This window comes from Equus quagga, chromosome 10 (assembly GCF_021613505.1).
Source record: "Equus quagga isolate Etosha38 chromosome 10, UCLA_HA_Equagga_1.0, whole genome shotgun sequence".
NCBI lineage: Eukaryota > Metazoa > Chordata > Mammalia > Perissodactyla > Equidae > Equus > Equus quagga.
The window spans coordinates 502,176-614,102 of record NC_060276.1 but is presented as its reverse complement, the minus strand read 5'-3'; the positions used below and the strand labels follow the sequence as shown (position 1 = coordinate 614,102).

The 111,927-nt window shown below is 38.3% G+C and overlaps 3 protein-coding genes across 4 annotated transcripts; 2 read left to right on the top strand and 1 right to left on the bottom strand.

Moving 5' to 3' along the window:
- Positions 1–6,675: 6,675 nt before the first annotated feature.
- Positions 6,676–14,824, bottom strand: MTCP1 (mature T cell proliferation 1). The gene is made up of 6 exons (XM_046673785.1): positions 14,262–14,824; positions 9,238–9,389; positions 8,949–9,119; positions 8,816–8,867; positions 7,281–8,730; positions 6,676–6,755 (listed from the first exon to the last, which is right to left on the bottom strand). Exons 2-4 carry the CDS (start codon positions 9,340–9,342, stop codon positions 8,820–8,822), a joined length of 324 nt encoding a protein of 107 aa, XP_046529741.1. The 5' UTR covers positions 9,343–9,389; positions 14,262–14,824; the 3' UTR covers positions 6,676–6,755; positions 7,281–8,730; positions 8,816–8,819.
- A 144-nt stretch (positions 14,825–14,968) lies between these two features.
- Positions 14,969–106,284, top strand: BRCC3 (BRCA1/BRCA2-containing complex subunit 3). Of its 2 annotated transcripts, XM_046673782.1 has the most exons (12): positions 14,969–15,135; positions 15,806–15,822; positions 16,672–16,726; positions 21,404–21,523; positions 26,023–26,110; positions 32,561–32,649; positions 34,024–34,079; positions 80,481–80,555; positions 100,892–101,023; positions 101,565–101,608; positions 104,152–104,321; positions 105,738–106,284. In XM_046673782.1, exons 1-11 carry the CDS (start codon positions 15,013–15,015, stop codon positions 104,301–104,303), a joined length of 951 nt encoding a protein of 316 aa, XP_046529738.1. In that variant the 5' UTR covers positions 14,969–15,012; the 3' UTR covers positions 104,304–104,321; positions 105,738–106,284. The 2 variants fall into 2 exon arrangements, with proteins under 2 accessions (XP_046529738.1, XP_046529739.1); XM_046673783.1 differs by lacking the exon at positions 80,481–80,555 and having other exon boundaries at positions 14,971–15,135.
- LOC124245952 (60S ribosomal protein L30-like) lies at positions 93,239–93,623 on the top strand. The gene has a single exon (XM_046673784.1). It carries the CDS (start codon positions 93,239–93,241, stop codon positions 93,584–93,586), a length of 348 nt encoding a protein of 115 aa, XP_046529740.1. The 3' UTR covers positions 93,587–93,623.
- Positions 106,285–111,927: the final 5,643 nt, after the last annotated feature.

Genomic DNA, 111,927 nt, shown 5'->3' with positions numbered 1-111,927 from the left:
TCTTAAATTTGCAGGTGATCCCTTGCAAAATGTGTGTTTTTAAGGCCTTCCTTTTAAAGTGTTTGCCTTTTAATTTATCTTGGGAATGATGTATTGAATTTGGAAATTGTAGCTACCAGTGGATGTGTGGAACTTTTTAGAATTCATCCATGTGCGTTTTTCTCCTTCTTACATTATGGTAATATTTTAAGGCAACATAAGTTATTTTGCTTGCAGTATGTATCAATCATCCTCAAATCATAATGGTATGAACCTCTGTTGCATATTTATGTACAAGAACTTAATTTTTTTTCACTTTTTACTATGGAAACTTTCAAACATATACAAAAGTAGAGAAAATAGTACAATGATCCCCATGTATCCATTACGCACCCACAATGATGATCAAATTATAGCTTATTTTGAAACAAATACCAAATGTATCATTTTATCATATTTCACTATGTATCTCTAAAAGGTAAGAACTCTTTTGGAATCATGAATATAATACCCTATTATCATAACAAAAAATTAATAATAATTCTCTATCAAATATCCGGTAGCTTAAGTGTTTTACCTTTGGTTGGTTTGAATCAAAATCTGTATAAGGTCCACATTGCATTCAGATGATGTGTGACTCACCCAGGCCATTGGAATGGTGACTGCAAAGTCTACCTGAAGTGCCCTGTGCCTCTTTGGGTTGCATGTCAGGGAGAGTGGCCACTGAATGCCTCTCCAGTCGGGTGGAGTTGCCTTTTGTCCATCTATTTTTCCTGTGATTATTGGTGATGACAACAAAGATTAAGCAGGTTGATCTAAGCCTCTTTGTGTGGGTTGTAATAGATAACAGACTGAAATAAGATCTATAGGTCTCTCCTGAAGTTTATTCCCAGCTAGCTGCTTCTGGGACCCTGAGGGGCATGGTTGAAGTCTATGTTGCGGGTTGGCCTCATCCTACTGCTATGAGAATGGCCTTGAATTCTGCCTGCCAAGTGAGGCCACCACTTACAGCCATGCAGACCTGGCGCCAGGGTTAAACAGTTGGAGTGCTTTGGTGCACATCTTGGGTTTCAGCAGAGCTGAACCATCAGTGAAGTAGGCCCAGGCATTTAGGGGAGGCTCTAAATTATGGCCGTATTGCTAGCAGCTTTGCTTCAGTTGGTGGAGTGGAAGGTAGGATTTCCCCCAAAAGAACAGCTGCCACCCCTTCATGCAAAACCAACGTACCAGGACCAGGTACTATTTTCATTTGACTAGCGAAGCCTGTTTAGTGAGGCCTGTATTTTTCTCCTGTACCCAGAGTCCAATAATGTGCTGGGCCTCCTTTTTAGTGATGGGCAGCTGAGGAGACAGCAATTTTTCCTTGGCTGATGGAGGGATTGAGCGTTGTCAGTCTGTACAGACTCCAGCAAATTCATTTTGAACGTCTTCGGGATTTCGGCGCCCCCTGCTGGCAGGGATGTGGTAACACTGCACTCGGGGCTTTACCTCTGGTTTGGTCCGCATTGGGAGAATCTCTGATTGTTGTCGTTACCAGCACATAACGCATCCACATCTGGTGGCTAGAGCGCCTGCGAGGCTTTTCTCCCCTTTGGCTCCTCGCCTCGGGGTTCGTGTCGCCCCTCCCCCGTGCACCCCGAGGCGCTCTTTCTGTCCCCTCCCAGGCCACCGCGGCTCCGCCTAGTGTCCTCGCCACTCTGGGCCACCCTTTGACCCAGCGTCCCTCCCGCGATAGGACCCGGTTGGACGAGGATTTGGGACCTGATACAGTAGAGCTGTAATGCTTGAGTCCCTTCTCCCCGAAGTTCACCCTGGTGTCAGAGAAGACGGGGGCGGAGGATCCAAGGGCGCTTTCGCTTTAAGGCTGCTGCCCCCTCAGGCTCAACAAGTAGGCTTTCAATGTTTTCAGTCTCCCTAAGGCTCTGTAACCTCATTGCTGACACTGTTTGTGCTCGTGGGTACGCCGCCTGAGCAGCCCCATTGTCTTGAGTGTCATTGTGACAGGACGTGATTAAAGTTGGAGGACAGTGTTGGATACCAGGGCAGGCCACCCGAAAATGTCCCATAATAGCATACTGATTATTTTGAATTCAAGTTGCTTGAGAAGCAAAAGGGAATTTTGACCCTCCTGTCCCTGTTCCCTGTGAAAGCAGGAAATACGTCTCCCATGTGAGAGGTGCTCTCCCTGTATCCTTATCCCCAGAGCTAGGGAATTCCAGGCAAATGAAGCCTGCAGAAACAAACCTCATTAATTTACTACCTCAAGTGTAAACTCTGCTTAAATTCCTCACTAATTACCTACCTCAAACCTAAGTTTCTTTGTCCTATCATTCATCACAAATTTATTCTTTATGTAAAAGGTATATATGCTGCCTGCTTTGTTCACTCTCCAAGCGTCATTTCCATGATTTTCCCGTGCAAACATAATTAAATTCGGTTTTTCTCCTGTTAATCTGGCCTTGTGTCAATTTTATTATTACTCCAGCCATTAGAACACAAGAAGAAGGGGGAATTTCCTCCCTCCCTGACAACAGTATTCTAAAAAGAATGAATCTTACCTAATTCTGGCTAACATACTCAGGGTAGGTGCTTATGGTTTTGAAATGCAGTTACTGTGTAGGTACCTGCTGTAAGAATGTTCTTGCCATCATCCTTTGGTTTGACATTTGCCAGAAATATGGGCATGACTAATGGTTGGGTTCTTATTTGAAACCTCTACTTTTGTATAGTTTGGGAAAATACAATAAATCTCTGGTTGAAAAAACGGTATAGGGATGGATTTGAAATTTCTGAGTGTAATTAAAGTTTCATGATGATCTGTTTCTTCTCTGAGGGAAGATCACTTAAGGCCAGTTTTCAACACTGTAGGCAAAATTAGACTGCTGCCCTCTCTGCTCCCTCCACCAACTTATCAGCTTCGTTTCTTTGTCATGAAGTCGAGGTATGGGGCCTTCTTAATCACTTAGTGTTAGTGTGATCTCTTGGAGAATTGGGCTGAAAATACATCTTATTCTGGACCTGATTTCCCAGAAATCATATGGTGTGGCTTACATTTGTGATCTTTGATTCTTAGGGAATCATGAATTTTAGGAGCACTATATTTCTCAAGAAAACTGACAGTATTGCACTTTTTTCACATTTTTCTAAAACTTGTAAAGTCAGCTTATTGACTCACCAAAACTGTCTACCTTTCTGAATGTTAAATGGTAAGAAATGCCATTCGGATTATTGAGAGCAGTGGTTCTTATCCTTGCTTGCACATGGGAGTCACCTGTGGAATTTTGCAAACTACTGACACCTGGCTCTCATCCTAGAGACTGACTCCACTGGTCGGGATCTGCCTGAGTTTTTAACTTGCCTCAGATGTTTCTAATGAGCAGCCAAGGTTGAGAACCACTGAAGTACAGAGTTGGAAGCTGGTGCTAATAAAACTATAGTTCTGCTGCCAACAAGTGACTACTTAATAGGCTTTTAAAGTCTTTTAAATTAAGTGCCATACAACTTCAGATATCTTGCAGATACATCGAAGCATATTGGCAGAGCAGGGGCTTTTGTCATCAGTGGATGCTAAAGCTATTGGGTGAAAGGTTGTGGGGTACTGGGATATTCATAAGAGGCCAAGATATCACCCCACAAATGACTTACCGATTACAAAGGGAAAACTACCTTTCCAGCAGAGAGGTCTGTCAGTCACTAGTTAACCAAGTGATTAAACTTAGTATCACTAGTAGCCCACTTACATGCTTTTTAGTCTCTAAAATGGAGGATGAGATCATAGTTCTCACCTTCCCAGTTCTTCCCTGAAGACTGAGATTCAGTGGTAATCATGGTCCCTAACACATAAAAAACAGTAGATGTTAACCTTCTCCGATGGCTATTTTATTTTTCTGTATGTCATAATATAGCCAAGAATACTAATATTTAATCAATGTCTGCCAATAGATGTTAACTTAAACTGAGACAGGACTGAGTTTAAAGATAGGAAGGAACAATTGATTTGAAGCTCTAAAAGCCCTAAATAAAATAGTATACCTTAGGAAAAAATTTTAAAAGTCTGAAACTTGAGTAGTTAACTCAATAAAAATAATAAAACACAGGAAAGCAATCTTTGATCATGATTCCTAATATAAATCCTAGCACCACTATCAATTGACAATTTTAAATGTAATTTAGATTTCTATATGATGTAAACATAGTTGTAAAATGTTTTATTGTTTTACTATTAACACAAGAGTTCATTTAAATGATTTCATGAGAATGTAGCGCTGTTACCCTGGTTTGTGGACCAAATATCTCTAAGGCAGCATTTCTCCAAGTCTCTCTGGAGAATGTTTGCCCTGAGAGATGCTGTCTGCAAAATAGGTTCACTAGGTACACTTTAGCAAGTACTATGTACAATAGTCCTTTCCAAAGAATCATAATTCACATTAGCATATGAAAAGCTCTGAAGTGTTATAGGAAAGAAACCTGTTTACTTGTGTCTAGCCTAGCATTCCCCAAACTTATCTGACCATAGGAGTCTTTTTTTCGCTGTTACAGCAATTCCTAGAAACACTTTGGGGAATGCTGCCTTAAAGAAGTTCGTCTCAAAAAATAATGGTATTTGAACATCAGAGACTATCTTAGTCCATTCATGGCAATGTAGGCTTTTTCTAGCATGCTGGAAGAGGCAAGGAAGGATCCTCCCTGTTATGGACTGAATGTTTGAGTTCCCCAAAATTCATATGTTGAAATCCTAACCCCCAGTGTGATGGTATTAGGAGGTGGGGCCTTTGGGAGGTGATTAGTTCATGGGGGTGGAGCCCTCATGAATGGGATTAGTGCCCTTATGAAAGAGACCCCAGAGAGGTCCTCGCCCCTTCCACCATGTGAGGACACAGCGAGAAGATGGCCATCTATGAACAACAAGTGGGCTCTCACCAGACACCAAATCTGCCAGCACCCTGATCTTGGACTTCCAGCCTCCAGAACTGCAAGAAATAAATGTCTGTTGTTTATAAGCCACCCCATCTGTGCTATTCTGTTACAGCAGCCTGAATGGACTAAGACAGGGACATAACAATGTTTCTGCTCTTGCGTGGAAAAGTCATCTCTTTTTCTTTTTTGGCGGGCGGAGAGTGGAGCAATGGTGGTTCTAGCACCTATTTGAGGAAAGCAAATGGCCTGTTCGATACTGTCCACCCACTACCACTGTATGAAGTCACTGACAACTGCTAAAAGGCATCCTCCAGCAGCCTTGTATTAACATCATCAGGATCCGCAGTAATATGTTTTGATTATAAGGTTATAAGGAGTAGATAAACCACCTAAGAATTCTAATTCTGTTGCTGCCTAACCCAGTGACCAATGATGTGTTTTTTTTTTCAGTTCTCTCATGATAAATTAGGAGCTGTTAAGCATTACAATAATTTCTTTTTTTGAGGAAGATTAGCCCTGAGCTAACTGCTGCCAATCCTCCTCTTTTTGCTGAGGAAGACTGGCCCTGAGCTAGCATCTGTGCCCATCTTCCTCCACTTTATATGTGGGACGCCTCCCACAGCATGGCGTGCCAAGCAGTGCCATGTCCGCACCCGGGATCCCAACCGGTGAACCCCAGGCCGCCGAGGCGGAATGTGCCTCGCTGTGCCACTGGGCCGGCCCCTACAAGAATAATTTCTATGCCGTTCCTACCACTCATTTTACTCTGCATTATTGGAAATGCAACAGGCATGGAGTTGGGTTAGAGAAACCTTTGACTTTAGCATGTCATTAATGAAAGGTGTCATGATTGTGACACTGGAGGGGTGTCTTTTCATCTAACATACCTCATATGATTTTAGTTTTATGAATGGTACTAGTAGTCTGAACTCAAATGCTAAAGAGAAATCATTAACACCTGTATCTAATAGTCTTAAGACTACATCTAGTACTCCTATGTGTGTTTTTTCCCAACACCACCAAGCAATTCTCAGTGGACAGTGACTGGGTGTCCTACAAATTTGTTTCAGTTATGACACTATCTACCTGGAGTTAGTGTCAGATCTCACAGGTTAAGTGCTCAGTCATACAACATACCCCGACTTCAGACACCTACTGCAAGTCCAGGGACGACTGATTAAATCATTGGCCGTTGGTGATTAAACTCAATCTTCTCCAGCCCTTCTCCCTGGAGGTCGCCAGTGGGAGGTGGGGGTGGGGACTAAAAGTTCCAACCCTCTGATCACCTGTTGGTTCAGCTGGCAACCAGCCCCTAGCCACAGGTTACCTAAGGGCTTTCCAAAAGTCACCTCATTAACATAACAAGAGACACCTTTATGGCTCTTATTGGAAAATTTCAAGGGTTTTAGGAGCTCTGTGCCAGGACTGGAGACAAAGACCAATGATATATTTCTCATAAGTCACGAGGTCACAAGTACCAAACCAAAATTTTTCACTTGGCAGGTTTATTTTAGCAGCTCAGTTTCATTACATTCTACATATTTAATATAGTTACATGTCTATCTGTTCTGCATAGATGGCATATTCATTAACTTTTATAGTTGACTTTTTCATTTAATATTTGCTGCTACCTGGCTTGAAGAAAGAGTCAAGAGGATAAATAAAACTCGCTTGGTGGAAAAGTGGTGCAGCATTTAACTTCTCAGCAGAACTTTACTTTGATATGGACTTCAGTGTCAGCCTTTCGTCTTCTTTTTCAAATCCTGAACAGATGAGAGATCTTCCCTTAGGATACCGAGCACAACACTTACGCAGTTCTTTGATGACAGCCTGACACTTAGATTCCATGTAGTTGTTGGCTGAAAAACAAGACAGGTAGACCCTAGTCACTGTTGCCTTTAAGAGTTAATCGCTGAATTCCACTTGTATTTCCCCCCTCTTCTACCCTGATTGCTTTTAAAAAGGGAGTTGTTACCCACAGTGAAGTATAACCAACCCATTTAAAACTAGTCTTTGTGAAAAAGGACTTTGCTCAGTTTAGTAATTCTCAATGCTAGGTACACATTAAAATCACCTGGTTAGCTTTTTGGACAGAATCTTACCCAGACTCCACCCCCAGAAAGTCTGATTTAATTGTTCTAGGCAAGTTTTTAAAGCTCTCCAGGTGATTCTAATGTACAACCAGGACTGCAAATCTCAAACTTAGATTACATCATTTTTTATTTTCAGCATCTTTGATAATACAGTGAGGAAAATCTTCAGGATAATCACAGAAATATTACATTCTGAGAGGAGTTAATATAGTTTGCTGATAAAAAGAACAATTGGTCTCTTGTAGTTAGTTCACAAAGTGGAAAAATATAAAAAAGCATTTAACATACTACCTTGTAAACACTTCTGTATTTCACAGGCTTGTTTCTGGCACGGATCCTTCTGCGGCATATCCAGACAACTAAAATAAGAAAAATGATTTTTATTTTGTCTTTTATCCATAAAGAGTTTAAAGCCTCTTTAGATGGACTTTTCTTCTGAGGCAAGCAGTATGCACTTACAATTGCTGGAAAACAATTACATTAAAAAATACTCTTCCCATTCATAGGATGAATCAACTGTATTTTTATAATATCCATTTCATTCGATTTGGAAGATATAAGTAGCTTTACATGAAAAAAGAAAACCCTTGACTTCAACTCATGTTGAATATCACACCAACATTGGGCTACAGGAGCCGACTCCCGACAGGCCTGCTCACTGCCCGGCATTATCATTCACAGAACCACCCTTGCTAAATGATAAACTCCTTGAGCCTTTTTCCTTATTACTCATGTATAACATGGGGATCATACCTACCTCAAAGCATTGATGGAAGGATTAAGTGTGATAAAGTATATAAAGTGCATAGAATAGTGCTTGGAAGGCAGTAAGGATTCAATACATGGTAGCTGTTAATCTCAAGACTTAAAAAAGTAAAACCTTACTTTTAATATATATAAGCTGTTATGACTATTTTAACTCAGGAAATTCTTTATCAGGTAGTAAATACTTTCCTAGGAATCAGCAATATTTGGTGTTATCACTTCCTGAGAAAGGTGCTAGTTAAGCAGCTAAAATGTTTTTTGGAGCTTACAGAAACCAACTTATTTAAAATATCTGTACCCAGAGAATGAATTTAAGTGCCCACGATTTTGATCAGCAACTTCTAACAATTTGAAGACACAATTTCAGAAAGGAAAAAGGCACAGGAGCCTTTGTAACTAATTTCATTAATGCAAATAACCTCCTTTTTTTCAGAGCCCCCTAAGTTCTCAGTAGATCCAAGTTAGGTCAGTACTGGGATGGGAAACACTGGAGCAAAACCTAGGATATTTACAGGATGGGAGAAGGAAAGGCAGGTGAATTGCTGCAGGGCAAATAAGCGACAAATAGATGTTGATGCTGCTAGGAGCTGCTCTCTTCTCTCTAAATCAGTACCAAGTCCTTGGTGATCAGGGCATCTGTTCTGTAGCAGGTGCTGACTTTTGTGGGATTCATCAGATCCCAGTTCCAGCTGATGATGTCCATTAAAGGTTCTATGGCAATTTCCAAAGGAGTCAATTTCAAGTTACGTATCCTGACTAAGTGCTTTTGTTGACTTGCTTTCTGCCTGTGTAACCCTCTCTCTGCGGTTCCACTTGTGGTGTTCTTCATGACCCTTCCTAAACTTCTGTGTTCTTGAGCAGTTTTTCAACCCACTCCCTCCCCCAGGCCCACAGGTGGGTGTACTGCAGTGGTGGATGAAGTGATTGCCATATACTGAACGGAACAGAGGAGCATATCTTCCTAGAATCCCAGCACCTGGAAAAAAAATTGATCATTAAAATCATCACAACCAAATAGAGTGAAAAAGAAGAGGGAACAGGGAAGAAATAGAAATACATACCAGGTTAATCATCAGGCAAAAGCTTAAGCAACAGCTCCTGTACTCCCCTGACCTGTCAGAAAAAGAAACGTTTATAGAGTACTCTGTTATAAGAGTCCCAATACAATGGAAAACGATTAAGCAACATATGTACCATTAAATGATGCTGGATCTGCCACAAGCGAGAGTTGTTATCCATGTAGCGCTCCTCAGGGTAGAGTTGCCACATGAGAGGTAGCTGGGAGGTAAGAAGGTGACTTGGCCTAGCTGCATCACCTAAGGGAACCTGAACTTGCTGGACTCGTGCCCTTAGGAAACTTGTCTCCTAATGGAAATAAATGATCAAAAATAAAACCAAAGACTTTAGGATGTTGAGACTGGTTAGAAACCAAGTTGCTTGAAAACAAAATCAATAAAGAAATAAGCAAAATGTAAACAGTTACCTCTTCCACGACGGCCACCCACGTGCGCTGGTATTCGTCCCGGTAGATACCCTCTTGGTGAACCCAGAGGTGATCGGGTGGAGCCCCCACATCCTCTCCTGCCATTCTGGGCTTTGGGTTCCAATTCTAGCCCTGCTTTTCTCCACCTACGCCTGCAGCACCCGCGCACAGGACACAGGTGTGACTTTTTGGGTTTGAATGAACTCACCAGTGAGCAAGGTGACCTGGTACTAGCAACCACCAACCAGAACCAAACCTCACATATGTCTACTTGCACAGCCTAAATAGAACAGAAGACATCTGAAGTTCCCTGCAAGACACTAAAGTGACACTCAGGCACAACCTCGGGTAATGCTAATTTTTGACTGTGAAGCACTCAAGAATTTGACTAGGTGAGTTCTGTGGAAATGTAGGACTAGCACTACAGGAAGCTGGGCAGTGGTCTCACAGTCTTTGCATTCACAAAGGAGTATCTAACAAAATGTAGTTAGCAACAGAATATGCACAGGAGGGTTCCTAAGGGCACACTTATTTGGGCAGGAAAGCAGTATAACAGACACATGCATGCCATATTCCCTAGGTAAAAGCCCGTTCCAAGCAATTTCCATTTTAAAAGGTAAGATTGTGAAGGTCATATCATGTGCACGGATTTCTAAATTGAAATTAAAAGTTTGTTTTAAGGGGAAACGACCTATTTATCAGTTTACTTAGAAAGGTTACTTATAGTGGGTGGGTATTTCCAGAAGGAGGTTTTTCATGTTAGGGAAAATATTTAAGGTAGCTTCATGAAACTTTTGAGCTGCAAGAGACTTTGGGGTTCATGGTGATTCGGGGCTGAGAGCCAATGATAGTTATCCACCTAGGTCTTTGTTTCATTTTCATAATGAGGACTTCATGGGAGCCTATTTTTCCATAGAAGTGTGGTTTTAAATTCTGATTTCCCAAGTCAGAAGGCCAGAAAAGCCCCTCTGCCCTTGGAGAGGTATAAAGGAAGCACACCTCCCGGGCAAACTTTCCATATTGTAGACTTGGCTTAACCCTGTAAAGATCTTCTGCCTAGCCCTGGGTCTCATTTTAAGGCCTCACAATAACTTAACCTGCATTTTGCAAGAATGAATCTTTTGGACTCAGCTCATAGCAAGATGGCATGGTTTCACTGTATTTATACCTTTGGCAGAGCACTGATACAGCATTGGGGGATTTGCTCCACAAAACAAAAGCCTCCTGTTCTTATTAGGTGGCTATTAAATGGGAAAGGAACTGCAGCACAGCTTGGGAAATTTTTAAACCCTCAAAATGAGATTGTCAAGAGCAAACTGAGATGCCAGAATGCAGCATGATGCAGCCCAGGAGAAAGTTAGCCAGAAAGAACGAATTGAGCTAAACCAAACCCTCTTTTTAAGGACAACAACCTGAGTCTGATTTGTTTTTTTCCTTAACACTATTAGTTTACTTTCTCTAAAAGGAAAGTGGAAAATATTTTTTATAGACTTAAGAAATGGTCTGATTTTAGTGAATCATTTAAGAGCATCACAATTGCTTTGCCCATTGTACCCTGAGTGGATCTAACTCTGAACCCATGGTAAGCTCCCACCTCATAGGGCTCTCTCTTTTCAAACTTACCTAAAGTGGAACCTCTTCTCCTTTAAAGAAATCCTGATTTCTCTCAATGGCAACACCACCTCTCCTGATCCTGCAGACTCAAAACTTAGGAGTCATGTTGGACTTCTTCCTCTTCTTCAGTCACTACATCCTATCTGTTAGCAATTCCAGCAAGCACCACTACCATCGTATTTGACACAAACTTTCCCCCAAATACCAGGCTCTTTTCTAGCTCTGTATCTTTGCTCTTGCTTTCCACTTGCCTCCGTAGGCCTCTCTGCCTATCTCAGTACTATTATAGCAGAGTGCAGGTGCCTGCCTTCTCCATGAAATCTTCTTGCCTCTTATGACTACGTAGCGTTTACGTGTAAACTAAAGCTGTTTTGACCTCAAATTACAAATTGCCTTGCATATTTGCTCTGCTTATTTCACAAGGCCTGTCTTCCCCAAAATACAGTATTATAAGCTCCTCGATAGCAGAAATGATACAGTACTGGGCACCCTAAGTCTCAAACACTAATGAAACAATGTTCCTGTGAGTGGATGGATATGTATGGTGAGTAGAGAGGGGAAACAGATGGTCACATATACATGTGTATACACATATACATATACATTGATTCTCTAGGTGTACTATAGAGCTATGCGTTATGTTTTTCAAAGCCATTTCTTTTCCATTTAGCAGATACAAGTGTTCTACCTCTCCCCTTCCCCAGGCCTTTGAAAAGGGGGAATACAAACAAAAACCCAGGGAATACTAATGTCAAAATTAAATATATTAAAGTCTGGATTTCAAGTACAAAAGAAGTAAGGCCATTTTTTTTTTTAAACTAGAAATCAAATATTAAGGGTTTCAGGACCATCTCAACTTCACAGATGGGTCCTAGCAACAACCAACATATTGACATTTAAATTTGTTCTTGAAATGGCAAAATTTTACTGGTTACACTGACATTAATTGGAAATAATTCCAGCGGACTAAAGGGCAAACAAATTGGAGATAATGGTCTGAATTACTATGAATCACCACAAAGAGGCCTATGAGTCACTAGAAAATATTGTCAGAAGAAAGACAGCATGATGTGCAAAGGCCAACAGGCTGGGCATTGGCAGGATGAGCCTGGGAACAAATCCCAGCACACGATCCTGGACTTGGATGTGCTACCACTTGGAGATAGCATGGCGACTCAGTGAAAGGAAACTGCCTTGATCAAGGAACTGAAAAGCTGCCATATAAGCATGAACCAACAACATCCTCAGCAGAGAAAAGCAAAGGCTGAGTGAGCAGGATTAAGATCAAAGTCCACAAAATCACAGGCTGTATGAATGGAACACCATTTCCCTAAATGTGATTCTTGTAACACTTGCCTGTAACTTTTTCCTTGGTCAAATAAGTTTGGGAATCTTGTAGAGTCATAAAGCACATTAGCATAGTAAAAGCTCTGGCAAGTTATGCAGTAAAGAAACGTTACTTTGTTTAACATTTCCCAAATGTATTTGACTAGAGAATGTTTTTCTGCACATTACACTTGTTCACAAAATCCAGGACCCCTTGAACTAAGATGAATCTCTTAAAGCCTCAAGATAAACTTAGGTACAAGGTACAATACAATGCACAGAACATAAACCTGTTCCACTCAATTCAAAGACAACTACCAACTGCAAATTCAAATGGATTAAAAAAACTGTTTATATAGCTTTATCATCCATGAAGGCACTAGAAGAGATTGTCCCCATGGGGGTCATCTTGATGCAACAGCCAGAGACCACACTGGCCTAGATAGACTATTTCTTAGTAAAGCATTTTGTAACTGATGTTTTAAATGGATGATATACAACATAGAAGGGCTTCCTTAGGCAGCAATCTAAATAAAACCATTATTTTTCCTTTACAGAATGAATTATTTTGTGTCCTTTTTCCAGGTGTTTGAACAGTTTTTAAACATTAGTCAGTTGAATACACTTATTTTATTTGAAGTCAATTAATAAAGTCATCCAATTACAATGGGTGAAGTTACCAAGAACGCAGGCCCTGGAGTCAGTCTTGCCTGTGTATGAATCCTGATTTTGCCACTTACTAGCTTTGTGACCTTGGACAAGGTAACCTCTCAGACAACTGAGAAAACAACTAAAAAAACTGAGGTGTAAAATGAGACTCAAAGAACATATTGATATTATTCTGCACTTATTCAACACTTCTTATATGTTTTATATATATTGACTCTTAATATTTACAATCACCTAATTAGATGGATACTACACCCTCACTTAAAGATGAGGGAAGTAAGGCACAGAGAAATTAGGTAACTTGCACAAGTCACACAGCTAGGAAGTTGCAGAGCCCAATTCCAATTGGAGCAGTTTACATACACAAGGTATACAAATGCTTAGTAGAGTGTCTAGCACATAATAAGCTTGCCATAAATGTTAATAGGTTTTTTTTACTCCAATTAAACATTTAGAGCTGTAAAATGCAGCCATGAGTATTATAAAAGTTAGAGAAGTCATTCTGGAATATGAGATTGACTAACAAGAACAAATAAAAGGTGTTTACCTTTTTGAAGGTGCCTAAAGGCCCTTTAAATACTCAAAATATCTCATTACCAAACATAATAAGGAGAAGAACAGCCATCCTTGCCCCATCAGGGCAGGACATACTAGCCATGAACAGTACATAACTGAAAATAATGTATGGTGTGAAACTGAAAGTTAAGAGAAAATTTAGATGGATCCGATGTAATTGCACACTTGAAATTTCACCCAAGCTTCATCATTATCAAAACTAATCATGGAAGGATGTGCCATGTGATCCCTAAGCATTAGGTAAAAATGGAAGTTGCTGGCTTGTCTCATAGATAGTTCCACTGCATGTGGGCTCTATCTGTGGGGAAACTTGGGTTGGAACTGACTTGGGAGAAAAGAGCAAAGCATCAACACCTCTTCAAGTAGCACGTTGGGAATGTTCCCTTTCCAGTACTGCCTTGTCTGCCTGGCTTCAACAGTATACAGGGAATAGAAAACCAGATCAAAGGAATATAAATACAGATAGGCTGTGGACACAACAGGGCATGTATTTTTCTTTGATTTAGAATCATTCCTAAAATCCACGTGTAACTCCTAATCTTGGGAGTTGGAGGATCTGTACTTTTACCCATGGCACGTTTGGCACACCTTAAAAGAAAATTATATATAATTTTACCACGTCTCATATGATCAAGACAAGGAGAGCTGAGGAAACTTGTTTTGTGGATATCTGCTGCGATACATCCGACCTTGAAAAAAAACTGAAGTCCTCAATTCCCCTTCCCTGTATCAAGCAAACAGATACCTAAAAAGCCTTTGTAGAAAGTAGCAGCAGCCAAGCTTAAGAGTGATACTTTTTCAGATACAGTATAGCACTGTTTCTGCAAGAGGTTACTCACATGAATATAATGTTTCTTGGACTAATTAATCCGCCTCGGGAGCAGCGAGGCTAAAACTTGCAGGTTTCCCACCCCGGGCCACTCAAGCCGGGATCGGGAGGTGAGCCCGGGGCGAGCCAAGGGGCATCCCGGGCCGAGGTCACCCGAACCGAAGTTTTGAGGCGCGGGCCGGCAACCGGAAGTGGTCCAGGGAGAGTTGCACGAAATTCAGGGGCCGTAACTTGGAAACAAAACAAAATAAAATAAAACCTTAACTGTCTTAGGACCGAATTTCAAAGGAGCATTCCCCTGACTCAAGAGGCCGGCGCACGCGGCGATACCGCCTCAAAGGGCTGTCCCCGGAGCATGTAGGCCGCGCACGGCTCTCCTCAGCTGGCGGGCAAAATGGGCGCCGGCACTCGGGAGGCGCCTGCCCGGCGGCCTGGGCGCCGCTCAGAGACCACATCGGCCTGCGGCCCGAGAGCGCCGCCTCCCTGCTGCCCCCGCCGCCCGGCCTGACGCCCCAACCGCGGCCGGCCACCGCCCCCCGCCCCGACAGCCACGCCTGCCCCAACCGGCACGGGCGTTTCCCAGGTGCCGCCGGGCCGGCCCCGCCCCCGCGCCCCAAACTCCGCCCCCGCGCGCCCGCCTCGCGCTTGCAGCGCCCCGCCCGCGCTCCCCAAGCCCCGCCCCCGCGGAACCCGCGCGCCAGAGCACCCGGTTGGCCAGGCCCGACTGGGCCCGAAGCGGACGTGAGCAGAGTCGGACCAAGATGGCGGTGCAGGTGGTGCAGGCGGTGCAGGCGGTTCATCTCGAGTCGGATGCTTTCCTAGTTTGTCTCAACCATGCTCTGAGCACAGAGAAGGAGGAGGTGATGGGGCTGTGTATAGGGGAGGTGAGTAGGTCAGTCACTTAGCCTGGCCGGAACCCTGCTGAGTAGTCCCAGCGTGTCCCCGGGGTGGGTGCTGGTAGCGCCCAGGGCTGCGGAAGAGGCCATAGGCAGCCCTGACTTAGATTCCTGGACAGATGCTTTAGATGGTCCTGTCGCGGGGTCCCCGTTTCCTCTGCTCGCGTTATGCTGATTCAGTCTCCCACAGGCCCCCAGCGATCCGCATAAGCCTCTGGGGGCCCTTCCTATTTCTATTTCTCTTTTAGTCTGTGGCTTTTCTTTAGATATGGAGTTGCCACCCCACTGACCAGAACGGCAAGTCAAGCCAGAAAGACATAGTACAGTGAGGACATCAGTGTATTAGGAAGCAGCTGACCACGATCAGGGCCCCCTACCTCACCTCCAGTCTTCCCTCTAGGAAGCATTTTAAATGTATCAAAGAACCTAAGAGGAGAGGGTTTCAAAGACGCAAAAGTTTCTGCTGCGTTAAGTGTTGCAGAGAGGCGAAGCAGGATGAGGAAATACTGCTTAGTTGTTTACAATCCAAAGTGAGAATTTTCCAGTCTTTCATACTGGTGTACAGGAACACACGACCTAATTTTCATATAATCTGCGTCTATCTATATCAAATAAGCATAATGTGATCAATAATGTTTTCTGCTCTTTCCCGCTCTAGTTGAATGATGACACAAGGTAAGACTATATTTTTGTTCACTCATATCTCATAATCTCTATGTCATTGTTAAGTAAAAATTATGGTAATTTTGGCAATATTGTGTAGGCATTGTATTTTAAGTTACCATTATGAGTCCAGAGCTCCCTCAGTAATGCGGTTTGAATTCCACCCCAACCTTGAAGGTTGCTTCTCACCTTACTTCCTAGTAGGAGGATTTTCAGTTGAGATATGTATGACCTTATGTGAAAACTATGGTTGAGGGAACCAAGATCATGAGCGAACCTGTGAAAGCTCTTATAAGTAGTATTTTGTTGACTGATTTGGTGCTATTATTTTCCATTTTGTTGCTTGATATGTTTTATGTTCTCTCTCCCCTGAAATGACAATGAGATACTGGTAATTTTCTTTGCAACGGATAATGCGCATATTAAGAGACATTTTCCCCTTTTGACTCACTCTTCCATTTAAATTGTCCATAGCTTTCTGCCTCCCCTTGGAGGGCCCTACAATGATCTCAGAAATCCCCAGTGGCTTGAATGCTTGAGGTGGCAAAAGCTTTGGGTTTCCTTTATTTAAACTTCAAAGCATAGCAAAGTATGTGCTTCTCAAGCCCACCTCCTTAATACCCAGGATTCTTGGAGTTTAGCTTGCCTGTGAAAACTTTATGCACACAACCACTTACGCATGTGTCCCAGACTGCTTCTAGCAAATGTATGAGCACAGCTCTAGTTTCAGTTTACTTCTCCTCCTCTTCCTTTGTTTCTGCTAAGGTCTCATTGTAAAAACTGCTAATCATGTTATTTTCCTTTAATACCTTTTTATATTCCAAACCTCAGTTCCCTTTTTTTCTAATTTATCCCCAAAAGGAGTGACTCCAAATTTACATATACTGGAACTGAAATGCGCACAGTTGCTGAAAAGGTATGTGTGCTAGAATTTTGCATGATGGAAATTTGCAGTTGAGGAGGGATTTCTATACTCTGATGATCTCAGCCAGGGATTAATCCAGTTTGTCCAGGCCCACATTTGTGGTTGGGTGGGGTGTTCTCTCTGGTAAAATCAGACGAAGAATCTACTCACTAGGAATTATGGACCTAATTTTCCATTTGTCGTGAATTATTACTACTTGATCAAGATGAGTAGTCACTGTCAGCTCTTCTTGTTGTCATCTGCCTGTTTTCTGGCCCTTCTCCCACCTTCCTTGAGACTTTGGCTGGTTCACATCATTGTTATCTCTTTATCCCAAGTCTCAATATCTACTGGGGCAACCCCTCTCTTCTTACAGGCCAATTATCCATAGCCCATAGTTCTTAGTCTACCTTGACTTTTCTCCTGTCTGCACTCCCACCCCGCCTTTTCTGGCATGCTCTATCTAGCCTTTATGGTCTAGTATAATGCTTCTCAACCTAATTGTGGTATAGGACCAGTTAATCTTTTTCCAGTATGTTGCAGGCCAATGCTTTTGTAAAATACAATAAAAATAAATTACATCCTCTCCTCCCGCCAAGCAGATGATCGAGGTGTTCAAGGCTATCGTAAACAACTCCATCTACTTATTACTCCTAGTTACAGGCTTCTCCATGTTAACAACTTTGCCTCCTTTCTTTCCACGTCAAGGAAAGAAGTCTACTTCCTGTCCAGAGCAGCAGCTTCTTCAAAGACCTTGCTTATCAAATGTCCTGTCTCTCTTTCCAGTCTTCAGCCTTTTGCTGTCATCTGGCTCTTTTCCGTTAGGATACAAATGTGCTTAAATTACTCTCATTTTCAGAAAGGAGAAAAAAATAACTTCTCAATCCTCTATCTTCCTGTAGTCACTACTCTTATATCCTTCCTTTAATAGCCAGACCTCTTGAAAGAATAGGCTACAATCATTACTTCTTTACCTTCTCCAGTCAAACCCACCAAGGTCCCGTTTCTGGTTCTACTTCTCCAGCCACCTCCTCATTTCTACATCAGTGATTATTTCGTGGTGCTTATCTTAACCTTTTTTCTCATAACTCTGAACACTCATGGGATTTTTTAATTTGTTTTGTTTTTGCTGTGTCTCCCTGTTCCTCCTCCTTCCCTCCCATCCTTTATGGATTCTTCCTCCTCTGCCTCTGCCTCTGCATTAAATATTAGTATTCTCCAAGTTTCTGGCTTGGTCTCCTTCTCTTCTCAGAATGCCTTCCTGGGCAACATTACCTTCCCTATGGCTTTAGCTGCGACAGACATTGGGGTTAGACAGATCTGTCTTCATATCCTTTCTCTGATACTGTGTGAGTTTGGGCATGTTACTTCTCTGTGAGCTTCACTTTCTTTATCTGTAAAGACAGGGATCATGACAGCCATCAACCTCATAGTGTCGTTGGGAGGGTTGGATTTGGGTAATGTATGTAAAACACTCATCTGTAAAATGGGTGTAGCAATAGTACCAACCTCAGTGGGTCATTAGGAGAGTTAATTAAGTTAATACATGAAAAGCACTTTTCCAAGTGCCTGATACATGGTAGGTAGCCAGTAAATATTGGCCATTCTGACTGTTGTTGTTGTTAATTCCCAATAGATGCTAGTATAAATTATCCCAAGTTCCACAACTTCACATTCAACTGCCTACTGGACATCCAAGTTTAGCTAGACACAGGCATCTTAAACTAACAGGTTCAAAACTGAACCTTTCCTCCTCTTCAAACTCACTTCTCCAACATTCTCCTGTGACAGTAGTTCCCAGGCCTGGCTGCACCTTGGAATCACCCGGTAATCTTTACAAAATTCTGTTGCTGACTCAGTTGGTCTGGGGTGAGACTTGGGCAGCAGGAAATTCTAAAATCTCCTCAGGCGATTCTAACGTGCAGCCAAGTTGGGAACCACTGCCTGCCGTTCAGAACCATTAAGCGAGATTGCTTTCATATTTGTTTCCAACACTTCATCCCAACTGCTTCTACCTTATTTGAGGTTATTATCACTTCTTTCCTCGAATTCTGCACTAGCGTCCCCACTGGCCTCCTTACCTCGAGTTGCCATCCTCCTGCTTAGGATGTGATCTTTTGAGAACCTAAGTCTGATATACCTCTGCTTAAAATTCACTGGGTTTCCCATTACCCTTAGGATGAAGTCTCATTAGTGAAGCATTCAGGGCCTTCATAATCTCATTTTAGTTTATCTCCTTACATTTCTTCATGTTGATCCAAGTTCTAATCATGAATAGTATATTATGTCAGTTTCCAGATTATGCTGCGCTGTTTCACTCCTTGTGTCTGCTGGGTATTATGCCTGGACTTCGTCCCTCTCCTCTGCTTGACTAACTCCTTGTCTCTTGCAGTTCAGCCCAGGTGCCATCTGACTCCTTTAAGGAACCTCCTCTGACCTGTAGACTAGTTTAGATAGCCTCCTCTGTGCTATGCTGGCTCCTTGAGCAGATCTGTTACAGTGCATATCTGTTGTCTTAGAGTTGTTTACCTGTCTCTCTTCCTGGATGTGACTAGTGTATCCTGTTTATCTTTGTATACTTAGGTTCTCATGTAGTGCCTCATATATAGTATGTACTCCAAATACGTGTTGTGTGAATGAACATACATCCCCTGCAATTGGAAATTAGTGTTACCTGCCTGTGACCCAGGGAGAGCCATGCCAGGGGATGTACACTTTCTGTAAAGGGCCAGATGGTAAATATTTTTAGCTTTGCAGGCCATGCAGTCTCTGTTGCAGTTACTCAGCTCTGCCACTATAGTGCAAAAGCAGCTACAATACATAAAACGAATGAATGTAGCCAGATTTGTTCCGAGGGAGGCTGGGCAGGCCATAGTCTGCCCATCTTATGTGACTATGACCATAACAGTCTGTTCCTCAAGCCCTTTAACTACCTGTGGCTTTTAGGGACATCTTCTCAGTCCTTTGTGGTCTTAATTTTTGCTAGTTCTCTTTTGTTTCTCATCTATTCCTGGGCTGGTCTCACCATCCTATCTTGAACTTCTTTTGCTCATTCCTCTTAGGCACTGAAATCTTGTCTGACTAGAGAGAGAGAAAATTCACCCTGGGCATCAACTCTTACTAAAATACATTCCCAATCTTACTGATGTAACTTTATTTTTCAAGAGTCCATGCCCTCGTCTTGAATTCTGTGTCAATCCGTACCTTCCAAATTAGATATTAAACTTCATGAGTTCACTGACGTTATCTTTTTAGTTAGTGTTCGCATGGCATACCTTTTTCCATCCTTTTATTTTTAGCCTTTCTGTGTACTAATATTTAATGTGTGTCTCTTATTAGCAGCATATCATTTTAAAAAAAGATCCAGTCTGATAATCTTTTTAATTGGAGTCTTTAATCCAATTACATTTAATGTAATTATTGATATATAATTTAGATTACTGTTGTCATGCATTTTAATTCTATGGATATTTTAAGCCCCAAATGGCATTGTTATTACTATTTTGTGTTTATTCACATATTTTATTTACCCTTTACCGTAGTCTTCACTCCTTCCTTCATATCTAGGATTTTCCTTCTGCCTGAAGAACTCTTTAGTATTTCTGTGCTGATGAATTCTTTCAAGTTTTCACATCTGAAAATATCTTTGTTTTGCTTTCATTGTTGAAAAATGTATTCTTTGAATCTAGGATTCTTGGTTGGCAGATCTTTTCTTTTTGCATTCTGACGTGTCACCTGTTCTCTTTAGGCTTTCACTGTTTCTATTGAGAAGTCAGCTCTTTGTCTTGTTGCTCCTTGAAAGGTCAAGTGTCTTTCTAGTTCTGCTTTTGATTCCCTTTATTATGTACTCTCTGCCTGCTAAACATTGTATGGTTGCTGGGGATAAAAACATAGCTAAAACATGTTCCCTGCCCTTATGGAGCTTATGTTCTAGTAGAGGAGAAAATTATCTCAACAATAGCAGCAGTGTGTGTGTATATTATTAAAAAAGTAATATGGGAGGGGAGAATGATTAATTCTTTATAGGATGAGCCAGGAATTTATAGCCTATAAAAGAGTTCACTTCATGCCCTGTACATTTTCAATCTAGCCTTTCTTAGCCTTACTGTCTGCCATTCCACCTCAAGTTCTGTATTTAAATCAGTTGGCTAACTTGTCTCCCAAACATCTCACTCACATCCATTTGGTATCTACAGAAATTCTGTCTATACACGTGTGCACATGCACAGACACACACATGTGGAGCAATCAGGAAATAGCTACACTCGTCTGCCTTTTCTATAAAGACTTTTTTCCTAATCGAAGTGACTCCTTTCCCTTGAGCTCCTGTACTTACTATTGATTTACTACATTACATCATGTATGACACTTAATCCAGGTGTCAGCACTGTGACTTGGATTGTTGTGTGTGACAGTTTTGCACATAGTTGTAAATCAAATGATTATTAGTTGATCATTCAAAAAGTCCTTCCTTGATCTAAATATTAGCCTTTATATTTTTGTTGTGAAATGTATGTATTGAGGTTAGATGTCCTTTATTTGAAACATTCCATTATTCATGAGAAAAATGTCACTTTTCTAAAATGGCATCTTTTACCTGATAATGTAACATAATGCAATTCTGTAATTGCAGGGAGAGATGTTATTGGAGGGAGACAGAAGTAAACATTTTTGTGGATTTTCCTTTAGGTTGACACCGTCAGAATTATTCACATTCATTCTGTCATCATCTTGCGACGTTCTGATAAGAGGAAGGATCGAGTGGAAATTTCTCCAGAGCAGCTGTCTGCAGCCTCAACAGAGGCAGAGATATCCTTATTGGTTGATAAGAAGCTTTTATGTGCTCTGGGGCTTCCAGGCCAGGTTCCTCTATTTGTTGCCTTAGCTTGCTTTAGGAGATTTCACAGGTTTTCTTCCTGGTGACTCTCCCAGTTTTCATATTTACCCCTTAGATCTAATTGCTTGGTTAATCAGAATTTCTCTCCATTTCTCCTTTTGAGTGGCTTTTATTGGAAAAATTAGGAATTTCTAACATTCTCGCTCTTAAAAAATCCCAGGGTGAAATCCTGTGACAATGAACTCTATGGGGAGTTTCCTCCTCCTTCCTCCCTACTCCCCCTCTGCCCATCTCCAACCTCCCCCGCCTCCCGCCAGTTTTCCTAATATCATTTAATTTCTAGGCCTTTCACTATCTTGGTCTCTATCCTTTGGAGAGATTCTCTTTTGAGGCTGCCTCTCAAAAAAAATGCAGTGCTGAGAACTGAATGAAATATTCCACATGAAATATAACCAAAGAATGATCAAATGGGACATTTGCTTCCTGTGATCTTGATTCCATACCTCAGCTCTAGCAAATTAAATTTGCATCAGTGGTTTTGGTAATTTATTGTTCTTTTGCATTAAGTTAATCTTGTAGTCAGTTAAAAAGTAACTTTTAAAAATAGGTAGTACACATGCATAGTACAAACTTTAGAAGGCACAAAAAGGTATACAAAGTAAGTATTACTCTCCAATCTCTGCACCCCAGTTTCCCCATGGTCCCTCCCTGGACGTAACCAGGGTTATCAGGTTTTCATGTATCCTTACAGGTGAATTCTGTGCATAAACATATGAATATTTCCTTTTTTTAAGTATTTAATACATAGGATAGCTTATGACATTACCTAACAGTGTATCTAGACAGTTGTCCACATCAATATATGGAGATGCTTCATTCTGATGACTGCATGATACAACCCTGGATGACTGTGCCATCCTCATGCAGATATTTAGGTTGTAATCTTCTACCGACAGTGCTGCAGTGAATAACCTTGTGCATACTGCATTTCACAAATGTGCGCATCTATCTGTAGGATCAATTCCTGGAGTTGGAATTGCTGGGGCAAAGGTTATAGGCACTTGTAGCTATAGCTGTTTTACCAGTTTCCCTATAGCAATGTGCAAGAGTGCCCATTCCCCTACACCCTTACAAACATTGTGTGTGATCAAAGTTTTGTTTTTGTGCTACCAGGCTCTGTAGATCAAAGTTTTGGATTGTTGCCAATCTGATTGGCAAAAAATTTTATTTCCGGCAATTTTAATTAGCATTTTTCTTATTATGAGTAAATTTGATCAGCTTTTAATTTTTGAGTCATTTGTATTTTTCTCTGAATTGTCTGATTATTTCCTTTGTCCATTTTTTTCCTTTGTTTTAAGGAAGATTAGCCCTGAGCTAACATCTGCTGCCAATCTTCCTCTTTTTGCTGAGGAAGACTGACCCTGAGCTAACATCTGTGCCCATCTTCCTCTACTTTTTTTGTGGGACACCTGCCACAGCATGGCTTGACAAGCAGTGCATAGGTCTGCACCTGGGATCCAAACTTGCGAACCCCTTGCCACCAAAGCAGAATGTGCAAACTTAACCGCTGTGCCACCAGGCTAGCCCTGCCCATTTTTATATTCATTTGGAAATCTTTTTTGTAATAATTTATAGGCACTGTATATGTTAAGAAAATTAGCTCTTTGCGATAAGGATAGTGATTTTTCTCAGCTTATTCATGGGGGGGGGTGTGTGTGTGTGTGTGTGTTTTCCCAATCAAATTGTTTTGTATTTTTATATGGTCAGATATATCAGTTTCTTCTTGTGGTGTGTACCTTTTGCTTTTTTTTGTAACTCTTTATTTTGGAATAATTATTGATTCATGGGAAGTTGCAAAAATAGTATAGAAAGGTCCCTGTACCCTTCACCCAGTTTCTCTTGAAGGTTACATCTTACATAATTTACAGTACAATATGAAAATCAGGAAATTGGCATTGATACAATGTGTGTCATTTTATGCCATCTTGTCACATGTGTAGATATATGTAACTACCATAGCAGTCAAGATGCAGGACTGTTCTACCACCGTAAAAATCTGCCTCATACTTCCCCTGTATAGTCACACCCACCCCCTCACCCTCACCCTGCCATCCCCTGACAGCCACTAACCTATTCTCCATCTCTATAATGTTATCATTTCAAGAATATTTGAGGGGCTGGCCTGGTGGTGTAGCGGTTAAGTTCCCATGCTCCACTTTGGCGGCCTGGGGTTTTCCGGTGTGGATCCTGGTGTGGATCTACGCACTGCTCATCAAGCCATGCTGTGGCAGGCGTTGCACATATAAAGTAAAGGAAGATGGGCTAGGACGTTAGCTCAGGGCCAGTCTTCCTCAGCAAAAAAGAGGATTGGCAGCAGATGTTAGCTCAGGGCTAATCTTCCTCGGAAAAAAGGATTGGCGGTGGATGTTAACTCAGGGCTGATCTTCCTCCAAAAAAAAAAATTAATAAAAATCTCAATCACAACCCTGTATAATTTTCAATATTGAATATATTTTTAAAAATGGAATGTTTGATAAGTGGAATCATATTATGTGACCTTTTGAGATTGGCTTTTTTTACTCTGCCCCTCCCCCCATTCCTACCCCTGGCAACTGCTAATCTGTTCTCCATCTCCTCATTATGAGTTGGATTTTCCCGCTGCTCTGCATGCCTGGTAATTTTCGATTGGATGCCAGGCATTATGATTTTCCCTTGTGTGCTGGCTACCTTTGTATTCCTCAACATCTTCCTGAGCTTTGCTCTGGGGTGTGTTAAGTGACTTGGAAACAGTCGGATCCTTTTGAGTCTTGCTTTGAAGATTTGCTGCGTGACACCAGAGCAGCTTTCAGTGTCAGAGTCATTTTTTTCCATGACCCTGAGGCGAGACCCTTCTGAGCACCCTGCCCGAGGCCACCTGAATTATGAGGTTTGCCATTTTGGCCAGTGGGGAGGGGGGTGGGCAGCCACTAGTCCCTGTCCTGCTGTAGGGCTGGGCATAGTTAACCTTTCATCCTTTGGGGGAAGGGAGGAGTCCTTTCACGGCCTCCCTCCAGTAGTTTCCTCACACACTTGTGCTGATCGGTGGTCTGCAGATTGCTTCAGCAGGACCCCCTGTGGATATGCAGGGTTCTCTCCCTCTGCTGCTCTCTTCAGTCCTTTCCTTCAGAAACTCCAGCTGCCAGGACTCTCTGATCCATTTCCTAAACCCAGAGTATCTGCTTGCCTCTGCTTCAATTCCCCTTCCTGCTCTGTGGCCTGAAAGTTCTCTTAAAGGGCACACCTTGTTTGTTTCCTGCCTACTGGCCTTGCTTCATGTATATTGTCCAGTTTATTTATTTGTTTCAGGCAGGAGGATAAGTCCAGTCCCTGGTCCTCCATCTTAGCCAGAAGCAGAAAACCTGTTCATTGGCACTTAAACAAACAAAAGCAAACTTTGCCAAAATAAAATTCCCAGAATGTAATTGTATAAAAGATGTTTATTATTGTGATTATATATTATGACTTCAAACTGAAACTTTCTCAAAATGGGGGGATGGCGGGACACACATTACAGTGACTATCTGTTAAGAATTTACTAGATGTCAGGCATGATGTTGAACACCTTGCATGGATCACCTCATTTACTCTTCATTGCTGTGTGAAGTGGAATTCCTCCCAGTCTGTAGTTGAAGACATGGGCTTAGAGAAGTAACTTCTCTTGGCATTTGAAAATAAGAAAATTATTTACAAAGTATTCTTTCTCAGACTTAGTTGTATAGAAAGGATTATTTTGTTTTAATGTAAGTGATCTGCAGGAAAACGAATCAGCATTTCACCTGATAGCAGCAGCAGTCTCTGTGTAGCAACACAAGTGACAGCTTTGTGTCTCCAAGTGGAGTTCTTATCTTAAGTTAGAGCCTCAGATAGTTATGGGAAATTTTTATTTGTAGAAAAAAGGAGGAACATATTCTTTTGGAGGATATCTCTAGACAAATGGGGAGACTAAACTGGGAGTCTTTGTTCGTTTAGTCTCTGAAACCACCCTAGTTGCTGTTGTTGACATTGGCAGCCTGCCAGAGAGAAATCAAATGAATTTTTAAAATCATATGTTTTTTTCAGTAATGGGAGTAGGATGGAGCCAGAGAGGATAGAAGATTACTCAAATTAATAATGTGACTTCCAAAGATTTAGATAAGCTTCTTTTCATATAGCACAGTGATTTAAGTATTTGAGTGATCAAACCTTAGTGAAATTGGATTAAGAGGATGTAACAATATACAATAATGGAAACAGAATGGATTCTATTTAAAAAAAAGAAACACTTTTGGCTTTACATGGGAAGTCTGAGAAATTCTGGGCATTGACCTTATTTCATTCTTTTGATGACATTAAATTGTAATAGGTTTACTTTACACCTCAGGATACATTCTGAGCCCTCATTAGCATCACAAATTTTGTTCCCATAAGATGAAAAATACCTTGACAGACACACAGGTTGGCTGAACTAACAGGTCGCCCCATGAGAGTTGTGGGCTGGTATCATTCCCACCCTCACATAACTGTTTGGCCTTCACATGTTGGTAAGTATTATGGGCTTGCAGTGTTTATTGTTCTTAGAATTGAATATTATTTTTCCTTCTCCATTACATGGGCTATGGCTATTTTAAACCAAAATTTAACTGTCCTTAAGCAGCTGCCCTTATTTTTATTTTGCTATGTTTTAAAAGTAATGATTGGGGCCGGCCCCGTGGCCGAGTGGTTAAGTTTGCGCGCTCTGATTCAGGGGCCCAGGATTTTGCCGGTTTGAATCCTGAGCGCGGACATGGCACCGCTCATCAGGCCACGCTGAGGCAGCATCCTACATGCCACAACTAGAAGGACCACAACTGAAAATACACAACTATGTACCAGGGAGCTTTGGGAGAAAAAGGAAAAATAAAATCTTTTAAAAAAAATTTTCAAAAAAAAAAAAGTAATGATTTATGTCATGTTGATTGTTTTTAATAGAGATAAAATTTCAGCACTCCATTTTGACCGTATTCAGGAAATCAAGGCTAACTAAAGCCTGACAATTGGCTGGTACTCAGAAAAAAAAATGAAACTGTAACTGAAAATTGCTGATTGTTGAATATCACTGTCCAGTACACTCCCATTCGGAAGACTCAAAGGTGTGAAAAGTGCAATTTACAAAATTGATGTTTACAATCTCTGTTTAACACGTATTCCATTCTAGCTGTTGGAACTCTCAACCTACCTCCTCACTTCTCTAATCAGTATAATGTAACAAAATTGTTTTCTCTTTTTTTAGCTTTAGCACTTTTCCGAATCATGGTTGGGTGTTTTGGTCTCTTGAGAGAAGTAGAATAACTTCACTTGGGGAAAGTTAATTAACATTCTTGAGCACTTAACTATGTGCTAATGGTTTACAAATGTTTTCTCTAATCTTTATGGTAACCTGTGAATTGAAGATCTTCACAGCATTGTACTGAGGGGTAAACAGGCTCACAGGGGTTAAGTGGCAGAGCTGAGGCTTGAACCCAGGTGTCTCTTCCAGGTCTGTGCTCTTTCCACTGTGATGTTCTGTTTCTGGTCATAAGGGCTTGAGTTGATAGCAGATTCTTTATTCATTTACACTGTGGTATGAATGCCAAAAAATCAACAGCACTGCAGTCTCAGACTTTAAAGATAGACGAATGGTCCTGTGTCTAGAGTGGTGGTTCTCAGTGTGAGGAGAATCACCTGGGAGAGCTTTTGTAAAATGTACCTGACCGAAATTCATTTTTCCCAACCTGGACCTACTGTAATAACCTTTGGGAATGGGTCCTAGATGGGTATACTGTGAAAAAGCTCCTCAAGGAATTCTGGTGCATGGTCCCAGTTAAATACTGATATAGAATAAGGGAGATAATAGACTTGCTTTATTTCCTGCTGACAGAAATTTACCTGATCTGCTGTAACATAAAAGTGACAAGCCCACGATGTCCTGTATTAACTAAAAATCTATTATCAAAACAGTATTTTCAGTGGAAAAGAAAAAGTTTGAAGCTAGAACTTGCAATAACAAGAATAGAGGTGTTTTTAACTTTTATTTTGACATAATTTCAGACTTAAAGTTGAGAAAATAGTACAAAGAATTCCTGAATACTCTTCCCCAAGATTTACCAAATGTTAACATTTTGCAACATTTGCTGTGTCATTCTCTCTTTCTATATACATGTATATGTGTGTATGTACGTGTGTGTGTCTGAGTATAATTTTTTTCCTGAGAGTAAATTGCAGACACTATTCTCCTTTATCCCTAAATACTCTTTGGTGTGAATTTCCTAAACACAAAGATGTTCTCTTACATAAGCACAGTGCATTTATCAAAAGTTAGAAATTAACATTGATATAATAGTATTATTTAAATTTCTGATGTCATTCAAGTTCTTTAGTTGGCTCACTAATGTCCCAAGAAAGGTTGTTTTTATAGCTATAAATGTATTCCTGCAAAACCTTAATATCCCTGCATAAATTCTATGTTTGATCACATCTAACTTTTACCCCCAAATAATAGCTATTGTTTTCCTGCCACCATCAACACTAAAATTAGATTGGCCTCAAATTTTTCCCATGGTAATGCATTAGCTAGAAAGAAATAAGTACCAGCAACTACTGAAAGAAAGTTTGGTGCATATATTCCTGAACAATCATTGTCACTATGGTAATAAATTAGAATGGAAAAGATATAAAATCTTGTAAAAAAAAGAAACTCCCTAAGAACTTAGCAAAAAAAAATTTATGAATCTCTAAAGTGGAACACCCAAAAAGTGTTCAGAATTCAGAGAATGATTGAAATTTCCTCCTGGGTAGAAGAGCCAAGCCGTTAAACAAGAACCTGGGGAGGCAGTGAGAACATCTTTACAAAAGACAGGAAAACAAGGATACTGCAGAATGTAACTGAAAAAAAAAATCAACTCTAAATTATGAAATGATTAAGGAGCCAAATGAAAATAATTTAACACAAAATAGGTTTGGAGACTAGAGCATTGAGATCTTACCTGGAAATAATAACACCTAACTAGGTAAGCAAAGGAAACAAATAACAGAAAAGGTAATAAAGGCTATGCTCAAAGACACTTCTAAGAGCATTAATTTTTTAATCTGCAAATAGGAAGTTCAGAGAGTTATCATAGCATGAGAGTGAAACACCAGCTTTGGATTCTGTTAGGGAACAGGTCTGTGTTAGAATCCTGTTTCAGTCGCTTACTAGTTGAGAACTTTTAACCCCTCTGTGCCATGGTTTCCTCTCAGAAAAGGAGAGCATGTTATCAGTCTCCGAGTTGTTAGAAGCAGTATATGAAATCATGTATATGGCATTTTGTCCCATGCTTATCACAATACCAATGATAGATACCAAAGCATTTATCTGTAAAACTCCTGAGGACACAGAGAGTACAATTAAATATTTAAAGTTGAGGGGCAGACAACATTGGAAGGGTTAACAGTAAGGATACGTCAGGTCTCTTGTCTGAGATCTCAAAATATCTGTGGTAATAAAACTATGGGTAGAACTAAAGAAAAAAATCATCTCCCAACTAAGCTGTTGTTCACAATGAATACATTGTTGTGGATTTCCAGAGTCTATGGAACTTTATAGATACAAAGATACAACTCATCTCCAAAAGCAGTTCAAGAATTGAGTCAAGCAGGGGCCCTGTATTAGCAAGCCTTGGAAAAAAATGATGAATAAAAAGGTATGTACAGTATGTAAAGTATGTACAGTAAGTACATTTAATAGGAAAAGAATTCCAAGGTATGTTAAAGAATAACAAGTTAGAAGGAGTGAAAAATTTTTTTCTTTTAAGGAAAAGGTTTAGGAAGGGAGAGGGATGTGGCAGTGTGTGTAACAAGAATTTTAATGCTTTTTATGATAAGGTAATTAGTAGAATTAGGTTAAGTTCCAGTGGGTTAAATAAGACTGTGTTCTAAGCATATTTCAGAAGGATTATTACATTAATGATTATTCAACAAATTTATTGGATACCTGTATTTAGTAATGTAGTCATGGTTTCTACTGTCTTGGACCTTAGGGTTTTGTTGGGGAAGAAAAGCAGGTAAAGTACTAAGGGGAAAACAAATAGGAACAACAATAAAGAAATAAGATGTAGTCCACATAGAACATTTGTACCAGGAAATTTAAACAGGGTAAGCACCTATGAAAATAAAAGCCTTAGGATTAAGAAATAAACACAATAATAAGGTGACATTAAAAAAGAGATACAAACCTAAAGTTTTGAACAAAAAATAATGGACTAGGTTAAGCTGTGTGGAGAAAATAAAGGTAGTAGTTACATCATTAGCAAAAGGGTGAGTAAGAGAAGATAGGTCATTCTATAATAAAAGGCACAGTAAATAATGAAACTCTAACAATGTTAAGTTGTGTTCCCCACCATAGTAATAAAATGTACAAAGGACAAAGTTTTACATGTAAGGAATAGAATGGAAACTAGTTGAAGTAGAAGAGCTTGATAACCCTCTTTTAGAGTTGTAGTCATTCCTTCAAGAGTATAAACTGAGTATTTTGGCGTTGGGTTAGGTTTGCAGCGGAAGAGTAGGGGTCAAGCACAAACACTAAGACCGTAAAACTTGATTTTAAAAGAATTTCAGACTTACACAAAAATTGCAAGAGTAGTGTAAAGAAACAGATTCACGTTAATGTTTTGCCATATTTGCTTTATCATTTTCTCTCTCTATCCGCACATACACACTATTTGAGAGTAAGTTGTAGACATGATGCTCCTTTACCCCTACGTAACTTCATTGTGTAGTTTTGAAGAGCAAGATATTCACTTCAATAACTACAGTGCAATTATCAAAATCAGGAAATTTGATACTGATATAATCCTATTATGTAATGTACACAGCTTATTAAAATTTTGCCAATTATCCCAATTCTGTCCTTTTAGCAATTTTTCCTTTCCATTCCAGGATCCAATCTCAGACCACGCATGCCATTTGGTTTCATGTCATTTTAATCTCATTCTGTACCAGTTTCTCAGCCTTTTTCTCATTTCCAAACCTCTGAATTCCCCACCTCCTCCTTCACTTTCAGCAGATAACACTGCTTCCTAGTTTAATAGAGGAAATAAGAGTCATTAGAGAGGAATTTTCTCCATTTCTCTTTACTCACCTACTTGTCACTGTGCCCACCTTCTCCTTTTCCCTCCTCTTACAATAGAGAATGTATCTTTGCTCTTAGCTAATACCATCCCTCCACTCCTGCTCTCAATCTTTGCCCCCCACGTCCTCAAGAACCTTACACTCTTCATTTTGCTTCTCTGTCCTACTTCTATATCCCTTTCTCCTGTCCTGGATTCTTCCCATCATTTATTTGTTCCTTCAGCAAATAAATTTGGGTGTCCACTATGTGTCTGGCCCTCTTCAAGATGCTGGGGCTAAAGCAGCGAAAGAGAAAAACAAGGTCTTTGCTTTCATGGAGCTTTCAAACATGCCCATACCTCACATGTTGAAGAAAACACAACAGAAAACAGTTTTCCCAATCCCACTTCCCCTTCAAATCCATCTTGTCTTTCCCCTCACCTTCACTGCCAAACTCAAATGTGTCTCCATTTATGCTTTCTCACCATTCATGCATGTGCCTCACTCCACTCTAGTCTGGCTTTTAGCCCTTCACTCTATTGAAGTGGATCTTGCTAATGTCATCAGTGACATCCATGTTGAAAATCTAGTGAACTTTTTAAGTGTCCGTCTTATGTAGCATTTGATTAGAAGACTGGGAGTGTGAGGCCAAGTGAAGACAGTGTTTCAAGGAGGGCATAATCAGGTAAATTGAGGACCAGCAATAGATCATTGGTGATCTTGACATATTATGAACAGTAATCCTTTTCAGACTCAGATAGCAGTTCTTCAACAATGGTTGTGGATGAAATGGAATGGAACAAATGCTTATGAAGTACCTTTGATGTGCTAGGCATTGTGCTAAAAAAATCTTGCATTTAAAAAAAATATAAAACTCTGTGAGAGTAGGGATGATGTTTATCCTTATTTAATTGATGAGGAAATAGGCTTAAAGGTATTAAAATTTTACCAAGGTCATATAGCAGTACAGAGACCAATGCTGTATATTTTCGGCAACAGTTTGAGCCAGTATTTTCTTCACATTCATTGCTGAGTACTATTTGGCCTCACTTTTTACTTAGGAAGACGTCAGGGAGAAGTCCCAATCCAGATCAAAAGGTATGAATGCAAAGAATGTTTAAGAACATATTGCCAAACTAAGTGGGCATAAGTCACTGGACCAAACCATGCTCTGCAGTGTTTTGTTATACCTGATCTTTTGTATTCTTCATAAACAATGGTCTGAAGACTTTAGATCTTTAAATTTAGCCTCTGTTCAGTTTTTGGTAATCTTTTCACTAATCCTTTCAAATGTTATTTGGTGCCTGTTTATGATTTCCTTTTCAAAAATTGCATAAGCATATAGTGAGGTTTTGTTTCTACTGCCTGAAATGTTGAATTAAATTCTATTCTAATTGCTTCTATACAATGGTTTCCTCTATATGAATTTCCTCCATAATAGTTCTACACTTCCATTCTTTAGTATCAAGTCTAATATATTCACTTCCCCAGAAGCTGTCTATCAAAAAACTTATTCTAGGAAATCTTTTTTAGCTCCTTCCAATGCCTGCCTTTCTCTTTGAATCCCCTTGGAAGAAATTACTAGGTTTTTGTGGGCTAACTGAAGTTTTCCATTTTTCTCTTTCTGTGCCATATTTCAGAGCAGGGCTAGTCTTGGGCTAGGCGGCATAAAGTTAATAAGTTTTCTTATTTAATTGTAGACTTCGTAATATTTCCCTAACCTGGTAAAACATTTATACTGTGACAATCATGTTGTCCTTAGGGTGTGTCCCTGTCCTGCCTGTAGAATCTGAATCCTGGGAGGATTGTATGCCACTCTTTTCTTTAAATCTTCATGTTTGTGAGATATAGTTTACTGACAGCAGATTTTTATTTTTGTTTATTTGCAGATGTTCGTACACAAGCCATGTACCAGATGATGGATCAAGGCTTTGTAGGACTTATTTTTTCCTGTTTCATAGAAGATAAAAACACAAAGGTATTGTGTGTGTGTGTGTGTGTGCATGTATGTGTGTGTGTGTGTATTTATACACACACACACACACACACACATAGAATAGAGAAAATCTTTTTGCAATTTTAATAGAGTGGCCAGGGAAGGTTTCAATGAGAGGGGTCATTGAGTCAGGACCTGAAGAAAGTGAGGGAACAAGTCTTCTGGATTTCTTGGGGGAAGAACGTTCCAGGCTGAGGAAATAGCCAGTGCAAAGACCTTGAGGTGAGTGTGGCATGTTCAGGGGACATCGAGGAAGTCATTGTGGCTGCAGCAGAGCAAGGAATACTAGGACCATATGTCCCAGTTTGCCTCTGTCAGTCCCAGTTTTACCCCATTATCTCAGGCTCCTATTCAGTTAGCACCTTTCCTTCTTGGAAATGTCCTGGTTTGGACGATAACTCATTTGGCTATCCCACAGTTAGGTCTGAAAGATAGCTGGGGACCAGATCTTAAAAGGCCTTGGCTTTGACTCTGAGCTGGGAAGCCACTAGAGTGTGACTTTATGTTTTAATGGGATGTCTCTGGCTATTGTCTTGATAATAGACTAGACGGGGGGTGGAAGTGGGAGCATGGGGAGGGAATGGATGCAGAATCCATGATATCTGTGAAACCAGTTAGGAAGATACTGCAGTAATCTATGCAAGAGATGATGGAGATTTGACCACAGTGGTAGTGGTGGAAGCAATAAGTGGCTGGATTCTGCATATATTTTGATGGCTAATAATAGTAACAAGTGCTACCATTTATCACCTATTGTATGGTGCCTACTTATTAGGTGTTTTACATATGTATACTCGAACCCTGACAATAAACCTATCAGGACTATTATCATCCATATTTTATGGATGAGCCAACTGAAGCTCAGAGAAGTTAAGCAGTTCAATCAATGGCTAGTCTTGCCATCCTCTATTTAGAGTGCTGTTGTTTGAATTTTATGTTCATGTCAAGAGGTTTTACTACGTGTCAGTTCAAAGAGAAAGAAAATTACTATTTAACATTGTAGGTATGAATTTTGTCAAGACTATCAAGTGTGTCCTGTTGTTTAGTACATTAGTTATATTCTCAGAATCTGTTAGTAATGAATATTCTTCATAAAATCACTCTTTTCCAGAAACATTAGAGTTCAGTATCTTGAACTTTATACTTCATTTGAAATGCTTTAGGCTTTGTCATTGTGAATTTATTTATTGTCACTATAAATAGATTCCACCTTTGGAATCTCTTTTAACCTTCCAGTTCCAGAGGGGCCTTTGAGTTTTAGGTTAGAGTCTACTAAATTGCTATACTTTTTTCAATATTAATCCTTCTCTGTGTGATATTTCTTTCTTTCTTTTTTTTGTTTTTGTTTTTGCGTAGACTGGTCGGGTACTCTACACTTGCTTTCAATCCATACAGGCCCAAAAGAGCTCTGAGTAAGTATGACAGAGACATATATATGTATTGGTGGGTTAATCTCCAGTCCAGGGCATTGATTGTTTTGTTTCATTTTATGTCTTTCACTGGTAAGACATTAAGAATTCTATAGTCTACTTATAGCAATTAATGTCTCTGTGAGAAGTTAAAATCTCTTTAACATCTTGGATGTTGGTGATCATAGAAGCAGTCTGTTCATTGCAATTACATCACCACAGACCTGGTCCCATATTTCCTTTCCAGCAGTTATTCTAAACTGAATTGCACTGCTGCTTTTCCTTTCTCTCGTGAATTGTAAATCAAAGACTGGGTATGCAGAGTATAGACTCTTGTGTTTGCTGTGCCATAAACTTGTTTTCAGAATTACAGTGTCTCATTTAAATGTTTGCACAGCTTAGTTTCCTCATTTAAATTCAATTCGACCTAAATTAGCAAATCTTTTTTTTTTTGAGGAAGATTATCCCTGAGCTAACTACTGCCAATCCTCCTCTTTTTGCTGAGGAAGACTGGCCCTGAGCTAACATCCATGCCCATCTTCCTCTCCTTTATACGTGGGACGCCTACCACAGCATGGCTTTTGCCAAGTGGTGCCGTGTCCACACCCAGGATTCAAACTGGCGAGCCCTGGGCTGCTGAGAAGCGGAACATGCAAACCTAACCGCTGAGTCACTGGGCCGGCCCCTAAATTAGCAAATCTTAATTCAATATCTACTATATGCCAGGTACCATGGTTGGCACAATGAAAGCCAAGTTCATTATCTAATTGAGAGACAGAAGCAAAGGCTATCTTAAATTTTTTCTTATAATTATCAATTTATTATTATTGGATGGTTTGAAATAGCAGAGTGGGAAAAAAAACAGATGCCTGTCACTACAGAACTGATTTAAAAATTGTGATGCATCTAAAGAATTAAATAATATGCAGCCCTTAAAATAATACAAGGAAGCTCGGTAGTAATACAGAAATATCTCCAAGATAAGTTGTTAAATAAAGGCAAGGTACAAGAATGGTGTGTATAGCAGGCTGCCATTTGTGTAAGGATATGGAAGAGAAATATATACATGAACCCACAGCATACTTGCTTATAAAAACATAGAATATCTGGAAGGAAACATATCAGTCACCTCAGCAGAAAGGAATTAGAAATGAGGGATGTGGAGACTTCATTGTATCCTTTACATAGCTTTGGAATGTTGAACCATACAAAAGTGTCATGTGGTCAAGGAACTTTAATTTTTACAGTTTTGCTTAACCTGATAGATGCATGTGCGTAAAAATATCACATGGTACAGAAGAACTTATAATAGTCTCACTTCTTAGAAGGAATCACTTCTAATATTCTTTTTAGTTCTTCTGATGTTTACTTTGATATCTTTAAATAATATACTTTTGACACTCTTTCTTGATTTAATAATTTTAGATATTATCTGTTCTTATTGTGTTATCTTGCTCTCAAAAATAGGATTTAGCTCACTTACACTGCCCCATCTTCATTCTCCCAAATATAGTCACATTACTGCTTTTCATTCTGTTCTTCTGTTGGTTACTTTTCTAATCTTAAATAGTTTACTCCTTTATTTGTTCTTTCTCTTAATTGCAATAACATTGGTTTAGAACGTCATGTAAATTTCAGGTGTACATCATTATATTTTGATTTCTGTGTAGATTACATCATGCTCATCACCCAAAGACTAATTATAATCCGTCACCGCACACGTGTGCCTAATCACCCCTTTCGTCCTCCTCCCTCCCCCCCCCTTCCCCTCTGGTAACCACCAATCCAATCTCTGTCTCTATGTGATTGTTTGTTGTTGCTTTTATCTTCTACTTATGAGTGAGATCATACTGTATTTGACTTTCTCCCTCTGACTTATTTCGCTTAGCAGAATACCCTCAAGGTCCATCCATGTTGTCACAAATGGTCGGATTTCATTGTTTCTTTTTGTTTTTTCTTAAAGTATGGCACCTGAGGTAACATCTGTTGCCAATCTTATTTTTTTTTTCCTTCTTCTCCCCAAAGCCCCCCAGTACATAGTTGATATTCTAGTTGTAGGTCCTTCTGGTGGTGCTGTGTGGGACGTCACCTCAGCATGGCTTGATGAGTGGTGCCATGTCTGTGCCCAGGATCCAAACTGTCAAAACCCAGGGCCAGCAAAGCAGAGCACATGAACTTAACTGCTCGGCCATTGGGCTGGCCCCTTCGTTGTTTCTTATGGCTGAGTAGTATTCCATTGTGTATATATACCACATCTTCTTTATCCATTTGTCACCTGATGGGCACCAAGGTTGCTTCCAAGTCTTGGCTATTGTGAATAATGCTGCAGTGAACAAAGGGGTACATGTATCTTTATACATTTGTGTTCTCATGTTCTTTTGATAAATACCCAGCAGTGGAATAGCTGGATCGTATGGTAGATATATTCTTAATTTTTTGAGGAATCTCCATACTGTTTTCCATAGTGGGTATACCAGTTTGCACTCCCACCAGCAGTGTACAAGGGTTACCTTCTCTCCACATCCCCTCCAACACTTGTTTCCTGTCTTGTTAGTTATAGCCATTCTGACAGGAGTGAGGTGACATCTCATTGTAGTTTTGATTTGCATTTCCCTGAGAGTGATGTTGAACATCTTTTCATGTGCCTGTTGGCCATCTGTATATCTTCTTTGGAGAAATGTCTGTTCAGATCTTTTGCCCATTTTTTTAAACTGGGTTGTTAGCTTTTTTGTTATTGAGATGTATGAGTTCTTTATATATTTTGGATGTTAACCCCTTATCAGATAAATGGTTTGCAAATATCTTCTCCCAATTGGTAGGTTGTCTTTTCATTTTGTTGATGCTTTCCTTTGCTATGCAGAAGCTTTTTAGTTTGATGTAGTCCCATTTGTTTGTTATTTCTGTTGTTTCCTTTGCCCGGTCAGTCACGGTACTTGAAAATACGCTGCTAAGACCAGTGTCGCAGAGTGTACTGCCTATGTTTTCTTCTAGAAGTTTCATGACTTCAAGTCTTACATTCAAGTCTTTAGTCCATTTTGAGTTAATTTGTGTGTATGGTATCAGATAATGGTCTACTTTCAATCTTTTGCATGTGGCTGTCCAGTTTTCCCAGCACCATTCATTGAACAGATTTTCCTTTCTCCATTGTATGTTCTTGGCTCCCTTGTCGAAAATTAGCTGTCCACAGATGTGTAGGTTTATTTCTGGGCTCTCGATTCTCTTCCATTGATCTGCGTGTCTGTTTTTGTGCCAGTACCATGCTGTTTTGGTTACTATAGCTTTGTAGTATATTTTGAAATCAGGGAGTGTGATACCTCCAGCTTTGTTCTTTTTCATCAGGATTCCTTTGTCTATTCGGGGTCTTTTGTTGTTCCATATAAATTTTAGGATTCTTTGCTCTATTTCTGTAAAAAATGTCATTGGAACTTTGACAGGGATTGCGTTGAGTCTGTAGATTGCCTTATGAAATAAGGACATTTTAACTATGGTAATTCTTCCAATCCAAGAGCACAGAACATCTTTCCATTTCTTTGTGTCTTCAGTTTCTTTCAACAATGTTTTATTGTTTTCAGTGTGCAGATCTTTTCACCTCTTTGGTTAAGTTTATTCCTAGATAGTTTGTTCTTTTTGTAGCAATTGTAAGTGAGATTGTATTCCAAATTTCTCTTTCTGCTACTTTGTTGTTAGTATATAGAAATGCAACTGATTTTTGTATGTTGATTTTGTATCCTGCAACTTGACCATATTCATTTATTTCTAAAAGTTTTTTAGTGGGTTCTTGAGGGTTTTCTGTGTATAAAATCATGTCATCTGCAAATGGTGACAGTTTCACTTCTTCCTTTCCAATTTGGATTCCTTTTATCTCTTTTTCTTGCCTGATTGCTCTGGCTAAGACTTCCACTACTGTGTTAAATAAGAGTGGTGACAGTGGGCATCCTTGTCCAGTTCCTGTTCTTAGAAGGATTGCTTTCAGTTTTTCTCCATTGGGAATGATAGTAGTTGGGGGTTTGTCATAGATGGCCTTTATTATATTGAGGTACTTTCCTTCTATACCCATTTTATTCAGAGTGTTTATCACAAGTGGATGCTGTATCTTGTCAAATGCTTTCTCTGCATTTATTGAGATAATCATCTGATTTTTATTCTTCATTTTGTTAATGTCATCTATCACAGTGATTAATTGCAGATGTTGAGCCATCCCTGCATCCCTGTAATGAAACCCGCTTGATCCTGATGTAGGATCTTTTTAACGTATAGTTATATTTGATTTGGTACTGTTTTGTTGAGGATTTTTGCATTGATGTTCATCAGTGATATTGGCCTGTAATTTTCTTTTTTTGTGTTGTCCTTGTCTGGTTTTGGTATCAGGGTAGTGTCGGGTTTGTAGAATGAGTTAGGAAGCTTCCCCTCCTCTTCAATTTTTTGGAAGAGTTTGAGAAGGATAGGTATTGATTCTTCTTTGAATGTTTGGCAGAATTCACCAGGGAAGCCGTCTGATCCTGGACTTTTACTTTTTGGGAGGTTTTTTATTACCTTTTCAATCTCCTTACTGGTGGTTGTTCTATTCAAATTCTCTATTTCTTCTTGATTCAGTTTTGGAAGGTTGTAAGAATTTATCCATTTCTTCTAGATTATCCAATTTGTTGACGTATAGTTTTTCATAGTCTTCTCTTATTTTCTTTTGTATTTCTGAGTTGTAATTTCTCCTCTTTCATTTCTGATTTTATGTATTGGAGGCTTCTCTTTTTCTTAGCGGGTCTAGCTAAAAGTTTGTCAATTTTGTTTATCTTTTCAAAGAATCAGCTCTTGGTTTCATTGATTTTTTTTCTTTTTCTTTTTAGTCTCTATTTCATTTATTTTTGCTCCGATTTTTATTATTTCCTTCCTTCTGCTGATTTTTGGCTTTGTTCTTCTTTTTCCAGTACCTTTAGATGCGCTTTTAGATTGTCTATTTGGGAGTTTTCTTCTTTGTTGAGGTAGGGCTGAATTGCTAGAAACTTCCCTCCTGGAACCACTTTGGCTGTATCCAATACATTTTGGCATGTTGTATTTTCATTTTCATTTGTCTCCAAGTAGTTTTTGATTTCTGTCTTGATGTCTTCATTGACTCTGTTGTTGTTCAGTAGCATTTTGTTTAATCTCCACATATTCGTGGCTTTTCTGATTTTCTCCTGGCAGTTGATTTCTAGTTTCATACCTTTGTGGTCAGAAAAGATGCTTGGTATTATTTCAGTCTTCTTAAATTTATTGAAACTTGTTTTGTGACCTAATATGTGATCAATCCTTGAGAATGTTCCATGTGCATTTGAAAAGAATGTGTATTCTGCAGTTTTTGGATAGAATGTTCTGTATATATCTACTAAGTCCACCTGGTCTAACGTGTCATTTAAGGCCAGTGTTTTCTTGTTGATCTCTTTGGATGCTCTATCCATTGGTGTAAGTGGAGTGTTAAAGTTCCTTACTATTATTGTGCTACTCTCTGTTTCTCCTTTTATGTTTGTTAATAATTGCATTGTATGTTTAGGTGCTCCTATGTTGGGTGCGTAGATATTTATAAATGTTATATCCTCTTGTTGGATTGTTCTCCTTATCATTATGTACTGATCTTCTTTGTCTCTTGTTACAGTTTTTGTTTCAAGGTCTATTTTGTCTGATATAAGTATTGCTACCCCAGCTTTCTTTTCTTTGCCATTTGCAAGGAGTATCTTTTTCCATCCCTTCGCTTTGAGTTTGTGAGTATCTTTGGGTGTGAAGTGTGTCTCTCTTTTTTTTGTTGTTTTTTTGAGGAAGATCAGCCCTGAGCTAACTACTGTCAATCCTCCTCTTTTTGCTGAGGAAGACTGGCCCTAAGCTAACATCCATGCCCATCTTCCTCTACTTTATACCTTGGATGCCTACCACAGCATGGCTTTTGCCAAGTGGTGCCATGTCTGCATCTGGGATCCAGACTGGCGAACGCCAGGCTGCTGAGAAGCAGAACGTGCAAACTTAACCGCTGCACCACCCGGCCAGCCCTGAATCGTGTCTCTTGTATGCAGCATATATATCGGTCTTCTTTTTTATCCAGTCTGCCACCCTGTGCCTTTTGATTGGAGCATTTAGTCCATTGACATTTAAAGCAGCTATTGATAAATATGTACTTATTGCCATTTTGTTAATTTCTTTCTGGGTGTTTTAGTAGATCTTCTCTGTTCCTTCTTCTCTTGCTCTCTTTCCTTGTGGTTTGATGGCTTTCTTTAGTGTTATGTTTGGGTTCCTTTCTCTTAATTATTTGTGTATTTATGATAGGTTTCTGCTTTGTGATTACCATGAAATTCATATATAATTATCTACTTATGTAGCAATCTATATTGAGTTGATGGTCTCCTTAGTTTGACCTCTTTCTAATAGCTCTAGTATTTTGCTCCCCTCTGACATTCTATGTTTTTGATATCATATCTAACCCCTTTTTTTGTGCGTGTTTATCCCTTACTCTCTTATCATTGAAACAGGTAATTGTAGTGCTTTTCTCTTTTGACCTCCATATTATTTTCATAGATGGTTGATCTACGACCTTTAGTATATTTTTGCCTTTACCAGTGATTGTATTGTGTTTCTGTTGGATAATTTTCTTATTCCTATTTGTGGACTTCTCTTTTCCACCTAAATAAGTCCCTTTAGCATTCCTTGTAAGGCTGGTTTCTTGGCGATAAACTCCTTTAGTTTTTGCTTGTCTAGGAAACTCTTTATCTCCTTCCATTTTGAATGATAACATTGCTGGGTAGAGTATTCCTGGATGTAGGTTTTTTCCTTTTGGCACTTTAAATATATTGTGCCACTCCCTTCTAGCCTGTAAGCTTTCTGATGAGAAGTCAGCTGATAGTCTTATTGGGATTCCTTTGTATCTCACTTGTTGCTTTTCTCTTTCAGCTTTTAGGATTCTCTCTTTATCTTTAATTTTGGACATTTTAATTATAACGTGTCTTGGTGTGGGCCTCTTTGGATTCATCTTGTTTGGTGCTTTCTGTACTTGGATGTCTGTTTCCTTCCTTATGTTAGGAAGGTTTTCAGCTATTATTTCTTCAAATAGATTCTCTGTCCCTTTGTCTCTCTCTTCTCCTTCTGCGACACCTCCAAGACAATTGTTAGTGTGCTTACTGTTGTCCCTGAGGTCCCTTAGGCTGTTCTTCTTCTTTTTAATTCCTTTTCCTTGATCTCTTCAGCTTGAGTGACTTCCTTTAATCTTTTGTCCAGCTTGCTGATCTGTTCTTCTGTATCATCTACTCTGCTGTTGTCTCTCTAGTGAATTTTTCATTTCCAGTATTGTATTGTATTCCTTTTTTTTAATTGAGTTCATAATAGTTTACATCATTGTGAAGTTTCAGTTGTACGTTATTCCTTGTCTGTCACCATATAAGTGCTCCCCTTCACCCCCTGTGCCCACCTCCTACCCCTTTCCCTTGGTAACCACTGAACGTGTCTCATTATCTGTGTGTTTATTTATCTTCCACATATGAGTGCAATCATACGGTGTTTGTCTTTCTCAGTCTGGCTCATTTCACTTAACATAATATCCTCCAGGTCCATCCATGGTATTGCAAATGGGATGATTTTGTCCTTTTTATGGCTGAGTAGTATTCCATTGTATATATATATATATATATATATATATATATATACCCCTTTTTCTTTATCCCGTCATTGGTTGATGGGTGCTTGGATTGCTTCCATGTCTTGGCTATTGTGAATGGTACTGCAATGAACATAGGGGTACATGTGTTAGTTTGGATTGTTGAATTCAAGTTGTTTGGATAGATACCCAGTAGTGGCATAGCTGGGTCATATCCTATTTCTGTTTTTAATTTTTTTGAGTAATCTACATCCTTTTTTCCATAGTGGCTGCACCAGCTTGCTTTCCCACCAGCAGTGTATGAGGGTTGCCATTTCTTGACATCTTCTTCAATGTTTGTTATTTTTAGGCTTAGTCAACATAGCCAGTTTAACACGTGTAAGAAGGTATCTTGGTATAGTTTTGATTTGCTTTTCCCTCATGATTAGTGATGTTGAACATCTTTCCATGTGCTTATTGACCATTTGTGTATCTTCTTTGGAAAAATGTCTGTTCATATCCTCTGCCCATTTTTTTGTCCAACTGTTTGATTTTTTGTTGTTCAGTTGTGTAAGTTCTGTATATATTATGGCAATTAATCCCTTGTCAGATATATGACTGGCAGATATTTTCTTCTAATTGGTGGGTTGTGTTTTTGTTTTGATCATAGTTTCCTTTGCCTTGCAAAAGCTCTTTAGTCTGATGAAGTCCCACTTGTTTATTTTTCCTTTTGTTTCCCTTCTCTGAGAAGACATGCTATTCGAAAAGATCCTTTTAAGTTTGATGTCAAGGAGTGTACTACGTATATTTTCTTCTCAAGGTTTTATAGTTCCAGGTCTTACCTTCAAGTCTTTGATTCATTTTGAGTTTATTTTTGTGTATGGCGTAAGATAATGGTCTACATTCATTCTTCTGCATGTGGCTGTCCAGATTTCCCAACACCATTTATTGAAGAGTCTGCCTTTTCTCCATTGTATGTCTTGGCCCCTGTGTCGAAGATTAGCTGTCCATAGATGCGCGGTTTCATTTCTTGCCTTCAGTTCTGTTCCATTGATCTGTGTGCCTGTTTTTGTATCAGTACCATGCTGTTTTAATTACTTTGGTTTTGTAGTGCCTTTCTAAGTCATAGATTCTGATGCCTCCTGCTTTGTTCTTTTTTCTTAGGATTGCGTTAGCTATTCGGGGTCTTTTGTTGCCCCATATGAATTTTAGGATTCTTGGTTGTATTTCCATGATTAATGTCATTGGGATTCTGATTGGGATTGCATTGAATCTGTAGATAGCTTTGGGTAGTATGGACATTTTAACCATGTTTATTCTTCTGATCCATGTGCTTTGAATGTCATTCCATTTCTTTATGTCATCATTGATTTCTTTCAATAATGTCTTATAGTTTTCATTGTATAGATCTTTCACCTCTAGTTAAATTCATTCCTAGGTATTTTGGTGTTTTTGTTGCTATTGTAAATGGGATTATATTCTTGAGTTCTCTTTCTGTTAGTTCATTATTGGAGTATAGAAATGCAATTGATTGTTGTAAGTTGATTTTGCACTCTGCAACTTTACTGTAGTTGTTGATTACTTTTAATAGCTTTCCAATGGATTCTTTATAGTGTTCTATATGTAAGATTATGTCATCTGCAATCAGTGAGAGTTTTGCTTCTTCATTTCCTATTTGGATTCCTTTTATTCCTTTCACTTGCCTACTTGCTCTGCCCAAAATCTCTACTACTATGTTGAATAAGAGTGGTGATAGTGGGCACTCTTGTCTTGTGTCTGTTCTCAGAGGGCTGGCGTTCAGTTTTTCCCCATTGAGTATGATGTTAGCTGTGGGTTTGTCATATATGGCCTTTATTATGTTGAGGTAATTTCCTTCTATCCCCATTTTGTTACATGTTTTTATCATAAATGGCTGTTGGATCTTGTCAAATGTTTTCTCTGCATCTTCTGTGATGATCATGTGGATTTTATTCCTCATTTTGTCAACGTGGTATATCACCTTGATTGATTTGTGGATGTTGAACCATCCCTGTGTCCCTGGTATAAATACCACTTGATCATGATGTATGATCTTTTGATGTATTACTGTATTCCAGTTGCCAATATTTTCTTGAGGAATTTTGCGTTTATGTTCATCAGTAGTATCGGCCTGTAGTTTTCCGTTTTTTGTGTTGTCTTTGTCAGCCTTTGGTATCAGAGTGATTTTGGCCTCTTAGACTGTGTGAAGAAGCATTCCGTCTTCTGTAATTTTTTGGAACAGCTTAAGAGGGATAGGTATTAAATCCTCTTTGAATATTTAGTAGAATTCTCCAGGGAAGCCATCTCGTCCAGAACTTAAATTTTTTCGGATGTTTTTGATTACTGATTCATTGTCTTTACTTGCAGTTGGTCTATTCAGAGTATCTTTTTCTTCTTGATTCACCTTTCACAGGTTGTAAGAATCTAAGAGTTTATCCTTTTCTTCTAGATTGTGCATTTTTTTGGCATCTAGCTTTTTGTAGTATTCTTTTTTAATCCTTTGTAGTTCTGTGGTAACCATTGTAATGTCTTCTGTTACATTTCTACTTTTATTTATCTGAGTTTTCTCTCTCTTTTTCTTTGAAAGTCTGGCTAGGAGTTTCTAAGTTTTGTTTATCTTCCCAGAGAACCAGCTCTTTATTTCATTGATCTTTTCTACAGCCTTTTTTTTGTTTCAAATATATTTATTTCTGCTCTGATTTTTATTATTTCTCTCCTTCTCCTGACTGTGCGCTTTGTTTGTTCTTTTTCTGATTCAGTTAGGTGTAGTTTGAGATTGCTTATTGGATTTTTCTTGTTTATTAAGGTGAGCCTGTATTGTGATGAATTTCCCTCTTAGGACTGCTTTTGCTGCATCCCCTATGAGTTGGTATGGTATGTTTTCATTTTTATTTGTCTCCAGATATTTTTCGATTTCTCCTTTAATTTCTTCAATGCTCCATTGGTTGTTCAATAGCATGTTGTTTAGTTTCCTCATCTTTGTCCCCTTCTCAGCTTTTTTCTTGTAATTTCTAGCTTCACAGCATTGTGGTTGGAACAGATGCTTGTTATTTTGCAATTTTCTTGAAATTATTGAGGCTTGCCTTGTTTCCCATCATATAGTCTATCCTGTAGAATGTTCCATGCGCACTTGGGAAGAATGTGTATTCTGCTGTTTTTGGATGGGTGTTCTATGTACAGCTATTAATTCCATCTGGTCCAGCTTTTCTTGTAGTTCCCCTGTTTCCTTGTTGACTTTTTGTCTGTATGATCTATCCATTGATATGAGTGTCATGTTAAGGTCCCTTACTATCATTGTATAGTTGTTGACACCTCCTTTTAGGTATCTTAATAGTTTATTTATGTACTTTAGTGTTCCTGTGTTGGATGCATAGATATTTATAAGTGTTATGCTTTGGTGGAGTGTCCCTTTGGTCATTATGTACTACCCCTCTTTGTCTCTCTTTACCTGTCTCATCTGGAAGTCTACTTTGTCTGCTATGAGTATTGCGACACCTGCTTTCTTTCATTTGCCATTTGCTTGGAGTATCATCTTCCATCACTTCACTCTAAGCCTTCGTTTGTCGTCGGAACTGAGATGTGTTTTGTGGAGGAAGCATATCGTTTGATCTTGTTCTTTTAATCTGTCTCGCCGCTCTGTTTTTTAATTGGAGAATTCAGTCCATTTACGTTTAGGATGATAGTCGATATATGAGGGCTTAGTGCTGCCATTTTATCACTCATTTTCTGGTTCTCCTGTGTTTCCTTTGTTTCTCATCTTGTGTATTTTGGTCTACCAATTGAGTTGTGTAGTTTTTAATGTTGAGTTTCGTAGTTTTCTCCTTATTTGTGTCTCTGTTCTGCTTTCTTGTTTAGTGGTTACGATGAGGTTTTTATGCAAAATCTTGTAGATAAGATTGTCTATTTTCTGATGGCCTCTTATTTACTTAGACTAAACCAATTTAGTCCCCTTCCTCTTCCCCTCTTATGTGGTTTTTATCACATCTTATTCCGTCTTGTGTTGTGAGTTTGTCATTAAAATGACAATCTTATCTTTGTTTTTGGTGTTTGCCTTTCCTTTATTTTTAATGTTATACTTGAGTATTTGCTAACCTGTTCTGAGGTATAGCTAGAATTTTCTGATTTTGTCTACCTATTTATCTCCTTACTCCGAGCTTTGTAGCCCATTTCCTTTTTTTTTTTTTCCTTCAAGTATAAGGGCATTCTTGAGGATTTCTTCTGGGGGGATATTGTGACCACAAACTCCCTTACTTTTTGTTTATCTGGGTAAGTTTCTATTTCTCCTTCATACCTAAAGGATATTTTTGATGGATAGAATTTTCTTGGCTGAAAGTTTTTCTCCTCCAAAGATTTGTATATGTCATTCCAGCCTCTCCTAGCCTGTAAGATTTCTGCTGAGAAATCTGCTGAAAGTCTGTTAGGGGTTCCTTAGTATGTTATTTTTTTCTGCCCTTCTGCCCTTAGTATTTTTTGTTTGTCATTGACTTTTGCCAGTTTTACTAATACATGCCTTGCAATTAGGTCTTTTTACACTGACATACTTAGGAGGTCTGATGGCCTCCTTCCCATGGATTTCCATCCCCTTCCTCACATTTGGAAAGTTCTCTGCTATTAATACTTTGAACAAGCTTTCTGCTGCTTTCTCATTCTCTTCTTCCTCTGGAATACCTATTATTCTTATGTGGCATTTCCTAATTTAGTTGGATATTTCTCATACTTTCTTCCTTAGTTTTTAGTCTTAGTTATCTCTCTTCCTCTATCTGGAGCATTTCATTATGTCTATCCTAGATTATGCTGATTCGCTCCTCTATGATGTCCACTAGAGTATTCAGGGAATCCATATTTTGTTTTATCTGCTCCATTGTGCTTTCAATCTCCAGTATTTCTGCTTGGCTCTTCTTTACAGTTTCAGTCTCTTTTGTGAAATAGCTCCTGAAATCATTGTATTGTCTATCTGCATTCTCTTTTAACTAATTGAGTTTTTTGATGATAGCTATTTTGAATTACCTGTCATTTAGATTACATGTTTCTGTGTCTTCACGATTGATTTCTAGTTACTTGTCATTTTGCTTCTGGTCTGGTGATTTAATATAAATCTTGATAACGCTAGAGGGCGTGGCTTTGTTTCTTCACATACTGATATTATTTGATTACTGTTACCACCTGTCACCACTGGGTGGGTGTCAAGAGCTGCATATTTTGAGCCTTCTATGTTCCGCCAAGATCCCAGGTGCTGGAGTTTGGACCTGGGCGGATGAGTGCAGGGGTGTTTTCTTTTCTCCTGCGTGCTCTCGGGGGCTCCTCTTCCCTTGCTGTCTCCTCTGCTGGCCTGTCAGCTTGATGTACACACCCCTGTTATAGCTACTCATTTCAGTAGGGTCTTTCCCCAGGCTCCAAGGGACCTCAAGGATCTATGACGTTCCTGTGAAGGTGTGCCCCCTGCCCCCTTTCTTCCCTGTCAGGCTGAGTGTGCAATTCCAGGATTGCAGTCTTTTGGGGGAGGGAGTGAAACTTTCTCTTAACCCCTCCCACCTCCTCGAAGTGGGGCTCCAGCCTCTCCACCTTCTGACGTCTGGTTGTGTGGGTCGCTCAGGTGTCTTTTTCTGTTGTTTGGATGTCCTCTGTTTGAATATGAATCTCCTTTTTGTTGTATCTTGGAGGGGAGAGTTACCCGGGTGAGCTTATGACGTCGGTGTTGTATTCTTCATTTCTCATCTGTTCCTTTTTATGTTTTCCAATTTTTTGTTGAAGTTCTTGCTGAGTTCATTCATTCTTCTCCAAAGATCTGTGAGCAGCCTTAGGATTTTTTGTTTGAACTCTTTGTCAAGTAGGTTATTTATTTCTGTTTCCTTTAGTTCCTTTTCTGTGGTTTTGTCCTTTTCCCTTACTTGGAACACATTCCTTTGTCTCCTCATTTTGCATCCTTCTCTGCTTATATCTATGTATTAGTAAGGTCAGGTATGTCTCCAAATCTTGGAGAAGTGGGCTTATGTAAGAGATGCCTCATGAGGCCCAGCAATGTGCTTCCCTCTCGTCACCAGTTCCATATGTTCCAGGAGTATCCCGGTGTGGGCTACCTGTATCCTTCTGTTTTGGCAGGGTTCCTCTTGCTTCAGGTGCCCAGGGAAGCTAGGCTGTCTCCCTGGCCAGCTGGTCGTAATGCTAAGCTGTGTGTGCCTGCTATGGACACTTCAGTCACTTTATTGGGCATGGGGAGCCCCAGCACAGTTGGCTGCAAGGTCTAATAGCCCATCCCTGTTGCAGTTTTTCTGTTGAGTAGGCCCCCAGCATGACTGGTTGCTAGGCTCATGGGCTTACATTTGCTGTAGGCCTCTGGCCTGCAAGGCTATTGTCAGCTCTCTCAGGATTGCAGCTCAGTTGGGCAGGCCCCAGGCATGGGAGTACCCAATTATTTCAGGCTTTTGAAGGCAGGACCGATCCCCTATGTGGCTGTTTGAGAGGCATAAGTCTGCTACAGCTGGCAAGCCCCACCACCCACATGGCTACAGACACCATCAACACAGTCCTGCCCTGTGTGTAATCCCTGATCCCTTGAAGTGGACCCAGTCGTCCCACTACAGAGGCCCCACCTACTCTGTCAATGCAAGCCTGCTCCTCGTGCATGCCCTGCCTGACAGAGGTGGACCCATTGGCCTGACTGCAAAGGTTTCAGGCACCCCACCTATGTGAGCCCAGAAGTTTCCTGAGGCCTTGCTGTTGGGTGGTGCCAGTCCCTAGGGCAGGCTGTCTGCCCTGGCTCAGTAGGATTAAATCCATGCTCTAGTGGGCAGGGCAGGCCCTGAGCTAACAGGCGACCAGAACTCCAATGGCATCTGCCAGTGTCTGTGTTAGCACGCCTGTGCTACGTCACCATAATGGCTGCCACCAATGTCTCAGTCCCTGGGGTGGTCTCACTGAGCTGCACCCGCAGCCTATCAAGTGAGTCTCTTCACCAAAGGATTGTGCACTTTTCTTCCTGGTGATTTTAGGTTGCTTTCTGAAATAGGTGAATTTGTGCATGGGCTGTTTAAGAACAGGCTTTTTTCCCCCCCATATGTCAATTTCTTTTCTGGGGACATTCTCGATTGTTATTAGCCAGCAAAGCCACATGTTATGACACTCATCTTGGTTGTGCTGAGTCCAAAAGCTGCTTATAGTGGTCACGCTCCCCCACTAAGGTCCCACACTCCTCCAGGGAAGGCTGCGTACCTTAGGATTGCTCCTGGCTGTGAAGTGCTGTGGCTTGATGGTGGCTTTTTTGTCTCCAGAAAGGAATTTCCTCCTCTTCCACCTCAGTCCGCATTGGCCTTGTTGTGGGGGTTCTTTTTATCCAGTTTTCAGTTCTCTCTCAGGGGTAGTTGTTCCTAGGGTTGTTGTAAATTTGTTGTGTCCATGGGACGAGGTGAGTTCAGAGTCTGCCAACATTGTGATCTTGATGCTCTCTCTCTGCCCCTTTATTTATTCTATCAATTAGAGACAACAGACAGTATCTTTTGTCTCCATATTGTTACTTGCAGTTTTGCCATATACCTTTATATTTTCACAGTTGCAAACATCTATGTTCTGTTTTCTAACCATAATTACATTTTCTGTGCTTTATCTACTAGTTGATTCTCAGGGTATAAAATGAAGTATTTATGATTATGTAAGTGTTATTCTGTGCACAACCAAGCAGTGTAAAGTAGTATACTGTAATTCCATTTCCTTTCTTATATAACTTTTTGTTTATTCATGGAGTTTTTTTGTTTTTTGTTTTTTAAGATTTTATTTTTCCTTTTTTCTCCCCAAAGCCTCCCAGTACATACTTGTGTATTTTTTGTTGTGGGTTCTTCTAGCTGTGGCATGTGGGACACCGCCTCAATGTGGTCTGACTAGTGGTGCCATGTCCACGCCCAGGATCTGAACTGGAGAAACCGTGGGCCGCTGAAGCAGAGTGCGTGAACTTAACCACTTGGCCATGGGGCCGGCCCCTATTCATGGAGTTTTTTAATGGCTTTCTCCGCCTCTATTTTTTCTGCCTTTATTACCTTCCTGAGTGCCAAATTCTTAGGAATAATATAAATATCTGTAGAATCCCTGCTTTTCCTAGGATCACTCCCTGAAAACCTCCTTCTTCCTACCATAATCTGGGACTTTCCTTCATTTCTCTCCTGGGATGTATCTGTTGTCTGAATTTAATGTCATCTTTCTTGTTCACTCTATTAATGTCATTTTGCTGTTAAAGACCCTCTAGTAACTTCCTAAGAAAGGTGTGCAATTGAGCTAAACCTGACTTTGTGCTTGTCTGAAAATGTTTTTATTCTTCATTAATAATCCTAATGGATAAAGAATTTTAAATTGATATTTTCCCCTTCAGAACCTTAAAGGCATTGTTTCACTGTTTTTAAGCATCTAGTGTTATTGATGAAAAGTGTTTTATCAATCCAATTCTTGTTCTTCTGTAGGAAAATTTTTTTCTTTCTCTCTGACAAGTTTTCGGAGCTTCTCTATCCTTGATGTTGTGAAATTTTATGATATATCTAGAGTGTGGATATTCTATGATTCAAACTCTTGGACACTTTCAATCACACAGCACTTCTCCTTCAGATCTTCTAGTTCTCTGCTATAATTTCCTTTTATATACCCAGATAAAATAATCCATAAACTATGCAGTTCCTGGAAATAGAAAATCTTATTTATAATTCCATCCAATTGCATATTTTAAAGTTTCTTCAATTTTAAATCAGTCTTTAGGGGATAATTTCTCATTCTTACAATTACCCTTCTTCTCCCCATGTTTAACTCTAAGACAGCATCTGAAGTATTGGGGAGATTATGTAAATGAACTTATGCTGTAGGGACAGGAGGCTTCTTTGTCTTGTGCTGGTTTTGGGAATCAGGGCAGGAGTCCTTCTGTTCATGGTCACTGTTCACTTTCACTTACCCAATATACTTCTTCTCTTTCATGGACTTGTAATTTAATCTACTTTCTCAGGTATATTCTTGATTTTTATCTTCAAACTCTTTCATTGAGATTTTTCCCTGTTTAGTGGTTATTCCCGTTACAGTTTCCTGTTCTTGATTTATTGATATAATATTGAAATGTTAAATTTTCTCATGTTTTTTTCAGTTGTGTTTCCTCTGTGGTCATTTTTTCTGTTTATTTTTATCTTTCTTGTCCATCCTCTTTTAAGAACAGGGCAACAAAACGATGATAGCTCATCATTGGTAGCCTTAGCTTGTCAACAGGAGGCTTCATTTTAGGGTCATTGGGTTGAGAGCCAGCCATTTTTTTCAAGGATCACTAAATGTTAGATTTCAGGTATCTTGCTCTGGGGTACCAATCTTAACAATTGCTGCCATTTTTTTTCCTCCCAGATAGTTTATTCTGTTAGTTAGGAGAACTCTTGCCACTGCTGCTGCTTTTGCTCCTAAAGATGATGATGATTTTGGCATAAGAATGGAAGCCTGGTTACTAACAGAGGCCCAATTGTGGAAGAACACAAAAGAGAATTAAGTAGTGTCCCAAGTTTCTGGCAGGAGGACCAAAAGGTATAGCCACCTCCAGGAAATCACATAAGGGGAGGAGTGTAACAAAGCAACTTCATAAAATTATTTATATACTTGAGCCATCTATGTATAGATCTGATCCTACTTAGGATAATTGTCCAGTCAACCAGCACACAGGTCCCATACTTACCACTAGGTAGTTCACATGCAGGAAAGATCTGAAGAGCAGTACAAAGTCTCTGAAAATTGAACTGACGTTGGAACCACAGCCCACTCTGGGCATTTCAACCTGAAATTAGTCGTGTTTCCTGCTATAATGGAAACAATAATGTTCTCCATAGAATATAAACAAGACTTGGTATCTCTCAACATAATATTCAGAATACCCAGGATGCAATTCAGAATTACTTGGCATGTGAAGAACCACAAACATTTCAACTTACATGGAAAAGGATAATCAACTCATGCCAACACTGAGATGACAGTGATGTAAGAAATATTTTATAAAGACTTTAAAGCAGCTATTACAAAAATGTTCCCAAAAAACACCACAAATACTCCTGCAAGAAATATTTGAATAGAAAGTCTCAGCAAACAAATGCAAGATGTAAAGAACCAAGTGCAAACTTTATAACTGAAAAATATGATCACTGAAATACAAGACTCACTGGATGGACTTGATAGCAGAGGAACAATGGACAGAGGAAAGAGTCAGTAAACTTTGATGATAGATCAGTAGAAATTATCCAATCTGAATAAGAGAAAAAAATATTGACTAGAAAAGTGAATAGAGTGACATCAAGAAAAATGGCAGAGTAGGAAGCTTAAAAAGTCCTCCTCCACAAAAACAGCAAGTAATCCAGCAAAAACTGCCAGAATCAACTTTATTGAAACTCTTTAAACTAATCAAAACTTTATAGCAACCAGGTAAATGCTTAAGAAAAAACTGCACAATCTCAGCATTTAAGGAAATCTCTGTTAATTCATTAGTTGGCCACTAAGCCATCACATGTTATGGCTCAGTGGTCACACATAACAAAGAATATAGACTATAAAAAATCAGTTCAGGGGGCCGGCCCCATGGCCGAGTGGTTAAGTTCACACACTCCGCAACAGTGGCCCAGTGTTTCATCGGTTCAAATCCTGGGCATGGACATGGCACCTCTCATCAAGCCATGCTGAGGCAGCATCCCATATGCCACAACCAGAAGGACCCACAACAAAGAATAAACAACTAGGTACTGGGGGGCTTTGGGGAGAAAAAGGACAAAAAAATGTTTAAAAAAAATTAGTCCAGGAAAGTCACTAAATACACGAACAAAATCAGATAAAATAAGCAGCAACAACAAACCCCAAGGAGGGGGTACAATCTGATTTCGAGAGGTACCACATTATAATATTCAAAATATCCAGTTTTAAACCAAAAAATAGGCATTCAAATAAACAAATTATGGGCCATAAACAGAAAAAAGAAATTAATAAAAACATTCCTGGAGGAAGCCCAGACATTAGACTTATTAGACAAAGACTTTCAATGAGTTATTTAAAATATTTTCAAAAACTAAAGGAAACCATGTACAGAGATAAAGAAAACCATGAGAATGATAGAGAATATATAATAGAGAATATTTATAAAGAGAATTTATAAAAAGGAACCAGGGGCTGCCCTGGTGGTGGTGCAGTAGTTAAGTTCACATGTTCCACTTCTCGGCGGCCCAAGGTCTGCCTGTTCAGATCCCAGGTGTGGACACGGCACTGCTTGGCACGCCATGCTGTGGTATGCGTCCCACATATAAAGTAGAGGAAGATGGGCATGGATGTTAGCTCAGGGCCAGTCTTCCTCAGCAAAAAGAGGAGGATTGGCAGCAGTTAGCTCAGGGCTAATCTTCCTCAAAAAAAAAAAAAAAAGAAGAACCAAATAGGAATTCTGAAGTGAAAAATTCACTAGAGAGGTTCAACAACAGATTTAAGAAGATGAAAGAATCACCAAACTTCAAGATAAGTTGATTGAGATTACCCAGTCTGAGGAGCAGAAAGAAAAAAGAATGAAGAAAAATGAATAGAGCCTAAGTGACCTGTGAGATACCTTAAAACATTATCAATATGCTCATAATAGTAGTCCCAGTAGAAGATGAGATAGAGAAAGGGGCAATAAATGTATATGATAAAACTGTCAGAAACTTCCCAACCTTGATGGCAGGCATGAATCTACACAACCAAGAATCTCAAAGAATTCCAAGCAGGATAATCTCAAGGAGATCCACATCTAGACATATAATCAAAGTGTTGGAAGACAAAGACAAAGAGAGAATCTTGAAAACAACAAAAAAGAAGTGACTCATTACATATAAGGGATTCTTACTAAAATTGAGAGGCATTTTCTCACTAGAAACTAGGGAGGCCAGAAAGCAGTGGGATGACATATTCTAAATGACAACTGAAAAGAAAACTACCAAGCAAGAATTCTATATCTGGCAAAATGATCCTTTAAAAGTGAAGGAGAAATTAAGACATTTCCAGGTAAACAACAAAAACTGAGTTTTGTCACTAGTGGATCCGCCCTACAAGAAATGCTAAAAGGAGTCCTTCAGACTGAAATGAAAGCATACTAGACAGCAAGTTGAATCCACACAAAGAAATAGAGAATACCAGAAAGGTAACTGCATAGTTAAATATAGAAGTGAGTATTAATGTATTTTCAGTTTGTGACTCCTCTTTTTTCCCCTCATGTGATTTAAAAGACAACTACATAAAGCAACAGTTACAAATCTAAGTTGATACACACATATTTAATAAAGATGTAATTTATGACAATAGCATCATAAAAGGATGGGAATGGAGCTATATAGGAATAATGTGTATATGATTGAAACTTGAACTAGGAGTGTTATAAATTAAGATGTTAATTGTAATTTCCAGGGCAACCATTAAGAAAATAAAGATATACAGTAAAAAAAAAATGAGAAGGAAATCAAAATGGTGCACTACAAAATGTCTTTCTAATACAAAAGAAGGCAGTAATGGAAGAATTGAGGAACAAAAAATGATATAAGACATATAGAAAACAAATAGCAAAATGCCGTGTCATTCCTTATCAGTAATCATATTAAATGTAAATATAAATAAACTCTCCAATTGAAAGGCAGAGGTTGGAAGAATGGATTAAAGAAGCAAAAAAAACTACAAAAGACTCATTTTAGATCCAAAGACAAAAGTAGGTTGAAAGTAAAAGAATGGAAAAAGGTATAGTAATTAAAGAGAGCTGGAGTGGCTATACTAATATCAGACAAAATAGACTTTTCAAGACAGAAATTGTTATGAGACAAAAGAGGACATTATATAATGATAAAAGTCTCAATCCAACAAAAAGATGTAACAATTATAAACATATATACACCTAACAGAAAGGCCACAAAATATATCATGCAAAAATTGACAGAAGTGAAAGGAGAGGTAGACGGTTCAACAATAGTGGTAGGAGATTTCAACATCCCACTTTCAATAAAGGATAGAACAACTAGAAAAAAAAATAGAAGACTTGAACAACACTGTAAATCAACCACACCTAACAGACATATATAGAGTACTCCACCCAACAATAGCTGAATACACATTCTTCTCTGGTGCACATGGAACATTCTCCAGAATAAACCACATGGTAGTCAATAAAACAAGTCACAATAAGTGTAAAAGATTGAAATCATACAAAGTATCTTCTACAAAAATTGAATGAAATATGAAATGAGATGCAGAAGGAAATCTGGAAAATTAATAAATATGTGGAAATTACAGAACACACTCTTAAACAACCAATGAAACAAAGAAGAAATCACAAGAGAAATTAGAAAATACTTTGAGACTAATGAAAATGAAAACACAACATACTGGGATTTATGGGATAGAGCCATAGCAATGCTCAGAGGGAAATTTATGGTTGTGCATGCCTATATTGAAAAAGAAACATTTCAAATCAGTAACCTAACTTTACACTTTTAAGAACTAGTAAAAGAAGTGCGAACTAAATACAAAGCAACGAGAAGGAAGGAAGTATTAAATGTTAGAGTGACAACAAACAAAATAGAGAATAGGAAAAAAATAGAATCAAGGAAACCAAAAGTTAGTTCTTTGAAAAGATCAACAGAATTGACATATGTTTAACTAGGCTGAGATACATATGAGAGAAGGCCCACAAAACTAAAATCAGAAATAAAAGTAGGAACATTACTACTGATCTTACAGAAATAAAAAGCATTTTAAGATAGGGGGCTGGCCCCATGGCCGAGTGGTTAAGTTCACGCGCTCTGCTTTGGCAGCTCAGGGTTTCGCCAGTTCACATCCTGGGCATGGGCATGGCACCACTCATCAGGCCATGCTGAGGTGGTGTCCCACATAGCACAACCAGAGGCACTCACAACTAGAATATACAACTATGTATTGGGTGGCGTTAGCAGGAAGAAGAAGAAGAAGAAGAAAAGAAGATTGGCAACAGTTGTTATATCAGGTGCCAATCTTTAAAAAAAAAGGGATTTTAAGATAAAACCAAACAATTGTATACCAACACATCAGATAACCTAAATGCAATGGACAAATTCCTGGAAACACACAAATTGCCAAAACTAGCTCATAATGAAATAAAAAACCTGAACAAACCTATAAAAATTAAATAGTCATGTGCTGCATAATGACATTTCAGTCAATGATGGACTGCATAAACAATGGTGGTCCCATAAGATTAGTACCATATAGCCTAAGTGTGTAGTAGGCTATACCATCTAGGTTTGTGTAAGTACATGCTATAATCTTCACACAATGACAAAATAGCCCAACAATGCATTTCTCAGAACATATCCCCATTGTTAACTGACACACGACTGTAGATTGAATGAGTAGTCAAAACCTCTTAATAAAGAAAACTCCAAGGCCAGATGACTACACTGGTTAATTCTGCCACACATTTGAAGAAGAATTACCACTAATCCTTCTCAAACTCTTCCAAAAACTTGAAGAGGAAGGAGCACTTCTGACTCATTCTTTGAGGCCTGCATTACCCTGATACCAAAGCCAGACAAAGATGTCACCAAAAGGAAAAAAGGAAATTACAAAGTAACATTCCTTTTGAATACAGATGCAAAAATCCTCAACCAAATACTAGAATTAAAAGAATTATGCGCCATGACTACGTGGGACTTATCCCAGGCATACAGGTGAGGTTCAACATAAGAAAATCAGTTGACGTAATATAACACATTAATAGAATGAAGGAAAAAATACACACAATCATTTCAATTGATGCACAGAAAGCATTTGACAAATTCCAACACTCTTTCATAATAAAAACACTCAGAAAACTAGGAATCTAGGGAACATTCCTCAACAGTTATGAACATTTATGAAAACCCACAGCTAACATTTTACACAATGGTGAAAGACTGAAAGCTTTCTCCCTAAGATCAGGAGCAAGAAAAGGATACCTGCTTTTGCCACTACTATTCAACATTGAAATGGTAGTTCTAGCCAAAACAGGCAAAGAAAGAAATAAAGGCATCTAAATTGGAAAGTAAGAAGTAAAACTGTCTTGCAAATGACATGATCTTATATATGGAAAATCGCATAGAAGCCCCCCAAAGCTCCTAGAGGTAATAATTGAACTCACAATGTTATAGTGTTCAAAATCAACACACAAAAATCAGTTGTGTTTCTACACACCAGCAATGAACAATCCAAAAAGGAAATTAAGAAAACAATTCCATTTACAATAGCATCCAAAATAATAAAATACCTAGGGAAAAAATTTAACCAAGGAGGGGAAAGACTTGTAAAGTTAAAACTACACTGCTGGAAAAAATTAAAGAACACCTAAATAAATCAAAAGACATCCCATGTTCATGGATTGGAAGACTCAATATTAAGATGACAACACTTCCCAAAGAGATCTACAGATTCAGTATAATCCCAATTAAAATTCCAATGGTACTTTTTACAGAAATGCTAAAGATGATCCTAAAATTCATACAGAGTTTCAATGTGACCTGAATAGCCAAAATAATATTGAAAAAGAACAAAGGTGGAGGAGTAATAACACTTCCAGATTTCAAAACTTACTGCAAAGCTTCAGTAACCAAAACAGTGCAGATCAGACATAAATATAGAGATATAGACCAATGGAATAGAATTGAGAGCCCAGAAATAAACCTGTATATTTATGGCCAATTGATTTTCAAGGGTGCCAGTGTCATTCAATGTGGAAAGAATAATCTGCTCAATAAGCAATGCTGGGACAACTGGATATCCACATATGTTATATACAAAAATTAACTCAAAATAGATCAATGACCTAAATAGAAGAGCTAAAACCGTAAAACACTTAGAAGAAAACACAGGGGTTAATCTTCATGACGTTGGATGGGGCAGTGGAATCTTAGATATGACACCAAGAGCATAAATAACAAAAGAAAACATAGATAAATTGGATTTTATAAAAATTAAAAACTTTTGTGCCTCAAAAGACATTATCAAGGAAGTTAAAGGACAGCCTACAGAATAGGAGAAAATATTTGTCTGATATGGGTCTAGTATCCAGAATATATGAGGAACTCTTACAACTCAACGCCAAAACAAACTCAATTTAAAAATGGGCAAAGGACTTGAATTGAGATTTTTCCAGAGAATATGTACAAATGGCCAATAAGTGCATGAAAAGATATTCAGTGTCATTAGTCATTTGGAAAATGCAAATCAAAACTAAAACAAGATACCACATCACATTCGCTCAGTTGACCATAATTTTAAAAATGGAAAATAACAAGTGTTGGCAAAGATGTGGAGAAATTGGAACCTTCAGACCTTGCTGGTGGGAATGTAAAATGGTGTGGCTGTTGTGCAAAACAGTTTGGTGGTTCTTCAAAAAGTTAAACATAGAATTATTATATGACCTAGCAATTCTATTCCTAGGTATATACCCAAAAGAATTGAAAACAAGTACTCAAATACTTGTACATGAATGCTCATAGCAACACTATTCAGAATAGCCAAAAGGTAGAAGCAACCAAAATGTCCATCAGCCAATGAATGGATAAACAAAATATAGTATGACCATTCAATGAAATATTACTCCTTCATAAAAAAGGAATGAAATACTGAAACATGGTACAATGTGGAGGAATCTTGAAAATATTATGCTAAGTGGAAGTAGCCAAACACAAAAGATCACATATTGTATGATTTCGTTTATGTGAAGTATCCAGAATAGCGAAATCCATAGAGACAGAAAGCAGATTGGTAGCTGGCATGGGCTGTTGGGAGGGAAGAATGGGGAGCAGCTGCTTAATAGACATGGGGTTTTATTTTGGGGTGATGAAAATGTTTTAGACTGGATAGAGACTGTGGTCTCACAACATTGTGAATGTACTAAATCCTACTGAATTGTATACTTTACAATGATTAATTTTATGTCATGTGAATTTCACCTCAATTTTTAAAAATGGACAAAGGACTTGAGTAGACATTTCTCCAAGGAAGACATACAAATGGCCAGTAAGCACATAAAAAGCTGGCCAACATCATTAGTCTTTAGGGGAATGCTAGTGAAAAACATGATGAGATACTACCCACCTACTAGGATGGCAATAATTTTTTTAAAAGGAAACTAATGTGTTGCTGAGGATGTGGAGTAATTGGAACCCTGATCCATTGCAGGTGGGAATGTAGAATGGTTCAGTAGCTGTGGAAAAGTTTGGTGATTCCTCAAAAGTTTATATGTAGAATTACAGTATGACAGAGCAATTCCACTCCAAGGTACATACTAAAGACAACTGAAAACACGTGTTCAGACAAAAACTTGTTCTTGTATGCTCGTAGCAGCATTTTTCATAACAGACAAAAAGTAGAAATAGCTCAAATGTCCATCAACTGATAAATGGATAAACAAAATGTAGTGTATCTATACAATGGGATATTGAGTCATAAAAAAGAATGAAGTACTGATAAATGCTATAACATGGATGAACCCTGAATATATGGTAAGTGAAAGAAGGCTGATGCAAAAGGCCACATATGGTATGGAATGTCCAGAATAGGCAAATCCATAGAAACAAAAAGTAGATTAGAGGAGAGAGGCAAATTGGGAGTGTATGTGTTTGTTGTGGCTGTCATAACAAAATACCACAGACGGGATGGCTTAAATAACAGAAATTTATTTTCTCACAATTTTGGAGGTAGAAGTCCGAGATCAAGGTGTTGGCAGGTTTCGTTTCTTTTGAGGCCTTTCCCCTTGGCTTGCAGATGGCTGCCTTCTTGCTGTGGCCTCACATGCTCTTTCCACTGCGTGCACATCCCTGGTGTCACTTGGTGTGTCCAAATTTCTCCTTGTAATGGCACTAGTCAGACTGTATTAAGGCCCAACCTAATGGCCTCATTTTATCTTAATAACCTCCTTAGAGGCTGTATCTCCAAATATAGTCACATTCTGAGATACTGTGGGTTGGGACTTCAACATATGATGTAAAGGTGATTCAGACCATGACAGGAAGTGACTGCTTAATAGGTATGGGCTTTCTTTTTGGGGTGATGAAAATATTATGGAATTAGATAATGGTAGTGGTTGCACAGTGTTGTGAATGTACAAAAAGTCACCAAATCACACACTTTAAAATGGTTAAAGTGGTAAATTTTATGTTTTCTGAATTTAACCTCAATTTAAAAAAAGGAACAGAGCCAGAGAGAGACCTGTAGATGAAAAGACATATCATGCATGTCATCATCATCCCAGAAGTAGAGCAGAAAGGGTGTGGTGCTGAAAAAGTCCATTCTCCTCACTTCTATTCAACTTTATAGTGGAGGTCTTAGCCAGTGCAATAAAGCAAGAAATAAAAGGCATATAGATTGACGATGAATAAATAAATTGATCCCTATTTGCATAAGACATGGATCCCTGTTTGCATAAGACATGGTTGTGTACGTAGAAAATCCTAAGGAATCTACAAAGAAATTCCTAGAGTAAGTGAGTTAAGTGATGTCACAGGATACAATGGCAACACACAAAAGCAATTATATTTTTATATGCTAGGAATATAAAATTGGAAATGAAAATTTTAACACAGCACCGTTTACAATACTTCCAAAAAATGAAATACTTAGGTGTAAATTTATCAAAATGTGTATCAGATGTATATGCTGAAAACCACAAAATGTTGATGAAAGAAATCAAAGAAAACCTAATTAAATGGAAAGACATACCATGTTTATGGATTGGAAGGCTCAAGATAGTGAAGATTTCATTTCTCCCCAAATTAATCTATAGATTTAGAGTAATAGCAATCAAAATTTCAGCAAGACTCTTTTTGTGTAGATATAGGCGAACTGATTATAAAATTTATATGGAAAGGCAAAGGAACTTGAATACCTTAAACAATTTTGAAAAAGGAGAATAAAGTTGGAGGAATTATGCTACCCAATTTTAAGACTTACTGTGAAACTACAATAATCAAGACACTGTGGTATTGGTTAAATGATAAACAGATCACTGGATCAGAATAGAGTCCAGAAATAGACCCACACAAAGATGCCGAACTGATTTTTGACAAAATTGGAAAAGCTGTTCAGTGGAGAAAGGGTAGCATTCTTAACAAATGGCATTAGAACAATTAGAAATTGTTCACAAAATAATAAACATCAACTTAAACCGCATGCCAAACCTCATATAAAAATTATCTCAAGAGGGATCATAGGTCCAGATAGAAAACATAAACAATGAATGTTTTGGAGGAGAAGATAGGAGAAAATCTATATGATGTTGAGTTTGCTAACAAGTTCTTATAGATGGAACCCAAAGGATTTTCCATAAAAGATAAATTTGATAAATGAGACCTCATCAAAATTAAAAACCTTACTGAGTGGTAGAAACCATTAAGAGAGTGAGAAAACTGGCTGCAGAAAGAGTGAAAATATTTGCAAATCGCATATCCTACAGTAGACTTGTATCTAGAAAAATATATATATATACATATATATATGTATATATATATAAAGCTCTGGAAACTCAACAATAAAAAGACAAACAACTCAAGTAAAAATGGGCAAAAGACATGAGCAAGTATATAAGAATAGCAAATAAGCACATGAAAAGATGCTGAACATCACTAGCAATTATTAGGGAAATGAAAATTGAAACCATGATGAGATACCCCTACCATACCTATTAGAGTCACTAAAATAAAAAATACAGTACCATGTGCTGGCAAGGATGCAGAACTGGAACTCATAAAATGCTGGTGGAAGTGCACAATGGTACAGTCACTTTATAAAACTATTTGACAGCTTTGTATTAACTTAAACATATACTTACTTCATAACCCAGCAATTTTACACATTTTCTTAGACCATACGAAAAGGTTAAAAGCTCCCGTGTTGTTTTTTTTAATAGCTAGAATAATTTTAGCACCAAAACCTGAATAGAGATACCATAGAAAAAGAAAACTATTGATCAATCTCACTTATAGATGTAAAAATTCAGAATAAAATGTCAACCAACAAATATAACAGTGTATTAGGGAATAATACACAATGACCAAGTTCAGTTTAATCCAGAAATATAAGGTTCGTTCAGCTTCAGAAAATCTAAATGTAATTCAGAATGTAACATAATTCATTATGTCAACAAATTAAGGAAGAAAAACCATATGGTTACATCGATAGCTACTGGGAAGACACTGACAAATTACAAGTCATTGCTAATGGAAACTGTTAGGTACTTGACGTCTATCCTCTCATTTAATTTTCCCAGCAATCCTGTGCCCCCTTTTACTGATGAGGGAACTGGAGCTCAGAGGTTGAGAGACTTGCTCCAAGTCAAAACGTTGGCATACAGGGCCATTCTCAATGTCAGACATCGATTTTTCCCAATCTGACAGACCAACGATATTATGCTATTAAAGTGATCTTTGCTACATATTAGTGAGGTGCCTCCCTTATGTTTGTCAGCTCCGATTTGCCCATTTATATACTTTGCTTTAGTTTCTTTAGAAGTGTTTATCTTGTTTTCCTGCTGATTTGCATGATTTCTTTATATGTTCTGGAAATTTCATCTTTTGTCTGTCAAGTATGTTGCAAGTGTTTACCCGTAGTCTGACTTTACTGTGTCATTTGTCAGGCAAAAGCTTTGAAACAATGAGTCAGTTATCCATCATTTTATTTGTGCCTTTTGCTTTTCTTCTTTAAAAGACCTTTCTTTTCCTCAAGAACATAAATATAGTCTTATGTATTTTCTTATTCTTTTATAATTTTGGTTTTTACATTTAGAACCTTAATTCATGTGGAACATACTTTAGTTAACTCCTTGCAGTCAGAATCTAACTTCATTTTATCCCGAGGGCTCACTAGTTGTCCCTGAACCACTTTTTGAGCAGTTTCCTACACATCTGATTTGAAAGCCCATTTTGATCATATACTAAGTTTCTTTATATACATGAGCCCATTTCTGGTCCCTCCTTTATTCCCTTGATCTGTTTGTCTGTTCCTTTGCCAATACTGTACTGTTTCTTTGCTTAGTTACTATGACTTTTTAGCATAGAAACAGAGAGGCAGTGTGTACAGTGGCTGAGAGCATGGGGCCTTGAGCCAGATAGCCTGGTTTGAGTCCTTTAACTAGGTGTGTGACTTTGGGCAAGTAACTCAAGATCTCTTTGCCTCTGTTTCCTTTTTACTAGAAGCTGGCTCCCTTGGTCACACAGCTGACAGTCCACTTTCATCAGGTTTCCAGGGACACCCAGCTCAAAAGCTGATCCAAGATCAGTTCCCCACCTCAAAGGAGAAAGGGATTTGGTAATCCTATTTTCATGGACACTATTTCCTGAAGGAGGAGGAGAGAATATGTGGCAGCAAAACCGGCAAATATCTATTATCATATTTCTCATTTAGAATCATAGATGTTTTGCTCTCTTAAATAGGATATTTTCCTTTTTCTATTATAAATTCTGGATGGTTATTCTTATGTTAGTGGTATGGATTTCTCTATGTTGATCTTTGTAACTAGCCACGCTGTTGAACTCTCTTAATAGTAATACTTTCTCATTGGAGTATGTTGGATTTTTCTAGGTGGGTGATCATATCGGCAAATAATGACAAGTTTGACTTTTCCAATATTATATGTGTGTACATCTGTTTTTGTCAGGAGCATTCTTCTTTTTTCCTTGTTTTTGAGGAAGATTAGCCCTGAGCTAACTACTGCCAATCCTCCTCTTTGTTGAGGAAGACTGGCCCTGAGCTAACATCCATGCCCATCTTCCTCTACTTTATATGTGGGACACCTACCACAGCATGGCTTTTTGCTAAGCGGTGCCATGTCCGCACCCGGGATCCCAACCGGAGAACCCCGGGCCGCCAAGAAGCGGAACGTGTGAACTTAACTGCTGCGCCACCGGGCTGGCCCCTCAGGAGCATTCTTATTTCATTGGTATGGACCTATAAAAGTTGAATAGCAGAGTTGGGTGGCACACATTATTGTCTTTCTGACTCTAAAGGGAATACTTCTGATGTTCCATCATTAAGCATGTGTTTGTTATGATTTTGTGATAGATACCCTCTATTTCTTTATTAAGTTAAGGAAGTTTCTTTGTAATTCTAGTTTACTGAGGGTTTAAAAAATTTTTTTTAAATTTCAGTAACATTGGATTATAACAATATATAGCTTTCAGATGTACATAGTAATATATTTCAAATTCTGGGTAGATTACATCATGTTCACCATCCGAAAACTAATTATAGTCCATCTCCTCACATGTGAGCCTAATCACCCCTTTTGCCCTCCCCCTGCTTTCCCTATGGTAACCGCCAATCCAAACTCCATTGCTATGTGTTTGTTTGTCGTTTTTATTTTTTACTTATGACTGAAATCGTACGGTATTTGACTTTCTCCCTCTGACTTATTTCACTCAGCATAATACTCTCAAGGATCATCCATGTTGTCACAAATGGCCGGATTTCATCATTTCTTATGGCTGAATAGTATTCCATTGTGTATATATACCACATCTTTATCCGTTCATCCCTTGATGGGCACCTCGGTTGCTTCCCAGTCTTGGGTATTGTGTGTAATGCTGCAACGAACATAGGGGTGCATGTATCTTTATGCCTTTGCGTTTTCAAGTTCTTTGGATAAATACCCAGCAGTGGGATAGCTGGATCATATGATAGATCTATTAATTTTCTCAGGATACTCCATACTGCTTTCCATAGTGGCTGCACCACTTTGCACTCCCATCAGCAGTGTACGAGGGTTCCCTTCTCTCCACATCCTGTCCAACACTTGTTTCCTGTCTTGTTAATTATAGCCATTCTGACCAGAGTGAGGCGATACCTCATTGTAGTTTTGATTTGCATTTCCCTGATAGCTAATGATGTTGAGCATCTTTTCATATGCCTGTTAGCCATCTGTATATCTTCTTTGGAGAAATCTCTGTTCAGATCTTTTGCAGATTTTTTAATTGGGCTGTTGGTTTTTTTGTTGAGCTGTATGAGTTCTTTGTATATTTTGGATATTAACCCCTTATCTGATATATGGTTTGCAAATATCTTCTCCCAGTTGTTACGTTGTCTTTTTGTTTTGTTGATGGTTTCCTTTGCTGAGCAGAAGATTTTTAGTTTGATGTAGTCCCATTCATTTTTTCTTTTGTTTCTCTTGCCCAGTCAGACATGGTACTTGAACATATGCTGCTAAGACCTATGTCAAAGAGTGTACTGCCTATGTTTTCTTCTAGAGTTTTCATGGTTTTGGGTCTTACATTCAAGTCTTTAATGCATTTTGAGTTGATTTTTGTGCATGGTGTAAGCGAATGGTCTACTTTCAATCTTTTGCATGTGGCTGTCCACTTTTGCCAACACCATTTATTGAAGACACTCTCCTTTCTACATTGTATGCTCTTGGCTCCCTTGTCAAATATTAGCTGTCCATAAATGTGTGGGTTTGTGTCTGGGCTCTCAATTCTGTTCCATTGATCTGTGTGTCTGTTTTTGTGCCAGTACTGTGCTGTTTTGGTTACTATGGCTATGTAGTATATTTTGAAATCAGGGAGTGTGATACCTCCAGCTTTGTTCTTTTTTCTCAGGAATCCTTTGGCTATTCGGGGTCTTTTGTTGTTCCATATAAATTTTAGGATTCTTTGTTCTATTTCTGTGAAAAATGTTGTTGGAACTTTGATAGGGATTGCGTTGAACCTATAGATTGCTTTAGGAAGTATGGACATTTTAGCTCTGTTAATTCTTCCGATCCAAGAGCACGGAATATCTTTCCATTTCTTTGTGTCGTCTTTGATTTCTTTCAACAATGTCTTATAGTTTTTGGTGTACAGATCTTTCACCTCTTTGGTTAAGTTTATTCCTACGTCTTTTATTCTTTTTGTTGCAATTGTAAATAGGATTGTATTCTTAATTTCTCTTTCGGCTACTTCATTGTTAGTGTATAGAAACGCAACTGATTTTTGTATGTTAATTTTGTATCCCGTGACTTGACTGTATTCATTTATTGTTTCTAAAAGTTTTTTAGTAGATTCTTGAGGGTTTTCTATATATAAAATCACGTCTTCTTTTCCAATATGTATCCCTTTTATTTGTTTTTCTTGCTTGATTGCTGTGGCTAGGACTTCCAATACTATGTTAAATAAGAGTGGTGATGGTGGGCATCCCTATCTGGTTCCTGTTCTTAGAGGGATAGCTTTCAGTTTTTCTCTGTTGAGAATGATATTAGCTGTGGGTTTGCCACAGATGGCCTTTATTATGTTGAGGTACTTTCCTTCTATACTCATTTTATTTAGAGTTTTTATCATAAATGGATGCTGTATCTTGTCAAATGTTTTCTCTGCATGTATTGAGATGATCATCTGATTTTTATTCTTCATTTCGTTAATGTGGTGTATCACGTTGATTGATTTGTGGATGTTGAACCATCCCTGCATCCATCCCTGGAATAAAACCCACTTGATCATGTTGTATGATCTTTTTAATGTATTGTTGTATTCAATTTGCTAGTATTTTGTTGAGGATTTTTGCATCGATGTTCATCAGTGATATTGGCCTGTAATTTTCTTTTTTGTGTTGTCCTTGTCTGGTTTTGGTATCAGGATAATGTTGGCTTCGTTGAATGAGTTAGGAAGCCTCCCCTCCTCTTCAATTTTTTGGAAGAGTTTGAGAAGGATAGGTATTAAGTCTTCTTTGAACGTTTGGTAGAATTCACCAGGGAAGCCATCTGGTGCTGGACTTTTGTTTTTTGGGAGGTTTTTGATTGCTGTTTCGATCTCCTCACTGATAATTGGTCTGTTCAAATTCTCTACTTCTTCTTGGTCCAGTTTTGCAAGGTTGTATGATTCTAAGAATTTATCCATTTCTTCTAGATTGTCCAATTTGTTGGTGTATGGCTTTTCATAGTATTCTCTTATTATCTTTTGTATTTCTGAGGTGTCCGTTGTAATCTCTCCTCTTTTATTTCTGATTTTATTTGAGCCTTCTCTCTTTTTTTCTTGGTGAGTCTTGCTAAGGGTTTGTCAATTTTGTTTATCTTTTCAAAGAACCAGCTCTTCATTTCATTAATTTTTTCTATTTTTTTTTTTAGTCTCCATTTCATTTATTTCTGCTCTGATTTTTATTATTTCCTTCCTTCTGCTGATTTGGGGCTTTGTTTGTTGTTCTTTTTGCAGTACCTTTAGATGTGCTTTTAGATTGTCTGTTTGGGATTTTTCTTCTTTGTTCGGGCCTGAATTGCTATAAACGTCCCTCTTAGAACTGCTTTTGCTGTATCCCACAGATTTTGGCATGTCGTATTTTCATTTTCATTTGTCTCCAGGTATTTTTTGATTTCTTCTTTCGTTTCTTCATTGATCCAATCGTTGTTCACTAGCATTTTGGTTAATCTCCACATTTTTGTGACTTTTCTGGTTTTCTTCCTGTAGTTGATTTCTAGTTTCATACCTTTGTGGTCAGAAAAAATGCATGGCATTATTTCGATCTTCTTAAATTTATTCAGACATGTTTTGTGACCTAATATGTGATCAATCCTGGAGAATATTCCATGTGCATTTGAAAAGAATGTGTTCTGTGGTTTTTGGATGAAATGTTCTATATATATCCACTAAGTCCATCTGGTAAAATGTGTCATTTAAGGCCAGTGTTTCCTTATTGATCTTCTGTTTGGATGATGTATTCATTGGTGTAAGTGGAGTGTTAAAGTCCCCTACTATTATTGTGTTACTGTCTATTTCTCCTTTTATGGCTGTTAATAATTGCTTTATATACTTAGGTGCTCCTATGTTGGCTGCATAGATATTTACAAGTGTTATATTTTCTTGTTGGATTGTTCCCTTTGTCATTATGTAGTGCCCTTCTTTGTCTCTTGTTACAGTTTTTGTTTTAAAGTCTATTTTGTCTGATATAAGTATTGCTACCCCCACTTTCTTTTCTTTGCCATTTGCATGGAATATCTTTTTACATCCTTTCACTCTCAGTTTGTTACTATCTTTAGGTCTGAAGTGTGTCTCTTGTATGCAGCATATACATGGGTCTTGTTTTTTTATCCAATTGGCCACCCTTTGACATTTGATTGGAGCATTTAGTCCATTGACGTTTAAAGTTGCTATTGATAAATATGTATTTATAGCCATTTTGTTACTTTTTTTTTCCCTGGGTGTTCTAGTAGTTCTTCTCTGTTCCTTTCTTTTTCTCTTGCTCTCTTCCCTTGTGGTTTGATGGCTTTCTTTAGTAATATGTTTGATTTCTTTTGTCTTAATTTTTCTTTACTTATTATAGGTTTCTGATTTGTGATTACCATGAGGATCCTATTTAATATTCTGTGTATATAACAGTCTATATCAAGTTGATAGACTCTTCAGCTTGACCTCTTTCTAAAAGCTCTACTTTTTCACTCCCCTCCTCCCACATTTTATGTTTTTGAAATCGTATATAGTTTCTTGTTTAGTGTGTGTCTATCTATTACCCACTTATCATTGAATTGGTGATTTTAGTACATTTGTCTTTTAACCTTCATATTATCTTCACAGGTAGTTGATCTGCTACCTTTACTATATTTTTACCTTTACAAGTGATTTTATTGCCTGGGGTTTTTTTTGATAATTTTTTTATCTCTATTTGTGGTCATTGCTTTCCCACTTACATAAGTCCCTTCAGCGTTTCTTGTAGAACTGGTTTCTTGGTCATAAACTCCTTTAATTTTTGCTTGTCTGGGAAGCTCTTTATCTCTCCTTCCATTCTGAATGACGACCTTGATGGATAGAATATTCTTGGCTGTAGGTTTTTCCTGTTCTCTTCTTGCCTTTAGGGTCTTGGCTGAGAAGTCCGTTGATAGCCTTATGGGCCTTCCTTTGTATGTCACTTGTGGCCTTTCTTTTGTTGCTTTCAGGATTCTCTCTTTGTCTTTAATTTTGGACATTTTAATTATAATATGTCTTGTTCTGGGCCTCTTTGGGCTTATCTTGTTTGGAGCTCTCTGTGCTTCCTGTACGTGGATGTCTGTTTCCTTTCTTAGGTTAGGAAAATTTTCATCCATTTTTCTTCAAATAAATTTTCTGCCCCTTTGTCTCTCTCTTCACCTTCTGGGACACATATAATCCGAATGTTGGCACGCTTGATATTGTCCCAGAGTTCCCTTAGGCTGTTCTCATTCTGTCTAATTCTTTTTTTTGTTCAGCTTGGGTGATTTCTTCTAATCTTTCATCTAGCTCGCTACTCCATTCTTCTGCATCCTCTACTCTGCTATTGAGTTCCTCTAGTGAATTTTTCATCTCTAGTATTGTATTCTTCATTTCTGATTGGTTCATTTTTATATTTTCCAGTTCTTTGCTGATGTGCTCACTGTGTTCATCCAGTCTTCTCCCCATATCTGTGAGCATCCTTATGTTATTTTGTTTGAACTCTTTTGTCAAGTAGGTCATGATGAGGATTTTAGGCTGGTTAATTTTAAAATGGCAGATGAGAAGCAGGCTCTGAGGAGTAGAGTTTGCTTGCCCTTTGTTGGGAAACATTTACATTTGTAAGGGAAAGCTCCATCTATAAAGACGCCTTCCCCTCTGCACCAGGAGGAAGGCGGGATGGCCTTATCTCTAGAAATTCTTAATCAATGCCAAAGGCAAGAACTTAAGTTGTTTACTGTCTGGCAACCTCATGTAACTGACCCCCCCCCCCCCAAAAAAATCCTCCTTTGTCTTTAGCTGAAGATAGTATTTAGGGTGGTGGCTTCTGGCCTTTACTTAATCTGATTTGATTCTTATCTAAAAGTTATAGGACCACCCAATAGCCAGACTCCACCTGCACTGATACCATTTTAACTTTGTTACATATTCTTTCCTTTGTCTTGTAAAGAGATAACTCACATACCTATGCCTTAGTTTTAGCCTTACTTTCCACCCATGGCGGGTAGCAGCAGCTCCCCCTGCCAGCAGCACCTCCTGCCTGTGGGCCCTGTCTCCACGCAGCAGCTCTGACTGCCCATGGGTCCTGTCCCCATGCCAGCAGCAGCAGCTCTGACTACCCATGGGTCCTGTCCCCATGCTATTCCACACTATTCTCTAAATAAAAGAGCACTACTGCCAGATCTTGAGAGTCCAAGAAATCTTTCTTTCGACTCCTCGGCTCACCGACCCCCCATCAGGTCACTTATTTCTGTTTCATTTAGTCCTTTTTCTGGGGTTTTGTCCTCTTTCCTTGGTTGGAAAGTATTCCTTTGTTTCCTCATTATGCCTCTTTCTCTGTGCTCATTTCTATGTATTAGGTGAGTCGGCTGTGTCTCCTGATCTTGGAGAAGTGGCCTTATGTAAGAGATGCCTTATGAAGCCCAGCAGTGTGCTTCCCTCTCATCACCAGTCCAAATGATCCAGGATTGACCCCTTTGTGGGCTACTTATGTGTTTCTGCTGTGTCAGGGTTGCTCTTACTGCAGGTACCCAGGGAGCCTAATCTTTCCTTCCCTGGCCAGCTGTTTTTAAATCCGGTTTGGGGAGCCTCAGCACTCTTTGCTGCAAAGTCTATCAGCACCCTCCTATTGCAGGGTTGGTATCCAGTGTAGCTGGTTGCTCGGCTCAGGGGCTTACAGTTGCGATAGGCCTCAGGCCAACAAGGCTGTTGTCAGTTCTCTTAGGAGTGCAGTTGAGTGGGGCTGGCCCTAGGCACTCAATTGTTTAAGGCTTCGGAAGGTTTGGCTGATCCTTTTTATGGCTGTTGTGAAACATAGGTCTTCTGCTGATAAGCCTTACCCTGCACAGGACGACACACACCATCGACACAGCCCTGGTCCCTGCACACTTCCCAACCCCCTGGAGCGTACCCGGATGCCGCACTGCAGAGGTCCCCACCTCTCCACCAGTGCCCCCCACAGTTCACCTGGTCCTCACACAGGCCCTGCCCCACAGAGGTGGACACACTTGCCTGCCTGTAGAGGATCCAGGCACCCAGTGCATGCAGGCCGAAAAGTAGCCTGAGGGCTTGCTGTTGGGTGGGGCAGGTCCCTAGGGCGTGCTGCCTGCCCTGGCTGAGCTGGATTAAATGTGTGCTCTAGTGGGTGTGGCAGACCCCTGGGCTAACAGGCCAAGGGAAGAACCTCAATGGCGCCCACCGGGGTCTGTGTCAGGACGCTTGGACCAGGTCAGAGCAATGGCCCCCACCAATGTCTCAGTGTCCAGAGAGGTCCCTCCTCTCACCAAGATGCCCCCAGAGCCCACCAGGTGAGTCTCATTTCACCAAAGGACTGTCAGCCCTCTCTCTGGTGATTTTAGGTTGCTGCAGTGAGTGAGTTTGTGCGGGGGCCCTTTAAGCCCGGGTTTTTTTGGGGTGCCCCCCCCCCCCCCGCCCCATAGCTTTTCTGGGAGTATCCTCACTGCAGTTAATAGCCAGCAAAGCCAGACAGTAAGACACCCATCTCAGTTGGGCTGAGTCTGAAGGATGCTTATAGCAGTGTCAGCCCCCACTCTGGACCTCACTCCTCCAGGGAGGGCGCGTACTTTAGGGTGGCTCCCGCCTGGCCATCTGAGAAGCTCTGCTGCTCCCAAAGGTGGCTTTTTCCTCTCCACCAGGAATTTCTGCCTCTTCTGCCTTAGTCAGGACTGTCGCTTGGTGTGGGGGTTCTTTTTATCCAGTTTTCAGTTTTCTCTCCAGGGTAATTTTTCCAAAAATAGTTGTAACCTAGTTGTGTTCATGGGAGGAGATGAGTTCAGAGTCTGCTTATGCTGCCATCTTGACGAGACCTCTACTGAGGGTTTTTAATCATGAATGTCTCTTTAGTTTTATCAAATGCCTGTGTCATTTCCTGAGTTGATAATGTGGTTATTTTCCCTTTAAACTAGTAAAGGTAATGATTTACACTGAAAGCTTTTTAAATTGAACTATTGCTGCATTCCTGAGATAAACCCCACTTTGCCATGATATATTCTTCTTTTAATACAAAGTAGATTGTATTTGCTAATATTTGGCTTAAGATCATTGCATCTATGTTCATAAATGAGATTAGCCTAAAGTGTTCTTGTCTTGGACTTTTCTTGTTTGGTTTTGGTATCAGGATTATTTTATTAAGTTATAAAATGAGTTAAGACTTTTTCTCTTTTCTGGAAAGACAATAAGCATAATAGTTAAGAACACTGCTCTGTAGTCAGATGCTGTGGTTGAAATCCTGATTTTCCACTATCTTGACTTCTAACACTATAGGTTACTTTTGTCTCTTTTTGAACCATATATAAATGGAGTCATGCAGGATGTACTCTTTTGTGTTCAGTTTCTTTCAATCAGTATTATGTTTGTGAGATTCGTTCATGTTGTTAACATCAAGTAATAGTTTAGTAACTCTCATTACTGTTTAGTATTCCATTGTATGAGTATACCACAGTTTGTTTATTCATTCTACTATTGAGAGATAGTTCCAGTTTTTAAACGCTCTTACAAATTATGCTGCTATAAATATTCCTGTTGTTGTGAACATATGTACATTTCTTGGGTAGTTCTGTTGGGTACAACTTAGGAGTGGAATATGTATGTATATATGTGTATATGTTCAGCTTTAGTGGATAATTCTGGCAGTTTTCCAAAGTGTCCGTACCAGTTTTCACTCTTAACACCAATATTGGAGAGTTACTTCTTCCACATCCCTGCCAATACTTGGTACTGTCTTATTCATTTTCACCATTCTGGTGAGTGTGTAGTAGTATCGCATTGTGGCTTTAATTTGCATTCTGTTGATCACTAATAAAGTTAAAAACCTTTTCATATTTTTTTAAATCTAGCATTTTATTATGGTATGAATAGCATCTGTCTTATACATGAATATAGTCCTTGGATTAAGCCTTGTGTTCATAGTCCCAAAATTAAAGTCAAATAAGTGGGATTTTTTTTGAAGAAGATTAGCCCTGAGCTAACATCTGGCAACCCTCCTCTTTTTTGCTGAGGAAGATTGGCCCTGAGCTAACACGCATGCCCATTTTCCTCTACTTTATATGTGGGACGCCTGCCACAATGTGGCTTGACAAGTGGTGTGTAGGTCCACACCTAGGATCCGAACCAGTGAACCCCAGGCCACTGAAGCAGAACGTGCGAACTTAGTCGCTGCACCACAAGGCTGGCCCCAATAGGATTTTTTAATTTAGGTCTGTAATATGTGCATAACAATTTATTAGATTGTGTTAGTTAAAATTACATTTGGTTGAGAACCAAGCAAAAACTCCTAAGTAGTGCCTTAAGCAAAGTTAAATTCTCTATCATGGAATAGAAATAAACAGGTAGACAGTAAATGGCCTTTATTCGGGAAACAAGCATCTTCTATCTCGTTGCTCCATTAATGTGTTCTCCAAATAGTCCAAGATGGATGTTAAAGTTTCAGACGTACAATGATATTGTAAACAACAAAAGGAAGTTTTAAAAAAATCCCTTCTTTTTAAGGAATCTTCCTGATAGTACATATAACTTTTTCATAAATGTCTTATTGGCTAGCAATAATATGGTAACAGCTAGCTGCAAAAGATGCTAAGAAATATTTTAGCTTAGAGATAATCCACCCAGCTAAAAATTAGGGCCTTTGTTTACTAAGAAAGATGCTTAGAGAATATTTAGAGCAGTCTCTTTCATACAGGATGTGGTGAAGAGAAATCAAAGAAGTAAAAGCTACAGTCCCTACTCTTATAGAGAATCTCACAGGTATTGAATAGTAAAGATTGTTATGCAGGATTCAACCAGAAAGTCAAAGGATAAACTTTGTGATAAGAAATTTAAGGGACCTAGGAATTCATGAAAGGAAAAGGGCAAACTAGATAGAAACAGAAAACATGACATAGGCACTGGATAAACATTCATCGAATGAAACAATGTATAATTGAAAGAATAAATGAGCATTCTACTCATTTTTTTTTTTCAGTTGAGAACAGCTCAAAGTCACACAATACTGTGAGGGAGTTATTTTAACATTCAATTGCTTATAATGATGGATTTTGCTTTGGGGGCTTGGTACAGTCAATTATATACTTTGCATTAATAAACATCGTTTTTTAAGTTTGTACTCCTATCTTTCTCAAAAGGGATAAAAGTAGAATGTTCCCAGTATCTTAGGAACGTTAGGAGCCATTATTTAATGAAAAAAAAAACAGTCCCAATTGCACAAAATTTTCCCTTCCCTAAATGCAACATTTCCAAAGTTTATAGGTATTGCATATTCAGAGATAAGGCCAACCTCCCAACATACAGAAAGATAATAATGAAAAAATAACTTTAAAAACAACACTCATTCATCTTTGTGGTATATCCATGAGGGAATTAACTACTGGCATAAACTACAAATTACATGCAGGGTGACATCTGCAAGATGGCGGATTAGGAGAAAAAGTCCAAGACCAGATGTCCTCATGAGTGAACTCTACCAAAAATTCAAAGAAGAATTAATACCAATCCTTCTTAAACCCTCCCAAAACATAGAAGAGGGAATACTTCCAAACTCATTTTATGAGGCCAGCATCACCCTGATACCAAAGCCAGAGAAAGATACCACAAGAAAAGAATACTATAGGCCAATATACACATATATATAGGCCAATATCCCTAATGAACAGAGATGCAAAATTTTTTGATAAAATACTAACAAACTGAATTCAGTAGCACATTAAAAGGATTATACACCATGAACAAGTGGGATTTATCTCTGGGATATGAGAATGTTTCAACATATGCAAATCAATCAATATGATACACCACATTAACAGAATGAAAGATAAGAACCATATGATCATCTCAATTGATGCAGAAAAAGCATGGTAAAAACTCTCAAAAAGGGCCTGCCCGGTGGTGCAGTGGTTAAGTCTGCATGTTCCACTTTGGTGGCCTGGGGTCCCTTGTTTGGATCCTGGGTGCACACCTACACACCACTTGTCAAGCCATGCTGTGGCAGGCGTCCCACATATAAAGTAGAGGAAGATGGGCACGGATGTTAGCTCAGGGCCGGTCTTCCTCAGCAAAAAGAGGAGGATTGGTGGCAGATGTTAGCTCAGGGCTAATCTTCCTCAAAAAAAAAAAAAAAAAACCTCTCAGTAAGATAGGCATAGAAGTAACTTACCTCAGCATGATAAAGGCCATACATGAAAAGCCCACAGCTAACATGATAATCAATGGGGGAAAAACTGAAAACTTTCCCTCTAAGATCCAGTACAAGACAAAGATGCCCACTCTTGCCACCTGTAATCAACATAGTCTTATGTCTTAGCCAGAGCAATCAGATAAAAAAAAGAAATATAAGGCACCCAAATCAGAAGTAAAATTTATCTGTTTGCAGATGACATGATAATATATGTAGAAAACCCTCCCACAAAAAAACTATCAGAACTAGTAAATTCAGTAAAGTTGCAGAATGCAAAATCAACATACAAAAATTACTCGTTTCTATACACAAACAATGAACTATCCAAAAAGGAAAATAAGGAAACAATCCCATTCACCATTGCAATAAAAAGAATAAAATACTTGGGAATAGACTTAACCAAAGTCAAAGACTTGTACACTGAAAATTATAAAAACACTGATAAGGGAAATTAAAGAAGACACAGATAAATGGAAACACATCCCATGTTCATGGATTAAAAGAATTAATATTGTTACAATGTCTATACTACCAAAAGTGATCTAGAGAGTCAATGCATTCCCTATCAAAATCCCAATGGCATTTTTTACAGAAATAGAAAATACAAACCTAAAGTTTATATGGAACCACAAAAGATCCCAAATAGCCAAGTCAATCTTGAGCAAGAATAATGAAGATGGAAGCATCACATTTCCTGATTTCAAAATATATTACAAAGCTACAGTAATCAAAACTGTATGGTACTGGCCACAAAAGCAGACATCTAGACCAATAGAACAAAATTGAAGGCCCAGAAATAAATCCACCCATCTATAGTCAACTGATCTTCCACAAGAGTGCCAAGAATACACAAAATCCATCAGTGATTTTGGGAAAACTGGATATCCACACGCAGAAAAATTAAATTGGGCCCTTTACTTACACCATATACAAAAATCAACTCAAAATGAATTAAAGACTTTGAAATGTAGGATGTAAAATCATAAAACTACTAGAAGAAAATAAGGAAAAAGCTTGTTCACATTGGTCTTGGCAGTGATTTTTTGGATATGGCAACGAAAGCAAAAATAGACAAGTGGGATTGCATCAAACTGAAAAGTTTCTACACAGCAAAGAAACAGCAGAGTGAAAAGGTAACCTATGGAATGGGAGAAAATATTTCTAAACCATGTATCTGATAAGGGATTAGTATCTAAAATATATAATGAGCTCAATAACAAAAAAACAACCCAATTAAAAAATAAGCAAAGAACCTGAATAGACGTTTCTCAAAAGAAGACATACAAATGGCCGACAGGTATATGAAAGGTGCTCATCATTAATCATCAGGGATGTACACACGTACAAACACACAATGGAATATCATTCAGCCTTAATAAAGAAGGAAATCTTGCCATTTGTGACATAGGTAAATAGACATGATACCATCACCACAATCAAGGTAATAGACATATCCAACACTTCCAAAGTTTCTTTGTGTCTTTTTTTGGTTTAGTTTTATTCTGTTTTTGTGGTAAGAAGACGTCAAATTTTGAAGTGCATAATATGGTATTGTTAACTATAGGCACCATATTGTACAGCAGATCTCTAGAACTTATTCACGTAGTGTAATGGAAACTTCATGCCCGTTGAATAACAACTTCTCCTTCCCTTTCCCCCATCTACTGGCAACCATCATTCCATTCTCTGCTTCTATGTATTTGACTATTTTAGATACCTCATATAAGTGGAATCATGCAGTATTTGTCTTTCTGTGATTGGCTTATTTCATTTAGCATAATGTCCTCCAGATTCATCCATGTTGTCACAAAAGGCAGGATTTCCTTCTTTTTTTAAGGCTGTGTATTATTCCAGTGTGTATATACCACAATTTCTTTGTCCATTCATCTGTCAATGAACATTTAGATTGTTTCCATGTCATGACTATTGTGAGTAATGCTGAAATGAAGATACGAGTACAGATAAATCTTCAAGATCCTGATTTCAATTCTTTTGGGTATATACCCAGAAGTAGGATTGCTGGACCATATGATAGTTCTATTTTTAGTTTTTTGAGAACCCTGCATACTATTTTCCATAGCTGCTGTACCATTTTACATCCCCGCCAATAGTATACAAGGGTTCCAGTTTCTCCACATCCTTGCCAATACTTACCTTTTTTTGTTGATATTAGCCATCCTAACAGGTGTGAGGTGATATCTCGTTGTAGTTTTCATTTGCATTCCCTGATAATTAATAATGTTGGGCATCTTTTCATATACCTGTTGGCCATTTGTATATCTTTTTTGGAGAAATGTCTGTTCAAGTCCTTTGCCCATTTTAAATTGGATTACTTATTTTTCCTATTGGGTTGTAGGTGTTCCTTATATATTTTAGATATTAACTCTTTATCAGAATATAGCTTGCAAATATTTTGATAACAGTTCTTAATTTTAATATATGTCATTTTTTTTTTCCATTTTGGTGCTCTTTGTGCTTTAAGAAATTTTTTCTTACTCCAAGGTCATTCAGTTCTACTTTTTTACCTAAACATTTTATTGTTTGACCTTTCACGTTTAGATCTGGAATATACCTGGAATTGATTTTTGTGTATGATGTGAAGCAGAGTTTAAGATTCCTTTTTTTTCATGTGGATGTCCAGTGAGTCAGAATCGTTTTTTGAAAAGACCATTTCTTTGTTATCTATCAGGCATTCATTTGTGTGTTGATCTATTTCTGGATTCTCTACTTTATTTTATTGGTTTCTTGTCTGTCCTTGTGCCTGTACCACACTGTCTTGATTACTGTACTTCTATAATGTTGCCTTAGCTATTCTTAGCCCTTTGCACTTCCACATAAATTTCAGAATTTGGTTTGTCAGTATCCACAGGAAAAGACCTGCTGGGATTTGATTAGGATTGCATTAAATCTATAGCTCAATTCAGGGAGAACTGACATTTTTTAAGTGAGGTCTTCTACTCCACAAACATGTTATATCCCTCCATTTGTGTGGGTCTTTAATTTCTCTCAATAATATGTTATAATTTTCAGTGTAGAGGCCTTGCACATCTTTTGTTAGATTTATTCCTACCTGTTTGATGTTTACTTAAAAAATACAGTAAAACTAGCGTGAATGGCATCTTTTAAAAAAGTTTATTTCCTATTTTTTTGCTATTATATAGAAATTCAGTGGATTTTTATATGTTGATCTTGTGCCCAGTGACCTTGCTAAATTTACTTATTAATTCTAATAGTGTGTGGGTTTTTAAAATTTACTACAAAACACAACCAGGTCATTTGTGAATAATCAGTTTTATTTCTTCCTTTCCAATATATATGCCTTTTATTTCTTTTTCTTGCTTTACTGAACTTGCTAGGACTTTCAGCCATGATATTCAGTATCCTTTTCTTATTCCCAAGTTAAGGGAGATGAATTTTAATAATTCACCAGTAAGTGTGATGTTTGTTATAGATTTTTGGCAGATATTCTTTATAAGTTTAAGGAAATTCCTCTCTTAGCTGTATTTTAGCTATATTTTGTTTTATTGGAGTAGTTGTATGCTCTAGGACAGGCTATATCAGACTGGAATTTCTCTTAAAAGTTTGATAGAAGTCTCCTATAAAACCACCTTGGCTTAGTGCCTTCTGGGGGGTAGATTTTTCCTTACCATTTAAGTTTCTTCTTTGGTTTTGGTTTTTTTCAGATTTTCTATTCCTCTTTGAGTCAGTTATGATAATTTATAGTTTCCTTGAAAATTGTCCATTTTATCTAAGTTTTCCATTTGTTTTTTGACTTAAGGATGTATGTAGTTTATTTTTAGAATCGGTTTCCTTTTCTTTGTAGCATTTATCACTAATGTAAATTATTGTTTATTATTTGTCATCTCTCCTTCTCCCCAGATTGTTGTCTCCATGACCTTCTCTGTCTTGCTCATTGCTGTACCTGTAGTACCTAGAGCCAGGCCTACCACATAGTAGCTATTCAGTAAATATTTATTGAGTGGGTGATTGTGTGATCTGTTTCTTTAAGTACGGAAGTCCCTGCCTTATATGTAGGGGATATGTTCCAAGACCCCCAGTGGATGTCTGAAACCACAGATAGTACCAAATCCTATATATACTATGTTTTTCCTATACATACCTATGATAAAGTTTAATTTATAAATTAGGCACAGTAAGGGATTAACAACAATGCCTAATAATAAAATAGAACAAATATAACAATATACTGTAATAAAAATTATATGAATGTGGTCTCTGTCTCCCACACAAAATACCTTATTGTATTGTACTCATCCTTCTTCTTGTGATGATGTGAGATGATAAAATGCCCACATGATGAGATGAAGTGAGTAAATGACTAGGCATTGTGACGTAGCGTGATTTTTGAACCGTGGTTGACTGCGGGTAACTGAAACTGCAGAAAGCGAAACCATGGCTAAGTGGGGAGCTACTGTATGTCCCCTTGATTCTGTTGCCAGAAGCTTATCTACTTTGTTGGTCTTTTCAAAGGACCAGCTTTAGGTTCTCTTGATCAACTTGGTTTCTTGGCTTTCTTTTTTAAATTTCTGCTTTTTTCTTTATTAATTTCTTCCTTCTATTTTCTGTATGTTTTATTGTTGCTGTGTTGTTGTTCTTACTTTTATCCTTATTTTAACTTCTTGAGGTGAAAACTAGGTTTATTTTTGTCTCCTTTGCTTTCTAATAAATACATTTAAGGCCATAAATTGTCATTCTCACTTTGGCCCCACCCTATGATGTATCCAATATTTTTTGTTTGTTTGTTTTTTTACTTGTAACTCATTTGTTTCTTCCATTTTTATTTTCTCTTCAACCCAAGAGTTATTTAAAAGTGTATTTTAAAATTTCAAGGCGTGTAGATCTGGGGGGAGAGTATGGATATTTTTTGCTATTTCCTTTGTTACCTAGAACAGGGATCCACAAACTACAGCCTGTTGGCCCCGTGGGCCTGGTGCCTATTTTGGAAATCAAATTTTATTGAAACATAGCCATGCCCATTTGTTTACGTACTACCGATGACTACTTTCCAGCTATAACTACATGGCTGAGTGATTGTGACAGAGACCCTGTGTCTGACACAGCTTAAAATATTTATTGTCTGGTTTTTTCATAAAAAGTTTGCTGACCCCTAACTTAAAACATGGTTAATTTTTGTGACTTTTTCCTATGGATTGAAAAATATGTTTATTGTCTCTTGAGTACAAGTCCTTTATATCCTTGTTACAATAAGCTTGTTAAGTTGTATTATACTGATCCTTACATCCTTTCTCATTGTTTGTGGTTTTGATTATACGTATTTAAGGGAAATGTATATAAACTTCCCATCATAACTAAATTTGTCCACTTTCTATACTTTGTCAAGGTTAGCTTTATGTATTTTGAAGCTGTATTGTTAGTATATAAAGATTCATAACTATTTTATTATCCTGCTGTGCTTTTCCTTCATAAAATAGCCCTCTTTGTCCCATTTATTTATGTATGCCTTGAATTCTTTGTCTCTAAATAATATTATTGTTCCTGTCAGGATTAGGTTCAATTACATATATTAGGGGAAAAAATTAAATAATAAATAAAATTAGTTTAAACAAGAAAGATTATTTCTTTTCTTGGTAGAACAAGTCGGGAGATAGGTATTCCAGGGCTCTGCGATGTCATCAGGGCCCCAGGCTCCTATTTTCTGCTTCACCCTTTTGGTATATGGTTTCCATCCTAAGGTCCCCTCATGGTCCACGAGACTTCTGGAGCTCCAGCCAGCACATTTCCATTGAGGGACAGAAGGAGGAGGAAAGGTAGGAGAGCAAAAAGGGGCTGTCCCAGCTCAGCCAATTTCTAATAAGTGACATTCCCGGAAGTCCTAGGAAACAATTCCATTTCCATCTCATTGGCAGGACTTTGTCTAGTAGCCACACCTTAACTACCAGAGAGGCCTGTCAAGGTAGCTCTGTCTTGGCTAAAAATTGGCATTCTGTTACCAAGGAGGAAGGGGAGACTGGACATTTGGATTAGGCAGCCAGCAATTTCTGCTATTAGCCTGTTGCTTGTTGTAATTCTTGTTAGTAGCATTTTCCTTAAAACTTTTCCTGTTCCTTTATTCCTCAGCCTTCCTCAGTTATTGTGTTTCAGGTATGTCTCTTATAAATAGAGTATAGCAAGATCTTGAGTTATTTGGTTTTAAATAATCAGACCATCTGTTTATTAATAGGTGAGTGTAAATCATTCATTTTATTATCACTGCTGATTTATGTGGCAACATTCCTGCTGGTATCGTTTCTGTTTTTTGTTTGCCATGCTTTCTATTTAATTCTTTTTACCTTTCCTGCCATTTGTTACACTGATTGAGTTTTCTGTTCCGTTTTTTCTGTTTTAGAAATCGTCCTTATTGTTTTGATTTTTTTAGTTATTGCTCTTAATGTTTTTTAAGTCTGTTTTGAAATAATTTCAGATTTACAGAAAAGTTGTAAGAATAGAACAAAGAATTCCTGTATATCCTTCACCCAGACCCCCCAAATGTCAAAATTTATCATATTTCCATTATTTTTTTCCTTTTACCTATAGATAATTTTTCCTGAACCATTTGAGAGTAAGTTGCACACATGATGCCCCTTCAGTGGACATTTCCTGAAGAACAAGGACATTGTCTTACATAACAACAATAAAATAGTCAATATCAGGACATTAAAATTAATACAATGCTATTATCTGATCTATAGATGGTATTCAACTATCACCAGTTTTCCTAGTAACATCCCTCATAGCATTAAAAAAAAAAAAAAACCTTTATTCTGGTCCAGGATGCAGTCCAGGTTCATACATTGCACATAATTGTCATGAGTCTCTAGTGTCTTTTGATCTGAAACAGTTCCTGTGTCTTTTGGAACCTTAATATTTTTGAAGACTACAGGCCAGTTATTTTGGAAAATGCCCCTCATTTTGGATTTCTTTATGTTTTATCATGACTAGATGCAGATTATGCACTTTTGTCAATAACACCACAAAAGTGATGTTGTGTTCCTCTCAGTGATTTGTATCAGAAGGCACATGATATCTATCAATTTGTCCCATTACTGGTGACTTCAACTTTGACCATGTGCTTAAGGTAGTGTCTATGAGGTTTTTCCATTCTTCCTCATGAAATTCATAAGTATCTTGTCGGGAGCTTTAGCATTCATTAATCATTCTTTCCTAAATTATTTACTACTAAGATGGTTATTAAAGGCAATGTTCTAATTCCATCATTCCTTCTACATTTGCTAGTTGGCATTCTACTCCAAGGAAGGGCTTTCCTTTCTCATTTGTTTATTTATTCATTTATTTATTTATATTAGTGTGGACACCTGGATTCTTGTTTTATTCAATAGGTTCTAATCCATTGCTACCATTAGCTATTTTGAGGCACACGTTGTTTCAGAATCAGCTAGTGGAAGCCCCTCCTGTGTTCTTTTGATATGTTCCCATTGTTCTTTGGATACTACCTGATTTTCTGGCACACGAAGATGTTCCAGCTTCATCTTGGTCTTTCCTATATTTAGCCCTGGATTCAGCATTTGTCCAAGACCCTTGCTTCCTTTTATTTTTTTAAAGATTGGCACCTGAGCTAACAACTGTTGCCAATCTCCTTTTTTTTTCCTTCTGCTTTTTCTCCCCAAATCCCCCCAGTACATAGTTGTATATTTTAGTTGTGAGTCCTTCTAGTTGTGCTATGTGGGATGCCGCCTCAGCGTGGCCTGATGAGTGGTGCCATGTCCGTGCCCAGGATCTGACCCAGAGAAACCCTGGGCCACCGAAGCGGAGCGTGTGAACTTAACCACTCCACTACGGGGTCAGCCCCCTCCTTTTATTTTCTTTAATAGGCTTATTGAGGTTTAACTGACATACATGTCATACAATACTATGCATGTTTAAAGTATGCAATTTGATAATTGATGTGTATACACCATCACCACAATCAAGATAATGAAAATGTCCATCACCCCCAAGATTTTCTTTGTGTCTCTGTGTAATCCCTCCCTCTTGCCGCTTCCTTGCTCTCCTCCAACCTCAGGAAACATTGATCTGCTGTCACTATAGATTAGTATGCATTTTCTAGAATTATGTATATATATATGGAATCATAGAATATGTACTCTTTTTGTCTCTCTCCTTTCACACTCCAGAATTATTTTGAGATTTATCCATGTTATAGCATGTATCAATAGTTCATTTCTTTTTATTACAGAATAACATTAAATTGTATAAATATTACTACAATTTGTTTATCCATTCACCTGTTGATAGACATTTGAGTTACTTGTGGTTTTTGTCTATCACAAATAAAGCTGCTTTGAACATTTATGTACAAGTCTTTGTATGGATATATGCTCTGTCTTCCCTTGAGGAAATACCTAGGAACAGACTAGTTGAATCATATGGTAGATGTATATTTAACTTTTTAAGAAATTGCCAGTCTGTTTTCCAAAACAGCCTGCTGGGATTTTTTTGTTGGGATTAATTCAATCTATGGATCATTCTGGGGAGAATTGACATCTTAATAATATTGAGTCTTCCAATCCATGAATATGGTATATCTCTCCATTTATTTAGGTCTTTAATTCTCTCAACAATGGGTTGTAGTTTTCAGTATACAGGACTTGCATATCTTTTGTCAGACTTATCACTACACATTTCATATTTTTATCCTATTTTAATTTCAATTTCCTATTCATTGCTACTATATAAAAATACAATTGAGTTTGTGTCCAACAACCTTGCTGAATTCACTTGTTAATTTTAGTAGCTTTTTTGAAGAGTCCATTTTGAAGAGACCTACATACATTGTCATCTGTGAATAAAAGCAGTTTTACTTCTTTCTTTCCAATCTGAATGCCGTCTGTTTATTTTTCTTAACTTATTGTACTCATGTTGCTATTCTTTCTTCCTTAAGTATTTGGTAGAATTCACCAGTCAAGCTTTCTGGGCCTGGAGCCTTCTTATGGAAAGCTTTTTAACTACCATTTTGATTTATTTAATAGATATAGGGCTATTCAGGTTATCTCTTTCTTCTTGAGTGAGCTTTGGCAATTTGTGTCTTTCAAGGAGCTTATTCATTTCATCTAAGTAGTTGAATTTATTGGCAAAGTTCTTCATAATATTCTTTTTTTCTTTATCTATTACCTGTAAAATCTATAGTAAAGTCATCTCTTTTATCCCTATATTGGTAATTTGTGTCTCTTTTCTGATAAGTCCGACTAGAGGTGTAGCAATTTTACTGACTATGTTAAAGAATCACCTTTGTTTTAATTGATTTTTCTCTATTTGTTCTTCTCTTTACTGTTCTATTTATGTCAACTCTGATTTGTGTTATTTCCATCCTTTTGCTTATTTTGAGTTTTATTTGTTCTTCTTTTTGTCATTTTTTAAGGTGGATGGAAGCTGAGTTCATTTATTTGAGTCTTATCTTCTTTTCTTATATAAATGTTGAGTGCTGTAAATTTCCTTCTAAGTACTGATTTAGTTGTATTCCACAAATTTTGGTATGTTTTTCATTTTTATTCAGTTCAGATTACTTTTTAATTTTTCTTTTGTCTTCCTCATTGATCCACAGATTATTTAGAAGTATGCTATTTATTTCTAAATACTTTGGGATTTTCATGATATATTTCTGTTACTGATTTCTAATTTAATTTCATTGTGGTCAGAAGAAAATATTTTGTGTGAATTAAATCCTTTTAAAATTATTGAAAATGTTTTATGGCCCACAATATGGTCTGTATAGGTAAATTTTCTGTGTACACTCTAAAAGCATATGTATTCTGCTGTTGGGGGGTGTGCCTGTAAATATCAATTAGGTCAAGTTGTTTTATAGTGTTGGTCAAGTCTTTATCCTTACTGATATTTGTGTTCACTGTTCTGTCAGTTTTTGAGAGAAGGGTATTGAAATCTCTAACTATAATTGTGGGTTAGTCTATTCTCCTTATAGTTCTATCTGTTTTTTATTAATATCTTCTGAAGCTCTGTTTTTAGGTGTATACCTGTTTAGGACTGTTATGTCTTTTTTCTGAATTGACCTTGTTGTCATTACAAAATTGCTTTTTGTTCATCCCTGTTAATATTTCTTGCTTTGAAATTGACTTTGTTGGATATTAATATAGCCACACTTATTCTCTTTTTAGTATTGTTAGCATGTTGTATCTTTTTACTTTTAACCTATTTGTGTCTTTAAATTTAAAGTGCAATTCTTGTAGTTAGCATATAGTTGGGTCTTCCTTCTTTATCCAGTCTGACAGTCTTTGCCTTTAAATTTAAGGTGATATTAATGTGTTTAGGTTTAAGTCTACCATCTTGCTATTTGTTTTCTATTTGTCTCATCTGATTTTTGTTCACTTTTGCCTCTTCTGCCTTCTTTTGGATTAATTGAGTTGTTTTGTGATTTACATTTGCCTCTTTTGTAGGTTTATTAGCTATAATTTTTTGTTATGTTGCTTTAGTGGGTGCTTTAAGTTATACAGCAGGGTTTCTCAACATCATCACTATTGACATCTTTTGCATTTAGGATGTTGAGCAACATCCCTGACCTCCACCCACTAGATGCCAGTAGCACCTCCTCAGTTGTGACAATCAGAAATGTCTCCACACATTGCCAGTTGTTCCCCAAAGGGCAAAATCACCCCTGGTTGAAAACCACTGGTTTACATTTTTTTTTTTTTTACTTATCAGAGTCTGCCTTCAAGTGATACTAAACTAGTTCACATGTAGTCTAAGAACCTTGCAACAGTGTACTTTCATTTCTCTCCTCCTTGCCTTTGTGCTAATGTTGTCATACATTTTACTTGTATGTATGGTATAAACCCATAATATGTTATTATTAGTTTCACTTTAAACAGATGATTATCCTTTCAAGAAAGTTAAATAAGAAAAAAATGTCTGTATTTGCCTATGTAGTTACCATTTCCAGTGATCTTCATTTATTTGTTTCAATCTGGTATCATTCCTGAATAAAGTCCTTTAATATTTCTGGTAGTGCACTTCTTCTGGTGATATAGTCTTTTAACTTTTGTACATCTGAACAAAGTCTTTACTTCAATTCCATTTTTAGAAAGATAATTTCAATGAGTAAAGAACTCTAGGTTGACCTTTCTTTTTATTTCAGAACTATAAAGATATTTCTCCACTATCCAACAAGAAAGTGGTTATCATCTTTACCTTTGTTCCTATCTACTTAATTTGGGGTTTTTTTCTGAATTATTTTAAGATTTTCTTTTTATCATTGGTTTTAAACTATTTGATTATAGTGTGCCATGATGTAATTGTTTTTGTGTGTCCTGTGCTTGGGTTTCACTGAGTTTCTTAGACTTGTGGATTTACATTTTTCATGAAATTTAGAAAAATTTCAACCATTATTTCTACAAATTTTTTTTGTTCCACTTTCTTCTTTGGATATTCTAATTACAGATATATTTGGCTACTTAATATTGTCTCACAGTTCACTGATGCTGTGTTCATTGTTTTTCAGTCTTTTTTTCTATCTGTGATTTATTTTTTATAGTTTCTATTGCTGTCTTCACACAGCAATCTTTCCTTCTATAATGTTTAATTTTCTGTTAATTGTATCCAGTATACTTTTTAAAATAATTTTTAGTGAGATTATGATAGTTTACAATCTTGTGAAATTTCAGTTGTACATTATTGTTTGTCAGTCATGTTGTAGGTGCACCACTTCACCCTTTGTGCCCCCCCCCCCCCCCGGTAGCCACTAATCTGTTCTCTTTCTCTACATGTTTAACTTCCACATGTGAGTGGAATCATACAGAGATTGTCTTTCTCTATCTGGCTTATTTCACTTAACATAATTCCCTCAAGGTTCATCCATGTTGTGAATGGGACGGTTTTGTTCTTTTTTATGGCTGAGTAGTATTCCATTGTATATATATACCACATCTTCTTTATCCAGTCATCAGTCGATGGGCACTTAGGTTGCTTCCACATCTTGGCTATTGTAAATAATGCTGCAGTGAACATAAGGGTGCATGGGACTTTTGCAATTGCTGACTCCAAGTTCTTTGGATAGATACATGGTAGTGGGATGGCTGGGTCATATGGTATCTCTATTTTTAATTTTTTGAGAAATCTCCATACTGTTCTCCATAGTGGCTGCCCCAGTTTGCATTCCCGCCAGCAGTGTATGAGGGTTCCTTATTCTCCACAACTTCTCCAACATTTGTTACTTTTTGTTTTTGTTATTTTTGCCATTCTAACAGGTGTAAGGTGATATCTTAGTGTAGTTTTTATTTGTATTTCCCTGATGATAAGTGATGATGAACATCTTTTCATGTGTCTATTGGCTGTCTGTATATCTTCTTTGGAGAAATGTCTGTTCATGTCTGCTTCCCCTTTTTTGATTGGGCTGTTTGATTTTTTGTTGTTGAGTTGTGTGAGTTCTTTACATATTATGGAGATTAACCCTTTGTTGGATATATGACTTGCAAATATTTTTTCCCAATTAGTGAGTTGTTTTTTTGTTTCAATCCTGTTTTCCCTTGCCTTGAAGAAGCTCTTTAGTCTGATGAAGTCCCATTTGTTTATTCTTTCTATTGTTTCCCTTGTCTGAGAAGGCATGGTGTCCAAAAAGATCCTTTTAATACTGAGGTCAAAGAGTGTACTGCCTATATTTTCTTCTAGAAGCCTTATGGTTTCAGGTCTCACCTTTAGGTCTTTGACCCATTTTGAGTTTATTTTTGTGAATGGTGAGAAAGAATGGTCAATTTTCATTCTTTTACATGTGGCTTTCCAGTTTTCCCAGCACCATTTGTTGAAGAGACTTTCTTTTCTCCATTGTATGCCCTCAGCTCCTTTGTCGAAGATAAGCTGTCCATAGATGTGTGGTTGTATTTCTGGGCTTTCAATTCTGTTCCATTGATCTGTGCACCTGTTTTTGCACCAGTACCATGCTGTTTTGATTACTGTAGCTTTGTAGTATGTTTTGAAGTCAGGGATTGTGATGCCTCCAGCTTTGTTCTTTTGTTCTTTTTTCTCAGGATTCCTTTAGTAATTCAGGGTCTTTTGTTGCCCCATATGAATTTTAGGATTCTTTGTTGTATTTCCATGAAGACTGTCATTGGGATTCTGATTGGGATTGCGTAGAATCTGTAGATTGCTTTAGGTATTATGGACATTTTAACTATGTTTATTCTTCCAGTCCATGTGCATGGAATGTCTTTCCATCTCTTTATGTCGTCATCAATTTCTTTCAGGAAAGTCTTGTAGTTTTCATTGTATAGGTCTTTCACTTCCTTAGTTAAATTCACCCCAAGGTATTTTCTTCTTTTTGTTCCGATTGTGAATGGTATTGTGTTCTTGAGTTCTTTTTCTGTTAGTTCGTTATTAGAGTATAGAAATCCTACTGATTATGTGAGTTGATTTTATACCCTGCAACTTTGCTGTAGTTGTTGATTATTTCTAAAAGTTTTCCAATGGATTCTTTGAAGTTTTCTATATATAAGATCATGTCTTCTGCAAACAGTGAGAGTTTCACTTCTTCTTTCACTATTTGGATTCCTTTTATTCCTTTCTCTTGCCTAATTGCTCTGGCCAAAGCCTCCAGTACTATGTTGAATAAGAGTGGTGATAGAGGGCATCGTTGTCTCATTCCTGTTTTCAGGGGGATGGCACTCAGTTTTTGCCCATTGAGTATGATGTTGGCTGTAGGTTTGTCATATATGGCCTTTATTATGTTGAAGTAATTTCCTTCTGTCCCCATTTTGTTCAGAGTTTTTATCATAAATGGCTGTTGGATCTTGTCACATGCTTTCTCTACATCTATTGAGATGATCGTATGGTTTTTATTCCTCAATTTGTTGATGTGGTGTATCACATTGATTGATTTGCGGATGTTGAACCATCCCTGTGTCCCTGGTATGAATCCCACTTGATCATGATGTATGATCCTTTTGATGTGTTGCTGAATTCAGGTTGCCAAGATTTTGTTGAGAATTTTTGCATGTATATTCATCAGCGATATTAGGCTGTAGTCTTCCTTTTTCGTGCTGTCCTTGTCAGGTTTTGGTATCAGTGTGATGTTGGCCTCATAGAATGTATTAGGAAGTGTTCCATCCTCCTAAATTTTTTGGAATAGCTTGAAAAGTATAGGTATTAAATCCTCTCTGAAAGTTTGGTAGAATTCCCCAGGAAAGCCATCTGGTCCTGGGGTTTTATCCTTTGGGATGCTTTTGATTGCTGTTTCAGTCTTTTTCCTAGTGATTGGTCTGTTCAGATTGTCTGCTGCTTCTTGACTTAGCTTTGGGAGATTGTAAGAGTCTAAGAATTTATGCATTTCCTCTAGCTTATCCATTTTGTTGGCATATAGTTTTTCGTAGTAGTCTCTTATAATCCATTGTATTTCTGTGGAGTCTGTTATTTCTCCTCTTTCATTTCTGATTTTGTTTCTTTGAGCTTTCTCTCTTTTTTTCTTTGTAAGTCTGGCTAGGAGTTTGTCAATTTTATTTATCTTCTCAAAGAACCAGCTTTTTGTTTCATTGATCCTTTCTACTGCCTTTTTTGTTTCAATAGCATTTATTTCTGCTCTGATTTTTAGTATTTTTCTCCTTCTGCTAACTTTCGGCTTTGTTCTTCTTTCTCTAATTCAGTTAGGTGTAATTTGACATTGCTTATTTGGGGTTTTTCTTGTTTGTTAAGGTGTGCCTGTATTGCAATGAATTTCCCTCCTTTTTTTTTCTTTTTAGATTTTATGTTTTTCCTTTTTCTCCCCAAAGACCCCCGGTACATAGTTGTATATTCTTAGTTGTGGGTCCTTCTAGTTGTGGCATGTGGGACACCACCTCAGCGTGGCTCAATGAGCAGTGCCATGTCCGCACCCAGGATTCGAACCGACGAAACCCCGGGCCGCCTGCAGCAGAGCGCGCGAGCTTAACCACTTGGCCATGGGGCCGGCCCCAGTGAATTTCCCTCTTAATACAGCTTTTCCTGTGTCCCATATGAGTTGATATGGCATGTTATCATTTTCATTTTTCTCCAGATATTTTTTGATTTCTCCTTTAATTTCTTCAATGATCCATTGCTTGTTCAATAGCATATTGTTTAGTCTCCACATTTTTGTCCCTTTTTCAGCTGTTTTCTTGTAGTTAATTTCTAGATTTATAGCTTTATGGTCAGAGAAGATGCTTGTTATTATTTCAATTTTTAAAATTTTAAAATTTTTAAAAATTTATACAGGCTTGCCTTGTTTCCCAACATATGGTCTATCCTTGAGAATGTTCCTCTCCTTTTTGTTGCCCTCGGGGAGACCTACAATTCTTATGTTGCATTTCCTCATTTAGTCAGCTATTTCTTGGAGATTTTCTAAATTTCTTTTTAGTCTAAGTTCTCTCTCCTCCTCTTTCTGGAGCTATTCAACCTGTCTATCTTCTGTTATGCTGATTTGCTCCTCTATGGTATCCACATGAACATTCAGGGAATCCGTATTCTGTTTTATTTGGTCCACTGTATTTTTCATCTCTAGTATTTCTGATGGATTCTTCTTTATAATTTCAATCTCTTTTAAGAAGTAGCTCCAGACCTCGTTGAATTTTTTCTGTATATTTTCTTTTACCTCATTGAGTGTTTTGACAATAGCTATTCTGAATTCATTGTCATTTAGTTTACTTATTTCTGAGTCCTCAGGACAAAATTCTGAGTGCTTCTTTTCCCTCTGGTCTGGAGATTTGATGAATTGACGGATGCCGAAAGAAGCATGGGTCTTCCCCATTGTGATATTATTTGGTTGCAGTTATAGCCTGTCGCCCCTAGATGGGGGTCAACAGCCACGTATTCTGAGCCCTCCGTCTTCAGCCGAGATGTCACCATGCAGTGCAGGTGGGGGGGGGGGGGGGGTGCTTTCTCTTGCGCACAGACCCAGGTTTCCCAGTCAGCTCTCGCTATCTGTTCTCCTGGGATCTTGGCTTGATGAGGTCACCCCACATGAAAGCTTTTGCCCCGTTAGAGGGCTTCCCTGTAGGCTGCAAGGGCACTAGAGATTCCTGGGCGATCCCAAGGACGTGCAACCCCTCCACCGCTCCTTCCCTCACAGAGCCTCCTCAGGTAGCCACCGCAGTCTTTAGGGGAGGGAGCGAAGTTCTCTCTTACCCCCTTCTAGCTCCTCCAAGGGGAGCTCCAGCATTTCTGCCTTCCATCATTTGGCTGCCGTGGGTCTCTGAGGATTCCTGTGCTATTAGGATTTTTTTATTGGAATATTGTTGCTCCTTTTTGTTGTATGTTGGAGAGGAGAGAGTCCAGGTTGAGCTCACCCCACCATGACACTGACATCACTCTCTCCAGTATACTTTTTATCTCAGGCATTATAATTTTCATCTCTAGAAGTCTGATTTGGGTCTTTTTCTTTCTTCCTGTCTCTACTTGAGACATTCAATCTTTCCTCTAGCTTCTTGAACATATAGAATAGTGATATCTGTTTTAATATCTTTGTCTGCTAATTCCTGTCACTTAGATCTGCATCATTTCTGGATAAATTTCATTTGATTTTATCTCATTATGAGTTGGATTTTTCTGCAGCTTTCCATGCCTGCAGTTTTTGACTGGATGCAGACATTTTGAATTTTACCTATCAGGTGTTAGATATATTTATATTCCTAAAAATATTCTTGAGCTTTGTTTTGAGATGCTGTTAAGTTGCTAGGAAACAGTTTGATCCTTTTGAGTCTTGCTTTTAGGCTTTCTTAGGCAGAAACAAAGCAGTATTTAATGTATGGTTCATTTTTCCCTACTACTAAGGCAAGACCTGTTTTAGTACTCTGTTGTCTCCTGAATTATGAGATTTGCCATTCAGGCTCTTGGGAACAGGTACTGTTCCTGGCCCTGAGTACACTTTGAGGACGGTTCCCTGTAATCCATCTAGGTTGATATTTCCCTGGGCTTGGGTGGTTTCCTCACACACATACCCTGATTGGTACTCAAGTTAACACTTGAAGGGGACCGTCCAAAGATCTCTGGAGTTCTCTCTGTGTGCAGCCCTCTTTTCTACAGTCCTTGCCCTGCAAATTCAAGCCTCCTTGGCTTTCCCAGAGTCTCAGCTCTATCGTCTTAACTCAAGTTGACCATCAAGCTCTATGTGGGGTTCCCCTCCCTATGTTACAGCCAGGAAACTTTCTTCAGGTAGTAAGCTGAGACTCACCTTGCTTGTTTCTCATCTCCTAGGGATCACTGTCTTTCGCTGCCTGTTTTCCAGTGTCTTGAGAGTCATTGTTTCACTTTTTTCTTTTTTAGCCTTTTTTAGTTGTTTCAGGAAGAAGGTAAATCTGGTCCCCATCCCTCCATCTTAGCCTGTACCATGGTTCCTTTAAGAATGCTATTTAGAAACCAAGGTCTGGGTGCTAGGCATACTTACTGCTACTAGAGTGTCATTGCTTCTAGACTCTCAGTAGATAGAGCTAGGAAAAAGTTGTATGTGTGCATGTGCACACACTCCGTGTCCCCCCCCACCCCAAGCCATGAGTTCAAACCTGTAACTTCAATTCCATTCCTACACCTTAGGGTTCATTCTAGCATTCTCTCTTTGCACATTTACAGCTCTCTTCTTTGACATAGAGACAGCTTGCTCCTCCTGTCCATAATATGTTTATTTATTGCTCAATCAGAAAGTAGTTTCAGAATTGCTAACCTATATCACTGTGAAAAACAAACTGCCATAGACTGAATGTCTGTGTCTCCCCCTCCCATTCATATGTGGAATCCTAACCCCCAAAGTGATGGTATTTGTAGGTATAGCCTTTGTGAGATGATTAGGTCATGAGAGTGGAGCCCCCATAAATGGGATTACTGCCTTATAAGAAGAGACATGAGAGATGATCACTCTCTCCACCATGTGAGGGCACAGCAAGGAGGCATCTGTCTGCAAGCCAGGAAGAGGGCACTCACCAGAAACAGAATCAGCTGGCACCTTGCTCTTAGACTTCCCAGCTTCTAGAATTAAGAGAAATAATTTTCTGTTGTTTAAGACTTCTAATCTATGGTATTTTTGTTATAGCATTCTGTATTGAGTAAGGCACAAACCTACTAACTGGAGATCAAAATTTGTTTAAACTTCTTTTTGTCTTCAGCCTGAGGTTATATACTCAAAATAATGTATTCAAAAGTTACTTGGGTTTGGTCTTTTTTTCCTCCCACCACCTCCATATGGTTATATTATTTATTTGAATGACAATTAGGGTCTTTTTCCTGTTTATTTTCCATTTTAGAATTTTTTTAACCCATACTTTTTTTCTTTTTGGAGTTTATGAAATATCAACTTGGTTCCAAAAGTCAAAAGTCAGAACTATATAGTTTAGAGTTTATTTTCTGTATAGTGAAATATGGATCTATGTTTATCTTTTCAAAAGGCTATCCACCTGTCCCAAAACCATTTATTAAAAAGTTTAACCTTTCTTGGTCCTGGGCCATCTTGGCAGCTGCTCTTGGTTGGGGGCCATCCTGCACCCAAGGCAGGAAGATGGTGGCCGCAAAGAAGATGAAAAAATCAATGGAGTCAATCAACTCTAGGCTTCAACTCATTATGAAAAGTGGAAAGTACGTGCTGGGGTACCAGCAGAGCCTGAAAATGACCAGACAAGGCAAAGCGAAACTGGTCATCCTTGCAAACAACTGCCCAGCCTTGAGGAAATCTGAGATAGAGTACTATACCATGTTGGCCAAAACTGATGTCCATCACTACAGTGGCAATAATATTGAATTGAGCACAGCATGTGGAAAATACTACAGAGTATGCACACTGGCTATTATTGATCCAGGTGATTCTGATATCATTAGAAGCATGCCAGAACAGACTGGTGAAAAGTAAATCATGCATAATTTTTCTTTAATAAAACTGGCCAGGGGCTGGCCCAGTGACACAGCGATTAAGGTTGCACGTTCCAGTTTGGCGGCCTTGGGGTTCACTGGTTTGGATCCCAGGTGTGGACCTATGCACTGCTTGTCAGGCCATGCTGAGGCGGCATCCCACGTATGAAGTAGAGTAAGATGAGCACAGATGTTATCTCAGGGCCAGTCTTCCTCAGCAAAAAGACAAGGATTGGTGGCAGATATTAGTTCAGGGCTAATATTCCTCAAAAAATTTTTTAAAAACACTGGCTAGAGCTTTTTTTTTAAAAACAAAAGTTTATCTTCATCCCACTTATTTTAGATGCCACCTTTTATCATGTATGATAATTCACTATTTGCTTGAATCTATTTCTGGACTTTCTATTCTATCTTGCAATCTATCTATTCGTGTAGCAGCATCACATTATTTTAATTATAGAGACTTTATTGTACATTTGACTGTCTGCTAGGGCCAGTGCCCATTGTCAGTTTTCTTTTTCTGTGTTTCCCTGACTATTCTTACATGTTTAGTTTTCCACGTGAACTTTACTATCAGCTTGGCTAGCTCCAGCTAAAAACTTTTTGGTATCTTTATTGTGATTGTGTTAAATTTATAAATTAATCTATAATTAATCCTTTTTTTTTTGAGGAAGATCAGCCCTGAGCTAACATCTGCTGCCAATCCTCCTCTTTTTGCTGAGGAAGACTGGCCCTGAGCTAACATCTGTGCCCATCTTCCTCTACTTTCTATGTGGGACGCCTGCCACAGCATGGCTTGCCAAGCGGTGCCATGTCTGCACCCGGGATCTGACTTGGCGAACCCCTGGCCGCCAAAGCAGAATGTGCGCACTTAACCGCTGTGCCACCGGGCCGGCCCCTATAATTAATCTTTTTGATGTTGCATTATCCCTTCCAAGAACACTGGATGTCTCCATTTGCTGTAGTCTACTTTTGTGTCTTTCAAGAAAGTGTTAAGTTTTTTAGAGCTAGCAGAATTCTCACCTTCATCCCCTTGGATGTCTATGACTTAAGGAGGAATGAAGACAGAAGACAGTTTAAAGGAACTAAAAGTCCCTTTGAGGTTTCACCAGAATGCACTTTACTAATCATAAGCTTTCTTTTATTGTTAGAAAATAACCTCATGTACCTCACCTTATTTTTTTTCTTTCTGAAGAAGGATTAATAAGCTTTACTTTTGCAACTCTAGGAATATTTTGTCACCAAAAATTAAAGAACATTTAAGCTGAGTAGAAGGTGTGGAGATAGAAAAATGAGTTAGACCACTTATTCTCAAACTTATAATGTATTATAATATAATATATTTTTTTTTTTTTTTTTTTTTAAATTTTATTTTTTCCTTTTTCTCCCCAAAGCCCCCCGGTACATAGTTGTGTATTCTTCGTTGTGGGTTCTTCTAGTTGTGGCATGTGGGACGCTGCCTCAGCGTGGTCTGATGAGCAGTGCCATGTCCGCGCCCAGGATTCGAACTAACGAAACACTGGGCCGCCTGCAGCGGAGCGCGCGAACTTAACCACTCGGCCACGGGGCCAGCCCTATAATATAATATATTAACAGATTTCCTAGTATTGAATCAAGCTTGCCTTCCTGGAAAAATATCCTACTAGGTTGTCTTAATGTGGTATTGGGCTATGGTTGCTAATATTTTATTTAGTACTTTTACATCAGTAATCATAAGTGATAACATATTAAGTGAATAACTTAGGCTCATCAAATGATATCATTAAGACAGTAAAAACTAGGCCAGGGAGAGAGAGAAGATACTTGGAATAGATATAGCTGACAAAGACCTTGTATCCAGAATATATTATAATTCCTTCAAATTAATAAGAAAGTTATAGAAAAACAGGTAAGGACTTATACATGAGAGAATATTCAAAAGGCCAATAAACATTTGAAAATGTCCTCAACCTAATTAGTCACTGGGGAAATACAATTAAATCCACAATGAGATACCACTACACACTTAACGGAATGACAAAAAAATGAAAAAGTCAGAAAATACTAACTGTTAATGAAGCTGTTAAAGCCATGAAAAACCTCAAATACTGGTGGCAGGAATATGAATTTGTACAATTACTTGGGAAAACTGTGCAACATATTCTACTAAAGTGATAACCCAGAAATTCCATTCTTACATATATACCCAAAAGATATGCAAGCTATATGTGCAACAGGAAGCAGTTTTCATAATAGTTCCAAACTGGAAACAACTCAAATGCTTAACAAGAGGAAAATTGGTAAATTAATTATGGTAAATTCTGACAGTGAAATATTACCCAGCACTAAAAAAGAACCATCAGTATACATCACAACATAATATATCAGACACTATGTTGAGTGAAAAAAGTCACACACAAAACTGTATTTACTGTATTTTCCCATTTATATAAAATTCAAAACAGAATCATTAATCTGTATTGTTAGAAATCAGGGTAATGGTTACCTTTGGAATGGAGGGAGGGCGTAGCAATTGTGAGGAGCCAAAAAGAGGGCCTCTGGAAGGCTGGTAAGGTTCTATTTCTTGATATGTGTTGCAGTTTCATAGGAACATTCACTCTGAAAACTCATAGAGCTGATCTGTGTTTTGGTTGCGTGGGTATCTTGACTTTGTGAAAGTTGATTGCTCTGGACATTTATAGTGTCCTTTTCTAATTACAATTAGTGTACTTTTCTGTGTACTATACTTGAACTGAAAAGCTAAAATCAATCAACCAAACTAAATTTATGACAAAGTAGCTCTAGTATTTGTTAAAGCTCACACGTCACAACAAATGTATTAAAATACTAGTTTTGAAGTCGACAGTGAAGGGACATTCAACAATTATTTAATTGAGCACCAGGGGTACAGCAATAAAAGGGAAGCCTATGTTCAAGGATCTTACAATGTTAGTAGACAGACAAAATATTCAACTATATAAGTATTATGATAAAGGAAGTATAGGATCCCATTTAATTCCCAGAAGGAGTACTTAACTGGGGTGGTTTTGGGGGTTGAAGGGCATCAGAAAAGGATTCCTAAATTTGAGCTTAGTCTCCAAAAGTGTGTAGGCATTAGCCAGGTTGTAAAAAGAGAAAGGACACTGGGCAGAGTCAGTCATATGAGTAGGAGAGAGCAGGGCTAGATAAACAGGTGAACCATGAAGGCTTCAGGTGTGGGGCTTTTTTCTGAGGGTGTTAGAGAGCAGGACCATTTTAGAAAGGCTAGAGCACAGATACCAAATTAGAGGGAAGACTGGAACACAATGGGTGGGTGAAATGGAAACAAAAATTAAAGGGCTTTAGAAAAATAATGAAAATGAAAATACTACTATCCCAGCATATATGGGATACATTTATAGAAGAGATAAGTTGAAATTCACAGCCTTAAGCACTTTACAGCAATAAAAGTGAAAGACCAAAAATGTATTAATTAAATTCCAAATTCTAAATGCTAAGATAAGGCACAAGAAAATAACCAAAATAAACCAAATAACCAAAATAAAATATAAGGAAATAATGAAAGATAAAAGAAAATTAATGAAGTCGGGAGTAGGAACAAAACCCATCAAATTAATAAATAAAAATGATTGTTTTGGGGGAAATTAACAAAATAAACACACCACGAGTCAACATAATCATGGGGCAAAAAGGAAGAAGCACAAACATACAAAATATGAAATGGCAAGAGGGAGACAACTACTGAAATAGAGGAGATTTAAAATACCATAACAAGCTGTCTGGGAGATAGATCTCTATGTAAATAAATTTGAAAACAAGACAAAATAGATAATTTCTTAGGAAAATACAATTTACCAAAACTGACCCATTAGGAAAGAAAGCATAAACAGATCAATTCCCATAGCAGGAACAGACAAATTTACTAAGGAACAACTTCTCACCTCCCCCCAAAAATAAAAAGCCCTGTTGCTTTCAAAGTGGAATCTTCAAAGAATACATAGCCTTCAATGCTACATACATTATACCAGAGCCTAGAGATCAAAATGAAAAGACAACCCACCAAATGGGAGAAAATATTTGCAAATCATATATCTGATAAGGGGTTAATCTCCATAATATATAAGGAACTCACACAAATGAAGTACAAAAAAACAACCTAATCAAAAAGTGGGCAGAAGATATGAATGGACATTTTTCCAAAGAAGATATACAGATGGCCAATAGGCACATGAAAAGATGCTCAACATTACTAATCATCAGGGAAATGCAAATCAAAACTACACTAAGATATCACCTTATACCCATTAGAATGGCTATAATAAGCAAGACAAAAAATAAATGTTGGAGAGGTTATGGAGAAAGGGGAACCCTCATACACTGCTGGGGGGAATGCGAACTGGTGCAGCCACTATGGAAAACAGTATGGAGATTCCTCAAAAAACTAAACATAGAAATACCATATGACCCAGCTATCCCACTACTGGGTGTTTATCCAAAGAACTTGAAATCAATGATCCAAAGAGATTTATGCACCCCTATGTTCATTGCAGCATTATTCACAATAGCCAAGACATGGAAGCAACCCAAGTCCTCATTGACTGATGATTGGATAAAGAAGATGTGATATATATGTACAATGGAATACTACTCAGCCATAAAAAAAGACAGAATTGTCCTATTCACAACCTCATGGATGGACCTTGAGGGCATTATGTTAAGGAAAATAACCCAGACAGAGAAAGACAAACATTGTATGATTTCGCTGATATGTGGAATATAAACAAACTTATGGACAGAGAACAAATTAGTGGTTACCAGGGGGAAGGTGGGTGGACGGTGAGCATAAGGGGTGAAGGGGCACACTTGTATGGTGTATGACAAATATTAATGTACAACTGAAATTTCACAATGTTATAAGCTATTATGACCACAATAAAAAAAAAGAATACATTGTCCTCAATGCTTCTGCATATTTCAGTTTGCCACCTCATGTGATTGTTACAAGTCCCAGTTGCATTCCTCTTACCCCAGCAAAGTTCATCTGTGTGTGGCAGTCCCCATCCTTCACCTGCTTGTGCCTCCAGACAAGACAGATGTCCTCACGGAGGAGAGTGGCCACTGGTCTCTACTCATCTACTCATTCTTGCTCTCAAGAATGTAGTTCATTTAGACTTATCTTTGTATCCATGGCTCTCTGGGGTCTTTTCTTTCTAATTTTTTATCTGATTTTTTCTTGTTGTTATGGTAGGTGCAGTGGTCTTTGGCAACCTTCTACATCCTAACTGGTAGCAGAATTATCAAATCACGTTAATCTAGTTAGGAACTGAGATGATTCAAAGTTGGGCCTTTAGTCCCTGTAAAGGCTGGTCTGTTTTTACTGCTAGTATGTATACTATTGAGGTCCCAACCCAAATCCTGGAGACAATTTTGCCGAGTCCTCTCCCCCTTCATAGGCCCTGAACTCCGATTTTATCACCCAAGACCCATAAGCCCTTTTGGAAACTCTTTAAACTTCCCAGCCTATAAGCTTCCTCCTCTGGAATCAGCAGATGCCTTTCCAGGAAGGCTGTCCTTAAATGCCAGGCTCATCTCTCTGGATTTTCCTCCTCTCCCAGGTCTTGATCCCACAATTACTCACTGCCTTGGTAGCTCTCCAGTGACTTCCAACAGATGCTATTTTATTTGGCCCAGCTATTCTAGTTGCTCTCAACAGGAGGATTGGTCTTAACCAGCTAGTTCGTTAGCAGAAGGAGAATCTCTGTCTTAGCTTTGGATCTCTGCTTAGCTAGGTCCTGGAATTGTACTTTTGAGTAAAGTGACAGAAGCTCTAACTATTTCCATTAGGAATTTATAAAATGTGTCTTCATTCTCAGTCAACTACTGGAACCATTTATGCTCATGGTACTGATAAACTCAGTGGGAAACCCTGCTAAGTACACTAATAGCAGCAGATTAACTTCTTAAAAGTTTCTGGAAACATCAGTAATAATAGTCACTGTGTTTTATTTCAAAGGGCTGTCTGTAAACCACAAACAGCTATGGCATACTCTTCATGAATTTCTCCCTGACTACTTGGATGTGGTGAGGGAAGGCGTGCTTGTCATCCTCCGTCATTAGTTTCCCATCTAGATTGTGGTGTGGGCCCCAGACACATTCTGCTGGGTAGGAAAAAGAGAGAGGGGAGCTAGGTCTTATGCTGCTGTACCACTATGTGCCAATGAGGCCTCACAGTGCCAGGGGCCCTCAACCTGAATGTTCCACTGAACCCATTGTTAGGTGGAGTTTAGGTGTATTTAGGGTGAGAAGCAGGTAGAGGTAGATTGGTTTGCCTCAGTAACAAGCATATCTGTTTCTTCCACTATAGCATGAAAATGCAAGTATTTGTGAATTTCTTACCTATTTCCTCCGAGGGGAGAGACCAGGAAGTAGGGGGGCGGCACTGGTGAACACTGAGTTAGAACAAGTGAGCATTTATATGAGTAATCCCATCTATATAATGAATCTGATAGAGTCATTGAAGAGTCTGCGGTTCTTCTTCCCCAGGCTTTGTGATCAATGTGTTCAACCTCACTGGCAACTTCCTGACTGAAAACAGTATTAATTAGCTATTCCCCTTTTCTGGGGAGTGAGCATAAGGATCTTGAGCTCCCAAGGCTTCTGTTAAGTTTACAGAAGTGGCCTCAGATTTTCTATGAGACCAGAGAATATTGGCTCTGCAAATGTGCTTCCAATTTGCTCCCCAGATGAATTCAGTTTGAGCCCTATCCACTTTGAAGTTGAGCTACTAAATGAAATACAGGAATGTTTAATCTTTGAAGCACACTGTATCCTTAAGTTTTTATTAAAACTATAGAAAACTTCTGATTACGACAACTCAGCATTAAAAACTGACCCGCTTCTTGGTATATGTCTGAAGGAAATGACATCTGGATCTCAAAAAGATACCTGCACTCCCATGTTCATTGCAGCACTATTCACAATAGCCAAGATTTGGAAACAGCCTAAGTGTCTGTCAGTGGATGAATGGATAAAGAAAATGTGGTGCATGTATATATGCATACCATTTGCAAGAACATGGATATACCTGGAGCACATTATGCTAAGTGAAATAAGCCAGACAGAGAAAGACAAATACTGTATGACTGCACTTACTTGTAGAATCTAAAACAGTCAAACTTATAGACGCAGAGAGTGGAATAGGAGTGGTTGTGGCAGGGCCGGTACAGGGGAAGATGGGGAAGTACTGGTGAAAGGATATGAAGTGTCAATTATACCTCAATAAAGCTGGAAACAAACAATAAACTGACCTGAATTGATTGTCTTGCAGGTATGAGAGAATTGAAATCCCAATCCATATTGTGCCTCATGTAACCATTGGGAAAGTGTGCCTTGAATCAGCAGTTGAGCTGCCCAAGATCTTGTGCCAAGAGGAGCAGGATGCATATAGAAGGATCCACAGGTAGAGACCTTCCTCACTCTTCCACCTCTCGGGGCCTAGTCCCTACTCCTGTCTTCTGTCTTTTCATCTTTAGCAACTCACTCCTTTCACCTCTCTATGAGAAAACTTTATAGCAGTCTCCAATCATAATGTTTTTCACACTGTATGATAACAATCTCTTTAACATTTGTTTCTCTCCTGCTGCACTTTATATCCTTCAAGGGCAAGGACACTTTTTTTGGTTATTAAAAAAAGTAAACTACAACAGTAGTCCTGTTGCCAAGTGTTGGGTCTTGCCCAATAAATTTGTACTATGTGAAGGCTTCAGTGAGAGACAGTAATTTCAAAATTATCTCTTTGAATTATCTCCAAGTTCTGAATAAAATCACGTCCCAAAAATCATGAAAAATTTACCAATAACCAGAATTTAAATTATACATATTCATCTAATCCAGTTGGTAAAGGTCTGGGGTTGTTTCTCATTTTGTTAGACAGTCCGTGACCATTTTGTTTTCCCTTCACTCCTGCTTTGCTACTCACCTAAACTGTTTTATCCCTTTAGCCTCACACATCTGGACTCAGTGACCAAGATCCATAATGGCTCAGGTAAGGTTTTTTCTTCTTGAGTATAGGCAGTGATTCCTGAAATAGGCAGCTGACAGAAGCAAATGTAGTTTAAGTGATTGAAGTGACGGGTACAAGGTTATCCTCAAGTTTTCTTTCCTCAGAGCTTTGCCATTCGTTAATCTTGCTCCCCACCTTTCTATTGAAGCCTATGGACTCCTGAATACTGTAAATGCTACCTAGAGTGAGGGAGGAGAGAGGGCTCTGATTTGTTGTGTTTGCCAGTTTCCATGGTATAATACCCCTACCATGGCTGATTTCAAACAACTAACATGGCTTCAACCAGCTTGAAATTTAGCAAGTTTTCTGAATTTAAAAAGTAGGTTAATAACTCAAAAATGGACAAATCAGTAGAACTGAATAGAGCCCAGAAATAGGCCCAGGTATATAGAAGAATTTATATTTAAGAACGATGTTACTTCAAATAAAGAAAAAGGATGGATTATTCACTAAATAGTGTAGGGACAGTTAATTGTTAGTTTATTCATTCAAGAAACATTGGAGTGCCTACTCTCAGCTAGGCACTATTCTAGGCACTGGGGTACATTGCTCAAGAAAAGAGAGAGTCTTAACCTTCATGGACTTATATTCTTCTATCTCTATTTGGGGAAAAAATAGATTCCTACCTAACACCCTACACAAAAAATAAATTCCAAGTGTATTTATACTTTTACTATTAAATATGGTACAACCACTTTGGAAAAGAGGTTGGCAATTACAATTATCAAATGTCCCACCAGTTCCTCTCCTAGGCATATACCCTGAAGAGTTGAAAACAAGGGTTAAAAAAACAACTTGTACAGAAATGTTCATAGCAATATTATTCACAAGATCCAAAAGGTGTAACCACCCAAGTGTCTGTCAGTCAGTGAATGGACAAAGTGTGAGCCATCCATACAACGAAGTGCTGCTCAGCAACAAAAAGAACAAACAACTGATACATGAACAACCTGGATGAATCTCAAGAGCATTATGCCAAGCGAAAGAAGCATCACAGAAAATGCTCCATACTCTATAGTTCCATTTATATGAAATTCAAGAATAGTCAAGCCTAATCTATGGTGACAGTGAGCAGATCAGTAGCTGCTGGCACCAGAGGTGAAGGGGCATTGACTGCAAAGGGAACTGCAGAGGGGCCTGTGGGCTGCTGCACGTGTTCTGTTTCTTGACTAAGGGTGGTTCCAAGGGGTATGCATTTGTTAAAACTCATTGAACCGGACATTTAAAATGGGGTCATTTTATTGTCTGCAAATTATACCTCTATAAAGCTTATTTTAAAAGGAAAAAAAGTACAGAAGGAAAATATGAAAGGATATTTTTCAACCTCTAGGGAGGTGATCGCCTAAGTATAATCTGAAACCCTGAATTTACAAAAGACAAGACTGACTAAATAAGAATTAAAGACTTTTATAGACCCCTACAGAAAAATCAAATTGTTCATAATAATCTCTAAAGGAAGTATGGATTAAGATAAAGTTATCAGTGTTTCATCTTTTCTTTTGGCAAAGATGAAATTGAGATAATTAGATGAGGATGTGGAGGAAGTGAACACTCCCATATACTGTTCCTGGAGCTAAAATTAATTGCAATCTTTATAATAGCAAAAAATTGGATGTCACTGAAATGCCCATCAATAGAGAACTTATTAAATTGGTACATCCATTCAGATGAATATTGTTTAGCTCTTAAGAAGGCAAGCTAGATCTTTACTGACACAGAAAGATGTCTATGGCATATTGTTATGTGGAGAAAAAGTAACATCCAAAATCATACAGGTTTTATTCAAAAGTATACATATACCAGCACACACGTACACACATATACATATACATATATCTTGGAAGATATACCACACAGTATAACAGTGGTCGTTTTCAGTAAGTTAGGTATTATGAGAGAGAAAAAGATATTTCTCTTAGGTAGAATTTGTTTAAAAACAGTGCCATAGAATCTTTGTCTCATCATGAAGCTGAACATTCATAGTAAGGCATGAAAGATGATAACTCTTTACTCTTCATCTCTCTGGTTTTTCCTCATTTTAAAAAAAGGAGCTCTCAGGTGGGTTGAATTAACGTATTTATTTCTTCAATGTATATAACGTTTGATAAGCAGTTTTCCTACTGGCCTGGACTTAGTGGAAAACTCAATTGCAGAAGACAGAGTTCTAGTTCCCTAGGAGGTTATGGTCATTCACAGTGTGGAAAGGTCTGAGCGCTGGGGAAAGAAACCCTTCTGTAGCTCTTAGCCCATTTCCCTAAGGTAGTAAGGAGCTGGTCATCTTCTCCTCTCTGCATAGCCAGGCTTCCCTCAGGCTTATGGATCCAGGGATGTTCAGGATGGCCTCAGGATAGGTATCTTCTGTGCTCTGCTCTTCTGTCTTTCCCCTGGCTAGCCGTACAAAATCATCTGCTAGTCCTACTTATTGCACTTGTTCTACTTCTTCCTCCAACCCCTTCTTTTGGTACTCACAATTGGAGGGCTGTTGGTGGTGCAGTGTTATCTCATCTGTGTTTTTCCTCTTCAAGTGTTTACCAAGAATCTGTGCAGTCAGATGTCAGCAGTCAGTGGGCCTCTCCTACAGTGGTTGGAGGACAGACTGGAGCAAAACCAACAGCATTTGCAGGAGCTGCAACAGGAAAAGGAAGAGCTTATGCAAGAACTTTCTTCTCTAGAATAAAGCAGGAGACAAAATGGGGTAAAAAACTTTTTTTTCAACTTGTGTATCATGGTCTGGAAATTCACACACCTCATGTGTAGGCAGACTCTTTGTAGGAGCAGCTCATTTTATATCCCAATGGATGAGTTTTATGCATGCAATAAACACAAGATGTCTTCTTAAGTTTCATTAGGACTTAATGAACCCTCCTACCTATAACTGGCCTACAAAGAGCATATGCACAATGATTTAAGTAGAATGTGAAAGGTTTGTTTTAAAAGGCTATGGAAGGTACATTGGTAAGGACATCCTGTAATAAAATGTCCTGGGAGAAAATTTTAAATGTTTATTTTTCCCTTATTTAACTTGGATGTCTTTATTTTCATTTTCAGATACACTCACTCCCTAGAATAAGCTAAGGGAAGGAGAGTATTTCATATTTCAATTTTGTAGTTATGATGCTTATGTTGGACAAGTAAATAAGTACAGAAGAGGTAGTGGAAGGAAGTGAAGGTGACTTGTCAGCACTCCACCTCTACTCTTTGCTCTCATTGAGAGGCATATGTCTTATGTCTTCCTTCTTGATCTCTAAAATATGTATTCTGAGGGGCCGGCTCCGTGGCGTAGTGGTTAAGTTCAGTGCAGTCCACTTCAGCGGCCTGGGTTTGTGGGTTTGGATCCTGGGTGCAGACCTATGCCACTCGTCAGCCATGCTGCGGTGGCAACCCACACATAAAGAGGAAGAAGATTGGTACAGATGTTAGCTCAGGGCTTATCTTCCTCAGTAAAAAATAAATAAATAAATAAATAGTAATAAAATATGTATTCTGAGATACTTATCAAAGGTTGAATCTGTGTGGGTGCCCTTTCTAACCAAATACACGAGTTCTAGCATGTTTGACTCTGAACCAAATTCCCATTGAACAGATCCTATTTACCTAGGAACTTCCATTATAATATAAATGTATTTTTCCAGAAACATTTAGAACTTAGGATGTAGAAAAAATCATGCTTTAAAAAGTTCTGTTGCATTATTCTCACCTTGTATAACGACAGATGATAAGTATGTCTTCAGAAAAGAGTCAAGCCTATTGCATATGGGAAATTAAAGTGGGAATTGGAGGAGGTGGAAAGAAAAAAAAGAGAGCCTGATCCCAACAATGGAGACAAACGGCCGGTTTTTGTTTTAGTATTTAGTTTAGTTTCTTTTTGTTTCTCCCTAGATTATTGTTTGTCAAATTTCAAAGTGTAGTCCAGAACCACCTGCACCAGAATCACTTGGAGATTAAATTTCATCTCTGGGATGGTACCCAGAAATCTTCATGAACTCTCCATCTGATTCTGAGGCATACTAAAGTTTGAAAACCATTACCCTAGGGCATATGGAGTATAAATGCTGTATTTTCCATAATTTCCCACAGCCACAGTTCTTCACTATTCTTTCTTTCCCTATAGGAAAGATGAAAATATCCAGGTATAAAATTAATTAAGCTAAATCAATTTTGAAGAAGAAAAAGTTGGAGGATTCACCTTACCTGACTTCAAGGTTTACTATAAAGCTACATAATCAAGATGGTATGGTATACGCACAACTGATTTTGACAAAGGTGCAAAAGCAATTCAGTGAAGGAGGGATAGTCTTTTCAACAAATGATGCTGGAGCAATTGAACACCCATAGGCAAAAAAATGAACTTTGACCTAAACTGCATCCTTCATACAAAAATTAACTCAAAATGTATCATGTACTTAGATGTAAGACATAAAACTGTAGAACTTTTAGAAAAAAAATTATAGAAAAATCTTCAGGATCTTGAGCTAGGCAACAAGTTTTTGGCCTTCACACCAAAAGCACAATCCTAAAAGGAAGAAGTTGATATACTGGACTTCATCAAAATGAAAAACTTGCTTTGCAAAATATTTAAGAGGAGGAAGTTATTGAGAGAAATTATTTGCAAACCATATATCTGATCAATCTAGAATATATAAAGTCAACAGTAAAAAACAAACAATCCGATTAGAAAATGAGCAAAAGACATGAATAGACATTTCATTAAAGAGGATAAATGGATGGCAAGTAAGCACATGAAAAAATATTGAACTTCATCAGTCATCAGGGAATGCAAATTAAAACCACAATGAATTATGGCTACATACTTATCAATAAGAACAGCTAAAGAAAAAATAGTGAAAATACCAGATGCTGTTGAGCATACAGACCAGATCTCTCATACTTTGCTGATAGGAATGCAAAATTTTACAGCCACTCTAGAAAAGAGTTTGGAAATTTCCAATAAAGTTACACATACACATACCATACAACCCAGCAGTTGCAATCCTGGCCATTCGTCCCAGAGAGATGAAGACCTATATTGGCACAAAAACTTGTGCACACTATAGCCACAAACTGGAAACAACCCAGATGTCCTGCCATTGAATGGGTGGTTAAACCAACCATCCATACCATGGAATACTACTCTGCCATGAAAAGGAACAGACTGTCAATACACATAACTTGGTTGGACCTCAAGGGTATTATAATGAATGAAAAAAAGCCAATTTCAAAAGGTCACATACTGTATTATTGCATTTATATAACATTCTTGAAATGAAAAAATTATAGAAATCAAGAACAGATTAATGGTTGCCAGGGATAGGGACTGGAGGCAGTGTGGGATATGTGTGACTATAAAAGGCTAACAGAAGGAGTTCCTTTGTGCTCATGGAACAGTTCTGTATCTTGATTGTGGTGTTGGTTACATGAATCTCTGTGCTGAAACTCCTTAGACCTGCACACACCCATAAATGAATGCATGTAAAATCTGGTGAAATTAATAAGGTCTGTAGTGTCAACCATTGTCAGTATGTTGGTTTTGAAGTTGTGCTATAGTTAAGTAAGATGTTACCACTGGGAGAAACTGGGTGAAAGGTACATGGGACTACTCCCTGTACTATTTTTGCAACTTCCTGTAAGTCTATAATTATTGCAAAATAAAAAGTTATAAGTATTGAATAGGGAACCAAGATGTATGGTACTTATTTTACGAAATAAGAATTATAAAAGGAAAATCTGAGGGGAATAAAATGATTTCAATATTTTTATCAGCTATCGTTGAACACACGTCCCTTTCCCTTTTTGGGCTTCATTTTCTTTATTTATAAGTTTAGAGTAGGTGACCACTAAGGTTCCTTTAGCTTAGTGTTCAGTCTTTAAAAGTGTTGAGTATCACAAGGAACAGTGATGTGAACAAGATGTATCTTTACTTTCCTACTTGCACCAATCTGGCTTACCTTTACACAAAACATTGCATTCCACACACAACCCTGTATACCCTTCTGGTCAGCAGATTCTCTATTTTAAATCACAGCCAAGACTGATGGGAACAATATACACTTACTTTCTCTCTCTGTTTTCTCATCTCCTATTCATTTAACTCATTGCATTCTGACCTCTGCCCCCATCACTCCATTCAAACCACTCCTGCTAAAGACACCAATGACCTCCACATAGCAAAAGTCAATAGATGCTTTTCCTGTCCTTAATGATTCTCTCAGTCTTGACACAGTTAGCCACTCTTCTTTGAAATCTACCACTTTCGACTTCTGCTATTCTGTTCTTTTCTAGGTTTTCTCTGCTCTTGCTGTTACTTCTCAAATTCATTCATAGGCTTCTCCATCTTTATTCACCTATATGCAGCTGACAGACAAATCTGTGTCTCCGTCCAGACCTCTCCCTGAACTCTAGATCTACATTTCTACCTGCCTACTACACATTTCCACTTGGCTGTCTTAATGGCATATCAAACTTGATACATCTAAATCTGAACTCCTGGTTTTCAATCTAAACTATATTCCCTTCCAGTGTTTCTTACCTCAGTGAATGGAGCATCTATTTACACAAACCAGAAACTGAACAGACATCTTTAACATCTCTCTTCATCACAATCTAAACTTTTTACATTGATGGAGTCATGGCCATTTGATTAATGTAAGAATTTGAAAGTGATACCCCAGTAGCTATGAGCACATCTGGCACCCAGATATTGGTTCTCAAATACTATCCTTCACTAAAGGTAACCAGGGCTCCCTAGGGAGAAATGGCTGGTTCCAGGGCTGGGGCAGAGAAAGTACGAGATAAGCCCAAACCATCTTTTTGATCATAAAGTAAGGAAATGGTTCCAGCCTGAATGGGTTCCCATTGGCCAAATCTGGACAATTTGTGCATCAGATTAATGAGAGTAAAGCATTATATAAGTTATTATAAGAATCTTGAGTCTGCACTGATAAAAATAAATAGTTGGGAGGACAAAGAAAGCTCTTTAAGAAGAAAGCCAACTAATAAATGTAGAAGGAAGGATAAAATTAGAAAGTCACACTTGGGTAATCATCATAGTAGTGACTGACTCAGGTATGACTCATCAATGGATGCTAAGGCAGGTTCACGGGTGGAAGTTTAACTGTTAAGGACATGAAAAATAGGGAAATGCCAAGAGGTGTCCCCAGACTTAAAGAGATTTAGGACATGAAAACTAAGTGCAACATGCATTCCTTATTGGATTCTGGGCCAGAAAGGAAAAAGAAATTCTTAGGACAGTTGCAATATTTGAATGGTCTCTTTGGATTGAATTGTAGTGTTGTATTACCTGATTAAGAGGGAGATGTGTACAGGGTAACAGCTCTATCACAGTGATCTGGTGCCCATGTGGTATCTACATATGCCACCTAAGCAAGGCCTGAAGTACAGTTAATCTGAGTCTTGTCAGAACAGCTTGAGATCCCCCCTGTTACATGAGAGGATGGAGGCCTGTAAAGAACTGCTCTGAGGCCATCTGCCACCCACCTCCCTACCTCCTCTGGGAGGCTGTCATGAGACAGTTTTTTATTGCCTGTGGGTTCTGATACCCAGGACATATCTATACCCTCTCAGGTGTAGTCTGTATAGATACATATTATAAAACTGCTTAGGTGCAGTCTAACAGGGGCTCCTCAGCAATGGGGTGTCTTGCAGTTCACATTGCAGTCATCCAGCCTCTTTCATTTCGGTTACATCCATTTTGGTGTGTGGGACAAGGACCACAGGGAGCTGGTACCTTTGGTTTCTCTTCCCTTTGCTGACTATGTAAGTAGTAAACTGAATCTAAAAAGGGCTTGTGTAGCTTAACCAGCCAAATCTGTCAGTCTTAGTCTGTGCTTGACAAATTTGGTGCCCCACATGGGGCTGGCAAAGTTAAAATGTTCTTTTAAAAGGCAAACACGGCCAGTTTAGGGGATAAGATAGACTCCCCAGGATCTGGTGGTACAGCTGTCACCTAAGTGTTGGGTGGGAGCAGGGAGAGTAAGGGTCCTCCCACTGTCCTATGTGATCAGTGGCTGTGTGGTCTGAGAGGATATAAAAGGACTCCCTGGGATCCAATAGCATATGCTACCTGTTGAGATACATTTGGAAGTTAAGCAGCGGGAAGACCTAAATGTAAGAACTAAAACTATAAAAACCCTAGAAGAAAACATAGCAGTGAATCTTCAGAACCTTGGTTTTGGCAATTGTTTCTTAGATATGACACCAAAAGCACAAGCAACAAAGAAAAAATAGATAAATTGGACTTCATGAAAATTAAAAATTTTGTGCATCAAAGGACATTATCAGAAAGTGAAAAGACAATTCAGAGAGTGGGAGAAAATATTTGCAAATCATATAAAGAAGGATCTAGTATCCAGAATATATGAAGAACTTTGACAACTCACACAAAAATTTTTTTAATGGGCAAAAGATATGAATAGACATTTCTCCATGGAAGATATAAAAGTTGTCAATAAGCACATGAAAAGATGCTTCACATCCTTAGACATCAGGGAAATGCAAATCAAAATCATGAGATACCAGTTCACACCCACTAGAATAAAAAAAGTATGATAGTTACAAGGGTTGGCAAGCATGTGGAGAAATTGGAACACTTGTACACTGCTGGTGGGACTGTAAAATTCCAAATTGGGTGCAGCCAATTTGGACAGTAGTTTGGTGGTTACTCCAAAAGTTAAACATAAAATATTACAAGACCCAGCAACTCCACTCCTAGGTATATATCTCAAGAATTGAAAACAAGTATTCAAACAAAAAGTTATATACGAATGTTCATAACGTAATATAATGTAATAGCCAAAAGGTGGAAACAACCCAAATGTCCGTAAACTGTAATAGATAAACAAAATGTGGTATATCTGTACAATGGAATATTAGTTAGTCATAAAAAGGAATGAATTACTGATGCTTCCTGCAACATGGATGAACCTTGAAAACACGATGCTAAGTGAAAGAAGGCAGACACAAAAGGACACATATTGTATGATTTCTTTTATACGTAATGTTCAGAATAGGCAAATCCATAGAGATGCAAAGTAGATTAGTGGTTGCCAGAGGCTGGAGGGAGTGGGGATAGAGGGATGATAACAAAAAGGTATTGGGTTTCTTTTCGATGTGATAAAAATATTCTAAAGTTGACTGTAGTGATGGTTGCACAACTCTGTGACTATACTAAAAACCATTGAATTGTACATTTTGGGTAAATTTGGGTGAATTATATTCTATGTAACTTATGTCTCAATAAAGCTGTTTATAAAAATGAAAAAAGAAGAATCTTCCCTGCACCTCCAGCTGACCCTGCAGGCTGGTCTCTTCCTCTCTGCCCTGTACTCGCTCAGTTCCTAGCTGAGTAGATAGGATGTAGCATCTCTTTTTGTAAAAACAGAAACAAAAAGACTCCTCTCAGATTTTGGACAAAAGAGTTTTACCTTGTAAGGCTTGGGCCAGTTAATTTTATGTCTTGTAAAAATGTGTAATTGATGTTGACATATGTTACATATTTAACTGTACATGTTCATAATGTGTTAGAAATGTTCTCTGATGTCCAGAGTTTTCACTGCATAAATAATGTCTTGGTTGTTGACAAGTTGAAACTCTCAGTCTCAATGGCCATGGCTGCCCACCAGGTGGAGTGACTTATAAGTCCCAACAAAATTCAGATGCCTGCTTGCCAAGGAATATTTTTTGAAACAATGGGGTAAATGTATAGTGCTTAGTCTCTGTCAGTCAAAGAAAAACAGCTGTCCTTTACAAGGTGAAGAACTCTATGTTCCTGATTTAAAAAAAAAAAAAAAAAAGCTGTAACTCCTGCCAAAAATTGGCCCATTTCTTTTATGGTAAAGGAGGCTGCATCAGACTTTTGACCCCCTCTTGGGACTATTCATGGTGCCTCACTGCCATTAAGACCTTTTTAGGTTACAGTGTTGCTATTTCAGTGCAGTCAGCTGACTATGCTTACTCTACTGAAGTCCTTGAAGCTAATTTGTATGCTGTTTTATTTGATGGACATTCTTCATACCCACATGCTTATGGCTGATATTGCTGAGTGTTCTGTGGCACTAAATGTGTTGAGAATGTTTAATACTTCAGGTTGTCAGGGATGTGCCCAATGGGAGAATACCACAATGAGAACAGAGATGGTGGGATGAGTACACGGCTGGGAGCCCACCCGGCTCCCCAGCCCAGCTGTGTGGTAGAGGGAAGTAGTATTGGATGCTACAAGAGAAGTGGGGTATCACTATCCTGAGGAAGCAGCTAATAGAAACAGGATGAAGTATATACAGCCTGAC

Bases quoted from the DNA above. Each gene is read 5' to 3' on its own strand.
- MTCP1 (XM_046673785.1), bottom strand. From the start codon at position 9,342: ATGGCAGGAGAGGATGTGGGGGCTCCACCCGATCACCTCTGGGTTCAC. The intron at 9,120-9,237 runs GTAACTGTTTAC...TATTTCCATTAG, and splicing joins GGGTGGCCGTCGTGGAAGAG to GAGACAAGTTTCCTAAGGGC. The intron at 8,868-8,948 runs GTACATATGTTG...TTTTTCTGACAG, and splicing joins AGATCCAGCATCATTTAATG to GTCAGGGGAGTACAGGAGCT.
- BRCC3 (XM_046673782.1), top strand. From the start codon at position 15,013: ATGGCGGTGCAGGTGGTGCAGGCGGTGCAGGCGGTTCATCTCGAGTCG. The intron at 21,524-26,022 runs ATATCCTTATTG...TGACAGACACAC, and splicing joins CAGCCTCAACAGAGGCAGAG to AGGTTGGCTGAACTAACAGG. The intron at 101,024-101,564 runs GTAGAGACCTTC...TTATCCCTTTAG, and splicing joins GCATATAGAAGGATCCACAG to CCTCACACATCTGGACTCAG.
- LOC124245952 (XM_046673784.1), top strand. From the start codon at position 93,239: ATGGTGGCCGCAAAGAAGATGAAAAAATCAATGGAGTCAATCAACTCT.